Source organism: Lissotriton helveticus, chromosome 5_1 (assembly GCF_964261635.1).
Source record: "Lissotriton helveticus chromosome 5_1, aLisHel1.1, whole genome shotgun sequence".
NCBI classification, from domain to species: Eukaryota; Metazoa; Chordata; class Amphibia; order Caudata; family Salamandridae; genus Lissotriton; species Lissotriton helveticus.
This window is the reverse complement of record NC_136065.1, coordinates 901,574,272-901,718,450: the sequence shown is the minus strand read 5'-3', so window position 1 is coordinate 901,718,450 and position 144,179 is coordinate 901,574,272. Positions and strand designations below refer to the sequence as shown.

At 44.8% G+C, this 144,179-nt stretch overlaps 1 protein-coding gene across 1 annotated transcript; it reads left to right on the top strand.

The window, feature by feature from the left end:
* The first annotated feature begins 34,341 nt into the window (after positions 1–34,341).
* COMTD1 (catechol-O-methyltransferase domain containing 1) lies at positions 34,342–136,702 on the top strand. The gene is made up of 7 exons (XM_078643362.1): positions 34,342–34,550; positions 51,599–51,732; positions 62,347–62,452; positions 82,534–82,652; positions 103,090–103,144; positions 124,870–125,006; positions 133,558–136,702. Exons 1-7 carry the CDS (start codon positions 34,469–34,471, stop codon positions 133,708–133,710), a joined length of 786 nt encoding a protein of 261 aa, XP_078499488.1. The 5' UTR covers positions 34,342–34,468; the 3' UTR covers positions 133,711–136,702.
* The last annotated feature ends 7,477 nt before the right edge of the window (positions 136,703–144,179 follow it).

Below are 144,179 nucleotides of genomic sequence, written 5' to 3'. Positions count from 1 at the left end.
TTCTAACGCCATAATCTCATGCACAGTACCTTAGAAAATACAACCAAACATATTATCAGAAACAAGGTTGTCAGCATTGTTACTATTCTATGAAATACAAACGGAAAAAGCATCCTATAATTCTAAAGGTAAACAAATTTAAAATATACCTAGATTTCACCCTCCCTACCTAGCAGATTAGTTTATAACTACAGAAAGTCTCATAGGATTACATGGGCAGACCCATACCTCTGGTACTCAGCAGTAGTGGGGCACATTCAGTGCTCCACAAACTGTCAAGATACGAATGTTCTCCAACTGTGTGTAACTTTGCCTCCACAATGGATTATGAAACGCGCAAGTATCAGAGGTGGCCACAGCTCCATATGTATTATGGCTCGAACGTGCGAGAATCATTCTGAATAACAGACACAGTATTCAAGATAACCTTGATGTTCCATGCTCTCACTATACACACAGAACTAGCGAGGCAGTTTACAAATCTAGCATACCAAATTATTCTCATATAAAGCAAAATACTCAGCCTTCTCTAAACAATAACACAAGTACGTGTCGTGTGCAAAGCAAAGCAGAAAAGCAAAAATAGCGCATAAGCTTCTAATAAGCCCATGCTAACTTAACAGGGTGTGAGTGCAATGCTCAGCCCCACGGCACCCTTTCTTGATCAAAGCACGTGATATAAACGTGGGCGAATTAAAAAAGCAGAGTCCAAGCCTAAAAAGCAAAGTCAAGTTCACATTTCCCAAAAAAAGTTATTCGCTCTTTGATAGAAAGCAGTAGCTAAATATTAAAGAATACGTAGAAAATCAGAGTCTTAATCCAACAGCGTGTAAGCACAGTATGTAGCAACAGCCTCCAACAGGAAGTCATTGTTCTCATCTGAAAACATTTCAGCCATCCAATTCAATAGTGGGAATGAACATACATGTTCCTCAACGACCGGAGCCTCTATCACCATCGGAGGAAAACTCGGGTCATCTTCAATGTAACTGCATGCCAAGAACTCAAGCACCGCTGCAAAAACATTCCAACGTCCCATTATTCCATGTGTCGCTGCTAAGGCCATAATCCCGCCACCAGAACAGAGCACGTCATGAACCAGTAAGGGGCTCATCAGCTGGTCATAATCTGCGTTGGGAGACACCGTACTGCAGAGACACAAATCCAGGGCCCAGTCGAAATCACAGCTCAGGCAATGGAAGACAGGTTGAACGCATGTGAAAAAGGAGAATCGACACGATAATCCATAAACTGCACTCAACGTTGCAAGAGGCAGCGCTCCATAGTAACTAATCATTCGGTTGCGAAGCAGCAACAGCCGGGACATATTATCGTCTGCTGCAGGATGTGCATCCATATTTATGTAAACAAATTAATAAAAGCACACCAGCAACTAATGCGAGTATTAAGCGCAACCCACCAAAGATGCTGCAAAAAATCGAATGAAAAAATCCCGAAAATACACCAAATATACTTTCTACAGAAGTCACAAGGCCACTGCTTCTAACTTTATAAAAGTAAGGTAACCCCATAGTCAAGGACACATTAAAGATACTCTAAATTAACTCCCCAAAATTCAAGAGCACGTCTGTATTTAATAAAGCATGCACTTCTTCGCGGGTGTTTGCTACATGAAGGGCAAATGTTTCTGTACCAGATATAAGAGCGACCTCTTTTTGAGACAATGGCGCTCTTATATGACTCATTTGGTTGACTCTGCTTTCAAGGTCGAAATCGAAAGCCAGAAGGAAACATCCAGCTTCCCATAGAGAGGAGTTAACACAACTTGTTTTTAATCAAACCACACGCTCAGTTACAATAATCTTGTAAGCGATGCCTGCTAACATTGCACAACAATCTCCGTTATTTCAAAGTAAATAACTCCCTTTTCCAGTAAAGTGCACGTTGTTATGATAGCAGGTGTCGGACTCCTTTTCAAAACTCAGTCCAAATTAGGCGCATCTTGTATACAAGAGCCATGCAATTGTATGTGTCTACAAATTAAGTAGTGATCTGGTACTATTGTGCAATCCTCGCCATTCACATAGACTTCTTTTCCCTCCCTTAGACACCTATATGTAAATGGTAATAACCAAGCTTCATGCAGATAAGCGCTCCCTAAACATCCATATCTGCCTAAAGCATAGTATTTCATGCAAACCTCAAACTTAACCAGGTTAAAAAATAACGTTATGATACTCTGGATAAGCCACACACCTGAATTGGATCTCCAATGAGTCAGCACTTCTAACCATTCTCATAGCGCGCCCTGTGCTCTGATTTGACAGTGAGAGAGTGATAGCACCATAGTTTGTACTGCTAATCATTCTCAGCATACGCTACGAATACCCTTTGACGTTACACGTCGCATCAAAGCTTCCGTGTGACGTCATGTACGGCTCCCCGTACAAAAAAGACGCGAATGTTTTTAATTGCTTAAAAGCATATATTCATGTATTTAATGAACATACTAACAGAAGACTTAATATAGGATAATTATGGAAGAATTTTTTTTAAGTTTTAAAAATCCTATATTACTTCTATATTGTATTAGTGCAGCTGCGTGTCCCTCTGCCTGGTATCCTAGACTCCACCACGCCCAAACCCGGTTCATAAGCACGCGTGATCGTCACCACAAAACCATTAGCACGCACATCGCTTTTCCACACATGCTTTTACAACTATTATGCATTTACCACACATGATAAATGCATAATCTTAATAGTGTTTTTTGTTGACCAACACGTGTTGTAATGCCTGTGCATTACGTCCTTCAAATTAGTTTCTAGCTATACGTGTGACCAAGTCTGATAAGATCGGAGACCAAGGACAAACACCGTGGTATCTGTGGCGCGAAATCTCATCGATCACAGAGAAAATATGCACAGGGTAAAATGAAAGTAACAGGTATAAATAAAAATAACTGAGAAAAACTACTAAAATGGACTACATTTCAAATAAATATGCATACAATATGTTTATTAATATATTACAAAAGTATAGCACCGGATAACACACATGACCCGGAAAAAGAAAGCAGCAAATTTAATACCTAAAATCAGGAGAGGTTTGCTTGGCGAACTTGAAGAAAAAGAAAAAAAGTGCACTTGCAAACAAGGCAGCACATGCGTAGAGAGTACAACTGATGCAGGAAAAAAACGGAAAGTTTTACATATTGTCATAGAAATATAGCTCTAATAATTGCCCTCGTAATTTGCCCCCCCGGGACCTAATAAACAAAACGGACTTCTAGTTTTTTTCACCTTTTCCACCGCGTACAAGTACTGCACGAATACCCCGACATTTTTTATTTTATTTCAAATAAAAATTGAGCCTAAAGATCCATGTACCATCCCCCTGACCAAGACTATAGGGTCAGACTGTTTCTACCCTGCCCCCTTTCCTTATTTCTCAACTTTCTTTTACTGTTTTCTTGTGACTCGGCTCTCGCGACAAACAAGATGGCGACCAACATTTCCTGTTTTGGAGTATTAACAACCAATCAGCATGCAGCTCTTGCTCGTAATTGTACGTATTTCCATACGCGTACGCCGCGATTTTCCTTTAAAAAAATAAAAATAAAAAATAGACCCTAAACATCCATGTACGACCCCCTGAGCAAGCCTAGAGGGTCAGAATGTTTGTAGCCTACCCCATTCCGTTATTTTTCAACTTTGCTTTACTGTTTTCTTCTGACTCAGTTCTAGCGAGGCACAAGATGGCCGCCAACACTTCCTGGTTTCGAGTGTTGACAGACAGTTCACAGCCAATCAGCATGCAGCTCGCGCTCGTAATTGAACAGATTTCCGTACGTTGCTGAACTCCGTCTCTAGATATCGCTATGATTTTACTTCCAATTTTCCCAGAAACTACTGAACGGATTTATACCATTTAACAAAAAGCACAATCTGCGAACAGAACTCTACCTCTCTGCCAAATTTCGTGTAATTCCGTTCAGCAGTTCGGGCTGTAGCCCTGGCAAAAGGTCCCTACGGAAAATTGCATGGGGAAAACACCTTTTGTGGCCCCCCCTTTTTTCTCGGCCCCCACTTGACGAATCACCCCCAAACTTTCAAGGAAGGAGCAGAACTGAGCAGGCCATTTTCTTGGAGAAATTCATGAAGATTCGTCCACCGGCGCCAAAGTTATTCCAAATAGAATGTTGTGGATTTCCTATGGAAGGTAGGTCCTAACTATAACTACCTATATATATATATATATATATATATATATATATATATCCATATATATATATATATATATATATATATATATATATACATATTTTACAAACAAAAGTGCCTGAAAGCTTTTTGAAGATGTACTCACAGGAGACACCAGTGTACAAGGCAGCCAGCATTTCATTCCAGCAATGATTTTATTCATTTCGCCAACACGTTTCGAGGCTGTCAAGCCTCTTCTTCACAGGCAGTTCCGGATGTGCTCAAAGGGCTCACATCACTAATTATATACATGCATTGTCTGAAGTGGGTTTACGTATAGTACGTCAGTTTGTAAGGCATGATGGGACCTGTAGTCCAAGTGTAGAGCAATTAGTTATCCTTTAGTAGGTTCCGGCACATCCGTTGTTAAAACATTTATTACCCTGAGTGGGCTCACCAGTATGTCCGTAGGCCCATTAAGCCATATCTTCTGTGCTGCAATTTAGGCATGGATGTGGTTCCTACCATGCAACCTCGCTTGCCATAGTTTCGCGATGGTGCAGTCTTCCACGACAGGGACGGCTGTGTAATCATGTTACAAACAAAGGGCCCGAAAGCTGTTCGAAGACGCACTCACATGAGACACCAGTGTACAAGGCAGCCAGCATTTCATTCCGGTAATGATTTTATTCATTTCACCAACGAGTTTCATATATGTAGATAGATAGATATATATAGATATATACCTACAGATATAGATATATAGCTATGTCGATAGATAGATAGATAGATAGATAGATAGATAGATAGATAGATAGATAGATAGATAGATAGATAGATAGATAGATAGATAGATAGATAGATAGATAGATAGATAGATAGATAGATAGATAGATAGATAGATAGGTAGGTAGGTAGGTAGGTAGGTAGGTAGGTAGGTAGATAGATAGATAGATAGATAGATAGATAGATAGATAGATAGATAGATAGATAGATAGATAGATAGATAGATAGATAGATAGATAGATAGATAGATAGATAGATAGATAGATAGATAGATAGATAGATAGATAGATAGATAGATAGATAGATAGATAGATAAGTAGGTAGGTAGGTAGGCAGGCAGGCAGGCAGGCAGGCAGGCAGACAGACAGACAGACAGACAGACAGACAGACAGACAGACAGACAGACAGACAGACAGACAGACAGACAGACAGACAGATAGATAGATAGATAGATAGATAGATAGATAGATAGATAGATAGATAGATAGATAGATAGATAGATAGATAGATAGATAGATAGATAGATAGATAGATAGATAGATAGATAGATAGATAGATAGACAGATAGACAGATAGATAGATAGATCTATTTCCTAAAACACCCTTCCTTGCCACCAGCAAAAAAGCACCCCACTTACCAGATCTTCAGGATATCAGGTACGTTATTTCAGTAATTTGGCAGCTAGCTTTCAAGTCCTTCAAACCTTCTCGATGCGTTTCGGCTCATTCGAGCTTTGATCACAGGTGACCCATCAATCTGTAAGCAGCAGTGTCACATGACTTTAAACGTTATCTAGAACTACACAATTCTCCTGTAGTCCTATAGCTACTGCCATGCCCATTCATAATGCACCATTTCCAAAGCAGAAACTCCGGGTTTTTCTACTTACTGCTATTCGTTTCCCCATTATACAGTTTGTGTTACGGGGACATTGCAGTTTAGTTTCTTATGTGAGTACTTTCAATGTGCAGATTATCCAATTTGTAACAATGCCTAGTTGCCACATGCTTGTACTCATTCAGCGACCTTGTCCCTAAGGTCCAATATGATGGAAACACTGTTGCCTGATCCATGCCTCGCTGCACCTTCCATGTTGTGCCCCTTCTCGTACAACTCAAACCTGGTGCGTTAAGGAGGCGGGCCAGGCTCCCTCCTTCAATGTCCAACACCAATCACTGCGTGTCAGAGCCCCAAACTCCGCAGGCGGCCTCTGCGCATGGGGACGGAGTTCCCCGCATGCATCCAAACACCCTTCCTTGCCTCCAGCAAAGAAGTCTGCTGCACACCAGACATTCCAGGATAACAGGCCTAAAAGAGGCCCACACACTTGCTAGGAAGAAAATACTTACTACAGAACCACCAAAAGCGTTATGATGCAGCTTGTTCAAGATATCAACAGGAAATAGGGACACTCCGTGTAGAGCCATGGAGGGCAAGCAAAGCTTGAAAGATTTCAGAAAGGGCATTCATGGCCAGGGGAGTAGAGTTAACACTCTAGAAATGACGAAGGATGAGAGAATCCTGGGCATGGAAGCATACAGTGCCAACATAGCAACATTGGATAAACAACTCATCGTTCTGCTGGAAAAACTGGAGGGCTTGGCGGCGAACGGAATGACACTTCAACTTTCAAATCAGGGAGGTGCTGGTATGTAAAGAGGGTCCCAAAGCTAAAAGCACGTCCAGGTATTCCTAATGACTCTGCTAGATAGATGAGCGGACACACCCATCCAGATTGACAGTGTGCTAAGGGCTCTAAGGAGAGCACCAGGACCTAACAGCCACCCCGGATATACTGGTATGCTTGTACCACAATGAGGACAAGGAGGAGATAATGTCAACAGTGTGCAAGAATGGGTGATCTCATGCAATGGAGTGGCCATAGCCATCCAAATATTTAAATATCTACCCCAATCCCATTACAGAGGCAGCGAGAATTCAGGGAGTTAACAACCTTCTTGAAAAAAACATATATTAAATATAAGTGAGAGGTACCTTTTCCGTACCACCTTTTTCTCGAATGGAAAACAAATCTTTAGCAGAAGCTTGTGCACCGAGGGTCTCAAGTCACCGCCTGAATCAGAAAGGGAAACACATGATGGGGGCCTGCTGCTGAGGAGACCCGGTTGGAGGCGGTTCTACAAAAGATGCCTACTGTGCTCTCTGAACAAGGAAGTGGTCATGGAAGGTCTCAGAGTTGTCCTGAACAGATTTATAAGTCAAGTGGAGAGGGCGTTGATTCTACAGAAGGGGCAAAGATGGCAGAAACTTCAGTGTTGCCCATAGGACTGACTAATTTGCTGTACTGGGAGGGAAGCTTGCAGGGATTTAGTGAGCAGGGACTAAACTGTTGAACATTGCACTGGGCTAGATCCTCTGTGGTGAGAAGAAAGGTGAATGACCATTGACAAAGAGTAATCTGGCACACTGATATCTTATGTTCGATTTAGTCTATCAGCACATTTTTTGTTGTTAGTTGGCAGTGTAGGCTGTTTTGTCAAGTTAGGTGAGAACATGGTGGTTTGTTATTGGATAGCTGGGGGAATATGGGGCCACAGGATCATGACCACCTGCGCTACACTTAAACAGAAGGGCCCTCATTTATTAAAAGTGATGCATCGCTGCGAGAAAACAGTGATGCGTCACTTTTCATTGCGCCCTCCTTGCGACACCAATGATGCGTTATATTTACAGTATGACGCAACATGTCGCAAGGAGATACAAATACGTCAGTATTTCTGCCGTATCTGTAGGTGCAAAAATGACGCATTGCTGGAGTGTGTCACAAAAGTGACGCAACGCCAGTAATGGATCATTACACATGGGCAAGTCCCATGTGAAAGGGCCTGTGTCAGTCTTATGCCTGCCATGAGGCCGGCGTAAGATATTGATGCATTTGCATCCTAGAAGTGGTGCAGTGAAATCTAATAGATTTTGCTGCGTCACTTCTATGATCCTTTCTTGCGCAGAACGACTCCCCCCTTCATACATTATACCTGGAGCAGGTATTATGTGGCGCAGGGGTTTACAATGCATCTACCTAGATGCGTCACTTTGTAAATATGGCGCAACATGGTGCATTTTTTACACTGCTGGTGCGTCACAAAAAGTGACACACCAGCGGCGCAAAGTGACGCAAGGGCCCATAAATTAGCCTCAAGGAGACTCCCTTACATTTAGTCCTGACTCCGTCTGAGTGGCCGAGATGGCATTCTTTATAGTTGTGTCCTACAACGTAAGTTGATTAAACAACCCAGCCAAGAGGACAACAAAACTACGAGAACTCACCCTACTCAATTAGTTTCAGTATTAGGGCATTTGTCCAATTGAGTGAGGATGAATATAATCCCTTGTGCATATACAAAATACATTTGCTATATCTAAGTATTAGCAGCCAGTGATTCATTTAGGTAATCGTAGTGGTATTTGTATTGCACATGCATTCTTTCCCGCATTACAATTTTTTCTTGTATTCTGTTCTTCTGTTCGTAGCCCATGGTTGATTTGGGCTGACTCCTATATAGTTTTGGTGTACCATAACAGAGTAGGCAGTTCCATCTATAATAACAGGTGGGAATCATAATCTAGTTCTGTGCAGTGAGAGGGATAAAAAACATCACAAATATGGGGGCACATCAGAATTACCAGCTTTGGGGAAAGCCGAACTTGAAGAATTGGGCTTGGTTGACAGCTGAAGGTACAGCCCCCATTGGGAAGAGAATACTCTCACTATTCAGCAGCCCAAAAGATCTATGCATGGTTACACTACCTCCTTATAGAGAAGAGGCTTTTCCTGGGCTGCAGGATGTTTCTCAAGAACCCGATATATGCTCCGATCACGGGGCACTCACCAGTCCTTATAGGGTTCAAGGCAGATCTCAGAGGGAGAGAGGGCATCTTGTTTAAATAATTTTCTGCTAAAGAGTGCAGTTGTCATTGCAAACCGTTGTATGGGACACCTTTCCTTGAATTCCGTCCTTCATGAATGTTTTATAGAGAAAGCCACTCACTAAAAAAGCTACCTTAAGCTAAGCTTCTTTGCTTGTGTATGAAACTCAATGAGGCTGAAGATGGCCACAAACGTACACAATCCCAGAATGCTTTCAGGAAACTTAAATCCATAGGGTGGCAAATCAGGGCAATGCAGATAGGAAAATAAACTACCTACAAAATTAGACAACAAATGTTATGAAGCAGGCAATATACCAGGAAAACTATTGGCAAGCAGCCTCAGAACAAGCAGACAAAAAACCAAAGACTCAAGGTAAAAAATAAACAGGGAGTGGTGTGCAGTGGAAATGAGGACAAGGCTTGACGCTTCCACGTATTCTACAAAGATCTCTATGAAAAGAAGCCTTGGAGCTCTGCCCTCGTGAGAAGTTATCTATTAGAGGCCCTCATGTGTACAATAACATTCAAAGATAGGGATGCCTTGGAACGACAAATTACTAAAGCGGATGTCCTCAAGTTCATCGCTGGCCTCCACCTTTCAAGAGCACTGGAACCTGGTGGGTTCACAACAAAGTTTTATAAAACCTTTGAGCCTCAGCCGTTGTCCTTGTTGGTCAAGGTCTTCCGTGAAATAGTAGACAACAGTCCTGCCATGACCACAATGGCTGCATTCACTATTTACCTGTCTTTAAAGCCAGGGTGGTCACCAGACGTATGTGCCTCCTACAGGCCACTAAAGTTGCTCAATATTGATGCTAAAATCTAACGAAGGATGACACCCTCCAGCTGCACTGGGTGACTGAGGACATTATCCACTCTGGTCAGGCAGGATTTATCACAGGAAGACAAACAGGAGATAATAAAAAGAAGGCCCGCCACCTTATAAACATTGTGAGCAAGGGTAGTAGAAAGGCTATCATAGTCTCTCTGGATGCTGAAAAAGCTTTTGACAGGGTCAACTGGGACTTTATAGAAGATCACTCTGAGGGAAATTGGCTTGGGAGACAGGTTTAGGCAGTGGTTGATGGAGGGCTACTGCACTCCGAGGGCCCAGGTGCAGCTGAATAGACAACTCTTGTAGTGGGAGTATATGAATCTGGGAATTAGATGGGGGTGCCGTCTCTTGCCCCAGATGTTTTTTCTCATACTGGAGCCACTGGTTCGACATATTACGGCCAACGGCACTATCAATGGAATACCATTTGGAGGAGGTTAGTTTAAACTCACCATGTAGGCTGACAACATATTACTCTCGTTGGTGGATCCAAATAGTTCCCTTCAACCCCTCGTGGATGACCTCAGAGAAGATCAGAAAAGTGCAGGTTTCAAAATAAACTTGAGCAAGTTTGATGGGCAGAATATTTATACTCCGAAAAACTCTTATCGCTTTTTAGAATCTGCATTCCTGCTGCAGTGGTCTTGTTCCACCATTACATACCTGGGAACTGTATTAGTTAGCGCCCTCACTAAAGCCAGGGAGGCACACGTATAGAAGCTAAAGAGGGCAGAGTTATGAAGCTGGAAACACATTCCGCTTTCATGGCTGGGACACATAGCTGCTGTAAAAATGTCCATCTTGCCTAAAATTAAATATATTTTTCAGGCAATGATGAGGAAGCTGCATGGATTATATTTGGCAAGTTGAAAGGGAAAAGATCAACAGGAAGTAATGCATGGCTCAATGTGTGCAGGGAGGTCTGGAAGCTCCCAATCTATTAAACTAGTACAATGCAGCCCATCTTCAAAGCCTGGCTGCCTTGACAATTAGGGAGATAGACAAAGCAGGTGTATAATCGACACACACCTCAAGTGGTGGACCCCTGGTGGAGGTTCCTTAGACCCACAAGTCACAGACAGACCCCAAGTTTGACATGAGTGAACAAGTCAGTGAATGGGGTTGACCTCGGCCCCCTTCCCTTTTATTCTTTTGTTGGGTAACATGGACTTTTTCCCCGGGAAAGATAGGTACCACTCTTGTAGCTGGTGGGAAGGGGAGTACAACAATAGAAGGTATGTTTGAGGATGGGGAGTTGAAGTCATTGATCAACTATGGCTAAATGAAGAGCAGTGGGTCATAAGGGGGGTGACTGTGCTGGAGAGGCTGTGGGGAGATTGGTTCAAATGCACACATTTATGGGCATGCTCCATATTAAAGGGTTTCTGGAAGGGAGAGTTTGACACCAAAAGGGGAAAGGTCATGCTCACGTCTAGCTGAATGTCCTGAGCTAATTCTTCTGGGCAGTCCATTGACTGAGCCTTACCACTTATATGGTGAGAAAGGAAGGAAACATTATACCCCATTTACTGCTAGTGTTAAAACAGGCAATACTCTCCTCCCGGGGGTCAGTCACAATCCCTACTGGTGTTATATGGATAGGAGGAATATGGTGGATAATGGGCGTGGAAAAAAATAGCAAAAAAAGCCCAAGGGAAGAAAAAGGACTTTCGGAAACAAGGGAGCGGTTGATTGCCTCCATGGCCAAAGATTTCCAGAAACTAGACTGGCCTGAATGGTTACGTACCCTACAGCTATTGGATGACTCCAAGAGTTACCTCTATGGTCAAAGTATAAGGGCTACACCAGACTCCTAACCAGATAGCCCGATGGGTGAAGTGGCGTGAAGGGTGCGTCGTTGGGACCCACATTTAGTATGTGAATGTGGGGCTGGAGAGCCCAGGAATCAGAAGGTGCAAACAAGATGGACACGAGGGATGGTAGGGTTGTTTAGACATTGTTGAACTGTTACTGTAGCTTGTACAATTAATAGTGAATAAAAAATGTATTGAATCATAGAAAGGAATACCAGGAGTAAGTAACGCACACTGCTGGAGAGCACGCGGAGTACAAAACCTACCTCTCAGGGTAGCTGTGTAGGGTGTCATTTCTGATGGTTTCCAGGTGATGTAATTGGTCTTCAAGATATACTTACTTGTTTATGTATTTATTTATTTATTTATTCACTTGCTCGTTCGTTTGTTTGTGGAGTATTTTTTTATTGCACAAACGTGCCCCAAATGTGATGGAGCCTTTTACACGACCAGAGGTGAATGTTACCTGTTACAAAAAACCCACTTCAACAATATTAGTGAAAGAAAAAACACAAAACCATAAATTCATAAATTATCAAACAGGCATTCAAAATGAGATATTTAAAAAAAAATCAGAAATCTTAAACAGGCCCGAATTGTAACGTGAACTGAAGAAGAGACCAGGTGGAATATATACTTGAAATAAATGCAACTTTGAGATGGTAATGCAGTTATATGGAAGTCCTTTAGATAAAATCAGCTCATAGAAGAGCATGAAGCAGAGGAGAGGGGTGAGGGAGAGGAAGCAAGGAGCTAGGGGCCAAAGAATCTCAGGTAAATAGATTAGAAATAAAACAAAGGTCGAGGTAAGCCTTTGGAAGACAAGTGGTGTCTTTGTAACAGAAAATGTCTCAGCACATTCTTGAAGATTACCAGGGAGGATGTGGTGCGTAGACTTGTTAATATAGAATTCCAGATTTTTGTCACATTTTCAGAAAACAACTGTGCCGTGATGTGTTCCTTTTTAATGCTCGAACCTCCAGGAAAAGTGTTTTCTATCTATGGAGAAATGTTAGACCATCTGAAATGTTAGACCATCTGATAATATCAGTTTCAAAGTAAAGTACTGAGGGATGGATGTGCGTAAAACCGCTTGTGTAATGTTAGGGGCCTTGTAGAGTACACATTTTCTGGATGCAGTAACACTGAAGGTCACAAGGTTAAATTGTGGTTTTTGACATAAATCCTGTCCTCAGCCTCTGCATGTTGTACTATTTTCAAGCAGAATTGTACGAAGTCCTGTCAAGACTGTCTGCTTGGTCAATTCTCGACTATATCAGGGATTGAACTGGTGATGCTTTGGGCCTGACATGGAAGACAGTTGCTTCAGTCTCTTACCACAGCCTGTAGAAGGCTTCTCATGGGTGCCGGAGTGATGTCAGGGAAGCCAATCAGCAGAGCGTTGCCTCCATCAATTTGAAGAGAGGACCAAAGCTTGCCCTGTTAAACTGAATGGAATGAAAATGCTGCCTTGACCTTAACTCTTCAGTCTGGTGCCTAAGATTAGTTTAGAATAACTGAATGTTTACATGTTTCATGCTGTAAAACTGTTAACGTACACTTAGAGGAAGATTGAACCTGAGGGCCTCATTTATATGTTGGCGGACGGCCCATCATTCCGCCCGGGGGATGGAGTAAATTTCTCCTCTTCCATGATGGATGTACCGTCCGTCAAAATTTATAAATGAATGCTAAGCAGGCGGTCATTTATAATATATTGGCAGGGACCACCTTCATCGTCCTGTCAATGCATATAACTGTTTGATGCAGGACTGCGTCATGCAGCCCTGCACCAAACAACTGTGTCACATAACCCTACACCTAACAGTTTTCTTTTTTTTTTTTAAAGTAAATCCCTATACTGGTTGTTGTCTTTTTTTTTTCTTCAAAATAAAAATAGTAATGCTCCACCCAACGTAGAGCCATCTCTCATGGTGGGGGGAGCATTATTTGAGTTTTCCTATCCATCACCACCACGCTTTGCCTGGTAATGGCGATCCGTAAAAAAAAAAGGACTACATGTACTGATTGGGCAGATGGACATGTCGCAGTTTCTCCATAAGCCCTTACTCCATCGGGCCGCCAGAGAGGTTTGGCTGTGGCGGTGATGGAGTAGTCACTTAAGGTCTGCCCACACTTATATATATTTCATTCATGTTGGCGGTATGTACACTCTGTTGCCGTTGCGATGGAGATTACATACCACCAATATATAAATGAGGCCCCAAATCATCATATCAAAGGACAAGGCATTACTGGAGATTGGTGAGATGATGTGCTCCTTTAATTTAACATACTGCTGAGGTTTATTTACCTGTGCTAAAATCAGATGATGTGGAGGAGGAAATGTGGTATAGGGAGCCGAGAAAGACTCAAAGTACTCTGGAAGCAGGCACAGGTAGGGTTCAATTCAAACGTCACCTCTTCACAAAAAAAGACAAAGAACAATGCAACATTTCTAACTGTGAAACAGTAAACTAAAAGAAATTAACAACAAAAACAGAAAAGACCACAAGGATATCACAATACAATGCAATCATAATATTTCTAACATCTGAACCCAACACAATCACAAAAGAAACCCGTTCCAAGGGATGAACAGGGAATTTTGCAAAATTAAGATGCATATTAAGCCATAACAGAACCTTTGAACTCGTGTGGCAAACCTCTATGCCTAATCTGTCATTGCACCACCCTTTGGACTATGGAAGCTACCTCAGCTTCTTTCGGAGCACCTTCACTGCAAACCACACCATCAGCCTCTCCTACTTTGACCTCACACTCAAAATTCCACCATCGTCCATTTGCTAATTACACAGCACATCCATCCACGCTCACTTCATCCACCTTACGGAATGGGCAATATCTAAAGCATCCTTTCTTGATCATGGTTTTGGGTATTTTGACACGTACCAATTCTCACATCCAAGCCCTGCTCTTTACTCCTTTAATCACATCACATCGACACCTGCTCTTCAACTGCTTCATTCAGGTGTTGTCCTTGGCTATGGCAATAGTGTTGCTTTGTTCCTCAGCTGACAAGACACCCGTTTCCCTCTAAGTCTAAAAAACCATTTGGGGAACAACATGTCACAAACGTGTTAACCTGATAATCACGGCAGGACTGGGAACAGCAACCAGCCCTGGCAGGTTGCTGTTCGACCAGCGCTGGGAGCGAGTGGGGAGTGGTGAAGCGGGGGGGGGGGGGGCTGGTGAAGGGGGGGCGGGGGTGCTGGGGTGCTAGTGAGAAGCACTGCTCCACTTTTGAAACAGGGGGCCGAAATTGCAGCACTGCATCCAAACCGGCCCCCATGGGTACAAAAAACCGGCCCCACCCTCCGGTCCACCGGGAAAATGCCAGTGCCTGCTACGGCCTGTCCAGCCCTGCTGATAATGCAGGCAACCAGCAGCAGTGCTTTAAATGGGCTGGTACTCACAGGTACTGAGTACCAACACTTTCATATTTTCTCCCCTTGAGTACTGGGACCTTTCCTTTCGGTCCGGTTTCTATGCGGTTGGTGCTGCGCTCCTGAGTTCCATCCTTGGCAGCTCTTTCTGCACAGCCTGCAAAGAGTTAAAGCTCCTTTCTAACCGAGCTGAAGCCTGGGCTAAGCGGGTTCAAAAGCGCCAGGACAGTCTTCAGTAGAACACAGCGAGCTGCCTGTGCCTCTCTAGAAGTTATGAAAGGTGGAGTATCACTGCAGGGTGTCTTTCAGAAGGGGTCAGAAGGTATCCATAAAACCTAATAGGCACGGAGGAGGAGCTTCGCGCGCAACCAAGATGGCCGCGTGAGCTTAGGGCTCCCGAGACCGTCGCAACCTCCCGAAATTATCCTGTCTTATATCCTGCTTTCCATTGCTGTCCTCGTGGAGATGAACCACGCGTGAGGCAAAATCTGCAATCGGATTCTAAATCGGAGCTCGGGATCCGGAGTTATGGCGCCTTGAAGATTGCAGCCTATCCCTCCATGGTGCCCGGCTGTGGAGTTGCCATGCTGCCCGATCTGTAATTGAACAACAGCGGCTTGCAGTAGATGGGAGCGGCCGGTCTGATTGGTTTCACTTTCGGTTTTGATTCCAAAGTGACTGGTGACTGTGAATGAGCTTACCCCTGAGTTCGCAGATGACGATTGGGCCACCTGCGACTGCGAAACTGCCTGTTCTCGCCAGATACTGGGAACTTTTGACCCGTGCCCACAGTTTTGGGTTGTTGTCGCCCGACGAGACCCGGGGTCGCCATTTTCCAGTCCGGCTCCGCAGCACCACGGTGACCCGTCTCCATCAATGGCGGGGAAACCTGAAGGGGACAAGCTGAAATCTGAGACCACTCGTCAAGGTGGCTCCGCGCAATCTAATAATATGGACCGCTATACCCAGATGAAGGGTTCTCCCGGGGGAGCCGGCACAAAGGAGCAGCCTACATCGTTGGCCGAACCGACTCTGCAAGACGTCATGGCCGCCATAGATGGCATCAAATCCTCATTGGGACACCAAATTGAGGCCCTTGCACATAAACTCGACACCGTGGCGATTGATGTGAATCTGATCATGCGGATTTGGGCAAAACCAATGAAAAAGTCAAATCTTTGGGCATTCAGACGTCCATCCTAACGTGTGATGTTACTGCACTGCAGACAGACGTCAATCGCTTGAAGACCAGCAGCGATCTCATTGTACGCCGTCTCGAAGACTATGAAGGGAGGACTCGCCGGAATAACGTCTGCATCATAGGGGTTCCAGAAAAAGTGGAGGACCCGGCTGCTGACCTCTTTGTGGAGGACTTAATCATTCGCCACCTTGCACCCAAGGGACTGACTAAATTCTTTACTATTGAACGTGCTCACAGGGTCCCGGGTGGCCGTCCGAAGCAGGGAGCCCCTCCACGTCCTATAATAGCCAGAATCCTCAATTTTTGAGACAGGGACGCTGTGCTGCAGGCCTCACGAACTAATGGCCCTACGCGGTTTGAAAATACCACGGTCAGTTTTTATCCGGACTTCACTCAATCAGTCCAGAGACAAAGACTTGGTTTCATGGGTGTGAACAGACGACTGCGAGACATGAGTCTCAAGTACGCCATGCTGTTTCCAGCCAAGTTAAGAATTGAGCATGCAGAGCGGACCTATTTTTTCGATCGTTCAGATGTTGTGACTGACTGGCTTGATACTCTACCGAATCAATCTTCTCCGGAGAGCCATCCTGGTGGAGCGGAGGGCGGACAGGCAGAACAAGAATAGGTGCTGGCAGATGGTGTCCTGAGGTCTTTTGCTGACCTCGAACTGTGGTTCGATAACTCTGACAATTGACTTGATCTTTATATTTCGGGGGTCGCGGGGTCAGTATCGGGTCCTTTTTCCTCCTCTGTTTTTCTTCTTGTAGCTTAGTTTGATGGGGGGGCGACAGGCACACTGCAAGTTTGGGTTGTTTGCTGGTGTCACGCAGGGGTGCAGGGTGGGGGGTATTGTAATGGGTTCTTGTTGGGGGGGTTGATGGGTATTGTTGGGTGCAGTTTGTTTCTTTTCGCAAGGCAACGTATATCTATCCTTTCTGAACGAAGTGCTGTATTCTACCAGGGGTTGGATCTTCTTTCCTTTCCGGGATGGGGGGTAGGGAGCTGAAATTGATGAGTTGGAATGTGAACGGTTTGGGGGATCGGACAAAGCGTAGTGTTGTGTTGCAGCTGTTGAAACGTCTTTCTCCAGATATAGTTCTCCTTCAGAAGACGCACCTGGTTGGTAACACCTGCCGTGCTATGAACAGGAGGGGATACCGTCTGGTTGCACATGCTGGGTTCTCCTCTGGCTCCAGGGGGGTGGGTATCCTGATTAAGACTTCTCTCCCACTTGAAATTGATGGCACTGTACTCGATGACAGAGGGTGCTATGCTGCCCTCACGGGTAGGTGGGAGGGCCGGACCATTTCCCTGGTCTCTGTGTATGTTCCGCCTGGCCTTCAATCAACTACATTTGCAGACCTGCGTCCGGTTCTTCTGGCTCTTCCTGAGGGATCATTGCTTGTGGGTGGTGATTTCAATGCTGTTGTCTCCGGTCGCATGGACCGGCACCCGCCCCGGGACCTTGGGGGTACGCAGAATTGGCTGTTTGATTTCCTAGACATCCTGGGTCTGGTCGATTGTTGGAGATTGCTACACCCAACGCAGTGCCAATATACCTTTCTCTCTGGTGCACACGGCAGCCTCTCCAGGATTGATTATTTCTTGATACCGGCGGGGCAGGCCCTCTCTGTCACTGAGGTTAAACATCTGGCCCGTGGTATCTCCGATCACTCCCCGTTATGGCTTAGGATGGAACTGGACTCTGAGACGGAGGGCCGGGTGGCTCCGATTAACCCCTGGTACTTTCGGAACCCCAAAACTCGCACAGCTTTGGTGAAATCTATCGATCAGTACTTCTTGGAAAATGAGGGTTCGGTTTCCTCGGCTGTGTCTCTTTGGGAGGACTTTAAGACGGTTCTCAGGGGCCAGGCCCTGTCATTGATACCAAGTGTCAAGAAACAGAGAGATGAGGAGGTGGTTAAGATTGAGGCGGAGATTTCTGATTTGGAACTTGAGCTTGAGCGTGGGGTCACCGGTGCTGTGACACATGTACTACGTTTAAAACAGCTTGAATACAGGACATTGGTCACTGACGCAGCTAAAGCCATGAGTAGGGAGCAGCAAGGATGCCTATATGATGTTGGAGATAAGGCCGGTAAATTAATCGCGTGGCTAGACAAGAGGGATAGGGCCAGTAGAGTGGTACCCGTGATTGAGACGGCTGGTGGTGCTCGGGTTTCGGACCCTATAGAGATTGTTCAGCAGTTTGCGGATCATTTCCAGATGGTATACTCCTCAGTGTCTGATTGACCTGAGGAGGACTCGCATCTCCTACTATGGGATATCTCTCTGCCACATCTCTCTGACGAGGACAGAGAGCTGATTGACGCTGCAATAACGGCTGACGAGGTGGCTCTTGCGATTCGTTCACTGCGTTCCGGGAAGGCGATGGGTCCTAATGGCCTACCTATTGAACTTTACAAGTTAAGGCCTGATAGAGTTGTTCCCTATCTGCGAGATATGTTTATTGAGTCCCGGGAGTGTGGCTCTCTCCCTCGTGATCAGCTTTTAGCGACCATTGTGGTGATTCACAAGGAGGGAAAGCCCAGAGAAAAGTGTGCATCGTACCGTCCCATATCCCTCTTGAACGCTGAACCTAAGATCCTGCCGAACAGATTGATCACTGTTATCGGGGACCTGATCCACCCGGATCAGTACGGTTTCATTCCGCACAGAAACACCACTCTTAACCTTAGGCGTTTACATGGTGTACTCGCGAGAGCATCAACGTTGCGTGAACCGGCCATCTTGGCGTCACTGGATGCCACGATGGCCTTCGATAATGTTGAATGGTCTTACTTGTGGGTCGCGTTGGCTAAGTTCGGATTCGGACCGGGTTTTATTGGTTGGGTCAGGCTGCTCTACGAGGCCCCCCTTGCGCAAACTGTTGTCAATGGCCGTGTATCGGATCCATTTTCTCTTGAGAGGGGGACTCTTCAGGGCTGTCCTTTATCGCCACTCCTGTTTGCCCTGGCGCTCGAGCCACTTGCCGCATGGATTAGATGGGAGCCTTCGATGAAGGGTATTCGGTGGTCTTCTACGTTTGAAGATCGCATCTCGCTCTACGCGGACGACATTTTATTGTATTTGACCTCGCCGCGGAAATCTCTGATGGTACTGTGTGATGTCTTGGCCTCTTTCGGTAGGAACTCGGGCCTTATTATCAATTGGACGAAATCCTATTTGTATGTCCTCTCAGGTGATGCTCCCTCTCTCCCGCGTAACTGTCCCATTCAGATAGCTCACACGGGGTTTCAATACCTGGGTATTTACATTTCCCTGGACCCGGCAATTCGTTATCAACAAAATCTCCTTCCGCCCTTGTTGCGATTAAAACAAGATGTCGCGGGTTGGCAAAGGCTTCCACTTTCGCCTTTAGGTCGTGCTGCACTCTTTAAGATGATGTCGTTGCCTCGTTTTCTCTACGCTCTTCAGAACGCCTATGATATTATTCCCGCTAGCTATTTTCGAGCCATCGAGGACCTTCAAAGAAAGCTGATCTGGGACGGCAGACCGTGTATTTCTCTTGCTAAACTGACACTCCCGTGGTACGACAGGGGCATAGCCCTCCCGGATATAAAGCGTTACTACTGGGCGTCCCATCTGGGATCCATTAACCATTGCATATATGGTCCCGAACCACACCCCGCTTTTGCCATGGATAGATGGCTACTACCTGGTGGCGATTATTATAGGGCGCTGTATTCCAAGTCTGTCTTCGGTGTGCTGTCCGGCCCCACGAAGATAGCGGTACGCTTATGGCGAGACGCGACCAACGCTACGGGGTGGACTGATCGTCTGACTCGGGCAACCCCGCTTTTTTGTTCAGATAAGCTAGGTAAACTCTGGAATACCAATGGGTTCGACAAGTGGGACCTCATTGGTATTAGCAGGGTGGGCGATCTCTGGGTTAAGGGGCAGGTTAAATCGTTTGAGTCACTACAGGAGGAGTTCGAACTGAATAGCATTGAATATTTCCATTATGTGCAGGTTCGACATGCCTTGCGCTCGGTCTTCCAGGTCGGGGAGGTGGTCCCGGAGTCATCTCCGCTCGAGGACAGGTTGTTGGATGGTTACGTGCCTGATAGTACCATCTCACTAGTTTATAAAAAACTGATTAACGAAAGAACAGACCTCCTCACATATCTCCGAGAGCAGTGGACCTGTGACGGCCTTGAACTGGATGATGAAGACTGGCAATCTGTGATCTCCTCCCCAAAGGAGATCGCGATCCCAGCTCGACTCCTGTTGGTCCAGCTTAAGATTCTACATAGGATTTATGTCATGGGCCCTCGTCTGATTCATATGGGTTTTTCTAACGATGGTCTGTGTAAGCGTGGTTGCGGGCATGTGGGGACATTTCTTCACATTATTTGGGAATGTTGTGAAGTCCCTGCCTACTGGAGTGAGGTGCATGATGTGATGGATGAGGTCATGGGGATCACCCTTCGGCCGGAGGCCAGGCATTGTCTACTGAATGTATGGGAACCAACTGATCATAATGTAACTCAGACGCTATGGGTAACCCTGGGGGCCATGATTGCTAAGAGGGGTATTGCCCAGTTGTGGGGGTCCCCGAGGGCACCCACAATTGCGGCGTGGAAGGAAAACATGGACTGGTGCATGTTCAGGGAAAAGACGGTATATCTAGCTCGAGGTAAACCCCGAAAATGGAGTAGAGTGTGGGGTACCTGGAATCAGTACCGCGGACATATATGTACACCACCTGTGCTGGATGTCCCAGATGTTTTGCTATCTCCCTGAGCATACATTCCACTATCGTTTTACGTATGTTCTACCGTGGATTTCTCCCTTCTCCCCCCCCCCTCTTTTCCTCAACTACATTGATTATGGACTATGATGTGTTGTTTTTCCTTCCCCGTCTTGGAATCAGTACTGTAAATGATATTTTCTCTTGCCTTGCTGTTTTGTATATAAAAATTTTCAATAAAAATAAATATAAAAAAAAAAAACTAATAGGCACGAGTGTGTGCCACATTGTTCAGGGCATACAGCTTGTTAGCATTCCCATTGTTTTAAAAGCCCACAAATCTTTTCCCATCAACATTTGCAATGAAAGGGATTTGCATGAAACGAAATCCCTCTCTTCTAGATTAAATCAATGCATTTATGCTTTTTTGTTTTTTAAAAAGCAGCACTAGTACTGATTCGTCACTGTGCCATTTATTGATAAACATTTGTTGTATAACTATAAACTTAGGTGATTTGCAGTAGCTAAATCACTTCCTAAGTATCTCTGCTCCAATGAGCCAGGCACATCTGTGACAGTCTCTGAAAAGTTTTCAGTACAGAATACATACATCACACAAAATGCGACCCTGACTTTGTGCTGCACCTGTTAAAGTTTTTGATAGCCTCCAACGTCAGGCACTGCGTGTGAAAGAGAATGTGCGAGAACCAGGAAGTAAAAGCAATAAATGTGTGACTTTGCAAGCTGACTCTGAGAATGAAAAGTAGTATTATGTTTTTGTGTGAAACTAGATGTGATTCAGAGAGAACGAAATAGGCTTTTCAGTGTGTGAGGGGCGAGTGTGTGTGAAAGGTGGCACATGTATTAAGACTTTTTTCAGCATGTAGGGAATGTGTGTTAACAGTCCATCTCTTCTTCTGATGCTCTGAATATTTTGTGGAATTTCATGTATCTCTTTAAGAAAATGCCAGCTATGTGAACAAATGATGCAGCAGGTTTACCATTCAGAAGACAAATGTAGTGGTGAGGGAGCCAACAAATGTGCAGGGAGAGCCGATCCTGGGTTTGGCTGGGCTCTAAGAGACCTTGCATGAGCCGAGCCCTGAAATGTTTCCAATGTAAATCATCCAACAAACATCACTATAAATAGAATAAAGTATCTTCAAAATAAAAAAAAGCATATTTCGTTAACATGGTGCAGCTTTGACATTAATACGTCTCATTATACAATATTGAGGTATAATGAAGAAAAAGGGACATTTGCAAAAAAAAAATACTTGCCTACACTCACAGAGTTTGGTTAAGTGGAGAAGCTGGAATGTAATGATCTCAGCGTTCAGGAGGACTATCTCGCTGAAATTGCGTTAGTCTATTTTGAGAAACACATGCAGGAATTTCTTGCGATTCCTATATCCCAAGACAGTATCATGGAAGCCATTGAGGCACTCCGGGGCTCTTTTCCACCTGGGTTAGATGGGTTCCCTGTGGATTTTTACAAAGCATAGAAAGATATTTTAGTTCCACGTTTGATTGAGGTTTATGCGGAAGCCTTGGAGAAGGGTTGTCTCCCCCCCACCTTGAGAGAGGCCATCATCATTCTGCTCCCTAAACTGGGTAAAGATCCTTTGCTTTGTGGCTCATTCAGACCCCTTTCACTATTGAACATGGATTATAAAATATTGGCCAAGTTGATCGCAATTCGTCTTTCTTTATTGATGGAATATATTATATCCCCGGCTCAGTCTGGGTCCGTCCCTCATTGCTCCACTTCGCTCAACCTCCGCACCCTGTTTGCAGTACTTCATAGAATAGACCCCAAAACTCCAGCAGCTGTGGTGCTGCGTGATGCCGAAAAGGTCTTTGATTCCTTAGAATGGCCCTTTTTTATTTCGGTGATGCGTCGTATTGGTATGCCTGAAGAATTTGTTTCTACCACCACCCTCTTGTACACTGGGCCCTCTGCCAGACTGCGACTTAACGGCACGATATACCAACCCTTTCGCCTGTTTCGCGGTACGAGACAGGGTTGCCCCTTGTCCCCTTTATTATATATTTTAGCAATGGACCCGCAGATCAGCCATTTTCAGGAGAGCCATTTGCACCGCGGTCTGCAGTTAAACACTGGTCCCTTGCTGGTATCTCTTTACGCCAACGACACTATTTTATATGTGAGGCACCCACAACTTTCAGGACTCGGTATTAATTGGCACAAGTCTGTGATCTTCCCTCTAACACGTTGCACTCTTTCTTGGGACTGTGAGTATCCTCTCGAGGGGTGTCATGACACGGTCAAATATCTTGGTGTCCACATACATATGGACTCCGCTACTATCATCAGGTTAAATTACGGCAGGTCGATCAGCTCACTGGAAGCGCAAATAAAACGATGGCTTTGTCTCCCATTATCGATGGCGGGCAGAGTTGCCATTATTAAAATGGTTGTCCTTCCGGGGTTTTTATATTTTTTTAATAACATTCCCATTCCCCTCACTCAGTCCTTTTTCCTACAACTGCAACAACATCTCATAAGATTAGTGTGGGGTGGCAAGAGACCGCGGGTAAGCTGGCGGACTCTGACTCTCCCCTACGAGAGGGGTGGTTTTGGTGTCCCAGATATGTATTTATATTATTTAACGGCACAGTGCAGTTATTCATTTTCTTGGTACCACCCGGATGCTAGGATCCATTACCTGCGACCCAAAGCAGATTTTGTTCTTCCACTGAAATGATCCACCGTTCTACCCAAAGGGATGCTGAGGGACCCATCCAATATATAGACTGTTTCTACCACTAGCTGGTCTTGGGAGAAGCTGCGGAGATTTTTGGGATTGGACCTACTGTACTCACTGGCTCTGCCGCTCCCCAACCCCTCAAGGCTCCCCATCACGGGCGAAACATTGGTACAATGTACACTGACTAAGTTTGGGATCAAACTGGTTGGTGACCTCTTTCCAAATGATCACGTGTTCTCGATGACGGAGGATGCTCGGTTCCAGGACCGCTCATTCATGGACGCCTTCATATTGTGGCGCATGCATTCTATTCTGAAAGACACTTGTCCCACATTTCCCATTGCACCTGAACCTACTGTTCCATTGATGTTAGTCATTGAAAGCGACTTGGGCGCTCATTTGGTATCGAAGATATACAAGGTGTGCATATCTGCCCGCCCCTTCACTGACCTGAAAATTCGCACAGCCTGGGAGCACGACTTGGGCCTGCCCATTTCAAACGACCAATGGGAACAGTGTTGCAGAGTCATGAAAGAGGTGTCTCTTAATAGCAAGCACAAACTCCTGCACTTTAAATTCCTTCGTAGAATGTATTTCACACCCGCCTGGTCACACAGGATAGACCCATCTAGACCGCATCACTGTTGGAAATGCTCAGCTCCTCATGCGGATTTTGCACACTTGACCTGGACCTGTCCCAGACTACAACTGTATTGGGAACAGGTACATGCCACACTTGGGGACATGATCGCCCTGTCTCTGATCCCCTCCCCGGTAATTGCACTATTGGGTAACATGGTTAATTTCCCCATGAAAGTGAGGAGGTTTGCAGCACTTGGGTTGCTGTTGGCCAAACGGGAGATAGCATTAATATGGGGCAAGAAGCAGGGACCTAGGTTGCAGACGTGGCTCCGAAGCCTAGCGTATTGTAGTGTTAATTGTGAAATATACACATCCCTGATGCCCAGTTCCTCACGCCCCAAAGACATCTGGTGCCCACATAAGATGTATATTCCTGCACAAACTAGAGACTCTGACACACAGGTGGAGAGTGGACTTGTCCCTGAAGGGGTGGGTTGAGTGAGTGGTGGGTGGGGAGGATAATCCTGTCAATGATGTACAATGTATTCCCATTTATGTATTGTACTGTCCTCCTGGACACTTCCAGATCACAGCTTATGCATCGGGGGTTCTGCATGTAATTGGGGAGTCACTCTGGATTGCTGGACTTGTGACGTGTTGGTTGGCCTTAACGTTTTGCATTGATCTGACAGTTGGTCTACTATTATTGACGTTATATGTTTTACATGTGCATCACACTGCATTATTAGTGTATGATGGATTGCCTAACAATGTACTGCTATAATCCTGATTTATTGGTCTTTGTGTATCAAAATTGCAAAATAACGTTTAAAAAATATAAAAATGGAGAAGCTGGGATTGTGTGGGGTACCTGGAATCAGTACCGCGGACATATAAGTACACCACCTGTGCTGGATGTCCCAGATGTTTTGCTATCTCCCTGAGCCTACATTCCACTATCGTTTTACGTATGTTCTACCGTGGATTTCTCCCTTCTCCCCCCCCCCTCTTTTCCTCAACTACATTGATTATGGACTATGATGTGTTGTTTTTCCTTCCCCGTCTTGGAATCAGTACTGTAAATGATATTTTCTCTTGCCTTGCTGTTTTGTATATAAAAATTTTCAATAAAAAAAAAAACTAATAGGCACGAGTGTGTGCCACATTGTTCAGGGCATACAGCTTGTTAGCATTCCCATTGTTTTAAAAGCCCACAAATCTTTTCCCATCAACATTTGCAATGAAAGGGATTTGCATGAAACGAAATCCCTCTCTTCTAGATTAAATCAATGCATTTATGCTTTTTTTTTTTTAAAAAGCAGCACTAGTACTGATTCGTCACTGTGCCATTTATTGATAAACATTTGTTGTATAACTATAAACTTAGGTGATTTGCAGTAGCTAAATCACTTCCTAAGTATCTCTGCTCCAATGAGCCAGGCACATCTGGGACAGTCTCTGAAAAGTTTTCAGTACAGAATACATACATCACACAAAATGCGACCCTGACTTTGTGCTGCACCTGTTAAAGTTTTTGATAGCCTCCAACGTCAGGCACTGCGTGTGAAAGAGAATGTGCGAGAACCAGGAAGTAAAAGCAATAAATGTGTGACTTTGCAAGCTGACTCTGAGAATGAAAAGTAGTGTTATGTTTTTGTGTGAAACTAGATGTGATTCAGAGAGAACGAAATAGGCTTTTCAGTGTGTGAGGGGCGAGTGTGTGTGAAAGGTGGCACATGTAATTAGACCTTTTTCCGGCATTTAGGGAATGTGTGTTAACAGTCCATCTCTTCTTCTGATGCTATGATTATTTTGTGGAATTTTGTGTATCTCTTTAAGAAAATGCCAGCTATGTGAACAAATGATGCAGCAGGTTTACCATTCAGAAGACAAATGTAGTGGTGAGGGAGCCAACAAATGTGCAGGGACAGCCGATCCTGGGTTTGGCTGGGCTCTAAGAGACCTTGCATGAGCTGAGCCCTAAAAGGTTTCCAATGTAAATCATCCAACAAACATCACTTAAAATAGGATAAAGTATCTTCAAAATTAAAAAAAGCATATTTCTTTAACATGGTGCAGATTTGACATTAATACGTCTCATTATACAACATTGAGGTATATTGAAGGAAAAAGGGAAATTTGTCAAACAAAATACTTGCCTACACTCACAGAGTTTGGTTAAGTGGAGAAGTCCAAGGTTTTCATGTTTCACTTTGCACATATCAGCCACTAAATGGGTATCTATTTATCTCTCTTTTTTATGCCAGCTGTTAAGGGTACAGCGAGTGCAGCAGCCACATGAAATTTCGGCTCATTTTGGGCTCGAAGTTCCAAGAAAACCCTGAGTTGATCCAGAGCCCAGCATCTGGCTCAAGCCTAGCTTGACCTGTAAGTGACTTACATATCTCTAGGCAAAAGCACTTTAAAAATGGCTACTCATGAAGCCAACTCTAGCTTTATTAATCGGGCAAAAGCAAGGGATTGGAAGTAGAAAACGGCATTGTCTCAAAGAGCAAAGTCTGAACTTAATTATTTTCTTTAACTCTGCCCCAAAGAATTTGACAACAAGACAAATGTGATAATAACTTTATTCTGCCTTGCCTAACTCATCACAACATTCTGCATTTCGAAATATTATCTGGTACAGAGATCATTGCATGTCCAGTAAATTCCTGGGTATAATGCCACTTAAATAACTCTGGTGGTTAATGTGCTTGCTGGAAATATCTGTGTGCATTCGTTTAAACAATGGTTTGACTGGACATAAAATTGCATAGCGGATCACTGTGCCTGCCAGATTTGTTTTTTATATAGAGAGCTCTGTTGGTTATCTTTTTGCTGTAGAGATCTTTGTGTTACCTGCAGCTCCCAAGTTAAAATCTCTGTCATATAGTTCACTGGTTTATGATCCTGCATTAAGAATATGAATGCAAACTACAAGGCAACACTAGGAAACGTGCTGTTTTTTTCTCAATATTTTATTATTATAAGGCAGCTAAAACATTTTAATTTGGTTAATATTAAGGGCTTATTGGTAAGTACTATATAAATGGTTAGACATTTTTACAATGCATTGATATTTTTTGCAAACAAAGCTTAGAAAGGTAATAAACATAGATCTGCCCCCTGCCCTGCCCCAGACTCCACCCCCAATCCACTGCTTATTTTTGGTGAGTACTTGCACTTATTTATTTCCATTTAAAGCTCTGACCAACAGTAATGGAGGATCCTGTTATCATGCCATAAATTAACTTTGGACGAGCACATTAGGTCATAGCGTACCATTGAAGTTACTTTGCAAATGATTTTTTCGGAGACTTCATATTTCATTCCTAATTGGAGTGTGACATTTGTTTCCTGTGAATTCAATGGTGTCATGTAATCACTGTCTGGCCTTAGTGAAGCAACATTATATAGTCACTTTTGTTCTGAGAGAGAAAGATTTTATTTAAGGGCAAAACTATTTTGGATAAACAAATGAAATTAATTGAAGATTTGCGGAAGTCTCCTGCATGATATCTACTTAAAAAAGAAGAGACCCAAACTCTATCTGTTTGTCACAAACCTTTCTTCGCCTGAGTACCATACCAAAAATGGCATCTACCCAGTGACACTGTGAGTAGTGTTGCGATATGTCCACATTTCCCTCAAAAAACATTCACATCATGTCCTAATGCAACTGCCACCCTGAAGCACTCATTTTCAAGCATATTCGTTCTCTCAGTCCCTTATGGATGGTAAAGACTGCACCTCTTATGCTTTATTTAGTTGTGGGTGATTAAGGAGAGCTGTGGAGATGTGTGTTCAGAGTCAAGTTGCTGCCTTGATGTAGCCAGCCAGGGACTGAACTGTGAAAAGGGGCTGCTGACTCATTTTATTTACCAGCAGTAGCGATGGCAGCACATTACCTCCCACCAATGGCGTTATTGGAGCAAGGGTCAGCAATGTCCATACAAGAAACTTTTGAAACTTCAGAAAGCTGTATTTTGAAACCCAGCTCATATGTGTTCCCATCTGATTACATTACACCAGCCATGAAGACTCTTCATTGGTTACATAATACCCATATTTAAAAGTTTTCTACATTGCTGCACTCTGGATCAGTGCTTAATTTTGACTTGGTGGTTTCCGGTGTTCTGCTACAGCACTTTAGTGCCAACACCGGCGCGTGTGACAGTCTGCCACAAAGGAGTGCTGTCTGGCTAATTAAGAGATTACCACAACAACAGTAAATTATTAATTTAATATATACAAAAAATGACTGATACCGGCTGCCTAAGTCATTCTTATAGCTTTGGGGGCCTGAAATAGTCTGAATTGTTATTTACATTTACATTCCCATACACCTCTCATGGTCTGTTGACCCTTTGTGGTTCTGGGATTCATAATGATGGGAGTCTCGGTGGTCTGGTGTCATGGCGAAGACCCGTCTGCCCAGTGTATAGTTTAGTAGTAGTTTGTATTGGTTAATGGGACAAGTAATGTGTGTTTAATCATGTTGGGCTCTTGCTATAGAACGATGGACTATGTATGTGCTGTTTATTTTGGCCCACTGGAGGGCGCCCAATTGTCCACCGCCCAATTGGAGGAGACAATTCGGTTGAGAGGTATCATGCGCCAATTAGATGGCTGCGATGCAGTGGTGTCTGCTTGTACTTGGCGTAAGCTAACCTGTTGTAATTGCGGGGCTGAAATATACATTATTGGGCAGTAAGCTGTTGGGTGTTTGGCAGTTCTGTGCAGGGCCAGTGGAATTATGTGGCAATATAGTACCAAGTTATGTGGGAGAGCTGACTACATTATGTGGCATGAAAATAATACAACTATAAACTACTGAAAAGTGAAAAATCAACCTTAGGGAAGTGCCTTCCACTCCACGGCAACACATGTAGCTGTATTTTTAAAAGTTTTTGATTTGTTTGAGCTAGAAACATTTTTGTTGTTCTTAACATGTGCAGATTATGTAGCAGATTATGGATTATGTGGCAAATGCCCCAAATTCATAATTATGACTCATTGTCAGTGAAATTGCTCTCCTTCCCTCGCAGCACCACCATTAAGTGAGGCCTTCCCCCAAGCCCCTACACTCTCAATTGTTGGTTTGAGGCCCTCCTCCACCCGCAGGTTTCCCTGCACCTCATCCCTGGTGGTCCAGTGGACCTCTATATCCCATTCTCTTGCTCCGCTTTTTCTCTCCTTTTTACTCGTTTTTTCCCTCACTTCTATCTCCCCCTTCACTCTCCTTCTGGGTCTTAACCTCCATTTTCTGTCATTTTCCCCTCATTTCAAACTCCTCCCTTCACTCTCCTTATGTACTTTCCTCTGTTTTTCACTTGTTTTTTGCCCTCATCTCAATCTCCCCCTTTCACTCTCATGTGTCCTCTGTGTCTTTCCTCTACTCTTTCTTGCACTTTTCTGTTGTTTTCCCCTTATTTGAAGCTCCCCCTTAACTCTCCTTCTGTGTCTTTTTTCTGTTTATCACTCGTTTTTTTACCCTCATATCAATCTCCCCCTTTCACTCTCCTGTGTCCTCTGTGTCTTCCCTCCACTCTTTCTTGCACTTTTGCTGCCTGATTTGCACTTTTCTCTCTCTTTTTACCTTTTTCCTTTTGGCTTTTTAGCCCTTTTTTCCTCGCCGCTGCTGCCCCCACCGCCCCTCCCCCCAGCACCACCAGTGCGACCAGCCCAATCCAGCTCCCCTCCCCGCTCCTGCCTCCCAGCTGTCCAGCCCTCCCCGACCCCTACTTAATGGAGGCCATTGTGCGGCCGTGCCGCCGGGGCGCTAAAGGCAAGCCCGTCTGCGCCCGTCCGAGACCCGACTGCGACCAGCACCAGGAACCCTGGATCTCTGCACTGCCAACGCTATGACCCAGCGGCACTCCACACTCTCAACCCAGGCCGCAATAACAACTGCAAGTTAGCATCACCAGCCGACACCCATGGACCCTTCAGCTGTCATTGCTGCCGGCACACCTGCAGCACCGCCAAGACCACTGGCCCAGCGCAATCCGTCCACAAGAACACAACCGAACCGAAGACCCTCTAATGCATCCTTCTCAACGCCCGATCCCTCCACAAACACGCCACCGAAATCCGGGACCTCCTTGACAGCACTACCCTGGACGTCGCATTCTTTACCGAAACCTGGACCAACACCACTTCGGGACCGAACATCCCCATCGGCATTCCCCGAAGATACAAGATCTCCAGGAAGGACCACCCCACCCGCCCTGGAGGAGGAATCGCCATTGTCTACAAATCCACCCTCCGCCTGAGCACACTCCCCGACGAGCCCACAGACCTGATGGAACACCTTCACTTCAAGATACTGGCCAGCCTGCCTCCACCCTCTGAGGAACCCTCATCTACCGACCCCCTGGACCACGTGGACCTTTCGCCAACTCCATCACAGACATCCTCTGCCCGCATGCCATCGCGTCCACCAACTACACCCTACTGGGAGACCTCAACTTCCACCTCGACAACCAACTGGACCCCAGCACCACATCCTTCCTGGACAACCTCCACAACATTGGACTCCGCCAGATCATGAACGAACCCACGCACTCAGCAGGACACACCCTCAACCCCCTCTTCACAACAGGGAAACTCCAACTCCATCACCTTCAGCCACACCACTGAACTCCCATGGACTGACCATCGATGCGTCCACTTCACCTTCAGAACACGCACCATCCACAGACACCAGCACCTGCTCCCAAGAAGAAACTGGACCAGAATCACCGACGACCAGCTAACCGCATCACTCAGCAACTCCACCCCAACCATCGCAGAAAATGGCGCCACCAACACCACAGCCTGATCCCTGCACAGATGGATCTCCGACAATGCCATCATCATAGCCCCCCTCAAGAAATACAACAACACCCACACCAAGACAGCTAGATGGTTCACCACCGAACTTCAAGAGTCCAGAGGCACTTGACGCGCCTTGAAAAGGCCTGGAGGAACACCAAATCTACAGAAGCCCACAACAACTTCAGAGCGGCCACCAACGCCCACCACCAACTCATCAGAAAAATGAGGAAAAAAGTGATTGAAGACAGAAGCACCACTTAAGCACACAACAGCAAAGAACTCTTCAACATCATCAAGGATTTCGCCCAACCCACCAGCGAGTCCACCATCATCCTTTCCTCTCAAGACCTCTGCGACAAACTCAGCACCTTTTTCCACCACAAGATCAAGAGCATCTACATCAACTTCGACAAAGACAACCAACACACTGAGCCCTCACCAGCCACCCTGACACCCTAAAGCCAGCGATCAACAACTGGACAGCCCTCACCATCGAAGACACACTGAAGACGATGAAGTGAATTCACTCCGGGGCCCCCACGGACCCCTGCCCCCACCACATTTTCAACAGAGCCACCAACACAATCGCACCCATGCTCTGCCACACCATCAACCGCTCCCTGGCAACCGTCTCATTCCGTGACGACTGGAAACACGCTGAGATAAACCCCCTCCTGAAGAAACCCTCGGCGGACCCCACTGACCTCAAAAACTACAGACCTATCTCCCTGCTTCCGTTCCCAGTGAAAGTCATCTAGACAGCCAACTCACCACATTCATCGAAGAGCACAACATCCTTGACTCCTCCCAATCCTTCAGAAAAAAACACAGCATGGAATCCGCCCTCCTTGCCGCAACAGGTGACATCTGTATCTTACTGGACAAAGGAGAAATGGCAGCCCTCATCCTCCTCAACCTCTCAGTGGCGTTCGACACAGTCTCTCACCGCACCCTAATACACAGACTCCACGACGCAGGGATCCAAGACAAGGCCCTCGACTGGATCCGATCCTTCCTCTCTGGCAGAACGCAGTGGGTCAGACTCCCCCCTTTCCTCTCAGACCCTACACCTACCACCTGCGGAGTCCCCTAGGGGTCCTCCCTCAGCCCTACGCTCTTCAACGTCTACATGGCTCCCCTCGCCCCCATCGTCAGACCCTACGGACTCAACATTGTGTCATACGCAGATGACACCCAACTCATTCTCTCCCTATCCAACAAACCCAACACCACCAGACACAACTTTCGAGATGGCATGGAAGTGGTCGCCAAATGGGTGAAAAACAGCTGCCTACAACTAAACACCAACAAAGCGGATGTACTCATCATGGGCCCAAACCCAGATGCCTGGAATGACACCTGGTGGACCCCTGCCGTCGGAAGCCCGCCCACCCCCACAGACCACGCCCGCAACCTGGGAATCATCCTGGACTCAGAGCTTAAAATGGACCACCAGATCAACTCTGTCTCGTCCTCCTGCTTCCACATCCTCCGCTTCCTACGTAAGATCTTCAAAAATATCCCCCTCGAACACAGAAAGACTGTCACTCATGCCCTGGTCACCAGCAGGGCTCAATGGTTAGAGCGGCAGACCCTGATGCAGAGGTCTAGCCCGGGATCAGGGTTCAATTCCCCGCCTCGGCGTGTCTTGGGCTCAAAAATTCCACGGACCTGATAATTCTCGCCTCGGTGCCTATTCCAATCATGGAGTCCCACTCTGCAACTCTGGGCAATAGCTTGCTTAATCTCCACAACGGCCCCCACAATGCTACGGATGCCTGGCCTCCACCTTGGGGGTGCCCAGGAGTGGACACCTCACAGGGAAAGCCAGGATGGGTTCCACAGCGGTATTCGTACAAGCGCCTTGAGACCCTTGTGGGTGAGTAGTGCACTATACAAGTATCAATTTACATTTACTACGGCAACGCACTCTATGCCGGAATAAACAAAACCCTCACCGCAAGCTACAGAACATCCAAAACGCGGCCGCAAGACTGGTCCTCAACCTGCCAAGCCACTGCCACATCTCCCAGCACCTGCGCACACTCCACTGGCTCACCATCGGAGTTAAACTCACCTTTAGGATGCTAGCACATGCTCACAAGGCCCTCCATGACACCGGACCAGCATACCTGAACAGCCGACTCAAATTCCACGCACCCCAAAGGACCCTACGACCAGCCCAGCTCTCCTACGCTGTGGTACCCCGCCCCAGAAAGACCATATTGGGAGGCCGCTCCTTCTCCTACCGCGCGGCCAGAGCCTGGAACGACCTTCCGCTCCACCTAGGCAGATAACATCGCTCCCCATCTTCGCAAGGAACGTCAAAACATGGCTCTTCAACAGACCCCCTCCTTGATGGACTGGAACCTGTGATCCCCCCACCCCCACACCCCCAGCGCCTTGAGACCCTTACGGGTGAGCAGTTGCGCTTAACAAACACCTGATTTGATTTGATGCCCAAAAAAAAAGGTGCAACCGCAGAATCTCATAATTGGCCTGGTTATGTGGCACATGTCATTGGCAGCATGGCAGGGGCAATGTATTTTGCCAGCTGCAGTGGCCTTTTTACGATAGCCCTGGCACATATTTTTTTTAACAAATTAAGCACTGCTCCGGATATTTAGTCCAAGTTCTTTCACCCACCTAAACCGGCCTTCCGCGCATTGGTTCACATCGTCTCACCGCCTCTCCTCTCACTCGAGGTACCTATGTTGTGGAGGAGGGTTTGGAGAGCTACTTGTCTGGCACCCTTGAGGCCACTAGGTCCCAGGTTCCACTTCAGCCCTTGCAACATTGATAGCCACTCCCATTATCCGGCCCACTTTGCTAATCCGCCCCAATATAAATGTTGTTTAAATTGCATTTATATAGAGTTTAATACCCCTGCGAGGCGTTGAAGCTATTTTTTAAGGACCATTGCTCACTTTTACAAACTCTTTATATAAATGCATTTGTTTGTGTATTTTATGAAGTGAATACTCCCCCTCACAGTCACAAAACATAGATAGATAGGCTGAGTAAAATACAGATGAATACATAGAAGACGTTTGGAAAACAGTGTAACATATAACATCAAGGCACATAGAAATAATGCGCTTGGCAAAATACAGCATACAGCATTCAAAGAACAAGTCAACAAAATAGGACAATCTAACAATGACAATGAGGTGGTTCAACATCCTTTCAGGGCATAATAGACAGAAATAACTTCCTGTATAAACAAAACCCTGTTCTTTTAGGGCGCTAGTTGCAGATCGGCACCGGTAGGTGGCACCAAACGACCGTAGTAGCGTGAGTGTTCCGTGTTGAAATAGACCAGCGAAGCCCGGGCGTCACCACGTGTGCCTGTGCACATACAGGAAGCAGGGCTAGGCTGCTTGAACTCACCCTGCTTTTTCGCTTTCACTTCTGGGCAAAGTCCACTTTTTGCTGAAGCATCGCTGCCACTCTGGTGCCACGGCAGGGGCGCACTTTTCTTCCCGTCTCGGACCTCACCTGGCCCTGTGAGGGAGACGCAATGCCTTTCGAAGGGGTTTCCAAGGAGGCTGTTGTGGGGACGGCGATGTTGGGTGTTGCATTCACAGCGGGCGTTCTCGTTGGTAAGTTTATGAACAGGGTGCCTGGTGCCCATTGCTATTAAACTGCAGGCGGTGACCCCGGAAGGGAATTAATCATACAGTACACACAAAGAAAAACCGAGCTGGACACAGATGGCCCCAGGAGGATGGCTTAGTGAGTTGATAGTTCGCCTTTGAGGTAGGTTACGAGTCCGAACCCCAGCAGGCCTCTTTTCCTTCCGAGGCAGGACCAATTCTAGGATTTTGGGGGCCCAGCGCAGAAGGGGAATGTGCGAGGCCCCTCTAATTTGCATAGACTTGACCCATTCAGGGCTGTCTGTATCTCACCTTGTTACACCATAGCAGTGAGGCCAGGGGAGAGGGGCTTGTGTGCACTTACAGGCTGTGGCCTGACTGTTACGCATTGGTACAAGGCCCAAGTTGGCAGGCTGACTGCGGGGCCCTGGGAAGTGGCCCACACTGCCCATGTCCAGCAACAGCCCTGTTCGGAGGCCACTAGACTGAGCAGCCTAAAGTTGGGGAATAATAACTTATTTTATTTGTAGAGCCTAGAGACGGCAGAAGTATGGCATGAAGAGTTATTTATAAACAAGCAGTGGCAAATACAGTAGCTCCCAACTATGCAAAAGCTACAGGCTTTGCGAATATGTTTTAGCCATGTTGTACACCATGTGGCTAGTGTTCAGCATGGCCAAAAGTTAGTGGGGTAAAGGAGAGTGGCATGGAGTGGAGTCTTGTGAAGTGGAGTTGAATGGATTGTCATAAAGTTGCATAGAGTGGTGTAGAGTAGAGTTGAGTGGCAGAGTAGAGCGAAGTGGAGTGTCATGGAGTGTTGTGGAGAGAGAAGAGTGTTGTAGAGTGGAAGGGCGTAGAGTGGAGTAGAGTTGAGAGGCATAGAGTTTTGTGGAGTGGTGTAGAGCAGAGTGGAGTGGCCCAGAGGGTGTTGAGGAGAATGGAGTAGAGTGTTGTAGAGTAGAGTGGCGTTGAGTGGAAACATTTTCAGAGAATGTTGTAGCCTAGAATGGAGTAGTGTAGGAAAGCAGAATGGCATAGAGTGAAGTAGAGTGATGTGGAGTCAATTGGCATAGAGTGGAGTGGCATAGAATCTCAGAGTGGAGTGGCATAGAGTGGAGCGGTGTGGAGTAGAGTGGAGTAGTTTGTCACAAAATAGAGTAGATTAAAGTGGCATAGAGGATCGTAGAGTGGAGTAGTGTTGTAGAGTGGAGTAGAGTTTGTAGAGTGGAGTGTCATAGAGTGGAGTAGAGTGTAATGTGGTAGAGCGTCATAGGGTGCAGTCTCATAGAGTGTAGTGTTGTAGAGTGGAAGTGAAGTGTAGAGTGAAGTGGCATAAAGTACAGTGGTGCAGAGTAGATTGGCACAGAGTGCAGGGGCTCAGAGTAGAGGTGAGATGTACAGAGTAGAAATAACTTTTTCTTTGTTTTTTCCTCTTTCCTGCAGCACACTTAGAAAGAGGGAAACGGCTCTTAGAATAGTTTTTTTGTGCGGGAAGGTGCCCCTTCCTTCACAAAAACAATCCTGCCTGCAACAGAAGCACCCTTGCACCATGGTGCAAGGGTGCCTACGTTGGCGCTAGGCTACTGAAACGGTGTCAGTGCAGGCAGAAAGGACAGGAATGCACTGTATTGCTTAAACACTGTGCGATCCCCTCCTTTCACTTTGGTGTAGGGCAGCGCAGCAAGGTGCCTTGCTGTGCTGCCCAAGGTCAAAATGTCATAAATGAGGTCCTAAGCCCCTTCACTCTATGCCCCTTTGCTCATCACCACAACCATTGATAAGATGACACTCTTCAACACGACATCCAATTCGCTCCACTCCACTCTATGCCACTCCACGCCACTCCACCCTATGCCACTCCATGCCATGCCACTCCACACCACTCTATGCCACTCCACTTTACCCCACTCTACAACAATCTACTCCGTTCTGCACCATAACACTCTATTTGATGCCATTCTACTCTACTCCACTCCACTCTGCCACTCTACGACACCCTGCACCACTCTATGCCACTTCACTCTGGGCCACTCTATACCAATTTACTCTAGGCACCTTTTCTCCAATCTATGACGCTCCACTCTATGAGACTCCTCTGCACCCTATGATACTCCACTCCTCTCCACAACACTCCAATCTAAGATACTCTACACCACTCCACTCTTTGCCACTCTACAATACTCCACGACACTCCACTCTACAACACTCGACTCTTTGACACTCTACTCTAGGATAATCTACTATATGACACTCTATAACATGCCACTCTACCACGCTCTATGCTACTGTTTTGCACTCTACAACACTTTTCCAATCTAGGCCACTCTACTCTATGCCACTCTGTGCTACTTTACTCTAATCTATATTAGTTAATTTTATTCAGAGCTTATATGCAGCAAACAAGGGAGATGTAAATAGATCCACAGTAAAAGGGGATTCTGTTTTGTATGGTCCTCCTTCTGAAATAGAGATAGAGCTTGCAATCTGTTGCACTTTGGGCGCGATGGGTCCTAAAGAAATTTCAATTTCTGTAATAGAACAAAATGTACCCCTCTGGAGTAAAATCCTTCACCCGGTTTTTAAAAACTGCTATAAAACAAACAAACAAAAACCCTCATGGATGAGGACTGTTATAGACCCACTTTTCCAGAAAGGGGATCGTAACTTGTCAGAAAATTATCGTCAGATCAACTTTCTTGATGCGGCGGGCAAAGCCTTTGCTAAATGTTTACTAACTCAGTTTAATAAATGGGTGGAAGAATATAAACTCATCCCCTTTGAGCAAACAGGGTTAACGAGTAAACATGGAACGATTGACAGCATAACTGCCCTTCAGGAGAAAAATGTGTTTTAACATGCTGGGGAGAGGTATATGCAGCTTTTACAGACTCATCCACAGCTTTTGAAAAAGTAGATCATCCTTTGCTGTTGAGTAAGCTTTTAAGTTTGGGTATGACGGGTACCCTTTTAGATTAAGTTTGCTCCCTCCATTCCGATACCTGGTGTAGAGTTCTCCTGGGTGGGGATAGGGATCCTTTCTTTAAATGGGTTAAAAGCAGGGTGCCTGCTTGCCCCTCTTCTCTTTTCCCTATACATCTCCAACCTCCCTGATCACTTGGCCCGTTAATTGGGGGATAGTCTAATGTGTTCTTATTATACGTGGACAACATAATAGTTTTCGATCTTACCCATAAGGGCGAAATAGTCGTCTGCAGGCAGTGCAACAATTCACTGATGCCCAATATTTAAAGAGTGGTATATCTGAAAGCAAAGTTGTGTATTTTCATTGGAGGAGAAGGACAAAATATGTAAACTTGACATGGTCCCTGGGCGATCAACAGTTAGAAATTGGGAGATCGTACACTTTCCTGGAGAAGATAGTGTGTGGGAATTTCATTGAAAAGCCCACATGGAAAATAACATGACCAAAGCCAATTCTCAGGCTTAATGTTTGGGTGCTTTTTCTAGGGCTACGGAGAGAAGGCACTTTGCACGTTGTTAGAGGTTTGCCAAGATACCAGCCTCTTTGGGGAATGGAGCAGAACTGATTTATGTTTCTTAATGTTTTTTTTTTTTTAAATGATGGAAGGGTAAGTCCTTAGAAGCCTAGCTTCAGTAAAATCAGCTCTCCCTGTGGCAGCTTTAAGGCTGGAATTTGGTTTGAGAAGGGCCTTCATCTAGGGTCTTGCAGGGGTGGGATGCTGGGCTGTGTGCCCAGCAAAGAGTTATCATTTCTTATTAAGGTCCAGTATGAAGAAAGACATTGTAGACGATCTAAAAGAGAAATCACTTATTTATATAAAATGTGTGGTTGCACCAGATCTGCTGCACATATATCCATCTATGATTTTAACTCTGACAATGCAACAATTAAAAGCTAGCTTAAAACAAGCCTCATGGTCCATGAGTTTCCGCCTGTACAGGGAGGTTTATATCAATAAAAGGGGCTATCATCCTGCTATAGACTCCTGCCTGATAAATAGAGCACAGCCTTATATTCTTTGGAATCTGTCACATGGACTGAGATGTTTTTGGATACTCCTGAGTCAGGGTATGATCACGTCCCCTTCTGGCTTAATGGTATGGCTCTTCGGCGGTATGTAATCTGTGCGAAAATGGTCCCCAAGATCTCAACCATGTCTTATTTGTTTGCCCTACTTTGTTACTATGTCAGCGGAATTGACTGAGGCCCATATGTTTGCAGTTGTCCATTCTCTCAGCCTCAACTGTCTTCCAGTCTCTTTATGCACCTCCAAATGAACTGTTTTGTTACAGAATTTGTAACTTTTTAAAAGTGTTTTTGAAAGCAGTATTAATGATTTTCCGGTTTGAATGAAATTGGGGTTGTTAATGATACTTAAGCTGGAATTCTCCCTTTGTTATTCACCTTATATCCTTGTTTTGTTGCTGCTAATGTAGGAGGCCTATTTTATCTATAGCCTTTTGTACATCTTTGCACTAATGGCATGATAGTCACGTTATGTTCCCGCAGGTGCAATTCCTCCTCGTATACTGGAAAATTGTTTAACATGTCATTTAAAATTTTGGACACTTGTTGTGATTGCTGGACCTACTAATGGGGTGGTTTCTTTGTACTTTCGAGCACAATCTTGCATTTTCTGTATTTTTAGTTTTATTTGTATTTTAATGTATATATGTATTTTGAGAATTTTATGTTAACCTCTTCAGAGTTCCGTAACATGAATAAAAATAAACATGAAACTTAAAGCTATTTTACTCCACTCTATGCCACTCAATGCTACGCCAATCCACTCTGACACTTTACTGCACTCCACCGCATTCCACTCCACTCTACTCCACTCTGGGGCACTCTACTCCGCTTTACACCACTCTATGCTACGCCACGTTGTGCCCCTCCACTCTATCTAACACACCTCAATGACACTCTACTGTACTCTACTCCACACAATTCAAAGCCACTCTATTCAAAGCCACTCTACTCCACTCTATGCCACTCCACTCTCGACACTCCATGAAATTCTACCTCACTTCAGGACCCTTTATGAATCTCTTTGCCTCTCTACACCACTCCACGACACTCTATGCCAAATAACTCCATTCTGCGACACTGCACTCTGACATTTAACTCTACTCCACTCTTTTCCACTGTATGGCACTCCACTCTACTCTTTAGGAGGCAAGGGACCCCTATATCTAGATAGACTAGCTAACACCATAGGGAAAATAATGCAATAAGTAAAGAAGTGTAGCTAGCGACTTAATAATACAATAATGTATCTCTCTGGAGTTCACAAAACCACCCTATTGTGACAAATATAACTACACCAATATATTACAAAACATATTTATTTTATTCTTTTGTGTAAGGCTCTTAGTCAGCTTTGTTTTCTTTAAACCTTTTGTATATATCTTATTAATTCCATTCATTTCATATATGACATTTGATTGAGACCAACATGATTACATATAATCTATATACGATAGACGTAGAGATGATGGAGGCAGTGCGGCAGGTGTCAACTACGCGCGTTTCGGCATACGTGCCTTCATCAGTTAGCCATCTATTGCACAAAAAGACTGGAACTCGATACTTGATACTGTAAACTGAAGAATTAGCGCTTCATATCTGTGGTAGTAACCGGATGTAACAAATAGTGATATTCGATTGCTACTACCCAAAACGAGGTGGGTTCAGCTCAGCTGAGATGCGAACGGGTGCATTCCCCTATATGGTATATGTTTCATCAAAAAGCCCTCATTCCACAACCACGAGCGAGAAAGCCTCGAGCGAGAAAGCCTCAATCGGCTCTGAGACGTCTCTTGAGGCTTTCTCGCTCGCTGCAATATACGGCTACCTGATGAAGGCACGTATGCCGAAACGCGCGTAGTTGACACCTGCCGCACTGCCTCCATCATCTCTACGTCTATCGTATATAGATTATATGTAATCATGTTGGTCTTAGTCAAATGTCATTTATGAAATGAGTGGAATTAATAAGATATATACAAAAGGTTTAAAGAAAACAAAGCTGACTAAGTGCCTTACACAAAAGAATAAAATAAATATGTTTTGTAATATATTGGTGTAGTTATATTTGTCACAATAGGGTGGTTTTGTGAACTCCAGAGAGATACATTAGTGTTTTATTAAGTCGCTAGCTAGACTTCTTTACTTATTGCACTCAACTCTACTCTAATGTACAACCCTTTACTCTAGTCTCTGCTAGGCCACTCTACACCCGTCCACTCTGTGTCACTCCACTCTATGTCACTCCACTCTACTCCACTCTACCCCACTCCATGCCACTCTACTCAATTCTGTGCCACTCCACTCTACAACACGCCACTCTGCGATGCTTCACGCCACTATATGCCCTTCCGCTCTATGCCCCTCCTCTCTACCTCCGTCCACTCTACTCCACTCTGCTCCACCCAACTCCAGTCCAGACACTCTATGTCACTTCACTCTATGCCACTCTATGCCACTCCATGACACTCTGCAATCCTCCACTCTATGACCCTTTATGACAGGCTGCGCCCCTCCACTCTACAACCTTCCACCACAATCTATGAACCTCTGCTCCATAGCAGTCCACTGTATGTCATGCCACTCTACGCTACTACACTCTCAGCCACTCCACTCTACGCCTCTAAACACCACTCCACTCTTTGCCACTCTACATCACTCTATACCACTCTGTGCCACACCATTCTACTCCACTCTAAAACACTTTACTCCACAGTCCAAAATGTTCTCCACTCTATTCTATGCCACTCTTTGCCCCTCCACTCTGCAACACTTTACTCCACTCTGTCACAACACTATATGCCCCACTGCTCCACTTTACGCCTCTGCCACTTCATGCACACTTCCTTTCTACATCCCTCCACACTGCACCACTCTGCTGTGCACCACCTCACCTCACCTCAATCCACTCTACTCCACTGCAAGCCATTCTAATCCTCGACACTCCACTCTACGGCACTTTACTATGTGACACTCTATGACACTCCACAACACTCCACTCTACGCCACTCCACTCTACACCACTCCAATCCACTCTCCTCTGCACCAGAAACTTGTAGCCATGCTGAACAGCAGCCACGTTGGTATACAACATTGCTAAAATACATTAGCGAAGCATACAGCTCTTGCATATGCGAACCCTATTGTATTTTCCATTGCTTGTTTTCTCTGCCACACTTCTTAGCTGGTCATAGTTTAACAGCTTACTTAAAGTCATAACAATTTTACCTAATCACTATTGCTGCTATAGTGGGACACTTAGTTAATCAACGGTACAAAAGGGGGTGGTGATGGACGGAGCATCTGAACCAATCAAACACTTACCCCCGTCAAAAGATCTGGGTTTAATCCATCACCGTTCTTTAGCCCACTCTGCCACCCCAGTTCAGACATGGCTATATGCAAATCAGTCTGACCCTGTGCCTCATGGGAACAGTCCAGCCCGAACTGCCAAGCCATGTCTTCCCTGGACCCGAAACAAGCTTCCGAGGACCGGTTTTTGGCATTACAGCCGTCTTCAGCCCGGCTTGCTTGAATCCAGTGGCAAAGTGAGCAAGGGACTCACGTCTGAGCATACCCTGCCACACTTTTGGCAGCCAAAAGCGATACAAAAGGGGGTGGTGATGGACGGAGCATCTGAACCAATCAAACACTCACACCCAGTCAAAAGATCAGGGTTTAATCCATCACCGTTCTTTAGCCCACTCTGCCACCCCAGTTCAGACATGGCTATATGCAAATCAGTCTGACCCTGTGCCTCATGGGAACAGTCCAGCCCGAACTGCCAAGCCATGTCTTCCCTGGACCGGAAACAAGCTTCAGAGGACCGGTTTCTGGCATTACAGCCGTCTTCAGCCCGGCTTGCTTGAATCCAGTGGCAAAGTGAGCAAGGGACTCACGTCTGAGTATACCCTGCCACACTTTTGGCAGCCAAAAGCGGTACAAAAGGGGGTGGTGATGGACGGAGCATCTGAACCAATCAAACACTCACACCCAGTCAAAAGATCTGGGTTTAATCCATCACCATTCTTTAGCCCACTCTGCCACCCCAGTTCAGACATGGCTATATGCAAATCAGTCTGACCCTGTGCCTCATGGGAACAGTCCAGCCCGAACTGCCAAGCCATGTCTTCCCTGGACCGGAAACAAGCTTCCGAGGACCGGTTTCTGGCATTACAGCCGTCTTCAGCCCGGCTTGCTTGAATCCAGTGGCAAAGTGAGCAAGGGACTCACGTCTGAGCATACCCTGCCGCACTAATGGCGGCCAAAAGCGGTACAAAAGGGGGTGGTGATGGACGGAGCATCTGAACCAATCAAACACTCACACCCAGTCAAAAGATCTGGGTTTAATCCATCACCGTTCTTTAGCCCACTCTGCCACCCCAGTTCAGACATGGCTATATGCAAATCAGTCTGACCCTGTGCCTCATGGGAACAGTCCAGCCCGAACTGCCAAGCCATGTCTTCCCTGGACCGGAAACAAGCTTCAGAGGACCGGTTTCTGGCATTACAGCCGTCTTCAGCCCGGCTTGCTTGAATCTAGGGCAAAGTGAGCAAGGGACTCATGTCTGAGCATACCCTGCCACACTTATGGCAGCCAAAAGCGGTACAAAAGGGGGTGGTGATGGACGGAGCATCTGAACCAATCAAACACTCACACCCAGTCAAAAGATCTGGGTTTAATCCATCACCGTTCTTTAGCCCACTCTGCCACCCCAGTTCAGACATGGCTATATGCAAATCAGTCTGACCCTGTGCCTCATGGGAACAGTCCAGCCCGAACTGCCAAGCCATGTCTTCCCTGGACCGGAAACAAGCTTCAGAGGACCGGTTTCTGGCATTACAGCCGTCTTCAGCCCGGCTTGCTTGAATCTAGGGCAAAGTGAGCAAGGGACTCATGTCTGAGCATACCCTGCCACACTTATGGCAGCCAAAAGCGGTACAAAAGGGGGTGGTGATGGACGGAGCATCTGAACCAATCAAACACTCACACCCAGTCAAAAGATCTGGGTTTAATCCATCACCATTCTTTAGCCCACTCTGCCACCCCAGTTCAGACATGGCTATATGCAAATCAGTCTGACCCTGTGCCTCATGGGAACAGTCCAGCCCGAACTGCCAAGCCATGTCTTCCCTGGACCGGAAACAAGCTTCCGAGGACCGGTTTCTGGCATTACAGCCGTCTTCAGCCCGGCTTGCTTGAATCCAGTGGCAAAGTGAGCAAGGGACTCACGTCTGAGCATACCCTGCCGCACTAATGGCGGCCAAAAGCGGTAAAAAAGGGGGTGGTGATGGACGGAGCATCTGAACCAATCAAACACTCACACCCAGTCAAAAGATCTGGGTTTAATCCATCACCGTTCTTTAGCCCACTCTGCCAACCCAGTTCAGACATGGCTATATGCAAATCAGTCTGACCCTGTGCCTCATGGGAACAGTCCAGCCCAAACTGCCAAGCCATGTCTTCCCTGGACCGGAAACAAGCTTCCGAGGACCGGTTTCTGGCATTACAGCCGTCTTCAGCCCGGCTTGCTTGAATCCAGTGGCAAAGTGAGCAAGGGACTCACGTCTGAGCATACCCTGCCACACTTATGGCGGCCATGTCTGAACTGGGGTGGCAGAGTGGGGTAAAGAACGGTGATGGATCAAACCCAGATCTTTTGACTGGGTGTGAGTGTTTGATTGGTTCTGATGCTCCGTCCATCACCACCCCCTTTTGTACCACTTAGTATATCAGGCACACTGGCAAAGGTATGCAACATGAAAAGATGATGGATGTAATGCTGAACATTGTCGAACTTTCACCCCCAGTCACAGATCTGGGCTTAATCCATCATTCTTTTGCTCACCATGGCATTCCAGTTTAGACCCAGCCATATGTAAATAAGCCTTGACCCTGCTCCCCATGGAAAATGTCCAGCCCGAACTGCCAGACAAGGCCCTCCCTGCATCAGAAAACAAGCATCCTTGGACCTGATGTGTAACTCGTATGTGCTTCATTGTGCAGTACACATAGAGGTTGCAAATCGTCACACCTAGAAACAGCAAAAACGAAGTGAAATAAAGCATTTCTCCTTGTTTCGCCATGTTAAGACCAGCTTTTCTCTGGTCTAAATTTTGGAGCTGCCTCCTATTATGCCAAATAGGGGGCAGCATCAAAATCCATGGGTGTTTGGGTGGAACGCCCAACACAACACCCATTTCCCACCCCTTTCACGCTAGGTGTGGCTTGAAAGGGGGCCTTATTTACAAGGCAGTGTTAAGCCCACATTAAGTGGCTTAATGCTGCTTTGTAAGTAAGGCAAAGCACATATCATCACAGAAACGTCATTAAAGTGACTTTCCTGTGGCAAAAGAGGCTTTTAAATATTCCCCATAGTCTGCAAGAAATAAGCATGCATGCAGACTGAGGGATAAATCTTATTCTTGAGTATAGTTCATGCATTCTACAGCAGAAATGTGTTCATCAGTATCCTTTCAACTTCTTTCTTGAATGAATCAATTGAAGGGTTCATTCTGATATCACAGGTTGTGCATTACAGATTCTCAGGGCAATGCCTGAAAAGGCTCGGATAAATGTTACCTATTTATAAAAAGTTGGTGGTTTTAGCAGTAGGGAACTAGTGCCTCTAGATCAGAGGTCTTCAATCTGTGGGGCGCGACCCCCAGGGGGGCTGTAGGGGCTTGGGAAGGGGGTAGCGCTCTTCATTTGCTAAAAGAAAACATTCCAGACGGTCACCGGTAGTTATAATCCTTTTCCCTGTGGTGTTATTCAGGGACTCTCCTGTGCTGGGAAATCGAAGCCAGACAGACACGCCTTTCTACCAGTGTGTTGCTGGCCTGAAAGAAATGCAAATGTGCACAACAAGTTAGTCTTTAAATGTAAAGGATTTGCAGATTAACTCGTTGTGCTCATTTGAATTTCTTTCAGGCCTTCAGCACACTGGCAGAAAGGTGTATTTAGCTGTCAGCTGTAAGAGGCCTTTTCCTCTTACTGGGTGTGCTACAAATAGAAAGAGGAAACAATTGAGGAGAAATAAAGATATTTCTCCTTGTTACGCATCCCCTGGGGAAGCGTACAGTTTTGACACATCCTAAGGTTTACAGATCCTTGTAAATCTAGAAACATGTTAATAACCATGGGAAAACCCACCACAACACCCCATGAACACATCCCCATGAGACAGTGTAAAGCAATGCACCGACTTGCACTGCGTTGCCTTACATCACACCTAGGAGGCCATGAAAAGCCATGCAAAGTGACTTTGCGTGGCCTCGTAGATCTGCTCTCTGCACAGCCAGAGTGTCACAAAAAATGATGTAGCGCAAGGGGCCTATAATTAAGGCTCCCTGTTTTCCGTTTTGATGGATTTTTACAGATAAATACAGACAGAAAACAATGTTTTTTCTGTCTGCATTTATTTTTAAAAGTGGATAAATACAGAAAATTGCACTTCTTTTAAGCGACTCTCCGTGCAGTCTTTCATGAATTATGGGTCAATAGCTGAGCAGATGGACTGCATGGGAAATTAAAAAACAGAATGGAATTTCTTTAAATAAAGGCATATGTCAACATACATTCATGGTATAATGCTAGTATTTACCAGTGGATGTATTGGTATGTAACATTTGGCAGCTTAAAAAGCTAAAACACGTCAGACATAAAAGTAGGAGTGCCCGTCTATCAGTTAAATAGATATGGAAATGTTCAGTTTTACAACTTAATGTATACGCAAAACACAAAATAAATAAGGATAAATACAGATAAAATGGCCAAAAAAGAAATATGGATAAAAACAGACGGAAATGGCGGAAGAATAAGTACCATAAAACTTGGAGCCCTACTTATAATTAATCCCTTATATTTTGGAAGCAGCCAGTATATTTTGGAAGCACCATTTTATCGTAAAACATTTTAAGCATTTTGTAGCGGCCTATCTTAACCTGTGTGTAATGCAAGTATAAAATTGACTTACATATTCACAGTGCTTTCTGTTCACAGGCTGTGACTTCGTAGCACTAAAAATACACAAGTCACTATTCTCCACTGTACCAACCACGATTTAATTCAGTGGCTCTCTGGCTTCACACAGACTTTTGCAGAGCATTAGCTAATAGAGGTTTCATAAATTAGTATAGTGCATTTCCCACTGAGTAACAACTTTTTGAAAGGTATTTATTATTCATTGAAGATGCTCTTTATTTTATATGTAGCTACCTGACGGTGAAAGACTTAAAAAATGTATGTATGTTTTAATTATGATGAATGATGTTCAGCTGCCTCCAGTTACATGCAGATGTAAATACAAAGCTGTCAGCATCCTATAAAATATAGTATGCTTTTCCTCTAATGTCGTGCATTAAAGTTGCAGTCCTTGCATTACAGCTATTATACCAAGGGCCACTGGAATTATGTGATTGTACGGCAGCAGCGATGTTAGCATAGTTATAGATTTGCTGCATTTGCCACATAATCCATCATGTGTAGCATAATCTGCTGATTTTAACAAAAAATGTTTTTATTTACTCAAAAGGTTTAAAAGTTACAAAAAAGCAGCAACTGGTGTTGCCACTCAGTAGAACGCCCTTTGTAAAGCTGTTGTGGTCTCCTTTTTGTTGCTTATTGCTGTATTTGAGTGTTAAGCTGGTACTAATGAGGTGCAACCACAGGTTGACCGTTTCTCTGGAGAACATTTATGGTTGTCAATGATAGGGACTCCCAAATTCTAGAAATATTTGTCTGGAGCGGGTCCTGATACCTAGACCATTTTGAAGGGGGGTCTCGGCATCAAAAAGTTTGAAGACCACTGCTCTAGATGCTCTAATGCCACCAGATAACTCTAGCTTTTGTGCACTGTATCTCCGAATGTTGAAGTGAAGGGCTTTATGGGTCATGATGGCAATTTTCAAATGAATCCTTGCCTTATATGGAAGCCAGTTTAAGGACTTCAGGTCAGGAAAGATGTGATTGTTTTGTTTTGATCCTGTAATGAGACTAACAGCAGAGTTAAGAGAGGCCCTTAGTGATGCCAGCTTAGCTTTAGGTAGTGTTGCATTCCCATAGTCCAACCTAGGAATCATTAGGGCTTGAACAGCTGACTTGAAGTCATCCAGGTGTAGGAAGGTTCTTATGTTTCTTAAGATGATCATGTAGAAAATCGCTCCTTTGGTGACAGGGCTGATGTGCTGCTGCTTGTCCAGATTCTTATCCACCATTATTCTCAGAGATCTTGTCCACTGTATAATGTATGGAACACCATTCAGCGCTGTTAGTTGTTTCATCCATTCTGTGGCTTTCAGAGAATGTTTGGGTGGGGCAGTTAGGAGGAATTCCATTTTGAGAGCATTTAGTTTGAGGTGGTTGCCAGTCAACCAGTTTTTTGTCTTTTGTAGGTTAAGTTTAGAGACCTAATATCTTCGGAGGAAGAGATTTCTAAGTACAGTTGAGTGTCATCTGTGTACATGTGATAGTGGATGTTTGATAAATTCAATAATTCGGTTAAAGGCTCCATGAATAAGGTAACAAGAGTGTGTGAGACTGAAGACCCCTGAGGGACCCCTAAAGTGACCTATATGGAGTTGGATAGGGACATATTGATATTGATTCTTTGAATTCTGTTGTCGAGAAAAGAGGCAAGCCGGTTAAGAACCAACCCGATAATCCCAACCTACATTTGAGTAGGTCTAGGAGGCTATCATCTTTGACAGTATTGACAGCTGACAAGAGGTTCAAGGTGGATAAGAAGGTAGGATTCGTTCTGATTCAACATTTTTAACGCATCACAAAATATGTGTGTGAGTGGCCATGGCGGAAGCCGGATTGAAATTGATCTAAAAGACTGAATTGGTCAATGTGGTTGCACAGTTTTACATGTGCATATTTCTCAAGGAGCTTTGCTAGTGTCCAAATCGTAGAGATTGGGTGGAAGTTGTTTAGGTCTGAGTGGTCTCCCGTTGGTTTTTTTTTTTAATGGGGTAACCTACCCAGCTTTAAGGCTATCAGGGACCAACCCTTGAAGTAGTGAGGAATTACCTATTTTAGTCCAGAGAGGGAGTAAGACCATTTTGATCACACTAAAGACGTTTGTTGGTAGAGGGTCGCTAAAATGGTTTGAGGGTTTCAGTGCTGTTAGGATTTTGAGTATGTTGCTTTCATCAAAAGTTTTGAATATGCTCCACGTAGGATTATTTTTAGGTGTGTAAGCTGTGAGACCTGGTGTCTCAGCAAGCTGGAGTGTGGTGGTGCTACAATGAGGTGTGATAGGAAGGTGCTCGTAGCTGAACATAGGTTTTAAAAAATCTTTATTGACTTTTCTGTGAAGAACCAGGAAAAATCCTCACAATTTGGCTGTGGATTAGAACCTCTTTGAGAAATGTCGGGTTGCTTATTGGATTGTAGGTTTATCTAATTGGCATCTAAAGAAATGCGCTTTAGAGATCTGATACGTCTGTTGTGGATTCTCCTCAGTGATCTCAGGAGTTTACGGTTTTCGAGGAATGGTGATAATCTCCACGTTTGTTCAGCTAGTCTATGCTTTCATGTTTCTGTATTAAGGCTGCCATTGAACCAATGTTTGGAGCCTTTGGTGGACATTCTTTTTAGCTTCAGGGGTGCAATTAAGTCTAAAATGTTCATCATGGAGTTGTTGTAGTGAGGTCATGGACATCTGCCATATCCCATGGAGGGATGTCAGATTGTTCCAGTTAATACTCTGTGTGCTCCTTTTCCATTGTTTGGGTTTGTTTAGTTGACCGTTTCTTGTCTTCACTGATTCTGTGATGAGGAAAGTGATGCGGTGCTAATCTGTCCAGTCCCAAGGAATGGTAGATTCCAGTTGGATAATATTACACTTGGCAATGATTAGGTCTAAGGTCACACTCAAGTTATGTGTAGGACTGTCTCAGAATTGAGCCAGGTTGAGGTCAGCTAGGAAGGATTTTAGGCTTGTTGACTGCTGGGTCTTGAGGGTCATTTGAGTGGAGCATGAAATGCCCGAGGAAGAAGTGGGTGCTGTGCTTTCCTGCTTTGGTTGAGATGGTTTCCATAATTTGTTCTATAAATGTGATGTTATCACCTGGTAGGTGGTAGCTCATGTGCAGTTTGCACAATGGTCTATTGTTGCTCAAAATGTCAATGCATAGGTATTCGTAGGAGGATATGTCCGTTTTGTGTTACTGTTTCATTGCGATATTGTTTCGGTGTGTGCAATCGATACCTCCGCCAGATCTGCTTGGTCTAGCTAATCTAATGATGTTGTGATTAGGTGGCACTAGTAAGTCAAGCGTAGGTGTCGAGTCATCATTTACCATGTTTAGTCAGGATTAGTATGACTAGCTTGTGCATAAGGATGAGGTCCTCAATGTCTGCCACATGTTTCACTTCCAATTTGCAATTGGGTAGCATGCATTTCAGGTGTCGTTTAGTGTCAGCAGCCACAGTGATATGAAGTGGGTACTCACATATCAATAGAATCTTTTGGGCCCTCATCAGGGCTTTAATTGGTCTGGGTCCTGCCGGTGCTCAGCACCAGCAGTTCTAAAAAAGCTGGAGCTGAGACAGGTCCCTATAAGGCTCTCCATTCTTCCCCTCACCATCAGAGGGAGAAAAAAATCTTAACTCAGCCGCAGAACCACCCTACACTGCCTTTGATGTCACTTCAAAGGGACTCGTTATAGTACTTTCACAATCTCATCATTTCAGAATGGAAGCATTGTCAATATTATATACAACAAAGCCATAGTTGTTAATTATTTGTCTTATGCAACTAACATCAGTTGACAAAGCCAATAGTCCTGGCTTGTTGTAGGTTTAATGTTACTGTAGATGCAATGACAGAAGCACTAAAATATCAGTTAGCCGCCACATCATGCTAAGCACCAGTGCTTTAAATGGGCCGGTCCTGTCTGTTACTGAGTAGTGGCACTTTTTTATTGTACGAGGGAGAGCGCCTTCACTTCTCAAGAGAAACGTTATATTTTTAATTGGAGAGTGCCAGCACTTCTCAGAAACAAGCAGGTACTCTGCTACAGAGTACCTGCACTTCTATTTTTCCAATTTAAGTACAGCTCAGCACAGATTTTTTACTTATGTGTTTTTAAGCCACGCCCTTAATTTGATCGGCCACACACCGTTGAAACTCCAGTATTTTCATCCCACTTCAAGCCCCGGTCCTCATCATAAAGCACATTAAAACATGGAAATAAACATAGTTTATAACTAAAAGACTACCTTTAGTTATCAAAATGCATGTGATCACTAATTTAGACGAATGTGGGAGTGTCAATCACATATCTGTCAACTTGAATAAAAACCTCAAACTGAGCTTCATGTTATATTATTATGCACACACATATCAATGGTATTAATTGAATCCTCGTCTCAAGCACATAGACACAGAGAAATGCTAATCCCGTGTGTATTTAAAGGCCTTTTAACAGATGATGTAATTATCTTCTCTTCGGATTAGAACACTAAAAGACAATAATTCAACTTGGACTTCAGTACGATTTGATAGATATGTGAATTACACACACTAAACTTTCTGGTTTAAGTAAAGAGTACGAGCGTCACCATTTGGAAATGCTTTTGGTTTCAACTTCAAATGCACATTGTGAATTGTTTAACAGGCAAGCAGACATGTTCTTCCTTTAGTCATTTGATCTGCATAGAAACCAGGTCACAGCTGTGACTGACTGGTCGAGACAACATCCCTGCGAGGATACACCTGCATGGTGCTTACATTCCTCAAACACAGGGAGTGCAAAGTTTATATAGCACAAAACTGCAAAGTACACCCTTTGTCCATTTTCTGTAAGAATCACAATCGATTATTCCCGAATTCCGTGAAAAAGGTGTATGCAAATTTGTTTGTTGTACTTTATATTTGTAAAGCACATTTGTTTTTTTGGTTTCCGAAGCAATTACTTTTAACTCGCTAGTAGATTTGTTGCTTTCTTGCGAAAAATATCAACACCATTCAAAGAGCTTTGTATTGTTTGTGAGTTTTGTCTGTCCTGCCTAAAATCTCCATTTTCTATGCCTTAGGGAAAAAATATCACATTTCATTGTTTCGAAAGAGCAAGTCTCCAAAGACTTTTGACAAAGAGAGCGATCCTGGAAAGGCGTATGCTTTGAAACACTCACTTCGAGAGCATCCTGTGCTAAAGAAAATGCGTCAGGTCTGTAGAAAGATATAGCAAGTGTTTTAAAAGCATGTGTACAATGTATAACAGTTCGTTGACTTTTGTGTAGTGAAACTCTTTTTGGTTTAAATTTAAAGCAAACTAACAACCTCTTAAATAGCGGAAATATTATTAAAATAGTCCCCAATTTTTAATAAAATGATCTCTACCAGTATTGTGCCAGTTTCCTCCTAAAAACTTTGGGGAAGAGTTACAAATATTTGGTCCAGCATCTACGTCGGTGTATATAGGGAAACATCGGGTGGATCAGCACAGTCACAAATTGCCTGTGATGCAAATCCCAATCAACTAAAATAGTCAAGACAGGGTTTTGCCTCAAAAATAAAATAACACCTTCTTAAAGCATGAAAAATGTGTTAATTTCTCCAAACTTTCAACACATTGCATGTGTACAGCACACATCAATGTGAAATGTTATAGACATTTTCTAGGCATAGTTTTTATAGATGTAATAGGTTTTGTACTGGAATGGCATACTTTCAGTACAAAACCTAAACTAGACATCGTCCATTCATCTTTGCACCATGAAATGAATACATTGAATACACTATATTGTGATATTATGTCTGAATCTCCCACCGCCAACTGAACAATTGTATATGTGTTTTGTATTGCTAGTCTCCTTAATGTGATATTTCAGATGTGTAAGATAGCTAAAGCATTTTTGTATGTTATGTAATAATTTAATACAATTGTTGACAATGATGTACTGATGTGCATGGTTTCAGAAAAGATTTAATAAACTTTATAGATACATGTATCACCTTTATAACAAAGAATGAGAGGCAATATGATCACAGATAAAGAATCAATATTCCAATAGTTTCAATCCACAGTTCCAAAAATGAACCGGAAATTCTTCATTCCAATTTCCTCTAAATTATGTATGAAAAAAGGAACAGGAGGTCCTACAGGGAGCCACTCAAGTGGTATCCAATTGTCACAACTGCCCATAAACTGCCTGTCCTTAATCAGTGATACCAATCACACAGAAAACACATGACCTCTGAATGCTCGGGTAACGTTAGGTGCCAGTTACTTAATAACAAACAATTAGTTTGACCTAAATCACAGTGTCATATTGATACATACAATATAATCTTATGCACTAGAGAGATAAACAGCAATAGGAAAACGCGAAAGCTATACGTTTCTAGCATGAATAATTTTTAATCAGTAGTTTTGTAATCCATTTAAAAACACGCAAATAAAAGCAAAATAATAATCATACACAATACGTAATATTATAAAAAAGCAAGATATGTAACAATTCATAAAATGTTCATGAGGAACAACTGTCCTGAGGAACTTTCACGTTTTCCTATTGCTGTTTATCTCTCTAGTGCATAAGATTATATTGTATGTATCAATATGACACTGTGATTTGGGTCAAACTAATTGTTTGTTATTAAGTAACTGGCACCTAACGTTACCCGAGCATTCAGAGGTCATGTGTTTTCTGTGTGATTGGTATCACTGATTAAGGACAGGCAGTTTATGGGCAGTTGTGACAATTGGATACCACTTGAGTGGCTCCCTGTAGGACCTCCTGTTCCTTTTTTCATTCCTTCTCCCCTGGTCCTTAAGCATAACCAGTAGGGGGCCTCCTTGATCTTTATTCTCTAAATTATGTAGCCACAGCCAACGCGTTTAGCCCTACAACCAGGGCTTCTTCAGGGCACTATCAAGTAGTATCAATAAAAGCTGATCATGAATGAATGAATGAGGAGTTTCTTGTAACGCGCGTACTTAGCCCAGTGGGCGTCAAGGCGCCTAGATTAAATACAGCAACTTAAGGCCCTACCTAGTCCTATTTAATCATGAGTAGGCCTTCTTAAAGAAATACGTTTTTAGAGCCTTTTTGAAAGAGTCGATGGAAGGGAGAGTTTTTATCTCCATGGGGAGGGAGTTCCACAATTGCGGAGCGACGACGGAAAAGGCTCTGGCTCCCCATCTAACAAATTTGATGCGAGGGACAGCTAGTTGACAGAGTCCCGCAGAGCGCAGGTTTCTTGTGGGGGCATAGCGCGAGAGAAGAGAGCCAATGGCACTAACAGGACCATCCATCAATGCTCTGTGGGTGAGACAGAGGATTTTGAAGGCGATTCTATGCTGTACCGGAAGCCAATGAAGCTCCTTCCTGGCTAAGGTGGCAGAGGAGGCTTTGGGGAGATTCAAAACAAAGCGTGCTGCAGAGTTCTGAAGAGTCTGCAAACGGTGGATCAACCCTTTGTTGACTTCCATATAGAGGGAGTTGCAGTAATCAAGTCTCGAACCCACCAGGGCGACTGCAACCTGTTTACGCGCCTGGGGGGAAAGGTACCCACGGATTTTGTTGAGTATCCGGATCACACCACAGCAGGTAGCAACGGTCCTGTTGACTTGCAGGGACATAGAGAGTGAGGTGTCAAATATCACTCCCAGATTTCTGGCAGATAGGGAGGGAGTGGGGCAGATGCCAAGAGAAGAAGGCCACCACTCGCTCGACCACAGATTCTGGTTCTTCCCAAATATCAACACCTCGGTTTTTTCACCATTCAGCTTCAGGGAGTTTATAGTCATCCAGTCTGCCACATACTGCATGCAAACCCTGAAGCTGGCGGCAGATGTACTAACCGAGGTGTGAGCAAGAGAGACCATAATCTGCGTGTCGTCTGCATAGGATACCACCTCCATCCCCTGAGATTTAATAAGTCTTGCAAGGGGGGCCACATAGATGTTAAAAAGGGTCGGACTTAAGGCCGACCCTTGTGGCACCCCACATTGCAGAGACTTGGCAGGGGAGAGGTGGTTCCCAAGCATCACTCTCTGTTCCCTTTCAGTCAGGAAGGAATTTAGGAGACTCAGGGCCGATCCAGTGACACCCGCCTCCCTTAGCCGAGATGACAAGATGGCGGGGGAGAGGGTGTCAAAAGCGGCCGTGAGGTCCAACAGAACTAGGACCGTGGTTTGGCCAGAGTCCACCTTGCGTCGGATGTTATCGACCACATAGGTAAGGGCGGACTCTGTGCTGTGGTGTTTTCTGAAACCGTGCTGAGTGTTATCCAGGTATTCAGAAGATTCGAGAAAGGCAGATAGATGGAAATTCAAATGCGACTCCAGCAACTTCGCGGGTGCAGGAAGAAGCGAAATGGGCCTAAAATTTTTCAGCATGGCCGGGTCCAGATTTGGCTTCTTAAGTAGCGGTTTGACTATTGCCTTCTTCCAAATAGAAGGGAAAGAGCCTTGAGCGATGGCCTTATTTAAGACGTCAAGCAGAAGAGGAGAGAGATGTATTCTACACTCTTTCAGTTTCTTAAGGGGTATCGGATCAAGGGGGGAAGCCGATTTAATTTTGTCAAGAAGTGAATTCAGAGATTCAAGGGATAGGGAGGGGAAAGTTGTGAAAAGGCAGGAGGGGTCCTTGCCTAGTGAATCGAGATTGGATATGAGAGGGGGAGTGTTATGATCGAGAGCAAGACGGTGGGATTCGAGAGAGACGTGGATGTCATGTATTTTGTTGTGGAAGAAGTCTGAAATGTCGTTACAGAGTTGTTGGGAACTGACTACTGGGTCGGGAAGTTGCAGGGAACATAAAGAGTCAGCGATTTTGAAGAGATCTCTTGAAGAAGAAAGAGCGCTGGTCAGATTTGAAAAATATTCCTGTTTCTTGATAATCACTTGGTATTTGTAGGCACGTAGTGCGGATTTATGGGCCTCTCTATCTTTTAGGTCCCAGGATTTCCTCCACTTCCTTTCACTACTCCTGCAGCCCTGTCTCATAAGTCTAAGCTGGTCAGAGAACCAGGGTGCAGTAGGTTTAAGGCGTGCTACATAGCACAGGGATGCGGGGGCAAGATTTTCAACTGCTTTGGAGATGGAGTCAGTCAGAGACTGGGCTGCCTCTGAAGCATCCGTGACAGCTAGAAGTTCGGAAGTGGAGATCAAAGGGGCAATAGTGTCATCTGAGATATTCCTTAAGTTTCTCCTGAGAATAAAGGGAGTGTTATTATGATTGGAGGAACAGGTGCCGGGGATGTCAAGATCAAATGGTACAGCAAAATGATCGGACCAGACCACCTGTAATGGAGTGCCAGTGGAAAGCCTGTCGTCGTTGGAAAATAGGCCATCCAGAATATGTCCTGCCTTATGTGTAGGACTATTTACGTGCTGGATGAAGTCACACGCTTTGAGGGTTTCGACGAGAGAGATAGTGTCTTTAGAGTTGGTCTCATCTAGGTGAAAATTAAAATCACCCAAGATGGTAAAGGCTGTTTTTCCGATATACGGTTCAAGAATAGTCATAAGTTCAGAAGGAAAGCTGGCCCTAGTGCCAGGAGGTCTGTAAATAAGGATAACAACACCAAATGTCTGCCACAATTCTTCAGTTCCTCTTAATATTTCCTACTCGATCGTCTTTCCAAAGCTGTAGAAGTGTAAATGAGATAATTGTCTCTTGGTTTTGCATGTTATTATCAGGCGTTCAATAGAGACGGTCCAACGTAAATGAAGGAGCATCCATAGTTCAAAAGTTCCTTTTCAAGTATCTTAGTAAGTTGTCGTCAAGTCGTACTGGTCATCCTGCTCCTCTTGCGTCTCCTACATGTATCACCCTTTAGGTCCTAGTTACTTCCTGTCCTATCAAGAAAATTATGTATTCATATGAAGCAAAATAATGGCTGTGGAATCAGCTTGATTATGTGAGGGTGGACTAAAAACAGTGTTCCATAGTGCTAAAGAACGATTATCGTACACCTTCATGAGCTATGACTCTCTGGTGTTGATATTTGCAGATCCCTATATTAAAAAGGGTCTGGTTCATCACCTGTGTCATCTTTATTCTGCATGGTTCAGGGTCTGGTTTGTCTTCAGTGGACATGTGGCCCATTTACTTTGGCTGGGCAACCAGCAGCCATTCTTTCTGTGGGCAGGATGTAAACACCTGTCTCATAGCATTACCACTGCCTGGCATAGTAGAAACATGACGGCAAGAGCCTAAGTCACGTTAACACTTCAACCTTTAAGGTGCCACCATAGAGGCTGGGCCCACGTTCTTCCCTGCACGTGGTCGAGGGGACAATACAGAGGTGGGACCTAGCAGCTGTGCATCTCTCATGGCACTGTTTCTTTTTAAATTAAATGACATATTAAATCAATGATAACCCTACTGGTTCTTTGTAGGTGTGGGTGGAACTCGTAGAATTTGATTCAGCAAAATTCTGCTGAGTTACATATAAACTCCGCGAGTTCCGTCAACGGGTGAAAATAGACAGGCTGCGCTGCTCGTGCTGTGATTTAGCGCCAGGAGCACGTTCCGAGCTGAAAAATCAGCACGAATGGCACCACCTGTTGTGCCAGAGGACGTGATGCAGCGCTCACCTAGAAATATCACCAACCCAGGGTCCAGGTCACTCCAGTGGAGCCCATAACACCGAAGTACAACACACCTAGTCACACACACTTTACCCCAGACCCTTGCAAATATATATATAAAATAGGTTGAGTGAATTCTCTCGTATGACAGGATACCTTTTAAGCACAGATTTTAACACCAACATTTGTTTGCCTCAATAATCCTACTAAACTAATCTATGCATCAATGTACCCCGCCAATTAGGTCAATGGACCAATTAGTTGAGTAAGTTGATGGTGATTGTCAAGACCAGCTTAACCTCACTACAACAATACATTGATTTGCATAATTAATTGACTCTAAAAGAATCACAAACACCTGACATCATTTAAAAGATTTTATGTAATTAATTTGCATAAAAGAAAATTAGCATCTATTCTGTCATTATTAATTCTCACTGAGCATTGCTATTTATTCAGGAAATAAATCAACAAAACTGTTAATAAAAGACATGAAGAGAACATTCAGGTTCACATTAATTCCATTATTCTCTAAATAAAAAGATTAATCAATCCTTGGTCATGTAACTGAAAGAGAAATTCTTCATGAAAAAGATCAGCGAAACCATAGTTAAAACATGCATTCAATTCTAAAGATTTCTACACTAAAAACTTACTACCCAGCACTAAAACCCCAACTATACTTACTAACCCAGGCCTCCTCGGACGCAGTCTTCCAGGCTAGTGTCCTGTTACGATCTCCAACCTACAGGGGTTATCAGCGAGCCTTCTGGCAGAGTTTCAGGCTCCCAGCATCTCTGCAAACAGCTGCAGTGCAAATAGCATCTCTCTGCGATCAGCTTCTGTGACATTAAAGCCCAATTTTCTCTGATATTTATACTGTAGTTCAGTAGTTCCCAAACTGTGCGCCGCGGCGCCCCAGTGCGCCATCAGAACTCACCAGGGGCGCCGCGCACTTCTTGGGAACGTGGGAAATTCTGCTCTAGTACTGCAACTTTAACTTCTATTGTTGATGCCGACTGCCTTGCACATTTGTTTACCCTGCGAGTCTCTTTTCTTCATACGGCTCCGTTATAAAGACATGCACTTGCATTTTTTGTAATGTGCATTTGTAAGCCCAGAGTACCCCATGTGGGAATGTCGTGTGGGGGAGTTAAAGAAGTCGCACCGGTCAGCGTCTGGAATTGTTTGAACCAGCGCGTGACGTAACAATCAGGGCAGGGCTGCAGAGGAGTGTGATTGCTGCCGTCAGCCCCTCTTATAATCCGAAAAACGGGTAAACATGATCTTGTGAAGTGAAGGTCAAATTACGACCAGCTGAGTATGTTTCTGGAGTTTTTGGGGGGTGTTTAAGATTTCTGGAGAACTGTGCAATGTGCGTTATAATCTTTCCTTCCACTGAAAATGCCATGTTCTCATTTGACTTGCCTTATTTTCCAATGTTAAGAATCCAAACGGCTTGTGTTCCATTCTTTCAAAATGTGCACCACGCTATGCATTTTGTAAGACAAAGCATTGAAATGCAGTGGCACACGCATGTTTGAAAACACTCACACATCAATTGAAATGGGCTTGTCTAAGCACATAGATTTTTCCAAGTAATTTCGGAGTTGTTGAAAACCTATTGAATGATGGGCTGTCGCTAAATACTCAAATCTTGTTTATTACAGCCTGGTGCCACCGTTATACACATACAAGAAACGCCCTGCCAAAATTACTTCAATCATTAAACAGGACTGATTTATTACATTGCACAGGCACAGATTCACTGACATATCTACCTTCCAAGAATTAGCCTTTCCAGCTCAAAAAAGCGCAGACTTGGCACTCAGTAAAATAGGAAAGGTTGTTTCTTGATCATGGGTTAGTGGTAGTAGTCACAGTGGGTTTACCATTTCAGTGCTTTCAGTGTTTAAACAAAATGTGAAAAATATGCAGGGTGAGAGGGAAAGGGGGTACTCCTTGGCATCAGGTGGCACTACTATTCTTTTAAAAACCTGTATTGATGACATCCACAAATATTGTGTAATGCCCTAAAAAGAAATGTCAGGTTTTATTTACCCAGTAACATTTGTATAGATTCCCTGCTGCTGGTAATGAAACAGGAGCCAGGTTAAAATAAATAATTTTGCAAATCTGGACACCACATTCCCTTGGTTGGACAGAACGGTGCTGTCTAAACAAAAATAGATTGTCATCTTGCTATTAAAAAAAACCAGAGTACTAGTGGTGACAGAGCCTTGAGCTGCACAGAGACCTCAGCAGTAAAGGAAAGAGTGAGTAGGTCTCCTAATCTTAACTGGTGCACTGAAAGGTTTACTGTAGAAAGTCACTGTTAATGTCACACAATTATCTCAGACAACCTACCATGAGGTCGGCACTGCAGATGCCCCAGGGCAGATTTCCTTCATTTCACTTATCTCTTCTTCTCCTGATTACACATTTCTTTACCTTACAATTCACGTCAACGGTATGTGTTTGACCACAACACCAGTAAGCCTCCATATCAAAAGCAGCATGTGACATAACATTTTCTCTTTTATTACATCTCCTTAATCACTGTACATTCCAGCACCTGTGGTCAGGCTTACATCACCCGTCCCTGAAAAACATTGACCTTATTGGGGAGCCACGGCCAACCTCCAATTATGTGAAGGGAGCCGTGGGTCGAAAAAGTTTGGGAACCACTGCTGTAGTTGCTGGCTCTCTACCCTCAAATGTTTCAAGTCTTGCCATTTCCCTTTCTCTGATTGGTCATGACATTGCAATTATTAGCTCTCAGGATGTTCGTTAATCGACAATGTATTTTTTAATTTTCAGGATGTCCATGAATATCTTCCTGATTAAAAAGCTGACAGATTCAAATTCGACTGTCCATGCATTTCTTAACTTCCAGGATGTCCGTGAACAGTTATGTTTGACAAACTGATAAATACAAGTTCGACTTTTCCGGTTCATCATTAGGCCTTTAAATTTTCATTTTCAGTGATTCAGCTGTTTCCACGTGGTCATTTTTGGAAGGCATTTGACTTTTAACCTTGGCAGACATTCAGCTGTTCTCGTGGTTATCATTTTGGCCCACAGCCACTCACCAGCGTTCATATCAAATGGCCTCGAATATAGTCAGCTGAAGTTGCAAAATTTTCACTGAAGCACGGAGCATGGATGAGCTTCTCTCAGCAAAATGATGTAAGCTTTTTCTACTGCGCAGAACCGGGAAAAACGAAGCCATTTTGGAATTGGCAACCAACCAAAACTACGATAAACACAAAAAGAAAATGTAAATACACAGAATATATGTGTTTTCTGTCCCCCCAACCACCAATGCTAATATTTATCCTTTAAAAACGTTACCTAGCCGAAAAGCATCACACTTCAAGCCATTAAAATGAAGCAGAAAAGCAGCATGCAATGCACAATGTACACAGACATGCATTATTATACCACTAAAATGCACAAAATAGATTAAACATGCATTTTACATCATTAATTAATATGTTAATCAAACCTGTTAGTGCAAAGCATTTCCCACATGTAATGTGTGTGTTTTGGTTAATACACAGCAATCAAAATTAATATATTTACTTTGTTATGGGGTGATTGATCTGAATGGGGTACACACAAAATCTTCTGCACCTCGCTCCATCAGACGCTGCTACTTGAGTTGATTTTGCTGCTGCTCAAGTAGATTTTCTACTTGAGCAGAGGCCTTCTGACTATGAATAGTAGCCACCACCTGCGTAAGAGAAATCTAATTGGATGTACTCCTAGCGATCAGAAAATCAGGCTAGGGAATGCCAAATCTTTCTTGTCCTCACAAACGTAACTTTTTGAAGCTGGGCCCAAGAATTTTTTTTACCACATGGTGATTGACGGTATTTGTCAGAAACTCCACGTTACAAGATTAAAGCAGAGCCACCAACATTCTGCCAATTCCGCAGCTGCAACAGAATATTTCACACAATCCAAGTTCTTTGCCGACGCCTCAGTTAAGCTACGCAAGTCTACATTAAAAAGTAAATCTATGTGAAATGCAGACTTGTGGCTCCTCTGTAGTGGAACTGCTTTTACCTGATACAGGCAAGGATTGGAAAAAAATAAAATCGCAGGGGGTACTTGAGGGGTGAAGGATTTTCCTTTGCCTTGCACAATAAAGACAATAGGCTAAAGTTAACCTGGTGACTTAAAGAGTTTAGAATGATACTCACGTTAAAACACAGGACGTTAGCATTTGTTCTATTTCCGCCTTGAATGCCTTGTACCCGTACCTTTGGCTCATCCACTAACACGGTCAAACATTGTCCATTCTCTGATGCATTAAAGAGAGATAATAAAAATGTAGTCTGTGGCTGTGATTAAGGCACTGCACTCAACAGACAAAAATCACCAAGCCATTTTTGTTAGCTTTGGACAGTTTGGAATTTTGGCATTATAAATCCTTTTTATTTTCTATCTGACATTTTTGATTAAGGCTCATTGAGTTTAAAATCTATGCTGTTCATATCTTATTGCTCTCTTTCTTTCTTGCTTTCTTTCTTTCTTTCTTTCTTTGTGTAGACCAAAAAACAGGGACATTTTCCAGACATCCTGTGCATTTGGGCCAGCAGGGTTGAGGTAGAGTGTGCCACATTAGAAAATGTACTCATAGAGGCAATGTCTGGCCAAGGGCGTAGTTTCAGGGGGGTTGTTTGGGTTGTTACACGCCCCTACAAATGTATTATGTAGTAAAAAGTTGGGTGCAAATGCTTTCAGTCGGGTATGGTGAAGTGTCTGTCGGATTTCACCTGGGATGTTTACATGCCCACTCAGACAAAAACACACACACGCACACTTTCTCTTCTCTGTTTTGACCTTAAAAAAAATGATTATTTTGAAAACTTTTGGTTTAGTGCCCCTAACAATCCACCCTCTTCTCTTTTTCCACTGCTGCTTAAGTACCCCTCATACCCCTCATGTCCTGCTTCTTAGATACTATGTTTTAACAAGATATCCCAGCGTAATTTTTTAGGAAATCTGAAGCTCATCCCCCCCATCCCCCAATCTTATTGCCCAAGCTACACCCATTTGGCTGGCCTGTGGAAAACTATGTTTCAGCCCTATCGGTCTTTCATTGGTCAGAAATCTCTAGATTGTTTGTTTTGTTGCTCAACCTGACTCTGTTGCTGGGGGCGGGTCTGTAGAAAAGTGGCGACTGCCAATGTGCTGCTTAACACAACTTTCTCTCTTTGTATTGACCAGATTACTGCCAGAGATCCTGCTGCTCTGCATGCCGTGAGCTCTGAGGAAGCCCAATTTCTGACCAACATCGCCAAACTCATCAAGGCCAAGGCTGTCCTGATAGCTGGTGAGGACACTTCTGCTTTTAAATGTCTATTTCTAGTATATGCAGAGGTGGGCAAGCCACTGAAAACTCTAGCAGGCTCGAGCCTTAAGCAATGGTTCTGGGTCGCTCTGGAACCTCAGGCCCATAACAAGCAGAGCTTTCATGTGACTTCTGCCTGTCATCCTCACTCTACCATCATCCACAGTGATAAAAACAAAGTATTAACATTTAAGGTAACAAAGACAGACAAATAGATACCCATTTAATGGCTGACTTGTATAAATAGACCCTCCAGGATTTTGCGACTTGCAAAACAAATTGTGAAATCAGCAGATTTGTAAAAAAAAATGGACAAAAAAAATCAATTCCCCCTGGGCCCCTGCGGGCCCTGTAGGCAGCGGGCCCACAACGTGATAAAAAATAATGCTCCCCTTTGCCCACTGTGCACTATTTGAGCGACAAGCCCAGAGGGTATTTATATTTGTAAATTATAAGGGCCCGCCGCCCAAGGGGCAAGTGAAGGGGCAATGGGGCATTTATCTTTATCAAGTTTCGGGCTCAGCAGTGGTCCCGAAACTTAATAAAAATAAATGCCCCCTGGGCCTACCGTTTGCCTGTGGGCGGCAAGTCTGAATCATTAAAAGATTAACTGCTTGCGTGCGGCAGGAATTCCAGCCCTGTGCTGGACATTCCAATCGCGGGCATGGTCGTGACGGAACCATTCCGTCATCAGCACAGCCCAACTGTGACTCAATGACTGAATGGTTCCGTCACAAGCATGAAAGGGGTTAATGGCCCCAGGGCCCGCCGCATGCCCTGTGGGCAGCGTGCCTCAAAACTGATGAAAACTAATGCGCCCCCCGGGCGGGAGGCCCAGGGGGTATTATTTTTTTTTTTGTAAGTTTTGGGCACGCCGTGTTTGATTTATTAGACTATCATGTTTATCTGTAAGAATCTGGGCCTCATACAGGGTTCACATGACAATTGTCTTGCCTCTCAATTCATTAATAAAGTATACAAAAACGTGATGGATGGAATCCTTGAATTTATTTCAACTACTGGTAATTACTCGGGGATGCATCCCAGTCCATTGTTAATTGCACTATTGCTGCGCGATTGATGGGCAGCAGCGGAGGCAGGAATGGTACTATGTTCATGTTTAAAAACTATAACTTTTAATTAGTACTTCCCAGTGCAGTGCTGCATTAATGTCAAAGCTTACATATTTTAAAGAAATACACTTTTTACATTTTAAAGAGACTTTACCATATTTTACTTCATGTGTTTTCCATGATTTGAACGGCAAACACTTTTAGGGTTCAGCACGTGAATGGGCTCTTAAGAACCAAGCCAGACCACTGGCTCGGCTCTGGCTTAGCTCATCCTGCTAATTTGTTGTGTTATCACGTTTTGTTCTGATACTCGTTTTATCTACTTCATTGGTCCGTGTAAGCTAAGAACCAGGTAACCTTAGTATCAATATAACACAACAAAGAGAGGAGTACCCCCTGCAGGCGTAACAGAGGAAGTCTCTGTACCTGCAGCTTACGGCTTCAAGAATAGCTTATGCCCAACCCATATGTGGGACAAAGCATGTCCTTTATGAAGACCCATCACTCACCAACCTAGTTGGTGACATGATTCATCATCGGGGTCCCACCCCGTAGGCCGAGTGCCAACAGGGTGTGCTTCGACACCTGATTACAGTGGAGCGGGTAATAGTTTCTTTTATATGTGCAGTGATAAAACGGTGGTAAGTGATTTAAAACAGGGGCCAGTACTACTCACTTCAAGACTTTATTCCTGAGTGACTGGACACCTTATAAAAGAAGTGTGACACCTATGCCTAATTAGGTAGACTTCGGTGTTCAAGACGTGTAGTGTATTAAAATAGCGACGTGTGCTATGTGATTTAAAAGTCGGTCTACATGTTTCAACCATCAAACAATTGTAGGTATTCGTCAGGACCAGTGACAGACCAGGGTGGTCCGCACACGCTAAGGTGCGTCCTGCCCTTGGTCAGTGAAAGTAGGAAACACAAAAATTATGTTTCTTATGCAAAATATCTCCTTCCCGGTCTGGAAGAAAAACCTGTGGAAAAAAAGATTCCAGAATAGTGGGTGGTTGGGACCACAGTGCAAAGGACCTACAATGGTACACAAAACATAAAGAGGCGGTACATCAAACATATAAAAGAGGGAGTGCCAGCCCTACAGTATGCGTAGCAGGTAATATAACACAGTCATTCTCCGCACTCCCTGTAGTGCCCTGCGTATACATGGGCATGTGGGTGAAGCGGGCACTGATTGTATGACTGTGGCGGTATTCATAAGTCGATACCTGGGTACTGGCACCGTATTCTACGATAATGCCCTTGAGAGAGTTAGCTCAATGCAGAGTAGTCATAGCACTTCAAAAGAGGATGGTGGTATTGCTGTGAATGCTGAACCGCTAGGCCTACATAGACTGTCAATCTATCGATTTTCTATGTGGGTACCTAGGTATTGATAAAGCACAATGCTTACTTAAATTACGGAGAGATTCTGCCTCACAGGCGTCCGGTTTCCAAGGGCGATGCTTACATCACCTGGGGAGTGACAATAAGAATGGGCGCGAAAACGCCGTCAGTGGATACACGTCTAATCTTGTAGGACGACATAATCCAGGGGGATCGTGTCTTATGTCACTTACTAGTGGCTTCTGCTCCTCAGTCGGTAAACCTACTTGGTTACCACGACGGTACGCCCATGGGAATCCCTGATGCGTACTGAGACAGAGAGCTAGATATTGGGAAAGCCGTCTTCCTGGAGAGGGCGTGGTTGGCCGGGTCACGTGGGTTGGTGGTACCAAACACAGAGCTGCGGTTCCAGAGGGAGGCTTGGAACGCGGTAGCTATGGTAACCATGCACTCCATAGCTATTGCCGAGATCGGGAGGCTTCGCCGAAGCTACCGTTCGTTTTGACATGGCAAAAAACGGTATTGGAAGGGAAAAAAGGGGGAAAGAAAATGAGGGGGAGAAGGGGCTCAAAACGGAGTGTGTTGCACTTATAGTTCTTTACAAGTGGCGGTTGGGATGGGGAATCTCGTCTCCAGGTATTTGGTGGGGAAGACGATTAAGACACAGTTTATACCCAAATCCGTATCTAAGATATATGTCAAGCACACGGAATCTTGCTATGCCTCTTGGCATAGACAGTAAAACCTCAGGCTCTGCGTTAAAGGGTGAAAGCAGACTAAAAATGTATTAGCAGATTTACACCACGATCGAACCCCACGGGATATTATCATTCAAACCTGTCCTGTGGGTGGACAGCCTATAGACCCATCTTTGCTCTTTCTCAAAAAGACGTTGAGTCTGATTGTGACCTGGGTTTACTTGTTCAATGAATGTTCATTGAAGGTCGTCAGGTGTATGTCCTGCAGACAGATAATGTTCTGTTAGCCTGGTCATGGACTTCTTACACCTGATCGTGCTTCTATGTTCTCCTATCCGTACTTTAACCTTCCTGTTGGTCATACCAACATAATGTAGATTACAGGGGCACGTTATTCGATAGACCACATTTTCGCTGTTGCAATTGGTGTGGCCTCGTATTGTCCAGATCTTCTCTGGTTCCAGTTGTAGGGTTTTGGTGTTCGTTGTCAAAGGGCAGACGCTACAGTTCCCACATCTGTAGTGGCCGGTGACTTTCGGTAGTCCCCAAGCGTTCAGTACAGTTTCGTTCTCCACAACTTTTGTTGCTGGTCTAGTGTTCACCACCGCATCCTTGATACTCCTCGCCTTCTTAAAAGAGAAGAGGGGTTTGTCCCAGTGCATTTTGCCGGAGTTGATGATTGACCAGTGTTTATTTACTATCCTGGTTACATCATTGGAGATCGTGTTATATGTAGTGACACATGTGAGAGGGGTGTCCTGCAAGGGTTTCTCTATATTTTCCAACAGAGCTTCCCGTGGTTGATTGCGTGCACGCTTTTGGCTCTTTTTTAGAATCTTGTCTGGATATCCTCGTTCCTTTAATTTCAGGGTGAGGTCACTGGCTTGTTCCTTGTAGTCTTTTAATTTACTGCAATTCCTACGAATGCGTAAATATTGTCCGTATGGAAGATTCTCTCGCAAAGGCCTAGGGTGGAAACTCTCAAATCTAATCAGATTATTCTTTGCTGTAGGTTTATAGTGTGTTAATGTCTGAAAACTTCCATTCTCTTTTTTGATGACAAGGTCAAGGAACACCAGAGAGCTATGGTCTTTGACATAAGTGAATTTCAAATGGTCATCACAAGTATTCATCCAGTTGAAAAAGGAAACTAGTGAATCCTCTGAATCACTCCAGATTGCCAGCACATCGTCGATGTACCGTTTCCATAATAGGATACTGGAGCTGTAGGGGTTTCTTTAACTCAGTATAAACTTCTCTTCAAAGTCATGGACGTATAGCCCAGCCACGCTGGGGGAAAAGGTGCTCCCCATCGAGGTGCCCCCCGTCTGGAGGTACAGTGTACCCTCAAACTCGAAATAGTTCCTTTTCAATGCCAACCTCGCACACTCCAGAATAAAGTCTCTTGGGGTTCTGGATGTCCATTCCTCATTTGATAAAGCCTTTTCAAGTACCTTAGTATCAAGCCTCCCATTGGTTCCGCTTTCATATCTAAATTAGAAGTGTGTTATTTAGGAGCAGGCTGGAGGAGATCAGAGATTTTATGTTTATACATTTTTTATTGCAGACACACAGAAAGATACCAGTAATCAATCAGTATTCCAGCTATTCACCAGTAATAGTGCACCGCACAGTCGGTAGAGCAACACACTGCCATTTCAGAGATTTTATGCTTAGTTTACTTTCACCTGATGCACTGCTTAGGGCTTAACAGGTGAAAGATGCAAAACAGAATTTCTTCACCAGACCCTAAACACTACTTTCATCAATGTCAAAAACACTTAAACTAGGCCTCTACCTGGTTGGTAACACAAGCAAGTTTCGAACATCCTTGGCACTTTAAAGATCTCCCGACATTTTATGCAGACATAGTTTGTTTGTGCCTATTGTGCATTATGCAGCGATCCCACCCATTCTTTGCTACACTAAGGGCCCAGAGCATTGGTTGATGTTGACCATCTCCCTGTCCCAATGGTACATAGAATACATCTATACCTATTTGAAAAGATGATATTATTACTCCACACTATGTGAGTAAAGAAATGGTTAACCTTAATTGGCTCAGAGAACTTGAAGAAGGTTGGATTATTCTAGATATTATTCAATAAACAGTTATTTGCTATTTCTCTAGGCATATGAGTACTGGTATGTTTAGCTTACACAAACCAACGCGTTTTCTCTAGGCGTTCTTAGCTTTTACTAACGTTGAGGAGATCCTAGGAAAAGGCAGTAATCCTTATTAAATGTCATTATCTGATTCCGCAAGGCCTGGATTTGTGCTTGTCTGCATATGTACAAGGAAATGTTGCTGTGCTGCAGCAAATTTTGCAGCACCACACTGCATCATTTCAAATACGCTGGGATTCTCTGTATTTACAAGCATACGGCACACTCCTGTGTTTTCGTTGGCGAAAAAATAGCTACCTAGCACCAACACAGACACCCTTGCACCATAGTGCAAGGGTGCCTGTGTTGCAAGGATGACATTTTATATGCAGGTAGGTGTCCCTTCCTGCACATAAGCAATCAATGATGGTGATTTGCTATTTCTATGAGTGCTGCAGAATGCCCAGACGTGGGTCCCGGGCTCATGTGCCACTGGATTCAAGCTAGCCTGGCTGATGAGGGGTAATACCGCAAAACTGATACCAGGATGCTTGGTTCTGGTCTAGGGAAAACCTTAGCAGGTTGGACTGGATTGTTCCCATGAGGAGCAGGGTCAAGACTGATTTGCATATGGCTGGGTCTAAACTGGTGTGGCATGGTGGCATGGTGAGCAAAAGAATGTTATATTTAACCCAGATCTCTTGACTGGGGATAAATGTTTGATTTGTTCTGCATTCCATCCATCATTTGGGTGTATTTTGCTTTCTTGCACTAGGTATGCCCAGACGTGGGTATCGGTCTCACTGTGCCCCTGGATTCAAGCTAGTCTGGCTGATATGGGGTGATACCCTGAAACTGGTAACAGGATGCTTGTTTCTGGTCCAGGGAGAGCCTGGCTTGGCAGTTCGAGATGGACTGTTCCCATGAGGAACAGCATCAAGACTGATTTGCATATGGCTGGGTCTAAACTGGGGTGGCATGGTGAGTGAAAGAACAACGGATTTAATCAAGATCTCTTGAATTGGGTGAATGTTTGATTTTCTTTTGCATTCGTCCATCATTTGTGTGTTCTTTGCTTTCTCTCTCTAAGTGCGCCAGGTATGCCCAGATGTGGGTCCCGAGATCACTGTGTCACTGGATTCAAGCGACATTCCCGGAAAGCTGGAAGCACGCCGAAATCAAAGCCCTCCTCAAGAAGCCCAAAGCGGATCCCAAGGACCTCAAGAACTTCCGGCCCATCTCCCTGCTCCCGTTCCCAGCAAAGGTCATCGAGAAAATCGTCAACATGCAACTGGCCCACCACCTGGAAGACAACAACATCTTGGACCCGTCCCAGTCCGGATTCAGACTAAACCACAGCACCGAGACAGCCCTCATCGCCGCCACATACGACATCAGGCGCCAACTAGACAATGGCGAAACATCAGCCCTCATCCTCCTGGACCTGTCTGCCGCCTTCGACATGGTCTAACATCGCACTCTAAAGACACGCCTCCTAGAAGCTGGAATCCAAGAGAAAGCTCTTGACTGGACCACGTCCTTCCTCTCTGGCAGAACCCAGAGCGTCCGCCTCCCACCCTTCCGATCCGAAGCCACCAACATCATCTGCGGCGTCCCCCAGGGCTCATCCCTCAGTCCAACCTTGTTCAATGTCTACATGGCCCCTCTCACACAAGTGGCCCGCCATCACGACCTCAACATCATCTCCTACGCTGACGACACCCAGCTCATCCTCTCCTTCACCAAGGACCCACACACTGCCAAAACCAACCTGCACGAGGGAATGAAGGCCATCGCCGACTAGATGAGGAGCAGCCGTCTGAAGCTGAACTCTGACAAGACGGAGGTCCTCATCCTCGGACCCACCCCCTCAGCCTGGGACGACTCCTGGTGGCCGACCACACTGGGAACAGCACCAACACCCACCGACCATGCACGCAATCTAGGATTCATCCTCGACTCCTCCCTCTCCATGTCTAAGCAGGTCAACGCCGTCTCCTCCTCCTGCTACAACACCCTCCGCATGCTCCGCAGGATCTACAAGTGGATCCCGACCGAAACAAGAAGAACGGTGACACAGGCCCTCGTCAGCAGCAGACTGGACTATGGCAACACACTCTACGCAGGAATCCCAGCCAAACACCTACGACGACTACAACACATCCAAAACGCGTCCGTCCGACCGATCGTCAACGTCCCCCGCCTCAGCCACATCACCCCCACCTGAGAGACCTACACTGGCTCCCCGTTGACAAGAGGATCACCTTCAAGTTCCTCACCCATGCACACAAAGCACTCCACAACGCCGGACCAGCCTACCTGAACAGCAGACTCAGCTTTCACACCCCCACCCGCTAGCTCCACTCCGCCAGCCTCGCCCTCGCCGCTGTCCCCCGCATCCAACGAATGACCTCCGGTGGCAGAGCCTTCTCCTACCTTGCCGCTAAGACCTGGAACACCCTCCCTACCCACATATGGCAGACCCAAGACCTACTCGCCTTCAGAAGACTCCTCAAGACCTGGCTCTTCGAGCAGTAGCAGCCCCCCCCTCTCCCCTCAGCGCCTTGGGACCCTCACAGGTAAGTAGCACGCTTTACAAGTACTCTGATTGATTGATTGAAGCTAGTCTGGCTGATGAGGGGTAATACCACGAAACTGGTACCAGGATGCTTGGTTCTGGTACAGGGAGGACCTGGCTTGGCATTTGGGCTGGACTGTTCCCATAAGGAGCAGCATCAAGACTGATATGCATATGGCTGGGTCTAATCTGGGGTGGTATGGTGAGCGAAAGAACAATGGATTTAATCAAGATGTCTTGAATGGGGGTGACGGTTTGATTTGTTCTGCATTACGTCCATCATTTGTATGTCGTTTGCTTTCTCTCTGTAAGTGCGCTGGGTATGCCCAGATGTGGGTCCCGGGCTTACTGTGCCACTGGATCCAAGGTAGTCTGGCTGTTGTGGGGTGATACCCTGAAACTGGTACCAGGATGCTTGTTTCTGGTCCAGGGAGGACCTGGCTTGGCATTCGGGCTGGACTGTTCCCATGAGGAGCAGCATCAAGACTGAAATGCATATGGCTGGGTCTAATCTGGGGTGGTATGGTGAGCGAAAGAACAATGAATTTAATCAAAATGTCTTGAACGGGGGTGACGTTTTGATTTGTTCTGCATTACGTCCATCATTTGTATGTCATTTGCTTTCTCTCTGTAAGTTCGCTGGGTATGCCCAGATGTGGGTCCCGGGCTTACTGTGCCACTGGATCCAAGGTAGTCTGGCTGTTGGGGGGTGATACCCTGAAACTGGTACCAGGATGCTTGTTTCTGGTCCAGGGAGGACCTGGCTTGGCATTCGGGCTGGACTGTTCGCATGAGGAGCAGCATCAAGACTGAAATGCATATGGCTGGGTCTAATCTGGGGTGGTATGGTGAGCGAAAGAACAATGGATTTAATCAAAATGTCTTGAACGGGGGTGACGGTTTGATTTGTTCTGCATTACGTCCATCATTTGTATGTCATTTGCTTTCTCTCTGTAAGTGCGCTGGGTATGCCCAGATGTGGGTCCCGGGCTTACTGTGCCACTGCATTCAAGCTAGCCTGGCTGATGAGGGGTGACCTCAAAACCGGCCCAAGGATGCTTGTTTCTGGTCCAGGGAGGACCTGGCTTGGCAATTCGGGCTGGACTGTTCCCATGAGGAGCAGGGTCAAGACTGATTTGCATATGTCTGGGTCTAAACTGGGGTGGCATGGTAAGCAAAATAACATTATATTTAACCCAGATCTCTTGACTGGGGATGAATGTTTGATTTGTTCTGCATTCCATCCATCATTTGTGTGTCTTTTGCTTTTTTGCGCTGAGTATGCCCAGACGTGGGTATTAGGCTCACTGTGCCACTGGATTCAAGGTAGTCTGGCTGTTGAGGGGTGATACCCTGAAACTGGTACCAGGATGCTTGTTTCTGGTTCAGGGAGGACTTGGCTTGGCAGTTCGAGCTGGACTGTTCCCATGAGGAAGACTGATTTGGATATGGCTGAGTCTAAACTGGGGTGGCATGGTGAGGGAAAGAACAACGGATTTAATCAAGATCTCTTGAATGGGGTGAATGTTTGATGTTTTTGCATTCGTCCATCATTTGTGTGTTCTTTGCTTTCTCTCTCTAAGTGCACCGGGTATGCCCAGATGTGGGCCCCGGGATCACTGTTCCACTGGATTCAAGCGAGTCTGGCTGATGAGGGGTAATACCGCGAAACTGGTACCAGGATGCTTGGTTCTGGTACAGGGAGGACCTGGCTTGGCATTCGGGCTGGACTGTTCCCATAGGAGCAGCATCAAGACTGATATGCATATGGCTGGGTCTAATCTGGGGTGGTATGGTGAGCAAAAGAACAATGGATTTAATCAAAATGTCTTGAATGGGGGTGACGGTTTGATTTGTTCTGCAATACGTCCATCATTTGTATGTCGTTTGCTTTCTCTCTGTAAGTGCGCTGGGTATGCCCAGATGTGGGTCCCGGGCTTACTGTGCCACTGGATTCAAGGTAGTCTGGCTGTTGTGGGGTGATACCCTGAAACTGGTACCAGGATGCTTGTTTCTGGTCCAGGGAGGACCTGGCTTGGCATTCGAGCTGGACTGTTCCCATAAGGAGCAGCATCAAGACTGATATGCATATGGCTGGGTCTAATCTGGGGTGGTATGGTGAGCAAAAGAACAATGGATTTAATCAAAATGTCTTGAATGGGGGTGACGGTTTCATTTGTTCTGCATTACATCCATCATTTGTTTGTCGTTTGCTTTCTCTCTGTAAGTGCGCTGGGTATGCCCAGATATGGGTCCCGGGCTTACTGTGCCACTGCATTCAAGCTAGCCTGGCTGATGAGGGGTGACCCCAAAACCAGTCCAAGGATGCTTGTTTCTGCCCCAGGGAGGACCTGGCTTGGCAGTTCGGGCTAGACTGTTCCCATGAGGAGCAGGGTCAAGACTGATTTGCAAATGGCTGGGTCTAAACTGGGGTGGCATGCTGAGCAAAAGAACATTATATTTAACCCAGATCTCTTGACTGGGGATGAATGTTTGATTTGTTCTGCATTCCATCCATCATTTGTGTGTCTTTTGCTTTTTTACGTTGGGTATGCCCAGACGTGGGTATTAGGCTCACAGTGCCACTGGATTCAAGGTAGTCTGGCTGTTGAGGGGTGATACCCTGAAACTGGTACCAGGATGCTTGTTTCTGGTCCAGGGAGGACCTGGCTTGGCAGTTCATGCTGGACTGTTCCCATGAGGAAGACTGATTTGCATATGGCTGGGTCTAAACTGGGGTGGCATGGTGAGCAAAAGAACAACGGATTTAATCAAGATCTCTTGAATGGGGTGAATGTTTGATTTTTTTGCATTCGTCCATCATTTGTGTGTTCTTTGCTTTCTCTCTCTAAGTGCGCCGGGTCTGCACAGATGTGGACCCCGGGATCACTGTTCCACTGGATTCAAGCTAGTCTGGCTGATGAGGGGTAATACCGCGAAACTGGTACCAGGATGCTTGGTTCTGGTACAGGGAGGACCTGGCTTGGCATTCGGGCTGGACTGTTCCCATAGGAGCAGCATCAAGACTGATATGCATATGGCTGGGTCTAATCTGGGGTGGTATGGTGAGCAAAAGAACAATGGATTTAATCAAAATGTCTTGAATGGGGCTGACGGTTTGATTTGTTCTGCAATACGTCCATCATTTGTATGTCGTTTGCTTTCTCTCTGTAAGTGCGCTGGGTATGCCCAGATGTGGGTCCCGGGCTTACTGTGCCACTGGATTCAAGGTATTCTGGCTGTTGTGGGGTGATACCCTGAAACTGGTACCAGGATGCTTGTTTCTGGTCCAGGGAGGACCTGGCTTGGCATTCGAGCTGGACTGTTCCCATAAGGAGCAGCATCAAGACTGATATGCATATGGCTGGGTCTAATCTGGGGTGGTATGGTGAGCAAAAGAACAATGGATTTAATCAAAATGTCTTGAATGGGGGTGACGGTTTGATTTGTTCTGCATTACGTCCATCATTTGTATGTTGTTTGCTTTCTCTCTGTAAGTGCGCTGGGTATGCCCAGATGTGGGTCCCGGGCTTACTGTGCCACTGGATTCAAGCTAGCCTGGCTGATGAGGGGTGACCCCAAAACCGGTCCACAGATGCTTGTTTCTGGTCCAGGGAGGACCTGGCTTGGCAGTTTGAGCTGGACTGTTCCCATGAGGAGCAGGGTCAACACTGATTTGCATATGGCTGGGTCTAAACTGGGGTGGCATGGTGAGCAAAAGAACATTATATTTAACCCAGATCTCTTGACTGGGGATTAATGTTTGATTTGTTCTGCATTCCATACATCATTTGTGTGTCTTTTGCATTTTTTGCGCTGGGTATGCCCAGATGTGGGTATTAGGCCCACTGTGCCTTTGGATTCAAGGTAGTCTGGCTGTTGAGGGGTGATACCCTGAAACTGGTACCAGGATGCTTGTTTCTGGTCCAGGGAGGACCTGGCTTGGCATTTGGAGCTGGACTGTTCCCATGAGGAAGACTGATTTGCATATGGCTGGGTCTAAACTGGGGTGGCATGGTGAGCAAAAGAACAACGGATTTAATCAAGATCTCTTGAATGGGGTGAATGTTTGATTTTTTTGCATTCGTCCATCATTTGTGTGTTCTTTGCTTTCTCTCTCTAAGTGTGCCGGGTATGCCCAGATGTGGGCCCCGGGATCACTGTTCCACTGGATTCAAGCTAGTCTGGCTGATGAGGGGTAATGCCGCGAAACTGGTACCAGGATGCTTGGTTCTGGTACAGGGAGGACCTGGCTTGGCATTCGGGCTGGACTGTTCCCATAAGGAGCAGCATCAAGACTGATATGCATATGGCTGGGTCTAATCTGGGGTCGTATGGTGAGCGAAAGAACAATGGATTTAATCAAAATGTCTTAAATGGGGGTGACGGTTTGATTTGTTCTGCATTACGTCCATCATTTGTATGTCGTTTGCTTTCTCTCTATAAGTGCGCTGGGTATGCCCAGATGTGGGTCCCGGGCTTACTGTGCCACTGGATTCAAGCTAGCCTGGCTGATGAGGGGTGACCCCAAAACCGGTCCAAGGATGCTTGTTTCTGGCCCAGGGAGGACCTGGCTTGGCAGTTCGGGCTGGACTGTTCCCATGAGGAGCAGGGTCAAGACTGATTTGCATATGTCTGGGTCTAAATTGGGGTGGCAAGGTGAGCAAAAGAACATTATATTTAACCCAGATCTCTTGACTGGGGATGAATGATTGATTTGTTCTGCATTCCATCCATCATTTGTGTGTCTTTTGCTTTTTTGCGCTGGGTATGCCCAGACGTGGGTATCAGGCTCACTGTGCCACTGGATTCAAGGTAGTCTAGCTGTTGAGGGGTGATACCCTAAAACTGGTACCAGGATGCTTGTTTCTGGTCCAGGGAGGACCTTGCTTGGCAGTTCGAGCTGGACTGTTCCCATGAGGAAGACTGATTTGCATATGGCTGGGTGTAAACTGAGGTGGCATGGAGAGCGAAAGAACAACGGATTTATTCAAGATCTCTTGAATGGGGTGAATGTTTGATTTGTTTGCATTCGTCCATCATTTGTGTGTTCTTTGCTTTCCCTCTCTAAGTGCGCCGGGTATGCCCATATGTGGGTCCCGGGATCACTGTTCCACTGGATTCAAGCTAGTCCAAACTGGGAGGGTGAGCAAAAGAACGATGGATTCAACCCAGATCTCTTGACTTGGGGTGAATGTTTGATTCATTCAGCATTCCATTCATCATTTGTTGGTGCAGCATTTTTAGAAAGTTGATATTTTCTTCTTTAACCATCCTGTGCTTCTCTGTGCCTGTGGCATCAACGCCTGGTTTTAGATTGACAAGGGAGGGTTTCTGCATTCACTCCAGACACTCACACAAAGGGAGTTGAGGTGTACCCTGCATATGCTGATGAACCACTCTGGACTAGAGGGGTGGGAGGAGTTGTCACTGACACCTGAAAATGCTGTGCCTGCTCTGCACACTGCTGTCTCTATCCCTTGTAGTGTGGCTGGACCAAGAACGGCAAAACTGGTTTTGCTGAGCCAAAGAAACTTTCTGAACAAAGGCTTCAACGGGAAAATGGGTATTGGTATTAGACCTAAAACCCCAGAGCTTTGGAACTCTTTTGGACTAAGGAACCAGCCATGAAGAAGAGCTGCCATGAAGAGTACTTCTCCTTTGCTGTGTGTTACTTTGTTGGGTTGGCCTGCAGTTGCTGCTTCTGTCTTGGGCAGTGAAAAGACTGGTCTGAACTTTCTACAGCTTGTTTCCTAAGTTTCTCCAAGGGCTTAAAGTAGAGCTTGCTCCCTGTTCAAGAAGTCTCAAGATTTGATTTGATTTGATTTGATTTCAGATTTGTAAAGCGCGTAGCTACCCTGGGGCGTCCCAGCGCTGACAATCAACCTGTAGCGTTCAGAGGAGGGAAGTTGTAGGGAGGGTTTTATGGGAAGAGCCAGGTTTTGAATTGTCTATGGAAGGCCAGTAGGTTGGGTTCTCTTCGAATGTGGAGTGGGAGGGAATTCCACAGCTTTGGAGCATTGTATGAGAACAGTCGCCCCCCTGAGCGGGCCTATCTTATTCTGGGGACACTGGCCAGGGAAAGGGAGTCTGATCTGAGCTGCCTGTTGGAGTGATGTGGTTTGACGAGAGATCTCAGAATAGGCGGGCCTCTGCCTTGAAGTATTTTGTGTGAGATGCAGAGGGTCTTAAAGGTGATCCTTTCCTTAATCGGGAGCCAGTGTAATGATCTGAGGGCCGGTTTGGCAGAGCATCTGAATTTGGTCCCGGTCAGGAGTCTGGCAGCGACGTTTTGTGCACATTGCAGTCTGTTGATGACCGATGAGGGGGCACTTAAATATAGGGCATTTCCGTAGTCCAGTCTAGAGTTAACTAGCCCCTGTATTAATAGTTTCCTGGACTGAAAGGGGATTAAGTGGAGAATTTTTCGAGCTATCTGAATGAGACCAAAGCATGAGCCGGCAGTTTTTCTAGCCTGGACTTTAAAGTTGAGGTCCTGGTCCATCCAGATACCCAAGCTCTTGACTTCGGTCTTAGGGGTAGGGGGTGATCCCATGCAGGGTGGCCAGGAGAGGGATGGGGGAGTCTGCGTGGGTCCCCTAGAAGAAGGATCTCAGATTTCTCTCCATTTAGTTTCAAACGAGAATCGCACATCCATTGGGATATATTCTGGAGGCAGGATGACAAGTTATCCAGACATTTGGTCGACTGGTTTATAGAGACAACCAGCTGGGTATCGTCGGCGTACATAACAGTTTTTATGCCAAATGGAGTTACGATGTCTTCGAGGGGAGACATGTGTACGTTAAAAAGTGTGGGGCTCAGGGAGGAGCCCTGAGGGACCCCACACTGGAGGGGGAGAGCTCTGGAGTTAACTGAGCCGTCGGTCACCTGGAAGGTTCTGCCTTCTAGGAAGGATTTAATCCAAGACAGGGCGGTGCCGGAGATTCCTGCCATGCTAAGACGGTGGATGAGGATGGCATGATCCACCGTGTCGAAGGCGGCGCACAAGTCCAGGAGGATCACTGCCACTGATCCTCGTGCATCTAAGATGGTTCTTGCCTCTTCGTCCACGGCTAGGATTGCGATGTCCGTTCCCTGTCCTGGTCTAATCCCTGTCTGGGATTGGCGGATAAGATTGTTAGATTCTAAGAAGAGGGATAATTGTTGATTGACAATTTTCTCGACCACTTTGCTGATGGCCGGGAGAAGGGAAATAGGTCTAAAGTTAGACAAGTCAGCGGGATCGAGGTGGGGCTTTTTGAGAAGCGCGCGGACTGTGGCTTTTTTCCAGTTGGTTGGGACGGTGCCTTGTGTGAAAGACGTATTAACGAGGTTGGTGAAGGGGGAGGAAACCGTGGAAGCAACCAATTTTAATGTGCTCATAGGGGCCGGGACTGTGGGGGCCCCACTCTTCACTGTATGAAGGGTTGACAAGAACAGTTCTGTGGACACCTGGGAGAATGCTTCGAGACATGGGGCCTTCGGGCAAGTGGGAGGAGTCGGGGGTGTAAGGGGGTGCTGTGGGTGGGGAGGGTTTTTAGGATGTTGTTGATTTTTGTTGAAAAAAACTCAGCGAGCTGGTTGTATCTAGTGCCAGATGGGTCTGGTATATGCAGTGGTTCCGGAGTTTTCGTCAGAAGACGGACGATGCGATAGGTTTCTTTGGCGGAGTTAGCTGCAGCTAGTATTTTTCCCTCGAAAAAAGTTGCCTGGGTGTTTTTTATGCAAGTTTTGTAATCCTTCAAGGCAGACCTGTATTAATTTTTACTTTCATTAGCCCAGTCCTTTCTCCAAAGGCGCTCGAGCTTTTTACACCTTTTTCTAAGAACGCGTAGTTCCGGGGTGAACCAGGGAGATTTAAAAGTTCCCTTTTTACTGGGGAGAGGTTTGACGGGGAGGACTACGTCGAGGGATTGTTCAATCCAGGAGCGGAGTTGGACATCTGCTAGGGAGGGATCTGGGTCAAGCTCAGGTGTAGTGGAGGCTAGTTCGTGGATCCATACTGCCGTATGACCAGCAAAGACTTCAATATATTTTTCTACCATCACTGGTAAATGTGTGTTTTGTACTTCAACACCAAAAAACTACTATGATGCTGTCAAAGTTGGTGCTACTTCCTCTGTGACCTGAAGGTACCGCAGAGAACATTGCCCCACTTCACACCGTAGCCCTGGTCTCACAACGCTGCCACCAGATGCTGCTTGCACCGTGACCTGAGGGCACCCCACTTTGCACTGCCACGCTTCACATCGCCGCACTGGTATCCACACCTACATCGACGACGCTGCCGGCACTGTGGCCTGGGTGCACCACATGTACTTTACCCGACGAACCACCCAGTCCCACTCCGCAGCCTTTGCCCACTGGCACCATCGACTCCAGATAGTCAGCTGCCGCCGCGATTTGCACCACGACCTGGGAGCCCTGCACACCTCATTGCCCCATCTTGCACCGCAGCCTTGAGTCTACTGACCGCTACGCTATCGCAATGATAACGCCGCTGCCTGTCCCGTGACCTGCGAGCACTGCAACAAGCCCTGCCCCACTTCTCACCACAGCCCTGGTTGCACCGCCACCTCTGGATGCCGTTACCAAGCCACTGCCTTCACTGAGACCTGAGGGCACTGCATGCCGCACCACTCCACTTCAGCCCTGATGCTGCTGGCACACCTGACTTCCACCTCACGGAGATCGATCTGCAACATGTGTGACTTCAAGGGCCGAACGACTCTTGCAACGACCTCATAACAATTCCATTTGTTCCCTCCCATTTCCCACATTTACTCCTAAAACGTATAATTAAATATATAGAGATCTCCACAGTTGGGATAGAAGTATCTGCACATGAAAAATAGGCAAAGGTTGTTGACCTCCGCACAAACCTTTCTGACTAGCATTTTGTTGTAGAACTGTAGTACTACTAAACATACTACAAAATGCAGTTTGTGAATAGGTCCCATTGATTTGATTTTTTATCCAGTTACATATATCATTTCCACATGCAAGCCCTCATTACAACTTAGGCGGAATAAGGTGACGTATTTACCCCACATGGTAAATACCGTTACCCCAGGTTGCTTCTGTTGCAAGTTTCTAACTTGTAAATGAGGCACAACGTGCGCAATCAGTATTTAACACACCAAATTCAACATGTTTGACCTTTTTTACAGGCCTTTCCCCCCTTATACATTTTGGCAGATTTTACATGTAAGAATCTCAGGAAAACGACAACAGTGTGATAATTATCACTCATCGGCTAATTCCAATACCTGCGCAAACACATTTTTGCACAAGGTTCAGATTTTATCCCTCAACCTGTAATTAGGGCAATGGATAGATATTTGACTTTACAAATTACACTAACGGAAAACTTTAAAAAACATCTTGTGGCGAAATATTGTGGTTGTACTTTTTCAAAATCGATAAGGGTTTGGTGTTGATATACAAATCGGAGAGAGAAGTGGCTTTTGATCGTCACAGCCAAAAATGTGCCTCAGTAGCAGAGTTTAGCTATGATACTCACCCCATTTAATAATTTTACAAGTTTCATAGGAAGCACAGTAGTTCATCCAGTAGAGGAGATTAAAGAATATCCTTGATACGCCCGTCATGCCCTGTCACACTGGCTCACATTAAATGAGAATGTGATTAGACTACGACACAAACTTTAAAAAGCATTTCATACATTTGAATATTTAATCTGGCGATCAGCACCAACCCACAATAGCCCTCACACGTTGCATTTATGCATATAAGGAAAGGTGCCAGACTTGCACCCAAACTCAACTATGTATGGGTTCTGGGTGCACAGCGAGCCAGATTTACTAATCCCTTACATAGGACTTGCAAGGCAACGCAAGGCAATGCAAAGGCTTATGTGAAATTTACTAAGCCACGTAAAACCCGCTTGTGCCCTGCGTGGTTTAGTACGTCCAGAGTACCGCATGTAATCAAAAATCGATTTGTGTGTTCTTTGCTTTCTCTCTCTAAGTGCGCCGGGTATGCCCAGATGTGGGCCCCGGGATCACTGTTCCACTGGATTCAAGCTAGTCTGGCTGATGAGGGGAAATACCACGAAACTGGTACCAGGATGCTTGGTTCTGGTCCTGGGACAACCTGGATTTCTAACTAAGGGTAGAAAACCTGGGATTGCATCAAAATGATATGCCTTCCCAACGGAGGCGTAACAAGGAGAAATATCTTAATTTCTCCTAGTTATTTCCTCTATCTATGAGCACCACATTTTGCAGCATGCAAAGAAAGTAGAGAATGCCTCTAAAGATTTTCTTTGTGCAGGAGGGTGTCCCTTTATATCCAACCAAAAAAAGAAATATATCCTCTTCCAAGCTTTGTTTCATTCCACGTTTGTTGTGAATTTGTCTATCAGTTTTTATTGAGGGCTAGAGCAGAAATTCCGGGAAGAGTTTGACATGGGAGTGCAACTCTTATAACTGTGTTGCAGGATTTACAGATCTTGTAGGACTTTTTGGTTACTGTACCTGCCATTTTTTTTAGGCATAGGGCCTGCGACTTAGCACTGCAAAAAAGCGAGGTTTGTGGGGGAGAATTCCATGCCCTCTGGGATAATCAAAGAAGCAATGATTGCATCTTTACAAATGATCCTCAGGGTCCTCGGTTCTTAATGTTAATACGGCACTGAGAATCCCCAAAACCCTGTAGGACCCAAGAATCAAGTGTTTGCAAACCCCATTTTTGATCTGTGTATCCCACTTGAGATAATCTTAGAACACATTAGGTTCAAGGTGTGGGGGACTGGGCCTAGTCAAAGGGCAAGCACTTTACCCTAAGCCAATTGTGCACAATTTGTGTAGACAGAGGCTAAGCATAGAGCATGGACAAAGGTGTTGTTTGATGTGTGCATGGTGGCTGGATACAGGCCCTGCTCAAATAGGCTAGTGAGTGTTGCCGAAGGCAGGGTGCAGTGTGCTCTTAGCCCTTGAGGACTGGATGCAGGGTTGAAGAACATGTACCGCAGGTTATGTTGGCATGGTAACTAGGCATGGGACATGGCCAAAGGCATGGCATTGTAAAGAGCCACTTTGGCAATCAGAAGCAGATTCTGGATGTGGGGCTAGATGTACAACCATTTGAAATTGCGATTCGTAAGTTGCGGTTGAGTGCAAGTCGCAATTTTTGAGTCGCAATTTCAAATGTACAACAGTGTCCGAGACACTGATTGCGATTCCCAATAGGGTCGGAAAATGTGACCCTCATAAATATTAATAAGGCACTCGCAATTTGCGACCCCATTGGGATTGGTTGGCCCTATCAGGGATAAGGCCTGCTGGACTCAGCAGACATCCATGCCTGGGACTGATTTTAAGTAAAGCAGTTTTTGTTTTTAAATGCAGCCCGTTTAACTTTAAGGAAAATGGGATGCATTTAAATATAAATAAATGAAACATTTTCGTTTAATTTTTTAAGGGCAGGTAGTGGTCCCTTCCCTTTTGCAATTGCATTACCACCCTCTTGAAGAGGGCAGTAAATTGCAAGTGTTTTGCGACCGCAATTGCAAAACATTCGTACATGGCTTGTGAGTCGCTATTAGGAAGGGAACGCCCCTTCCTAATAGCGTGTTGCAAAACACTTTTGCGAGTCTTAAACCCGATTGTGCCTGCAATTTTCTGTCATACATCTGGCCCGTAAAGCCTAGGAAAAGGCCAGGATCTCCAACCAGATCATGAGTGAGGGTTCTATACTGTACTATAATTATGGTTCTTAGGAGAGAAAATGTTTGCCTTAAAAACCCTTGAAATGTCCATAAACAAAGTAAGTGAAAGGGAAATTGTAGTTATGATTCAAAACTTATAAATCCCCCAAAATACTGCTTGTTGCCATGCATAGGGCATGTGACCTCTTAATTCCTTTCTTCACTGCAGTTGACTTTATGTAAGTATGTGGTATTTGTTAGTGGGAACCTAGATGGAAGTCAGAGGAGCACTGTACAGTGTCAAAGCAGAGATACTGTCAACGCACGACTGGAGGGGAAGCAGTAATCCAAGAGCGAATGTGGACTGTTACTGATGCATAATGTGGTGCTCTTTATGGAGGTGTCTTTTGAGGGCTTTCTGAAATTGGAACAGGGTTGGGTAGTCCATAAAGATTTGAGGTGTACAGATGATGCACTGACTTGCCTCTCCTCTCTAATCTTGTGTCTATTGTAGTTGACTCACTAATGTACCTTATCGATGTTCTCAGTGAATCTACTACATATTTTTCTCTGCCTCTCCATGTGCAGGTGACTCCATGACTTACCTTACATTGAGCATGGCACTGACTTTACCTGATGACGTCAGGGTGCTCAGCTGTTATGAAGCTGCAGTTGAGGCAGAGATTGGAGAGCCATTTTGGAATAAGGTAAAGTTTTTTTCCCCTGACTTTTAATGTAACCTCTTGTATGCATCTCTCTTGATCTTGATGATTCTTGAATGTAACTTACCTACTAATTTCTCAGTACAAGAGGACGCCAAGGGCACTTTCCTGAGCATCATGTGACACCACAAGCACCCTCCTCAGTAGCATGGGACATCAAGAGGGCACTCCTCAACATTATGGGATACCAATAGCACCCTCTTCAATATTATTGGGCACACAGACTACATTCCTTGGGTTCATGGGATGACAAAAGCACTATTATCAGTAGTGCGGGATGCTCTGAACACCCATCTCAATATCATAGGATGCCAGAAATAACATGCTCAGTATCATGGTATACCCATGATGCCTCCCTGCCCGAGTGTCATAGGCAGCCCAGAACATCCTGCGCGTTATCATTGAATGCCCAGAGCACCCTTTCCAGTATCACTTAATGCCAGTACTACTCATTTCCATATAAGGGCTACTCAAGGCAGTGCCAAAAGGCTCTTGAGAACGCTCTCCACAGTTTAGTGCGATTCAAAGAGCACACTCCTCATTGTAAGGAATGCCTTTTCATTTTCAGTTTCCACTGCATGTTCCTTAGTATAGTGGGATCCCTATTGTGTACTTCTCGCTATCATGCACTGCCCAGCATGCTCTCTATTTAATGGGGGATGCCAAATTTTGTGTCATGATTTACTCTCGCAAGAGAAGCATTTAAGCCCAGGAGCCCTCACCACTCTGGGTTGGGAACCTTGTCACGGATATCCACCAACCCCTATGCTATCTACTACGGAACCTCGTGGCTGTCGAGGGGTTCCCCAAATAACCATCTTTTTGGCAGCTGCACAAGGTATTTTTACATGTATTTTGCAGCATTCAAGGAAGGAATTGTGCAATGCCTTAGAAGTGCCCATGTCGGGGTACTGTGTGGAACAGCGGCATCTGCCATACTATTGGCACAAGATAGACCAATCCGTTTCCTCCTTTCAGTGACTGCACCCAATGGGAATCGATCTACCAGTTGAAAAGTACCGACGTGAATGTGCTGTTGATTTTGTTTTAAAGCGAGCAGAAGAAGGCAGAACGCCGAAACGCGTCCTCGCTAAATAAAGAACTGGTGCCCCACGAGTGCTGCATGTTTTCTTTTGAAGGCAGGAACTTGTATTTTAAAAATGGACCCACTTCCATTTTGGTATGCACCCGTCACAAGAGTGCATTAAGCGCCGAAGTGGACCTTGGAGCAGTAGTATTGTAAGGCGCTATGCACCACCATGAGGAACTGTGAAGGTAACGTCGACATGGTCGTCAGTCATACAAACTGATGGGGTCACGGATATCCACCGACCCCTATGCTATCTACTACGGAACCTCGTGGCTGACGAGGGGTTCCCCAAATAACCATCTTTTTGGCAGCTGCACGTGTATTTTTACATGTATTTTGCAGCATTCAAGGGAGGAATTGTGCAATGCCTTAGAAGTGCACATGTCGGGGTACTGTGTGGAACAGCGGCACCTGCCAAACTATTGGCACAAGCTAGACCAATCCGTTTCCTCCTTTCAGTGACTGCACCTGGTGGGAATCGTTCTACCAGTTGAAAAGTACTGACGTGAATGTGCTGTTGATTTTGTTTTAAAGCGAGCAGAAGAAGGCAGAACGCCGAAACGCGTCCTTGCTCAATAAAGAACTGGTGCCCCACGAGTGCTGCATGTTTTCTTTTGAAGGCAGGAGCTTGCATTTTAAAAATGGACCCACTTCCATTTTGGTATGCACCCGTCACAAGAGTGCATTAAGCGCCGAAGTGGACCTTGGAGCAGTAGTATTGTAAGGTGCTATGCACCACCATGAGGAACTGTGAAGGTAACGTCGATATGGTCATCAGTCATACCGACTGATGGGGTCACGGATATCCACCGACACCTATGCTATCTACTACGGAACCTCGTGGCTGGCGAGGGGTTCCCCAAATAACCATCTTTTTGGCAGCTGCACAAGGTATGTTTACATGTATTTTGCAGCATTCAAGGGAGGAATTGTGCAATGCCTTCGAAGTGCCCATGTCGGGGTACTGTGTGGAACAGCGGCATCTGCCATACAATTGGCACAAACTAGACCAATCCGTTTCCTCCTTTCAGTGACTGCACCCATTGGGAATCGATCTACCAGTTGGAAAGTACGGACGTGAATGTGCTGTTGAGTTTGTTTTAAAGCGAGCAGAAGAAGGCAGAACGCCGAAACGCGTCATCGCTAAATAAAGAACTGGTGCACCACGAGTGCTGCATGTTTTCTTTTGAAGGCAGGAGCTTGTATAGATAGATATGTATATGTATCGGTTGAGGAGACCAAAGTTTACAGGGACATTATAGTGAGGTTGACGGTCTACATACACAAAACCCTAGAAATTCAGCAGTTATAGTTCTACTTATATTACGACACTATGACTCGTTGTTGCCTAAAGTTACTTAATGGCACGAGTCATTGTTTTTTCAGATAAGTATAACTATAACTGCTGAATTTCTATGGTTTTGTGTGGGTAAAACGTCAACCCAACTATAACGTCATTGTAACCATTGTTTTTTTCAATGAATTTCTATGTTTTTTTTATTCTGAAAAGTAATATACAATTACTATACGTTAATAGAGCCACACATGGCCAAGCCCTGCAGCCAACTCCCCCATGCACCTAACTCCATGCCGCGCACTGCCGTAGGCAGTGTACAGCTGGGTTTGGTGTGTGAGTGCGTGTATTTTTTTTTCCCTTTGGTTTTGGATCCAAGGATCTATCCTGCGGATTTGAGAATCTATCGTATGGATTCACGGATCCATCCAGCGGACTCCAGGATCTGTGGAGTTACCAGCAGGATCCCCGTCTCTAGATATCTATATCTTTAAACCTCTAATATCTGTGAAACTACTGAATGGATTTACACCAAATCACAAAAAACACTCTTTCTGGACCAAAAGCTAGCTTTCTGCCAAAGTAGTTGTAATTCCGTATAGCGGTTCGCGCTTTTGTCGTGTTCAAAAAATAAAAAATACACATAGGCATAACATTGGGAAAAGCATTTTGGGACCCCACCCCCCTTTTTCTCAGCCCCCCCCCACCTTTGAGGAATCACCCAGAAATGTTCAACACAGCAACTGAACCGACTAAAGCATACATTTTGAAACGTTCATTAAGATTCGGCAAGCAGCACCAAAGTCATTGGCAAAACATAAAATGTTCCTCCTACGGAACCTTTGGTCCTAACTATAACTACCTATTGGCTATCGGCAGTAGGTAACATATATATGTATGTATATATGTCAAAACAATATCCGTCCAGGCATAGAGTGCCGCATAAATTATGCAAAAAAGAAGCAGAGACCTCTGGGTAGTTAGCCAAGTTTAGGTGGAGAGGAGCTCCTATGTAGAATTATTTGATAGAAAAGCAGATATTTGAGGTGAGCAAATTCAGAGTGGCACTGGTGTTGTAGTGTGCTCTACATAGGTGCATCCCTTCACCTAAACTTAGGAACTACACAGAGTTCTCTGCCTCTTTTTTTCATATATTTATATATATATATATTACCTACTGGCGGTCGCCAGTAGGTATATATAGTTAGGAATTTTTCTCCATGGGTTTTTTGAAAATTCTATGTCTAATAACTTTGGCGTTTGTGGACGGAATTGGCTGAAATTTTCAGGAAAATGGCACATTTTGTTTCTGAGCAGCCCCTGAAAATTGGGGGGGGGTTCGTCCAGGGGGGGTCGAGAAAAAAGGGGGGTCCCAAAACGTGTTTTTAACATTGAGTTTTCCATAGGGCGGTTGGCCTCACTTTTAGCCCGAACGGCTGAATGGATTTGCACGAAACTTGGCAAAATTGTAGGGACTGGTAGCCCGATGTGCCTTTTGTAGGTCTCAATATATGTGCTCCAGTGGATTTTGAGAAATTAACGTTTAAAAAAAGATATATATCTGTAACAGCGGACCGGGCAGCGCTCCAGTTCGCGTACTTTTCGCGCAACGGAGCTTTGTGAAGCGAAGCTGATTGGTTCTCCGGCATCTGTCAACATTCCAAACAGTCCGTAGCGGCCGCCATCTTGTCTCTCGGTAGGATCGAGAGACAAGAGGAGGCGAAAGGGAAGGGGCAAATGACGATAAGGGGGCATAGTAGATCCTCCCTGACCTCTTAGGTTTGATGTACCATTTTGCCAAGTTTGGTGTAATTCCGTTCAGCCATTCAGGCTGTAGACGTATCTAAATGTCAATAATCGAACGGCTGAATGGATTTGCACGAAACTTGGCAAAATATTAGGGACTGGTAGCCCGATGTGCCTTTGCTAGGTCTCAATATATGTGCTCCAGTGGATTTTGAGAAATTAACGTTCAAAAAAAGATATATATCTGTAACAGCGCTCCGCTTCGCGTAGTTTTCGCGTTACGGAGCTTTGCGAAGCTGATTGGTTCTCCGGCGTCTGTCAACATTCCAAACAGTCCGTAGCGGCCGCCATCTTGTCTCTCGGTAGGATCGAGAGACAAGAGGAGGCCAAAGCGAAGGGGGAAATGACCATAAGGGGGCATAGTAGATCCTTCCTGACCTCTTAGGTTTGATGTACCATTTTGCCAAGTTTGGTGTAATTCCGTTCAGCCATTCAGGCTGTAGACGTATGTAAATGTCCTATGGAAAATTGCATGGGGAAAACACATTTGAAAGTGTTGAAATTTAGAACCAATTAAAATGTTACTTTGGTTTTGTATTTGTGTGTGATGAAAGTTAATTGGTTATGTATATATGTCAAATGAGAGGAAACCACAGCCATTTTGTGATACTACTGTCTGAGGTACATTTGTGAGGAATTTTTGGTGGTGAATTTCTGGTGTTTGATTTACACAGTACTAACACTTCTCCTACTTTTAAAAAGGTGAGTTGTTAATTTGTAAGGGGAACTATGTTGTACACTTGAAGATAATTTGAAAAATGTTTTCTGTTATTTATTTGCAGTCCTTCTGTTATACTAAATACTTGATAAAGTTAGTTTTATATTATGTATTACTAAAAACGATAAATGAAAGTGATTATTTTTTTCTGCAATTTACAGCAAGCAATTTCAAAATAAAATGGCTCACAATGAAGAGACCGTGGCAATTTCTTTTGAATTGTCCACTACATTGATTGAAATTGAGAGCACCAATAATGAAATATTGTCACAAGGAGGAGATGACTTGTATGATTCCATTAGATTGATTGAAATGGACAGCACCAATAATGAAATATTGTCACAAGGAGGAGATGACTTGAATGATTCCACTACATTGATTGAAATTGAGAGCACCAATAATGAAATATTGTCACAAGGAGGAGATGACTTGTATGATTCCATTAGATTGATTGAAATGGACAGCACCAATAATGAAATATTGTCACAAGGAGGAGATGACTTGAATGATTCCACTACATTGATTGAAATTGAGAGCACCAATAATGAAATATTGTCACGAGGAGATGACTTGAATGATTCCACTACATTGATTGAAATTGACAGCACCAATAATGAAATATTGTCACAAGGAGGAGATGACTTGAATGATTCCACTACATTGATTGAAATTGACAGCACCAATAATGAAATATTGTCACAAGGAGGAGATGACTTGAATGATTTTTTTGATCAATCTGTTGATGGCGAATTTATCGAATGTTTGGAGACCATAGAGTTACAAGAATCATCATTGCAGACTTTTCATGAGGAAATTGCTGATGAGGACATGTTACTAGTTCTTTCAAATTTAGAAAATTCTGAAGAATAAATTTATATTTAGAAATCAAAAATTGTTTGAGACATTATTCATTTTTATTTTTAATTTATGAGGTTGTAGCGAAGTGATTGTAGTATAAAATGAGACTTATAGTATAGAGTGCAACATTTTTATGTTACATGGTAAGTTTACTCATATTTACTTCCCTTCTGCCACTATATTATCTCCAATGTGTATTTGACATCTCTTCTTCATCTCCGGCCTCCTTTCTCTCACTGTGTGTCTCCGATGCATCTTATCGCTGCTATTTTGTGTAATTACAGAAGAGAGTAAAATAAAATAGTTCGGAACGTGAAAAGGGGGCAAAGTAGAGTACCCCTCACCCCCTAGGCCTTTTCAGGCGGTCCCAAAAGGATCAGTTTCTGCTTTCCTGAGAGATTATGGTATGAGTTCCATATACCACAATAATTTGCATTACAACATGCAAGATATCTATCTCCTATTACCAACTTTTGGAGATATTCGCGCTAAGCGCGAATATCTCCAAAAAGTAACACCTGCCCTGAGCAGTTCTTAGCCATGTTATCCAATGGGAGGTGGATAACATGGCTAAGAGCATTAGCTCGGTAATGCATGAATATCGCTGACTTTTTAGCGATATTCATGCATTGCGGCCGTTTATTATCGCATTTGCGATAAACCTTGATAATAGCAAGGTTTATCTTCGATAATTTCTGACGATGCTTAGCGGTAAAAAATTCGTTGGTAAGCATCGTTAGCGATAAATATCGCTTAACTTTGGTAATATGCACCAACGTCTGTTAACGTTCGATTCGAAGGAAATGAGGAAGTGTTGAAAAACATTGTTTGCGCCATCTTGCCTTTTTTGAAATGCCACACTTTTGTCGTGCACGGCAGCCATTTTAGATGCCTTGACCAGACCCACTCTCTGCACGCTGTCGATTCGTAGCATGGCTCCCCACCCTCGCAAGCATCTTCCCCAGGCACTGGTCACCCCCGCTCTCTGTCTTATGCATGGGCAATAAACCTCCCCCCATCTGCGCTGCTCTTCCCTGAGAATCACACTCTGTGCCCGCCCGACACCTCCCTTTCGCCCTATTCACTACCGCACCCTCTGACACTCCTCTTCCTCTGTGTCCGATTGTCCAGGCTATCAGCTAGCCCTGCAGATGTAGTTTATGGCTCCAGCTGTAAAGAATCACCCCTCTTCAAAGGAGTTATAGTAGATCAAGGCCCACACCCGATGAGATCCGTCACACCACACGTGTTCCTACTATCTGAAAACCATCCTGTATTGTGATTGGGGAGGGGACCGAGCCTGAAGCGGAAGATTCCAGGAATGACTCTTTGTACATCAAAGTTTTTACAATTATGTGTCACATTAAAAATATATAGCACTCCAACAAAGTAGTAGGAATATAAAACTTTAATAACATATAAATATATACAACAAAACAAAAACAGTAAAAACATTTAAACAACGAAGAGACCGTGGCAATTTCTTTTGAATTCCTGATGAGGACATGTTACTAGTTCTTTCAAATTATGAAAATTCAGAAGATGTTGCCTGGGGGTGGGTCGTCAGTAGCAGTCTGTTGTGCGAATAGTTCCAAGGCAGCAGAACGCGCTGAAATCTAGATGGCACGAAAGTGATGTCTAGTAAGTTGCCGCCCAGCAAATAACGGCGTGGGGCGCCGCGGGGGTGAGTGAGTCCAGTAGGCACCACAGCTATTCTTACCAGCATTGCAGAATTACTGCTGGGGACAATGCCTGTGCTGTAGCAGGGTCACAGCAGAAACAAAAAGGATTCTGTTGAAGATGTTGTTGGTTTTCAATTTGAAAACAGTTCTGGTGTCAACTGCTATGCTAATGTAGTGGTTAATGTTTTGTTTTCTCTAGAAAATGTAAAAGAGGGGGAGGCAGTCCAAAGTTCCGTTAAAAGGGCAAAGGAAAGGATCGGTGGTTTGAACTATCAGTCAAAAAGGGGAGGGGGTGCAACAATTTTTCCTACCGGGTCACACTGTGCTTTCACCGGAACTGAGGTCTGCAGGATTCTAGTAATTCAAAGTGAGGCTGGCGCCAGCATGGGAGCGCCGACGTCCCGCGGATACAGTTTCGTCACTCCACGGGCGATCATGGCAGTCATTCCCCATCGGGGGTCGGAGACTCCCGCGGCTCCTCTAGAATCTTCAAGGTCGTGGAGGACTACGGTGGTGGAGTCAACCAGTGACCGGGCCATTTCTTTATGCTGGGCCCGCTCTTGCCAGGTCGACCGCCATTTTGAGAGTTCGGTAGCTACTGGCGATCGCGGGGTCAAATGAGCGGACGGGCTCCACCCTGCCGGGCGAGACGTTGCAGCATGGCCACAGTGGAAGAACCCTTTTCCGGGCGCCTGGAGCGCTGAGGGTGCAGCTGGGAAGCCTCCACCTGGGGAGGCGGGAGAGGCCTGTTCGCACCGTCTCTCCCTCCCAGTGCACCCCACGGCGTCTCGCTTGAGATTTGTTATGGCCGGACCAGGCGATGAGGACGAGGGGGGGGGGGGGTCGGAGGCATGTGCAAGACATCCCCCCCCAGTGTTGTCGCAGCCATTATTCAAGAAAGAAGAAGTGTCCCGTCCGTCTTCGGGCCGGGCTTCCGGTGGATGTCGGCCGGACGCCCCTGGCTCTGGCCCCATGAACGGGTTCCTTGGTTTATCGGCTGCAGCCGGATCCCGTCGGCCTCGGCCCCCCGACCGTTGGTGGCCGGACCGGAAGAGCATGTGGCGGGACTACCTGAAACTGTCAAGGGCCACCGCGGCCGGACTGGGAGAGAGAGGGGAGGGTCGAGGAGATATTCCCCCCCCTGCAACTCTTCAGCGTTGTAAAGGCAATCCCCTGGCCGGGTCCCGCTGGCCTCGGCCTCTCCTCCGGCTACACCCTACGTTAGGATCTCCTGGCCGAGGCGTGGCAGCAGGACCCGCCTTATATGGGCTGCTCCCGGCTGGGCGTAGCCGCAACCCTGCCCCACCTTGGAAGTTTCCAGAGTGGGGGCGGATGTTCTACTGACTTGCATTTTCCCTAGTCTATCGATTTTTTTGGCGTGGCAGGCGGTGGGACAGCGAGGGGTGATTTGGTTTCTCTTACTGTTTTTCTGGTCTCTCACCACTGGCATATTTTAACGTTTTCTTGTTTCTAGGACATTAATAGGTTTTATCATTACGTTATGTTATCGTTTCTTTGTTCGTTGTTTAATAAAAGTTCATGTTCATCAGTGGCCTACTGATTTTCGTTTTCCTATTCTTTTCTTTCCAGGTTGTTTCATGCTAAAGTTTCTGTTAACAGGATACAGTGATCACTTCGTTATTATTGCATATGTCCTTTTCACTAGGGGTGCTCTCTGGTCGGGCCAGATGACGTATCTCTAGTAAATGGTCCGGGTGAAACAGGTGCATCAATCAGTGGGGAGTAGATAGGCATGACAGATTACAACGGGGGAGAAAGGTCCGCATTACGTACCCTTTCACTATTTGCAAAGATTTTCCTACGTATATTTGCAAACAGGGAATACCTCCAAAAAGAACCAATTCCCAAACAGTCAATGTTTGGGGAAACAATCAATCAATGAGGAACGAAATAGGCACAACGTGTTAAAGGTTTGCGTTACCTACCCTTCACTATCTGCAAAGGGAGAGAGAATATTCCTATTCTTCCTCGTTTGCAGGCAGAGAAGATTCTTAAGAGAACCAACTTCGAACAATTCAATGCTCGATTCAAACAATCAACAAGGGGTACTGTGAACACAAATGAACGCCGCTTATGTACATACACATTGGTATTATCAACAGGTTGTTCCTAATGTTTCTATTTTAGGGAGGTCAAAAAGAGATCCCATTAGTGGCCTACTGATTTTGCTCGATTCCTTTTGTTTTTTTACACGATTTTTCGCTATCTGTAAAGACTAAACAGAGTATTGCGACTCTGTGCTTGTTTGTAAATAGAGATTTAACCAAAGAGAACAATCAATCAAATGGAGAGAGAAGCAGGCACGACGGATTACAACGGGGGCAAAGGCCTGCGTTAACTACCCTTCACTATCTGCAAAGAGAGAGTACTCCTAATAGAAATGAGGGGTGGGGGGCAGCATTCAAAGCAGATCAGTGTGCATAAACACAAAAATGTTTTTACTTACCACGTACTTGACATTCGACAGCTTATGATATTTGCTATTAAAAAACCATTGAAATTCACTGAAAAAACCATAGGTTATAGACCATATATAGTTAGGAATTAGCATTTAAAAAAACCTTATTTTACTCACACAAAACCATTGAAATTCCATATATAGTTAGTTGCACTAACTATATATCGCGCACCCGCAATCCACTGCTGATCATGTCACATATTACATCATTCATGACATGGTCAGTGACATCACTGATGACATCACTGATGACATCTCAAATGACATCACTGATGACATCACTGATGACATCTCATTTGACATCATTCTTGTGCTAATACGATAAACCTCTTCAGACTCTAATATAACCTTAGATACACTCAGTGTATACAGACACTCACACACTGCCACTCATCCATGGAGTTACTCACACACCCAGTCAGTCATGCAAAGAAACAATCTCACCTTCATTTCTTCAACTATACAGTTAAACACACCTTACTTATTGAAACATATACTAACACATATTTACTCTCTTATACAATCCCTGATACAAGTTCACAATGATCGATACAACCACTCACTCATTCAGTGGCTCTCATGCACAGTTATTTATATATGCCAACTCTCACATGTACTGTGTTTTACATATGTACTTACTATGACATGTAGCATTGAGATATCCATTCACTCATCAATACACTCATGCACACAGTCAACTGCCCATGTAGCTGTTTCCACATGCACTCTTGAACTCATACCCCTAGTGAATAAACTGCTCACACATCTATGCATAGAGTCACACACCTTCCAGCCACCCCCACACAAACTCAATCTCCCATAGAAATACTTGGGCAACCAATTAATAACACATATAGCCTCTCGTATAGCTAATGATCAACACATGCAGCAGTTTACATCACAACAGACATAATGATGCACAAATTAAGACAGTTTAGTCACTAACCCATGCATTCAGTGAGACACATTTAATCACTCACTCATACAGTCAGTCACGCACCTACTAAATCCTTCATCCAGACACTTATACATCCACTCATTCTTCAATATGTAAGACATATTTTAACTTTACAGAAACATACAGTCACTGGATGTTGTCATCAGTGATGTCATCAGTGATGTCATTTGAGATGTCATCAGTGATGTCATCAGTGATGTCACTGACCATGTCATGAATGATGTAATATGTGACATGATCAGCAGTGGATTGCGGGTGCGCGATATATAGTTAGTGCAACTAACTATATATGGAATTTCAATGGTTTTGTGTGAGTAAAATAAGGTTTTTTAAATGCTAATTCCTAACTATATATGGTCTATAACCTATGGTTTTTTCAGTGAATATATATATATATATATATATATATATATATATATATATATATATATATATATAGATATATATATATATTCCAGCAACCTCTCCGGGGAGAGAACGAGTCGCACACACATCGCGGTAAGTTCAAGCTTTTAATAACAATAAGGAGCTCCGTTTTCCTAATGCATTTCGACCATAACCTTTGGTCTTCTTCAGAGGAGGAGCCAGGCATGCATCATGGGGCCGCGATCCAACTTACAGGGCCAAGTCATTGCTCATTTTAATGTGTGTGAACCCTCCAGTGGGCGTTACTGCAATGTCGAGCATCCTGGTACCTGTAGTCATCCCACAGCCTTTCAGTGATTACCCTTCAGTGGGCGATGCTAAATTGGTTCTGCCACATTCTTATGTTGCGCGATTCCCTCACAAACCTTTTTTGTGTTTGTTTGGAGCCAGAACCAGGTATCAGTCCATGGCGGCTGCCGCTGCCCTGATGCCTTGCAGCGAAATTGCTTGCCTAGTCTGTTTCAGGCAGTTAAGGCGCTCTTTGTCTGGCGGTGCGTTGTTCCACGGCTAGACCAGGCCGTCATTTATTCCAGCAACCTCTCCGGGGAGAGAACGAGTCACACACACATCGCGGTAAGTTCAAGCTTTTAATAACAATAAGGAGCTCCGTTTTCCTAATGCATTTCGACCATAACCTTTGGTCTTCTTCAGAGGAGGAGCCAGGCATGCATCATGGGGCCGCGATCCAACTTACAGGGCCAAGTCATTGCTCATTTTAATGTCTGTGAACCCTCCAGTGGGCGTTACTGCAATGTCGAGCATCCTGGTACCTGTAGTCATCCCACAGCCTTTCAGTGATTACCCTTCAGTGGGCGATGCTAAATTGGTTCTGCCACATTCTTATGTTGCGCGATTCCCTCACAAACCTTTTTTGTGTTTGTTTGGAGCCAGAACCAGGGATCAGTCCATGGCGGCTGCCGCTGCCCTGATGCCTTGCAGCGAAATTGCTTGCTTAGTCTGTCTCGGGCAGTTATGGCGCTCTTTGTCTGGCGGTGCGTTGTTCCATGGCTAGACCAGGCCGTCATTTATTCCAGCAACCTCTCCGGGGAGAGAACGAGTCGCACACACATCGCGGTAAGTTCAAGCTTTTAATAACAATAAGGAGCTCCGTTTTCCTAATGCATTTCGACCATAACCTTTGGTCTTCTTCAGAGGAGGAGCCAGGCATGCATCATGGGGCCGCGATCCAACTTACAGGGCCAAGTCATTGCTCATTTTAATGTCTGTGAACCCTCCAGTGGGCGTTACTGCAATGTCGAGCATCCTGGTACCTGTAGTCATCCCACAGCCTCTCAGTGATTACCCTTCAGTGGGCGATGCTAAATTGTTTCTGCCACATTCTTATGTTGCGCGATACCCTCACAAACCTTTTTCGTGTTTGTTTGGAGCCAGAACCAGGGATCAGTCCATGGCGGCTGCCCCTGCCCTGATCCCTTGCGGCGAAATTGCTTGCTTAGTCTGTTTCAGGCAGTTAAGGCGCTCTTTGTCTGGCGGTGCGTTGTTCCACGGCTAGACCAGGCCATCATTTATTCCAGCAACCTCTCCAGGGAGAGAACGAGTCGCACACACATCGCGGTAAGTTCAAGCTTTTAATAACAATAAGGAGCTCCGTTTTCCTAATGCATTTCGACCATAACCTTTGGTCTTCTTCAGAGGAGGAGCCAGGCATGCATCATGGGGCCGCGATCCAACTTACAGGGCCAAGTCATTGCTCATTTTAATGTCTGTGAACCCTTCAGCGGGCGTTACTGCAATGTCGAGCATCCTGGTACCTGTAGTCATCCCACAGCCTCTCAGTGATTACCCTTCAGTGGGCGATGCTAAATTGTTTCTAAAACATTCTTATGTTGCGTGATTCCCTCATAAACCTTTTTCGTGTTTGTTTGGAGCCAGAACCAGGGATCAGTCCATGGCGGCTGCCGCTGCCCTGATGCCTTGCAGCGAAATTGCTTGCTTGGTCTGTTTCGGGCAGTTAAGGCGCTCTTTGTATGGCGGTGCGTTGTTCCACAGCTAGACCAGGCCGTCATTTATTCCAGCAACCTCTCCGGGGAGAGAACGAGTCGCACACACATCGCGGTAAGTTCAAGCTTTTAATAACAATAAGGAGCTCCGTTTTCCTAATGCATTTCGACCATAACCTTTGGTCTTCTTCAGAGGAGGAGCCAGGCATGCATCATGGGGCCGCGATCCAACTTACAGGGCCAAGTCATTGCTCATTTTAATGTCTGTGAACCCTCCAGTGGGCGTTACTGCAATGTCGAGAATCCTGGTACCTGTAGTCATCCCACAGCCTCTCAGTGATTACCCTTCAGTGGGCGATGCTAAATTGTTTCTGCCACATTCTTATGTTGTGCAATTCCCTCACAAACCTTTTTCGTGTTTGTTTGGAGCCAGAACCAGAGATCAGTCCATGGCGGCTGCCCCTGCCCTGATGCCTTGCGGCGAAATTGCTTGCTTAGTCTGTTTTAGGCAGTTAAGGCGCTCTTTGTCTGGCGGTGCGTTGTTCCACGGCTAGACCAGGCCATCATTTATTCCAGCAACCTCTCCGGGGAGAGAACGAGTCGCACACACATCGCGGTAAGTTCAAGCTTTTAATAACAATAAGGAGCTCCGTTTTCCTAATGCATTTCGACCATAACCTTTGGTCTTCTTCAGAGGAGCCAGGCATGCATCATGGGGCCGCGATCCAACTTACAGGGCCAAGTCATTGCTCATTTTAATGTCTGTGAACCCTCCAGTGGGCGTTACTGCAATGTCGAGCATCCTGGTACCTGTAGTCATCCCACAGCCTCTCAGTGATTACCCTTCAGTGGGCGATGCTAAATTGTTTCTGCCACATTCTTATGTTGCGCGATTCCCTCACAAACCTTTTTCGTGTTTGTTTGGAGCCAGAACCAGGGATCAGTCCATGGCGGCTGCCCCTGCCCTGATGCCTTGCGGCGAAATTGCTTGCTTAGTCTGTTTCAGGCAGTTAAGGCGCTCTTTGTCTGGCGGTGCGTTGTTCCACGGCTAGACCAGGCCATCATTTATTCCAGCAACCTCTCCGGTGAGAGAACGAGTCGCACACACATCGCGGTAAGTTCAAGCTTTTAATAACAATAAGGAGCTCCGTTTTCCTAATGCATTTCGACCATAACCTTTGGTCTTCTTCAGAGGAGGAGCCAGGCATGCATCATGGGGCCGCAATCCAACTTACAGGGCCAAGTCATTGCTCATTTTAATGTCTGTGAACCCTCCAGTGGGCGTTACTGCAATGTCGAGCATCCTGGTACCTGTAGTCATCCCACAGCCTCTCAGTGATTACCCTTCAGTGGGCGATGCTAAATTGTTTCTAACACATTCTTATGTTGCGCGGTTCCCTCACAAACCTTTTTCGTGTTTGTTTGGAGCCAGAACCAGGGATCAGTCCATGGCGGCTGCCGCTGCCCTGATGCCTTGCAGCAAAATTGCTTGCTTGGTCTGTTTCGGGCAGTTAAGGCGCTCTTTGTATGGCGGTGCGTTGTTCCACGGCTAGACCAGGCCATCATTTATTCCAGCAACCTCTCCGGGGAGAGAACGAGTCGCACACACATCGCGGTAAGTTCAAGCTTTTAATAACAATAAGGAGCACCGTTTTCCTAATGCATTTCGACCATAACCTTTGGTCTTCTTCAGAGGAGGAGCCAGGCATGCATCATGGGGCCGCGATCCAACTTACAGGGCCAAGTCATTGCTCATTTTAATGTCTGTGAACCCTCCAGTGGGCGTTACTGCAATGTTGAGCATCCTGGTACCTGTAGTCATCCCACAGCCTCTCAGTGATTACCCTTCAGTGGGCGATGCTAAATTGTTTTTGCCACATTCTTATGTTGCGCGATTCCCTCACAAACCTTTTTCGTGTTTGTTTGGAGCCAGAACCAGGGATCAGTCCATGGCGGCCGCCCCTGCCCTGATGCCTTGCGGTGAAGTTGCTTAATTAGTCTGTTTCAGGCAGTTAAGGCGCTCTTTGTCTGGCGGTGCGTTGTTCCACGGCTAGACCATGCCATCATTTATTCCAGCAACCTCTCCGGGGAGAGAACGAGTCGCACACACATCGCGGTAAGTTCAAGCTTTTAATAACAATAAGGAGCTCCGTTTTCCTAATGCATTTCGCCCATAACCTTTGGTCTTCTTCAGAGGAGCCAGGCATGCATCATGGGGCCGCGATCCAACTTACAGGGCCAAGTCATTGCTCATTTTAATGTCTGTGAACCCTCCAGTGGGCGTTACTGCAATGTCGAGAATCCTGGTACCTGTAGTCATCCCACAGCCTCTCAGTGATTACCCTTCAGTGGGCGATGCTAAATTGTTTCTGCCACATTCTTATGTTGTGCGATTCCCTCACAAACCTTTTTCGTGTTTCTTTGGAGCCAGAACCAGGGATCAGTCCATGGCGGCTGCCCCTGCCCCGATGCCTTGTGGCGAAATTGCTTGCTTAGTCTGTTTCAGGCAGTTAAGGCGCTCTTTGTCTGGCGGTGCGTTGTTCCACGGCTAGACCAGGCCATCATTTATTCCAGCAACCTCTCCGGGGAGAGAACGAGTCGCACACACATCGCTGTAAGTTCAAGCTTTTAATAACAATAAGGAGCTCCGTTTTCCTAATGCATTTCGACCATAACCTTTGGTCTTCTTCAGAGGAGCCAGGCATGCATCATGGGGCCGCGATCCAACTTACAGGGCCAAGTCATTGCTCATTTTAATGTCTGTGAACCCTCCAGTGGGCGTTACTGCAATGTCGAGCATCCTGGTACCTGTAGTCATCCCACAGCCTCTCAGTGATTACCCTTCAGTGGGCGATGCTAAATTGTTTCTGCCACATTCTTATGTTGCGCGATTCCCTCACAAACCTTTTTCGTGTTTGTTTGGAGCCAGAACCAGGGATCAGTCCATGGCGGCTGCCCCTGCCCTGATGCCTTGCGGCGAAATTGCTTGCTTAGTCTGTTTCAGGCAGTTAAGGCGCTCTTTGTCTGGCGGTGCATTGTTCCACGGCTAGACCAGGCCATCATTTATTCCAGCAACCTCTCCGGTGAGAGAACGAGTCGCACACACATCGCGGTAAGTTCAAGCTTTTAATAACAATAAGGAGCTCCGTTTTCCTAATGCATTTCGACCATAACCTTTGGTCTTCTTCAGAGGAGGAGCCAGGCATGCATCATGGGGCCGCGATCCAACTTACAGGGCCAAGTCATTGCTCATTTTAATGTCTGTGAACCCTCCAGTGGGCGTTACTGCAAAGTCGAGCATCCTGGTACCTGTAGTCATCCCACAGCCTCTCAGTGATTACCCTTCAGTGGGCGATGCTAAATTGTTTCTGCCACATTCTTATGTTGCGCGATTCCTTCACAAACCTTTTTCGTGTTTGTTTGGAGCCAGAACCAGGGATCAGTCCATGGCGGCTGCCGCTGCCCTGATGCCTTGCAGCGAAATTGCTTGCTTAGTCTGTTTCGGGCAGTTAAGGCGCTCTTTGTCTGGCGGTGCATTGTTCCACGGCTAGACCAGGCCGTCATTTATTCCAGCAACCTCTCCGGGGAGAGAACGAGTTGCACACACATCGCGGTAAGTTCAAGCTTTTAATAACAATAAGGAGCTCCGTTTTCCTAATGCATTTCGACCATAACCTTTGGTCTTCTTCAGAGGAGGAGCCAGGCATGCATCATGGGGCCGCGATCCAACTTACAGGGCCAAGTCATTGCTCATTTTAATGTCTGTGAACCCTCCAGTGGGCGTTACTGCAATGTCGAGCATCCTGGTACCTGTAGTCATCCCACAGCCTCTCAGTGATTACCCTTCAGTGGGCGATGCTAAATTGTTTCTGCCACATTCTTATGTTGCGCGATTCCATCACAAACCTTTTTCGTGTTTGTTTGGAGCCAGAACCAGGGATCAGTCCATGGCGGCTGCCCCTGCCCTGATGCCTTGCGGCGAAATTGCTTAATTAGTCTGTTTCAGGCAGTTAAGGCGCTCTTTGTCTGGCGGTGTGTTGTTCCACGGCTAGACCAGGCCATCATTTATTCCAGCAACCTCTCCGGGGAGAGAACGAGTTGCACACACATCGCGGTAAGTTCAAGCTTTTAATAACAATAAGGAGCTCCGTTTTCCTAATGCATTTCGACCATAACCTTTGGTCTTCTTCAGAGGAGGAGCCAGGCATGCATCATGGGGCCGCGATCCAACTTACAGGGCCAAGTCATTCCTCATTTTAATGTCTGTGAACCCTCCAGTGGGCGTTACTGTAATGTCGAGCATCCTGGTACCTGTAGTCATCCCACAGCCTCTCAGTGATTACCCTTCAGTGGGCGATGCTAAATTGTTTCTGCCACATTCTTATGTTGCGCGTTTCCCTCACAAACCGTTTTCGTGTTTGTTTGGAGCCAGAACCAGGGAACAGTCCATGGCGGCTGCCGCTGCCCTGATGCCTTGCGGCGAAATTGCTTGCTTAGTCTGTTTCGGCCAGTTAAGGCGCTCTTTGTCTGGCGGTGCGTTGTTCCACTGCTAGACCAGGCCGTCATTTATTCCAGCAACCTCTCCGGGGAGAGAACGAGTCGCACACACATCGCGGTAAGTTCAAGCCTTTAATAACAATAAGGAGCTCAGGCGCGTAGGTGCGGGATCCCAGGCTCGTCAGCCCACTGCTCACGGGAGCTTTAAAGTTACAAATGGGGGTGGGGTCGCACACTACTCACACACCGGCGGTGTCGCCCCTAAGGACTCTGGTCAATGTAGTACGCGCCTGAGTGGTACTATACCTGGCAGATATTGGCAGCCATCGGCAACCCCAGTACACGGCCTATCCCTGCTGACGAGGGGTGATACCCCGAAACACGTGTCCAGGGATGGCGAAGACAGCGAAGATAGCAGAAGATCAAAAGATGATGCATCGCGAACACTTTACTACATTGACCAGAGTCCTTAGGGGCGACACCGCCGGTGTGTGAGTAGTGTGCGACCCCACCCCCATTTGTAACTTTAAAGCTCCCGTGAGCAGTGGGCTGACGAGCCTGGGATCCCGCACCTACGCGCCTGAGTGGTACTATACCTGGCAGATATTGGCAGCCATCGGCAACCCCAGTACACGGCCTATCCCTGCTGACGAGGGGTGATACCCGAAACACGTGTCCAGGGATGGCGAAGACAGCAAAGATAGCAGAAGATCGAAAGATGATGCATCGCGAACACTTTACTACATTGAGCAGAGTCCTTAGGGGCGACACCGCCGGTGTGTGAGTAGTGTGCGACCCCATCCCCATTTGTAACTTTAAAGCTCCCGTGAGCAGTGGGCTGATGAGCCTGGGATCCCGCACCTACGCGCCAGAGTGGTACTATACCTGGCAGATATTGGCAGCCATCGGCAACCCCAGTACACGGCCTATCCCTGCTGACGAGGGGTGATACCCCGAAACACGTGTCCAGGGATGGCGAAGACAGCGAAGATAGCAGAAGATCGAAAGATGATGCATTGCGAACACTTTACTACATTGACCAGAGTCCTTAGTGGCGACACCGCCGGTGTGTGAGTAGTGTGCGACCCCACCCCCATTTATACATCTGAAATGTATCTCTGTCTTCTTCTTGGACAGGAGAATAGGAAGACACTTTATTGTTGGGTCAAAGTACAAGCTTGGACTTTGATATCCCTCATACTAAAGAGTTTCCAGCTAAAGCATTTTACATTTAATGGCTTCAGAGCAATTGTCATCTTTTCCTGTCACTATCCTTTTGGGAGACTATTTAAAAGTACACTTCTAAAGGGAAAAGGAAGACACTTTCGGCCACTGCAGCGAAATACCCTTCTATAGTAATGCAGAAAGTAATATCTAGCACAAGAGGAGACTCTCCCATTTTTAGAGACACATTAAAAGGTGCAGTTGTTGGTCCCAATCATGCACAGCTTTCTTATCCCATGGCATGAGATAAAAAAGTTCTACTTACCCATGGAACCTGAAGGAGGTACTGAGAGAAGATCACGTGGTGGCATACTCAATATTATTCTGAGATGCTGGATGTTTGCGCACCCAAAGCAACTACCACAGAATTAGGAAAATTAAGTTCACAGGCCTGTGTTGCTTTAATAAGATGGGATGCCCATAGCACACGCGTCAGTATCATGGACATTAATAGCTTATGTGGATTGATTCAGTGCTGCAAGTCCAATGTCACCTGTTCTGAAATATAAGTCCTGATATATGTTGGGAGGACCTTCTATCCTCTTGCATGTCAATAAACCACCTCATATTAAGGGAGTTCCCTATATGCTCCCAGATCACACACATCCACCTCCCTTTTCTGTTATTGTTCATGCCTTCCTGCATAACACATGTGCCAACCAACCTTTTTACCTCTCTTCCCTTTCAGCTACTCCCCTTTGCATATCTAATGTAGCACGTCACTGACAGTCGCTAATTTAGCAAAATGTTGAATGTTGAAACAGATGTCTTTCATCATTTTGGAGGTTATTTACTAAGGTTTTGGCGTGTACTCTCACGTGGTGCAAAGCAATGCATCAAAATACTTAGCATTATAAAAGTCTAAGGGTGCAGGGCATTATTGTATAGCACCACATGACCGTCCATACAACCCTTGGTATATAACCCCCACAGTTTGTTGAAGCATCTGCATCTAAACTACACTAAACCATCAAGAGTACGTTTCATTGTCTGGAGTTTTCCAGTGGTGACCATTTGAGTAATATGGGGCAGGCAGAACGCTTCAGGGATCTGACATGCTGGATTAGTTGCATTAGTCTAGTGGGACACTCAGAGTGCCAATCTTATATTCTTCCCAAATTTCCCCCTTTCTTCCTTATTTCCATTCTTCCTTTTTCCTTCCTTCCCCACTGCCTTCCTTATACCTTCTGTTATCCCTCCTCCTGTCCCTCCATTTCTTCTTTGTTTCATTTTTACATTCCTTCCTTCTGCTAGCTTTCGTTCTTCTCTATTTTGTTTCTTTCTCCCGTTCCCACTCTATCTCTCTAGTGTTCTTGTCTCCACACGCTGTCTCACATTCAGCCCTCCCAATTGCTAGCACTACCTCTTCATCTCTTTCCAACATTCACTTCACCCAGTCTCAGACTCATGTTTGTATCTTTTCTTTAAGGCTGATGTGCATCAGAAAATTGATTTGCGGATAAAGCTGACACTTCAGATCCTTGGTAAGTCCCTTCTCCCGCTAATGTTTAACTCACAGGCAGCACTTTTTTAAAGACGTCTGTGCATGAGGGAATGTATGTATAAAAGTGGAAAGATACCATATTAACCACCAGTTACTCCTAAGCAAATGGAGCCTTCAATTTTCAAATTAATATTATCAGTACCTCCTGCTCTGCAGTGTGGAAAATTCTGCACCAGGGCCATATTACATAAAGTGTCCTAGGGGTGCAAGAGGCATGTGCATTCATTTGTGTGCATCCCCGGAGGACCTTGGTATTACAGAAGGGTCCGCAGATGCAAACTAATGTGCATGTAGCACTATCATATAGGGGCGTTCATTCATTTGCATGGGCACAGAGCCCCAAAGGATTGAGGTAAATAATCGTGTTGTATTATGGACATGGGCACTGGGCAAAGAGGCGGCCACAAGATGCACTGATTGTGCACACAAACAGATGGCACAGTCAGTGTGACCCCCAAGTACTCCTCTCTGGAGGAAGAGAGCAAGGGACCAATGGATTCTCCCGGTGCAGACAATCATGCCTACACCCCCCTGCAAGGTGATCTCTGTCCCCTAGAAATGCAGGCTGGGTGCCTACTGTGAAAGACAGACTGGCTGCTTCAAACAGCTGTTCTGTCTTCCACTAAAGGGCTGCTAAGCTGAACTAAGCAGCAATCTTTCAGAGTACTTGGGAATTAGTCCATGTGGCTGTCCCACACCATGATTGTAGAGTGGGTTAATGGGTCTGCTACGGATAGTCATTCTGTTTTTATTTGAAAATCATAAGTCTGAATGACAGATCTCCCAACCGACATTCTTAGGTCTACTTTGTTTCTCGTAAGAAAACATGACGCAATGGGAGTTTGGTCTCCAGTGATGCATCTAGCCTAGTAATAACGGCCAAGAAAGTTATTTGCTTGTAGAACATGCGCGTCATCATTCTACATTTTCAAGTTTTCACTATTTCTAATATGACGCTTTTCACAAATGTCCTTTTGCCTGAAGAAGCGATTCTCTTCTTATTTTGTGCTACACAAAACACTGTACTGACGTAAATAAAATGTAGAAAGAAAAATAGTCTTGTTTATGTATTTATTTATTTATGTAGTTATTTATTACTAGTTTATTACTGGTTACCGCACTCATTATACACATGTAATATATAACGCTATATTTTTCAGTGTAGGCAGTTAACAGTTACAATTTGATTAAACTATTAAGAAAAATAGCCCTCTCAGGCATTAGTATTGGCAAATTAGCTATTAACAGAATTTAATATAAATGCTTGTTTCAAGTAAATAATACTCTGTAGGAAGGCGCTCTTCCAATATGTCTCATCACAGTTTGGCATGTTGTACCTGGAAACAGACTGGGATGGATTGTATTTTAACCAGTTACTAAACATTTCTGCCAAAGTTTGGTTGTGGTTTTGACCGTTTTGGTATTTTTCTTCGGTGCAGTATGCAGCACACATAGAAATAGCAAAAACGAGGAGAAATAAAAGTATTTCTCCTCATTGCACCAATCTAAAACCTGCGTGAAAGGGGTGTGCAATGGGCGTTGCTGTGGGCGTTCCACTCCAACACCCATTGCCTTTTGATGCTTCTCCAGATTTACAAGGATCTGTAAATCTGAGGCAGTGCCTGAAACTAACGCCATGCAGAAGTCGGTGTTAGATTGGTGCGACGAGGAGGAATACTTTTATTTCTCCTTGTTTTTGCTTTTTCCATGCGTGCTGCATGATTTTTCACTATTCATTGCTATCTGTATGTTACTAACTAAATAGGTGAAGGGGTAACCACCAACCAAGGAAAAACAATATTCCCAGAACTCCCTCAGGAGTCTACCACATGATGCAAATCCTGAGGACCAAGGTTAACAGTGGAACGAAGAGTCCTTCCGTCACATGTTAGAACAGCAAAAATTGTTCAATGGGTCTTACTTCACACCGTAGTAAAGGTCTAATCCAATCAATAAACACCTATGGTTAATGTACTTATTCAGGACAGAAAAAAATCAAAGCCTTTAGAATGAAAAAAATATTGTATTCCTTTAGTACCCTTTGTTGGTGTTATATTTGACAAATGTGCAAATGCTGCAGTGCTCATAGGTGCAGTTGTGTGAAAATTAAAATAAGATACACATATCTACACTTACGTAGAATGTATTTATCAACTATCCACAGTACAATGTAAGTTTTGTTCCTCGTGGTTTTATTTAATCACCTATGGACAATCCTTTGAACAATGTTACATTTTGACTCCCGTTTTAATTGCAGTGGGTCTCCTTAGGACAACAAGTGCAGTCTGACACAGGAAACAGCCTTTACAACGAGGTGTTTACCTTGTTGTACATTTACCACACATTTTTTGCGCGCATGTTTTTACCGTGAATATGTATTTAAAATACATGCCAATACCACATATTTAAGGTAAATTAGGGGGCCTCCCCTCCAAATACATTATCCCCCAAATGCATCAACAACCCATTTTACGATTCCTTAATAGCGAAAAATACCGATTCGCTATTAAGGAATAGCAAAATGGAATGCATCAAGAAATCACAAAAAAAATAGCGATTTCTTAGAATTCCTTAATTGCGACTCGCAATAAAGGAATACCTCCCAATTCATTCCTATGGGCCTAGAGGCCCATAGGAATGAATGGGAAGACAATCTCAATTTGCGAATCGCAATTAGCGAATCGCAAATTGAGATTGCGATTTCAAGGGTGCAGGGGTGTCCAAAGGACACCTTGTTGCACCCCTGAAATTGATCTGTGCACATGCCCTTAGGGCATGTGTGTGCACAACATGAAACTTTGAAAAATGCACTTTAGTGCATTTTTCAAAGTTTTTGCAAATTACCATGAAGTTGTACTTCATGGTAATTTGCGTGCCCTATTAGTGAATTCGCTATTTTTAGAACTTTCATGCATTGCATTTAAGGAATCTCAATTTGAGATTCCTTAAATGCAAATAATCGCAATTTAGCGATTTCTCAATTTGCGATTTTTGCATTTGGGATGATGCATCCCAAATGCAAAAATACCGGTCGCAAAGGGGCAGATTCTGAGAATCTGCCCCTTTGCGAGCGGATTTTTGTTTGATGCATCTAGCTGATAGTTTAAATCTAAAAACAATGCGTGGTATTGGCATGCATTTTAAATACATATTCACTGTAAAAACATGCGCGCAAAAAAATGTGTGCCAAAGGCATGCAAAGTAATTGCATGCGTTGTATCGTCGTACAACCGTCTGGCACCACCACCGTTTGAGAAAAGTGGTTTATTATATGATGTGGTTGTGCTACCCCACTGTGTAATATACTCACAAACCCATATCAGGTCCAGCCAAGTCTAATCGAAAAACATTAGCTCAGCCCTTGTTATCTGTGCTTCAGAACACTCAGGTTTTATCTAAGGAATAAGTGTAAAGCATTTAGAAGTACCAAAACAGTTGAACAGGAATAACATCCAACACAATAAATTTCCAACTCCAATAAAAAAAAAATAATAGATTGTATTTTTATCTTTAAATAGACATCTCAACTACAAATCTCCACAGGACGTTTCCAAAGATGCAACTTTTTAAAGAAACAAAGAATCACAGATTGTCACTTAGCGCAATATATCAATATAATCTACCACGGCCCAAGGTTTATGGTCAGCTACAACAAGAAACTTGAAAGCATCCATAAGGGCACTCTTGTATTGACCAATTCCAACAGGGAGCCAGTCTCAGGAATGAATAAGATCCAGTTGATCAGTTTACAGTCAAAGTTGTCTTCAGTCCAGTTCCAGGCTCTATGGGCGTCTGCCATAGACGTCAATAGAGTGGTCTTGATGCCAGAGATACACGATGCTGAAGATGCTCAAGGTTTCTGAGGATGCTGAACCAGTGACAGGGGTCTTCCTAGAGTCATCCCCCAGTCCACAAACACCATGGGGCTACTTTGGCCAGAAGGGGTTGAAGCCCCTCAAAGTCCAGTTCAAGTCCAGATAAAAACCAGTTGCCACTAGTCTCCTGGTCTCTGGTTAGCTATCATTAATTTTCTTGTTGGGCGACTCTGTTGATTCTCCTGGGTCCAGCAGACTCGAGTTCAACTTTTGAGTGCTGGGACTAAGTCTCCCAGGCTGCTTTTCAGCCATCAGTGGCAATCAGCCATTCTTGGCTACCAACTCGTCAAGGTAGGCTTCATCCAGTTTTATGTCCTGTGGCAGTAACAGGACAACACACAACTGACTTTTGGAGTCATCTTCTCTGTCTGGGGCTCAGGATAACTTTTCCTCGACCTGGACACCTTAGGCACAGTTTGTTGGCCCAAGGTGCAACATGTGTAGTTCAGTCTTTGGTGCAGCCTCTATTTGCTGGGTCCAAAGAACAGCAGGGCAGTCCTCCTTCTGTCCTCTTTCTAGTACAGGCATGATCTGAGGCCTGGGTGCCACTTTTATGCCCAGTTCTTGCCCTCAGCGGTTGCAGTGACTACTAGCATATGGGCTACCAGGTCCCTTCCTGCTTAGTTACAACTTCTGTCAAGTGTGGCATCTAGCTAGCCCTAAATGCATTATTCTGCTCACTTCCAACATGGCAGAAGCTTTCTACTGGTGAGTGGAGCTCACTAGTCCATCCCGTGGGTGTGGCTATCTGAGGGCGGCAACCCATGGAAAAAAAACAGTTTGACCACGGCTTCCCCCTCTCTGTCCATGATGTCAGCCTGTCTGCTAAAACAAAAAGGATAGGCTGTCACATGTGTGACTACCATATGACCTTCAAAGGCAGCTTCCTCTTTGAAGCTTGCCTTTTAAGCTCAGACCCTCTTTGGTCATCTTGCCAAGCAGTCCCTTTGTGTTTCTTCCTGAGAGCCGATCATACCTCCACCCAGGAGGGGAGTGGGCTGTCTTGGGGGCAACAGCTTGTGTGCAACAGTAAATGGTCCCAGAAAATCTTTAGGCTACAAACTGCCAACTCTCTATTAGTAAAAAAGTTACATTAAATTCAATTCGAGCAACACGTCAGTTTAATGCAGCAATTCTTTTGATATCTTGAACTACCATATTTAGTAGTTCCATTCAGAAGTTAACACTGCAGAGTTGTCTGTGTGTAATCCTGTCGCCAATGGGGCTACAAGGCTTTCTACAGTAAAAACAACAATGTGGGGTTTTTTACAGTCAGAACCTGTAAAAACATGTTCTACATTCTAGTACACTGCACCCTACATTAGGGCTCATTAGGTTTGCCTTAGGGGGAACTTAAATATTTTTTAAAAAGTTAGCCACGTAAAACTGCTCTGGCAGCCAGCACTGGCGGCTGCGAGTGATGCTTTCCTTTGTCACACTGGTGAAGGCACAATAAGTGATACATTCCATGAGGGAAACTTTAACTCATAGGCCCTGGATTCCCATGGTGGTACCATATACTATGGACTTATAAGTAAGTGAACTTATTTATGTATTTAGACCCTAGTATGCCAATTGTGGGTTAGCCAATTAGACATGTACATTTGTAAGGGTCGGAGCACTGACACTGACGCCTGTTTGGCTGGACTCAGTTCATTCACAGATCGCAAAACCAGCAGCATTAGTCCAAAGTTACCAAAAAGTGCGGGTGAACCCTTAAAAAAGCCATTTCATTACCAACATCAGTACAGTCCTAATGTATGCCATGAGCGAGGATACAATGCCAAACCAATGGCTCATCACAAAAATAGACTAATCTTGGATTGAGTTGTGGGAAAAAATTCAGAACCTCATATTAGCAAGATCGTGAAGCCAAGCGGTGCTAACAATCCACCAGCCCATAATTTGCTACAACTATTGTACCTGAAACAATGCTGAAGGTTTGCACCATAATAATTATTGGGGAGACTGCCCTGTTACCAGTGGCTTTTTGCTTTGTGTCCTATCACAACAATTGATGATGCAGTCGTGGCTGCTGCCACTATGCAGTGGCGGGGCGGCAGGGCAGCAGCAGCGGTGGTGGGGGGGAAGGGTTGAATAAAAAAAATTAAATAAAACTTACCTGATTGTGCGGCTGCCTTGTGCTCCAGTGCTCCTCTGTTCTCCTGCTGCTCCCAGCAGTCCCTGGGACAGACTTCCCCATCCAATCCAGATGCTGCTCACCTAATATGAGAGCAACGCCAGGATTGGGCTGAATGGGCTGGTTTGACCCTCCGCTCAGGAACAGGGAGTATGTGCTGTTTCTACACCCAGGTGTAGAATATAGCCGGGTTAGAGAAACTTAAGTGTGCATGCCTGATTGGCAGGCCTAAGATGACCAGCCAAACAGACATGCACACTTAGAAGTGCACATAGCACTTCATTCCTCCTCCCTCCTGCGGCCTGGCCCCGCCCCTCCCTACACACCCTGGATCAGCCAGCAGCTGAAAAACAAAATGATAATAGAATATCACTTCATTTTTCTGCTGCTGGCTCTGAGCCAGTGGGATAATGCTCCTCCACCATTGCGGAGGAGCCGCTGATGTGGTGATTGCCTGTGAACCTCGATTAGAATCATGGTTCAGGATCTCCTGCCAGGAGATCGAGGTTAGCTCTGCGGCTTCAAACACAAACGTGTCTTCTTCAAGTGGCAAGAATTCTTGTGTAAATTTGCCTACATTTACTAAGGCTTGTTCGTATGCTTTCGTCACGTACTCCGGCTTTACAGTAGTAATCAAGTAGATGCTATCCCATGCATCGCACTGCACCTTTAGATCACCCGCACATTACTTTAAAAGAGTTGGGCCCTGTCTAAAATAAAATGACATCAGCAAGTCCGTCAACTAGCCACTCACTGCAGAACTTGAATGCCTCCCCCGCAAGCAGTCCTTGAAACATGAGTTCACGTGGAACTCCTTCAGAAAAACAATTATGAACATCACAGATATTACTGTGCTGACTCAATCTGAAAGATAACGATGTCAAAATGAACATGTTTGGAAAAAGTACAGACAAAACAGCCAGTACGTAACACGGTGCAGCCCAACCAAGTTTTATTCGGACAAGTAACACAATTTCACACAATTTCACGAAAGTGTGTTGAGTGAAATATAGTAGCAGAAGACCTCAGATGTGTAAACAAACCAAAACCAGAGATAAGACAATGTAACATAAAGTAAGGACAAATACAGGTAGTTGGTTGATACACTTGTGAGACAGCAGTTTCAGTTAAAAACAAATCATGGATACAAAAATTCAATCATTGTATCTGCAAAAGTTGGAAAGGTTGTCTGTCTCTATAATCTTGTCGACGGCGTTTCGACCCCTTAGGCATAATTGGATCTCATCAGGACTAGGGATACCTGGGGTCTAAAGAATAAAGAACTAAGTATTAGGGAACGGTAACACTCAGATGTGCTGAAAAATATATTGATAACATTCATTGATTTTATCAATTTATCAATATTTTATACATTTTTTGAATTTTATCAATATATTTTTGATATCCCTAAGAGGTCAAAATGCAGTCGACAAGATTATAGAGACAGACAATGTTTCCACCTTTTGCAGATACAATGGTTGAATTTTTGTATCCATGGGTTGTTATTAAGTGAAACTGCTGTCTCACAACTGTATCAACCAACTACCTGTTTTTGCCCTTGATTTATATCACTTTGTCTTATCTTTGGTTTTGGTTTGTTTACACATCTGGGGTCTTCTGCTACTATATTTCACCCAACAAATGTAAAAATGTTCGAAATTTTGTTATTTGTTTGAATAAAACTCGGTTTGGCTGAACCGTGTTACGTACTGGCTATTTTATCTGTACTTTTTCCAAACGTGTTTATTTTGACAGTTATTATTGGATTGAGTCCGCACAGTAATCTCTGTGATATTCATAATTGTTTTTCTGAATGAGTTCTATGTGAACGCATGTTTCAAGGATTACTTGATCCCCTGTTTGCATGGGCATAAGGGTTGCTCTTGTTGTATTAATTATCACTCGCAAGCACAGCCAGAAACCTACTTCTCACTAAAGAGTAGCTGAACCAGACTCTAAAGAGGAGAGTTGATCAATGTTTTAGGAAACCTCCTGGGACATCTGCAGCTTCCTCTTCAATTGTCCAGCTAGTGGGGCAGTTTGAGGATATCGTGCACCCTGAAGGGATGCGAGTCATAGTTGGAACTGAAACTAGCCTCCTGCGCTCATCCTAGTCCCAAAGAAGCAACGTCATTGCCCTCAGCTCCATAAACTGCAAATCCACCTCTAAATGGGTCAGAGAGAGCCTCACTGCTGTATTATGCTCACATTTGACACATCTGGCATGTGAAGAGAAGAACCTTTGTATGTGTGTTCTGCAAAACTGCATCAAGTTCTGATACAAGAATGTCGCTCCTCGCCCTGCCAAAGAGGAGTGTGAAATGCTGTTCTAGGCAAGGCTTTGAGTGAGCAGGGTCCCCCTGGGTCTTAGAGCCGGTAGCAGTTAAAAACTGAAATTTAAAGTGGTCCCTATCAAAACCTATATTAATGTCCTTAACTTTACAGGCAAATAAGTAGGAAACAACAAAAAACAAAATACCTTATATATCAAAATGGTCATCCTTTTATTCGGATAAGGTTTTCAATGAAGTATGTTTAAAAAAAGAAACTTTACTGGCAAAAACGCTGATAGATTTTTGAACAGTGAATGGGGAAAATGTTAAGGTGATCCATGTCAGCGATTTAATTTATGTCTATGTTTCACATTTTTCCCTTAATCTTGCATTCACTAATAGTGTTTGCTATTTCCAGGATGATACGTTTTTGTATTTTTTCCATGTGATACGACTCCTAGTGCATACTATGTATTGAGTCGCCTCAGGTGTTTACAAAGGGCCACGGTTGAGAGCTCTGAAGTTGAGGCTGACGGCTGTCCGAGATTCTCATAGTGCCTGCCAATGGATCAGAAAGTTATTAAAAAAACATGATCATCCAATCTTTGGCCGCTCTGCAGAGCGCTCAGCACAATAGTCACATATTCCAGTTTCAATTGTGATTCTGCGCAAATATGCAGATGGACGAGATGTGGAGCGAAAAAGGGCATACATGTGTAACAGGGGAACATCCTTTACAACGCAACTTTTACAACGCACTACCATTACGACGCAACTTTTACAACGCAAGTTATTACAACGCATTGCGCTGGGGGGCGCTCTAGGATAGGGAATAGTTTAATTTACTATCCAACACCTTCCCTACTATCCACGGGGACTGGAGTTGGAATAACAAATTAAACTATTCACTAGCCAGCGCCCCCCAACGCAAGTCGTTGTAACGACTTGCGTTGTAAAACCTGCGTTGTAAAGGCATGCGTGGTAAAAGCATGCGTTGAAACGTCATACATCCTGTCTAACATAGTGTGAAATAGCAGGAGTGACTGGGACACTCTGAAGACCAAGACACCTTCCCGAGTCCTCAGTAATGTTTAATTCTCTGTTTCATAACTAAAACATTTTCAAATATATTTACAACAAAATCATTCTTGTTCCTCATTTATCTTAAACAGCGGTAATCATTGGCAAAGCCAATAGTCCTGGCTGGTTTTACATATATGTCAGTTGTGTTACATATCAGAGAGGCAACAAATACCTTTCAGGGGGCACACTGTCAAATTCACAGTAATTCAGTTTACATGTTTAAACCATACCCTTAAATACATCCGCCATGTCCCTTATAAAGATTCCCCCACTTCTGTCATCCCACTTAAAGCCTTGGTTCTAGGTGAGAGTAGTTAGTCTACTGTCTAGAAATGTTTAAGTGCTAGTTCTGGTAAAGTTAAAAGCCATGTCACCACAGCTAGCCGCGAGCTCCACTGCTTCTACAGGCTGGTGGTGGAACGCTGACAAAGAAGCACCGTGCCACATAGAGCTCATGCCATTCAAGCTGGCCAGCCTGCACCTAATTGGAGTAGGAGCAGTGGAGATGGTGTGAAACCCTTCTGGACCTTGACCTTAGCCATACACCTGCAGGAGGGATATGGTCACAAGTGCATGCTGCTGACTTCTTCAGCTGCCCTGTTAGATCATAATTTCGCCGCTAGAGGTCAGCTCCAAAGGCCCCCAGCCAATACAGATGCTGTGGGGCCCTGGGAAGGTCTGCTTAGCCTCCTTGTCTGACATTACAGTTATCAGCCAAAGCAGGCAAGCTGAGGTCCACCACAGACATCAAACCATGGGGACCTGCATCCCTGCACTTGGACTATCAGATGCAAAGATTAGGTTGTGTGGTGGGGGGGGGGGCAGGACTGTGTGGGCTTTTATGCTCCATAAGGGGAGACAGAGAGTTAGAGCTATAGATAAGAAAAAGAAAGTGAGAAAAACTGAGGTGACTTACTTCTCTTCTACCTTGGGGCACGCTTATCTCCTTAAGAGTTCTGGAATTCAGACTGCTGTGAGATCGGAGCGCGCTAAATGCGATCGCGGTGGAGTTGGAAAATGCAAATGTTGGCGTTCCAGTGTGGCTGCCCAGCCAGGCTCCTCTGGCAACTTTACCTTAATAAATCTCACTCCGTTCTGCTTCTTCTTGCTTACTTTGAGAGGTCGCCTAAAAGAGAGAGAGAAATCATGCCATGGTGAGTTGTTTTTGGCCTCCTGGGGATTGTGAACCATTTATCCCATCAGATCATTGTGTTAGAGTCTATGGCAGGCCGCTGGACTAATGTAGTTACTTCATTAAGACAAACTTGGGTCAGGAGAAATCGTCGGGAAGTCCATGGTAGTTAGGAAATCTGTTCTGACCATTTAATCCACCCGAATCGTTTGCTCTTGTAACACCTGTTTTTTGGGACTTTTTACTGTGGTGAGTCTCACTACTTGTGTCTCACCCACTGTAAACACATAGTAAATGGTTTGCCAATATTTACCAGTTTTTAAGATAAGGCTGCTGTGATACAGCTAGGGAAAGGGTCACTGGGTTGGATACACCTGACCTGTGCACATGCATGTGCATGCGTGTGTTGGCTGCGAATGCGAGACCACCGTTGTGCACAGCATAGTAACTGCGCACAGGTCACCTGGTAAAGAGGGGACTCTGCAAGGTTAAATGTTGTCCTGGGGTAGGCCGTATAATATTAGTAAGCACTGATAGGTAAAGTAGGGTTTACTGATTTATCTGCAGTGTCACTGTATTATACAAATAGGGGGAAATCTGCAGTAAAGTGCAAATTCGCTTCTCTTAGGCCTACAAAGCCAAGTCAAGTATCAAACTTGGGAAACATGCATGTCAAATTTGAATATGCAAGTCCCAAGAACCTACATGTATACCTTATGGGTTGCCCAGATTTGCCACATTTCTTCGGCTCAGCACAGGATCCAACTCCAGGCCTTTTGTCACCTTGCTGGGCTAAGTTAATTACTCTGCTCCCCAGCAGAGGGAACACATACCTCCTCGCGCAAAAGAAATGATTTACAGAGCTTCACGCATCTCCTCAGGAGGACGGAGTGGGGTATAGCATATGCATCTGTTAATTAGCTCCCACACTGTACCAGAGTTGGAACAGCCGACGCCCACTAGACAAAGGAAGAAGCCCAGACCTCTAGAGCCAACACAGGAGGGTGCTCCCCTTGGAAGGTTTGGTGAGAAGGTCTCTGGCAGTGGTATCAGCTAGGGTGGAGCTGAGGCCCCCAGGGGAGATGTGCACAGAGACCACTTGATGGTGCCAGCTTGTACTGTCCGGGAAACGTTGTTTACAACATGGTCGTTACATCGCGATGCCATTACATCGCGGTTTTTAGAACGCAAGTTGTTACAACGACTTCCGCTGGATGGTGCTCTAGGACAAGGAATAGTATAATTTACTATCCAACACCTTCCCTACTGTATGTAGACTGGAGTTGGAATAGTAAATTATACTACTCCTAAGTCCAGCGCCCTCCAACGCAAGTCGTTGTAACGACTTGCGTTATAAAAACCGTGATGTAATGGCATGCGATGTATTAGCATGCGTTGTAATGTCATACAACCTACTGTCCCAGCATGTTGTGCAGGAGGGTTGAGAGTGGGGAGGAAGGTTGATGTGGCACCTTATGATTGGCATCTAGAACGTTCTACCCCCACTTAAAAGCTCTTTCACTAGGGAGAAACAGAGAGTTGTACACTTGAATTGGACAAGCCCCCTTATGGACTAAGGACTCTCCATACAGCTGACCCCAGGACCAGTGAGTCTCTCCAGGACCAGTGAGGTTGTTTACCTCACACCCTCAAAGGGCCGCTTAGTGGAAGAGCTGGACTTCTGTGCCCCAGCTGAAAGAGAGGTGGACCAGAGGCAAAGCAAAATAGGAAAGATGGTACATGGAGTCAGTGGAATCAACTCCTTGTAAAGTGTTCCTTACAGAGGCTTGTAGGCTGGCTTAAAAGGCTCCAGGTGGCTAGCGCTTACCACCAAGAGTAAAAGAGCCCACAATCAAGTAAAACAGCCCAACGGGGTCAGGGCGATGCACAACTGCAGGTCGCCCATTTAACCATTCCTACAAGGAGTAATGTAGTGCATGGAACTCTGCTACAACTTTTAAAAATACCCCTGGGGTAGGCCAGTTCCCAGGGGTCAGTGCAAGTTTCATCAATTTTCAATGATCCAGGGAGGTGACATTCATGGGCCACCTCCCCAGAGCTCCCCGAGGTCGGAGACCCAACACCCATGCAGGGGCCCGGGACCCCATCCATGGGTCCCCAACAAGGACAGAGGAAGAGATGAGCACGGTGGTGCTGCCCTCAATGGACAGAAGAGGCACAGGACTCCACCCCCAGGCCCCCAATGAGCAAAGGAGAAGGGGTAGTGCTCTCTCCCTGCCTCACAATGGTGGTGGGCTCACCTCCAACCCCCATGTCAAGGGGAGCAGGGCTGTCACCGCAAAAAAAGCACCCTGCCCGCACAGGGTGGGCATGGAGAATACAGTTGCCAGCTCCTGCACCAGCAGTCAACAAAGCCGGCTGGGTGGGAGCCTGCTAGCCAGCACAGGAGTATGCTCCCTACACTGCCCCAACGACAAGACACATCACGGTGTTCTGGGGTGGTATCGGGCGCCCCGAAGAAAGAAAGAAAAATAAAACATGTGCCACAAAGCCCTGCTCAACAGAGAGAAGCTGCTCTTTAAAGAGCCATGCTTCTTGGATGGAGTGCCCCATTAAGACCTGCTGGGCTTTATTTGCATAAGTTCCCTTTCTGTGGTGCCCCCAGGTCGGCAGGGTCACCAACAACGATTTGAAGGAGAGTTGTGGGGGCCAGCAGGAGTCACAGCAGCCCCCCCACCAAAAGCAATTTCAAAAGTAACCCTGTATTTGCTTTTCCTCAACGTTTCAAGAACTCCTAAGGTTGGAACTTTTGTTCTACAGACAGGGAATGCAGGGACCTCTAGTAGTTGGCCCTATGGCTGCATTTTATGTGGCCTAAGGTGGTTTAATAAAGACAATGACTCATGTTATGGTTTTGTCAAAGCGTGAGTTAAACGATGTATTGCTGACAGTGATTTTTCATAAATGTTGTAATGTTTTATTGATAATAATTATTCCAGATAAAACATGGTATTGATGTCTGTAATAGAGAGATGGTTTATAACGTGATTCTTAGTCTGCTATGTGGTCTGATAAAGCCAATAGACCTGCTTTATTTAAAGTGGCATCCTCCTGTATAGTAATATGCTTTCTGGTATGGGGAAGGTACTGTGAATTGTTTGTGGTGTGACCCTTTAGAGGCCAACTGTGATTTCAGAAGGTAACCAAAGATATTTCTACCACTGGTATGTCTGGTATGTATATATTTGTGAATTACTGTAAAGTATTGGGTGGTGTGTATGTAATAAATCTGCTTTTCTTTTCCCACCGAAAAAGCACAGACTGGACAATCATTTATTGATTGGCATTGTTGAGTGCCAGCGAAAAGTGATTACTAGCCCATATCACCTTCCCGAAGTTGGCCTTGACCTGCTCTGATTCGCTACCGTGAGAGAATCAAGTGCTACAATGTGGTGCTTGGTTATCAATGAGAGGGTACATTTGGACCTATTACTTGCACAGGCCTCCCATCATGCACCTTACAATGATTCATAACAGTGTAACTGCAATTGTTATGGAGACAGGTGCTAGGAAACTATTGGTAACCTACAGGAGGTGATATGGGTGACATCCCTTTGACAATGAAGTGAGTGGGTGGGCACTCTACAAAGTGTCTACAACATCCATTGCTTGGAGCTTCTTTCTCAATTAAAGAATACATGTGTTGACCTGACAGACACCCCAAGGAGAGAATTGCTCCTAGGACCCTACTGTGGGACTCTTTCAGATTTCTGAGGGTACCGCTAACGAGGAATCACCATAATACTGCTGTTTTCTTCTCTGGCCTGGTTCATTCTCAACATACAATAATATATGAGTGTGTCTGAAAAAGGCATTTCCCTTCTCAGCTTACACTGGGACACCTGCTCCAGTACTCCCCTCTGACGGGTAGTGGTGTAATGCAAAATGATGCCGCTGCCCTGCAGAATGTGATTAGTTCATCACAAATTGTATCCTACTACCATGTTAACTCCATTCTGACCTTTTTCACCAGAAGGAAAGTCAACCCAAAGGGGGTTTATAGGGACGTGGTGAGACCCGATGATGAAGCATGACACCAATAGGATGTGTTAGTGTCCATATATAACCCCTTTGGTTGTCTTTCCTTCTGGAGAAGCAGATCCGAATGGAATCAAGGGTGTAGGATACTTTTTGTGATGAACTAGTGAAATAGGGAGGCAGTATTTTACGATTCCACTATATACACACACATAGAGAATCTCTCCCCCCTCCCCACACATAAAGTGTGCGATAAAGGTACAGAATGTGATTAGGGATCACTGAGTATCCCGCATCTCACAGATAGTGATTAGCCTTGGGCTCAATGGGGGCCCTGAAGGGTTAGGGTGCCCCTTAAGGGTTCAGGGCCCCCTGCACTGCATGGGCTGCATGGGCCTACATTACGCCCTTGGACAGGAGAAGGGGTCACTGACAGGTTGGCCTCCTTTTTTGGACCATGGCTGTTGGCCCAGGGATGTATCAACCTCCCAAGAGTTACTGCTCACACAAACTATAAGCCTAGACAACTGTCTTTACATTCTTGGTTGGGAGGCCCACTGGGCAAGGAAACCATAGGATGAGCGGTTGAGGATTGTTGCCAGGGTGTGGTCATTGGGTGGGAGTTAATGGTTTTTGACGACCTCCACAAAGTTCTATGGAAAAATATTTCAACCACTACTTCACAATTGTGAAGGAAGTTCTTTCTGCCTATTGCTCAAAACGGTTCCTGTGCGATTCTACTCAGTCATCACTGCAGTGAAAAGTCTGGCTTTGTAGTACAACTGGCATCATGCCCATTATTGCACAGCTCAATGTGGTGAAACGAACACGAGTCTCAACTAATTTCTACCGCCATCTACAGCTGTCAGGCCTCATCTCCTGCAAGTCTGGGAATACTAGGCTAGCTTGCCACAACCCAATCCTCGCCTCTTTGGTATTTTGTAGTGTTTGGTTGGTGGTCTGTGGGTGTACATTAGGCCTACTTATAGTGACAAAGATCTTACAACTTGCTCCTTACTGTCTGTCACACAAAACTAAATACATATGTCTATATTAACTCGTTTTTTTCTGTAGCGCATGAGATCATGGATGTCTTTCATTTATATTTATATCTAGGAGTGTTTATTTGCAGATGGTGTTAACTACCTTACTCTTTATTAACCCCTTCACTGCGGCGGCTATTCCGCCGCAGTGCAAAGGGGGCGGGGCGGAAATGCGGCGGGCGCATGCTGGTGACGGAACCGCTCCGTCACCAGCGTCAGTTGCGCTGTGCTTGTGACGGAGCGGTTCCGTCATGGCCCGCCCCGCTCAATAGAACGCTCAGCGCAGGCGCGGAATTCGCGCCGCGCATGAGCGGCGAGCGGGCCATGACGGAACCGCTCCGTCATCAGCACAGCGCACCCGCAGCTGATGACGGAGCGGTTCCGTCATCAGCATGAAACGGGTTAAGATGTTTTTCGTTATTTCTGCAATGAGGCCAGGTATCATCTGTCTCAAAGATCCCCTAGCTAGCGGTCTGTTCAACTGTCCTGTTCAGATGTCCTGTCCCTTCTCTCTCTGTATAGTCTGCAGTGAATAAGTGGTGCACATCTGTCCACTTAGCAACACCCGGAGCCATCTTTATAGAGCAATAGGCTTATGTTTAACCAACTCATTTCAGTTCTTCCATTTCCCTAGCTCTGACTTATAGACGTCCTGTGACATTTATGCCTGTGTGTCAGAGTCATCCAGATCCCCCTCTGCTGGGAGCTGGTAGTTCCACAGCATCAGTTCCACAGCATCACAACTTTCCAGATAGAATCCCACTTACATTCTCTGCATTCCCCTTTTTCCCCATGCATAAAGGAGCATGGGTTACGCAAATCTCCGTTTTACAGAATGAGTGTTTTTAGGTCTAGCCTAGGCAGTGCACATGTGCACTCTCTTGACATGCTGTATCTACGTCTGCAAGGTTTCACCACTCCAATCACTTTCATTCGTTTCTTGGCCTGCCTTTCCAAATTGAAGAGGTTTGTTTGGTAAATGTTTTACATGTGTCCCACCTTTAGCTGTTTTGTTCCCACCCTGGAGACTGCCCCTGCTACATCGATCCTTTCACTTTTGGCCATATGTTTTGTCTCGGCGCACTCCTTTATTTATTTTATTAAGCTTTTGTTGAAACTCGAATGCACATCATCTAATTTCGCCAGAGCAGTCCTGTTTGAGCACAATGGATAAGTAATATTACCTGCCCATCCCCCCCACCTCTAGTTGATCTCTTGCACCATGGACTTCTCTCTATACCCTATGCTCCAAGAGGCTGTGTGTTTTCAAGCAACCCACATCCGTGTTGCCCTATCTCGTGCCTGTGGCTCTCTGTTCCACTTATTAGTAGGTTAATGTGTTGATGTGACAATACAGCCAGAAGCTCTGTGCAGCTCTGCTTCTAAAGCTGCTTCTTAGTGTCTCCTGCCAGCCTGGTCTTCGCTATGAAGCAGAAGGCATGTGACACAGTCCATCAGAGACAGCTGGTGCTTAAAATAGCTCAGATGTGGAGCGAAATATTAAAATTCTTCGGCTTTTAGATTCTGCTTTTAGATTCATAACGCCAAGTTGAAACGCCCACGCCGTCTGATGTCCTAATTTAAGATGCAGGGCCTATTACAGCCTGTGCTGGAAATTGAATACTGGATACAGATACAGCGACAACTTTAAGGGACAAGCACATTTTGGAATTTGTCTTTGTGCTATGAACTTAACTTAACTTCATGTTCTGAGAAATATGTCTTAGAGGTGACATTCGACAATCATACACTTCTAGGATTCACAACACAAATCTTGGCATCACTTGATAGGTTGAATTTTGGTACAACAAGCCGCAGCACAGGTCGAGATCCATTTTGGAGTAAGAAAAACACAGTCAAGTACCATATCTTAATCACATCCTGCTAAACACGAAAAAACAGGATCGGTCGCTGTCACGCAAATGAATAAGAAAATGTTTTTAAAAAGCCTTGAGGAAGTCACTGGATGTGACGAAACACGTGTCGGCTATTCTTGCATATCCTGATCAAGACTGTATAATACTGAATTCTCCTTTCAAAAGATTTCTCAATCCACATGTTTTGTACGATAGGGGATCTTACAGTCTTGTATGAAATTGTGATGTTTTAAGATATTGATTCCAAGTAAAAAGAACTTATTTTGTACACACTTATCTCTGTTGTTTGCCTGTGATATATTGGGAAGGCATGGCTTGGCAGTTCGGGCTGGACTGTTCCCATGAGGCACAGGGTCAGACTGATTTGCATATGGCCAGGTCTGAACTGGGGTGGCCGAGTGGGATAAAGAACGGTGATGGATTAAACCCAGATCTGTTGACTGGGTGTGAGTGTTTGATTGGTTCTGATGCTCCGTCCATCACCACCCCCTTTTGTACCGCTGTGATATATTAGTGACATAAAAAATGTTGTGAAGTTAACATACAAAAGTCATACGAAAGACGAGATATTATGCCTAGAGTGCCAGGGTATTATTATGTTATATAAAATAATTGGCGGAAGCACTCAAAAAAAGGCAGAATGCTGGTGTAGGTCCTATAATGCTCAGTGGTGTCAGTGAGGCATGACTCACAGGTGGGGTGCGGGGGGTCGCGTGGGGCAGGGGTTAATAATAAAAACAAATGTTTACCTACCTCCCCGCTGGCCGAGTCCCGTGTTGTCTCAGCTTCCGCTCCTGCAGGAATCAGGCAGCCAGGCTCCCACCCCTAAGCAAATCGCAATGCTGCGAGCAGCATTGCGATTGCTCGGGACGCCGCCCAGCCAGGAGCTAATGTCCTGGGCATGTTCTCCATGTAGGCTGCATTGCAGCCTGCATGGAGAAGGGCAGAGTGTGCATGACTGGTTTGGCCGGCCCTCTGGAGCTGACCAAACCAGTCACGTGCACTCAGGAGTGGGTACACTACTCCTCCCCTGCCCTGCTTGCAGAGCAGCCCCGCCCACCCGCCTGCCCACAACTAAACCCTTCTGCTTTCTCACAGTGCGAGAAGCAAAAACATAAAATGGTAATTATTACCATTTTATGTTTCTACTTCTCGCACTGCGAGAAAGCAGTGGGGCGACGCTCCTCCGCCCTGGTTGAGGAGCTGCCCCTGAAATTATGTGAGATCTCTGCTCACCTGTGTGAACGCATGGTGTTATCCGTGCCTGGGAAATTACTTTATCTCCCTGTCTTTCAGTTCCATTGGTACAAGAGAAGCGTTCCTTTTAGACTACCATATTTGTTTTGGAAAAGGGAAGTACTGATACTTTGTGGATGCAATGTTGTATTACAAAAGTGTTGTTACTTAGCCAGTATGTTACCTTTCAACACGGTGGAATGTGTCCATAAATGTTTCCTGATGCAATCACGTATTCCTGAATCACATTGCATGACCCAGTGTGTATCAATTGTGTAGCTCTTCAATCCCTGGTAGCAAAACACCCAGGATAATGTGCTGCATGGCTTTTTTTTACATGGATCCATCTGAAATCTGTCAGCTAAATGAATTGTTTTGAATTCAGCACTCCATATGTTCAGCACCCCATATGTGGGTTCCCTCCTGTACTTCTGTACTCCTAAGTTGTTCTTTGTCGCCTTCCGGCTTCTCTGTTGTGCTTGCTAATGTGTGTTTGAGTGTGGTTTTCCTCCTATACTTCTCCCCCCTGCAGTTGTTTTTTGTCGCCCTCCCCCTTTTCTGTTATGCTCGTCCATGTGTGTTCTTGCCATTGTCTCACGTAGTGGTGTAATTGCAGTGCTGGTGGGGCTGCAATTCCACTCCCACCACACTTCCACTACTCATCACATATACCCAATTCACAAAGGTGATGGAGGCACACGTAAATGCTGTTCTCTCGGAACATCTCTGTCGAGCAGATATTCTCGACGCTACGCAGAATGGGTTTAGGGCAGGTCACAGCACGGAGACGGCTCTGCTTTATATGGTGGAGCATCTTCGCTCCGTGCTTGACGCGGGACAAACGGCAGCGCTTGTGCTATTAGATCTAAGCGCTGCCTTTGACACCGTCTCGCACCCTATCCTTCTGCTGCGTCTTGAGGAGGCTGGTGTTACCGGCACTGCTCTTGAGTGGTTCCGGTCGTTCTTAACCAACCGGGCCTTTAGCGTGACCGTCCCGCCTTACCAGTCCAAATTCCATCTGTTGAACCTGGGCGTCCCCCAAGGCTCCTCGCTGAGCCCTACGCTGTTTAATCTTTACGTTAGGCCGCTAGCTGAGGTTGTCAAACAATGGGGTATGACCATGGTGTCATATGCCGATGACACCCAGCTAGCGGTCACGATCAGCGGGGATGCCGAAGTCGACGCCTCCAGGTTTCAACAAGGACTGAGGGCGGTCGCTAGCTGGATGACGTCCAATCGTCTTCAGCTAAACGCTAGTAAGACCGAGGTCATGGTATTTGGCAGACAGCCGGAACTGTGGGGAGAGAGATGGTGGCCGGGGGAGCTGGGTCCTGCTCCCATCCCAGTCGCCGAGCTTAAGAACCTCGGGGTCTGGCTGGACCCTTCCCTTACGTTTGCTTGCCACACTAAACGCACGGCTGCATGCTGCTTCGGCATCCTGCGTGGGCTTCGTCCTGTGCTAAAGTTCTTCGATGCCCCCACCAGGCAACTCATGATCCAAGCTACTGTCATCTCTAGGCTGGATTATGCGAGTTCCTTGCTGGCCGGTCTGAATGTGGCAGAAATCGGGCACCTACAGAGGATCCAGAACGCCGCAGCGAGAGCGGTAGTAGGCCTTCCAAGATTCTGTCCTACCTCCAGTACCATACGGGCGCTGCATTGGCTCCCGGTGGCCCAGCGGATCCAGTTTAAGGTCCTCTGCGTCGCCTATAAAATCTTGAAGGGGTCCCCGGCAATGATCCTTACGACCCTCCTGGCCAATTACATCCCAGCCCGACCCTTAAGGTCGGCAGACCTCGAATTGGCCGTTGTGCCGCGCTTCAAGCGAAGTAGGGCTGGTGGACGCTCATTTCGAGTGCGTGCAGCTGCTCTGTGGAACTCCTTACCCCCGGCAATTCGCGCTATGAGCGATTTGCTTTCCTTTCGTCGCGCTGTGAAAACGTTTTTATTTCCTTAGTTGTATGCTTGTGCTTTTATGGTTTAGTTTAGTTTAGTTGTGTTGTGTAGCTGCCTTGTCGGGCGCCAGGACGCTCCTTAGCTGGAGCATCTGTGCGCCAAATAAAAATCACATAACATAACATAACAACCAATAATTCAACATCATACCACAAAATTCAACAGCACACCACATAATTAAACTCCACTGCATAACGCCCCACAACACACAATACTATTCCACATAATTATGCTCCTGCACACAATCCCACTCCACATAATTCCAATTCACTCAAAACACATAATTACTATCCACATAATGCAACTGCACACCATGTCACATAATTCAACTAGCACAAATCCACCACACACCACACAATTCCACAGCTAACAATTCCAATTAAACCCACATAATTCGCCTACACACCACATACATCCACTCCAATCCATAAGACATAAGTAAGAGACATTTACAACGCAAATAGCTCTAACTCCTTTTCTTTTCAATTTTCTTAAAATAAAAACACACAGATTAGAGCTTGACTCCTACCTATTTGTTCTTTTTTTGTCACCAGGAAGGCAAAGCTATCCACACAGTTCCACACCACACAATTCCACTCAGCACATGTCCAATCCACACCACATAATTTGATACCAAACCACATAATACAACTCAACAGCACAATTATACAACCCAACACATACATCCAATTCACACTACATAATTCCAGACCGTACCTCAAAATTCAATAGCACACCACATAATTAAACTCCTCTACATACCACTCCACAACACGAAATACCATTCCACATAATTACACTCCATAACACCCAGTTCCACTCCACATAATTCAATACACTCATTACCACATAATTACTATTCACATAATTCCACAGCACACCATGACACATAATTCCACTACACAAATCCACTCCACACCACACAATTACACAACTAACTAATCCAATTCAACCCACATATTTCCACTACACACCACATACGCTCCATAACACATGGGTAAAATACATTACCATTTGCAATTCCAATAGCTCTAACTCAAACAGATGCAAGATTGATTGATTTTCCAATGCTTGTTTTGCCTTTTCTTTAGATGAGCTACTCCAGACCGGGGAAGCTGGCACCTACGACATGGTCTTCATCAACTTTAACAATGTGTCCCACCCCAGTGACTGCTACGAGAAGTCCTTACGGCTCCTGAGGAAGGGGGGAGTCCTCGCTCTGGATGGCGTAAGTATTCATTTAAACGGCTTTGATGGTTGTATAAATGCAAAATAACATGCCCTTTATGGGGAGTACTTAGAGTGCTTTATGCAATGTTTAATGTAGGGAAAGCGCTATATTATATACAGGAACTCCATACCCAGAACTATGCCTTACATTGGTTATTTATTGTTATATGTTATCTTCCTTTTTTTATATTTTCTCTTGTTGCTTTCATTTATAGGTGATATGTCTTTGTGCATTGTATATACAATACTTCAAAGTGTATTGTAATACCTACAGGGCCAATTAGATCCTAGCAGTTGACTCGCAAGCCGCCAATGAGGCAGAGACCCCCTATTGGTCGAGAGCAGCATCGCTTGCCATGTTTTGAGAACCTGCAGGCTTGCAGGCTCGCATACCGAACAGAATCTGGAGTAGTTATTCAGTTATACTTATGACGGGTGTAGATCTGAATGCATATTGATAATTGATCGTAGAGTAGGAATGTTGGTGGAGTCTTGGACCTCATACACACAATGAATATACTGTGCAAGGACTTTTCAGCCCGCAGAAGGGGTGGAGGGTGTGTACCAGTACTTAATTTGTAAAATATTAAGTACCAAGGCTCTGACCAGTCATATCTGCCAAAAAATCTACTAACCCTCTCTTTTGTATGTAAATGCGACAGTTCAGGCTATTCCAGGTCCCCAAAGCTAAAGGAATGGCTGGGGAGGCAGATATTAGCAATTCTTTATGTATATTGTTTTCCTAAACAACTGTTATACTGCTCATCTATAAATTACATGAGCAGCGCCACCTTGTGGCAGACTGACCTAAGTGTGATGTTGACAATTAGGTTCCGGTGCCGAGCACCAGAAACCAATTAAGTGCCGGTGCTCAGCACCGGAAGGCACCGGCTCAAGTTAAGCACTGGTGTCTACACAAGCCACTAACAGCATGCTGGACTGCATGTGATTTGCATCGATAGTACTATTTTATGTGTATGTAGGTTGTTGATGAATTGAAGAAACAACATTTGTCAGTTATGCTCGAACTACCCACTAGGTGGCAGAGGTACATTACATTTATATTATATACAAAGATGAACAACTAATGCTACGTGTATGACAGTTGTTTCTACTAGATAGTCCAAGTTAGTGGGTTTCCTTATTTGGATTTTAAAGCCTCAATTCTCTGAAAAAAGTAGAAGTTGTTAGGGGTCAGGCAGCAAAAATTTGGGTGTTTTTTAGATTTTCAGTCGTCGCCTTTCAGCATATTTATATACTTTGTTAATCTGGACCCCAGGCTAAGGGTAACAATCCATTCTTTGCTCTGGGCTAAACTAGGAATTAAAAATAGCCATTGAAAATGTTTATCTACGAGCACTATGAGAATGTCACCTTGCTGCGCTTCAGGGAAAGGGAAGGAATGCACCGTATTGAAGACAAACAACAGGGAAGCCCTTTTCTTCGTTGACTTTACCAGAGTATAAGATTTATATAACAAACTGGCAAAACCTTAAAGTACAAATAAAAATGTGATCTGGTATTTGAAAACTTAGACGAACACAAAAAGAATTTTTACATACAAATCACAAACATAAATAATTACTGGATTGTATGATAAATATTCACAAGAGTCATCTCAAATTAGATTGTATGTATCTAAATATTTTATTTTTATGTTTAAAAAACCATGGAATTTAAAAACTTCCACAATTTTTTTAATCCATACAATGCATTCACAATATTTTTTCATCTGTGAAGTCAATGTATCTTGATTTTAATGTTCTTTTGTCCATCTATATATTAATTAAGGGAATTTTTTTATTTTTGCTAAACTTTGTGGGATAGTATGTATCCTTTCTTTTCCCCAGCATAGCAAGTCTGGATACTTCGCCCACATCAAAGGGTGTGGCTTTTGTAGTTAATCCTTTACTACTTTCCAGGTCAATCCAGGATGAAGATTTGTTTTATGTATACAGATTTTGAGTTTCTTATATATAGATTTTAGTTTTCTATTGGTTACTACATTATGTCGTCAGAACGCCATTATTAGTGAGATGGTTTATATATTTCTGGCTTGTTTCTTTCGTTTAAAGCCAGCAAGGTGTATCAATAAATCCTTTCCAGCAATAAAGCTGCTGGTGACGTGAGTTGAACATTGACCACAGGAAGATTTCTATATCCATGTCCCAAAATCACTAATAACCGGGAGAAAGGTTAGGTATCTTACAAGATGGCCGCCATGTATTTCTGAGGGTGAGCCGTAGCTCACTATGTTACATAGCTTTTACGCAGCCGGCTCAGTTAAGATAAGTAGGTCATGCACTAGATCGCGTTTTTCCTACAGCATTGCCGCCCCCCGGGAAGTAGGGTCGAAACACCAGTCTTCCCACAGGGTGTTCGCACATTGAAAGGAAGGACTAGGTGTAGCGGGGTCAGGGGGCTAGGCTAGTGGTGGGGTTTAAGCCAACGGGTTATAGGGGGCAGGAGAGGAGGTTTCATCCTCTTCCTGCTTCCCAGCGCCATTGGGGAAGGGCTGTTAGGAATTTTGGACCACCCGCCCACCCTGAAAGTTTCAGGAGTGGGGACTGGGGTTTTTTCGTCCTGTGTATAGCGTTCCAGTTTAGGGCAGGTTGCTAGGAGGTGTTAACAGTATTTTTGAGGGGTGAGGAGTCAATGACGGGCATACTCACCCCTCCGGGTAGGGGGATACAGGTACATGATGGGGGTGCGGGATGCATGAGTATGACGGCTGGAGAGGAGATTGAAAGATAAGTGAGGAAGTGAATGGAATGAGGGAGGAGGTCGCCGAGTGAAACGGGAAGAGAGTAACACGAGTGTGGGAATGGATGGTGGGAGAAAGGTTTGAGGTGTGAGATTGTTTATAAGTGTTATAAGTTTAATGATGTTTTTGGCTAAAGTGTGTTGTCAACCTAGTTCTAATAAATGACCTTTTACGCTAGCATACAGCGTGGAGTGTATTTATTGCGCAAAGACCCAGACTGAGCGAGCTGCAACACGGACAGTCATATGTTTAACAGTAACGCACCTTAATGCCTTCATTTCTTTTATTTGTTTTCCCAAAACAGACTCTTATAGTTCTGATGCTTTACATGCATTTTCAGGACTTAAGATCGAACGGCTTCATGTTTTACGGCAACATGTTTATAACCCTGTCATTTTTTTCTCTTTATGCAGCCGCTTAGAGGTTAAGAGTTTCCTGCATGTAATATCAGTAACTTAGATCCTATATTGAGGGTAATTTCTAATCCTGATAATATTAACACCAGTGTATTACACAGCAGTATTAAAACAGCAGGCTGGTTTAGTTAATTGTATCCGTGTATTGGTATGTTATCTATCAGCCAATACCGCTAAATACTTTAATATTAATTTCTGAGTGATAGTTTTTGTGATAGTGAAGTCATTTAAGCACTTGTGATAAAGGGATATCTATGGGACCGGTAGCCTTTTCACAATAGCACCTCCGAAGGTGAACAGGAGTACAGGTGAATACGCTTATTGTGTTGTACTTCTTTTGGTTTTATAGAACATACAGCTTGAACCAGATCTAATCAATTGAAAAGATTGCATCCTAACGATAGTCTGATTCAAGAACAAACTGTACGGGTCTTTTTAATATATATGGTGAGACGTACCCTTATTGAAGCACTTTATTTCCAGTGCAGATTTTCGATCATGCTTCTAGGTTCTATTCCATTCACAGTGTTTACCAATGTGGATGAGCTTTTGCCGCTCGGGCTGACCAGGATACGCTTAAAGAGACTATGCACTATCCTACATCATTAGCCCAAGTCTGTTGCCATCATTATCATTCAGAGTACCCTATTAATATTCAGGCAAGTAGGGGCTTTGTGTAATAGAATACTTCATATATTCTCTTTTAGAATTTCATCTTTTAATCAATCAATCAAGGAATTGTAAGCGCACTACTCACCCGTGAGAGTCTCAAGGCGCTGAGGGAGGAGAGGAGGGTCAGCAGCTCCGTTCAGTCTAAATGCCATGTCTTGAGAGCCTTCCTAAAGGTGTTCAGGGAGGGGGCGCGTCTGATGTTGATCGGGAGCTCGTTCCAGGCCTTGGCCGCTATGTAAGAGAAGGCTCTTCCCCCTGTTCTGGCTCTCGGATGTGCAGGGTTTCGGCGCGGGCGAGGTTGGGGGATCAGAGGTTTCTTTTGGGTATGTTGAAGGAGATTCTCTAGTTGAGGTATTGGGTTCTGGTGTTGTGGAGGCATTTGTAGGCATAGGTGAGTATCTTGAAAGTGACTCTCTTCTCGACGGGGAGCCAGTGGAGGTTCCGTAGGTGTTGGCTGATGTGTTTGTGTCGAGGGATGCTGAGGACGAGTGTTCTGTATCATCTGCAGCTTGCAGAGTAGAGACTTCGTGATGCCTGCATAGAGATCGTTTCCGTAGTCCAGTCTGCTGGTTATGATCCATGGGTGACTGTCTTCCTTGATTCGGTGGGGGGGGATCCATTTGAAGGTCTTACGGAGGATGTGGAGGGTGTTGAAGCAGTTGAAAACGACGGTATTAACCTGTCGGTTCATGGAGAGGAAGGAGTCGAGTATGATGCTGAGGTTTCTGGCGTGGTCCGTGGGGGTCTGAGGGCTGCCGAAGGCAGTGAGCCACCAGCTGTTGTTCCATGCTGACGGGGTGGTTTAGAGGAGGAGGACTTCTCCCTTCTCCGAGTTAAGCTTCAGGTAGCTGTTGCTCATCCAGGATGTGACGTCTTGCATTCCTTCCTGCAAGTTGTGTCTGGGGGTGGTGGGGTCCTTGGTGAAGGAGAGGATGAGCTGGGTGTCGTTGGTGTAGGATACTATGCTGATGCCGTGCTGTCTGACGATGGGGGCGAGGGGAGCCATGTAGATGTTAAAGAGGGTTGGGCTGAGCGATGATCCCTGGGGTACTCCGCAGTTGATTTCCGTGGGGTCGGAGAGGATGGGTGGCAGTCTTATTCTTTGGCTTCTGCCGGCGAGGAGCAAGTGGATCCAGTTGAGGGCGGTTCCTTGTATGCCGGCATTGTGTAGTCTGGCGGCGAGTGTGCCATGGGAGACGGTGTTGAATGCTGTGTAGCCTTGAGATCCGTGGGGTCTTCTGAAAGCTTTTTAAGCAGAGGTCTGACTTCTGCGCGTTTCCAGTCCTCTGGGAAGGTGCCGGTCTTGAAGGTGGCGTTGTTGGTGTGTTGTAATTCGGGTGCAATGGCAGTGGCGGCTCTGTGGTAGATGTGCAGTGGGCAGGGGTCTGTGGGTGCCCCCAAGTGGATGCCTGTCATGGTCGAGGCGGTCTCTTCGGTCGTAACCGGAGTCCAGGAGGAGATGGCGGGCTGGCTGGCATTGCCAGAGGGCGTGGAGGTTGCGGAGTCAGGTGTTTCATCGTTGAAGTTGTCGTAGAGGTTCTTGATTTTCAGATGGAAGTAGGATCCGAGCTTGTCACAGAGGTCCTGGGAAGAGGTGATGTCTGTGGTTTTGATGAGGGGCTTGGTGAATTCCTGAATAATGCTGAAGAGTTCCTTGGAGTTGCTGGAGTTGGCGAGGATTTTGTTGTGAAAGAATGTTATTTTGGTGGTTCTGATGCGTTGGTGGTATTCCGTCATGGCGTTCTTGTAAGGGGTGTGGTTTTCAGGCATCTTGCTGTTTCTCCAGGTCTTCTGAAGGCATCTGCAGGTGCGTCTGGCTTCTTGGAGGTCGGCGGTGAACCAGGTGGCTTTCTTTGGGCACTGTCTGTCGGAGTTGTGTAGCGGGCAAGCTGGTCTGCGCAGTTGGAGATCCGTGTGTGAAATTATCTGGCTGCGAGGTTGGCGTCGGTTGCAGCGGTGAGGTTTTCGCGATTGAGGGTGGAGTTGAGCTGCTCTTCAGTGACTCTGCTCCAGTTCCTTCGCAGAAGGGGCAAAGCAGGTTTGGGAGGCTTTGGTTTGACGATGAGGATATGTACGCAGTGGAGGTCAGTCCATGGGGGTTGCGTGGTGTGGCTGAAGTGGATGCTGTTGCCTCCTGCGAAGATGGGGTCGAGGGTGTGCCTTGTGGGTAGTCATGGAGATGAGTTCTTTCAGTATGATGTTGGTGACCTTTTCCAAGAAGGTGGCGGATTTGTGGTCGCTGAGGTTGTCAAAGGTGGAAGTTCAGGTCTCAAATGAGTAGGTAGTCCATGGAGGTGACGGCGTGGGGGGCGATGAGTTCAGTGATGGTGGCGGTGAAAAGGGCATGGGGGTCGGGCAGTCTGTAGGCGAGGGTGCCACAGAGTGTGGAGTTGGGGCTGGTCTAGACCTGAAAGTGCAGGTGTTCGGCAGCGGGGAAGGCGTCACTCGAGGTGGAGAGGCGGAGGAGGTTTTTGTGCGCAATGACTAGTCCTCCTCCCAGGTGGTTTGGGTGGTCCTTCCTCTGGATCTTGTATCCGTCCGGGATTGCGATGGCGATGTCGGGGCAGAGGAGGCATTAGTCCAGCTTTCTGTAAAGAAGTTGACATCTGGTGAGAGGGTGTTAAAGAGGTTCCAGATCCCTACGGCGTGTCTGTGCATTGAGCGCCTCTTGAGGAGAATGCACCTCAGGGCATCTGCGGTGTTGGTGACGGGGCGGTGGTGAAGGTCTGGCGGCAGTGGGAGCAGGAGAACTGGCCGTGGGTTGTGTTTGGCGTGGACTGCTGGCAGTTGTTGTTTCTTCCGAGGTTGGCGGCAACGGGGAGCAAAACAGGCTGATATAACAATCTAGGGCACAAAGAGCAATTACACAATTAACAAGCACAAGCAAGATATGGAAATACGGCAATTTAAGAGATCCGGCAGATACCTGAGCAGGGATGGGCACAGACGTGGGCCCAGTCACAGAGGCCTCGAACACCTCCCAGGAGGGGGTGAGACAGCGGAGCTTCTGGGGGAGAACGGATCTCAGACCAGAGGTCGGAGGTCCAGCTCTTTAATGATCTTTCTTTGAGACTGGAAGAGCTATTGCTGTGGTACGCTAATTTATGCGTCAGGTGACCCATTACGTTTTTTCCATATGCGCCCTCCATTTAAAGGTATGTTAGCAATTCATATTTTTTGCCCTGGGTTGAGGTGGATATATACTCTCTATACCTCTTGAATAAGTCTTCATCTTCATCTTTGTATAGGTTCTTTATACAAACCAGCAATATTGTGTGTTTTATGTGAATGGTATTTATAAACAGTTTTAATGTTTATGTAAATTGTGTGATTAGGTTGATGTGATATATATGATTGTATATATGATTGTATTATCATTAGCATTTGTTATGTAATAAAACAATTGTTTCTCTTTTTATAGTGACGATTAAATATTGTGCAAATACTTTTCCTGAAGAAGGTGACAAATTGTAGATCTTTCACCGAAACGCCGTATCAACAATTGTTTTACAGTGCTTATTAAATGTTATTATTTGTTTTTAATGTGAGAAAATTCTTTGAATGAGGAAATATTGCATATCATGATTATGGCATCTTTATAAATTGATTTGTGCTTATGAACTTTGATATTTGAGAGTATCACTAGGTTTGCACAAGCACTTTAATTAATGAAATATTGTGAATGCTTTGTTTTGATTTAAACAAATGTGAAAGATTTTAAATCCCATGGTTTTTTAAACAAAAAAATAAAATATTTAGATATATGCAATCTAATTTGAGATGACTCTTGTGACTAATTATCACATAATCCAGTAATTATTTATGTTTGTGATTTGTATGTAAAAATATTTTTTGTGTTTGTCTAACCTCTTCGATGCGTCGGACGGCCGGGAGGATGGCCGGGGGCAGTCCGAACCACGTACACGTCATTTTCTTCAGCACCGCAGCGAAGAGGCTACATTTTCAAATACCAGATAAACATTTGTATTTGTTTTTGTACTTTAGGTTTGCCGGTTTGTTATATAAATCTTATACTTTGGCTTAAGTCTACGTAGAAAAGGGTTTCCCTGTTATTTGTCTGATTTACATCTCGTCCCTTTTCTTGGCATTAGAGTAACTCCCTTGAGAGTGTTACATTTATGTACCGTATTTAAGGCACGAGTTCTGGTAAATCTGGGAATGCGTTAAATACCATGGGAGTTGCGTGGGAACACCCACTCAGTGCCCCTGGAATGCCTTCCCAAGGCAGAATAAGGCAATACAGAGATTTTCACTGTGTGGCCATACTCCTGATTTATGGAGCTACTCAGGGCCACGCAAAGTGGCCTTGTGTGGCATCGTAAATCACATGTAAGGTTTGAGTCACTTTTATACCATATTGCGTGGTGCAAGATCGAAGCAAACTGGTTCATAAATAGGACCCAGTCTCTTTGTATGTTTTACATTTTTGTATTTTGTATGCCATGAATAAGCCTGTTCGAATGTTAGGAACTGTTTCCAGATTTCTTTTATATATCATTGGGGTCTTCAGGTTCAATGGGGCCATGTGTGATAGGGCCAGTATCAGCAATCGCTCTTGGCTGAGAAAAGGTTGACTGGCCTGTATATAAGATGATCTTTGAGTACTGTAGTGCTCAGAACTAGATCTCTTCAAGTTTAACGTGACTAATGGCACTATTGCTTGTCTTTGACATCAGGTTTTATGTCAGAGGAGAGTGCTGCATCTAAAGAAAAGTGACGTGGTGGCCGAACAAATCCATGAGCTGAATGAGAAGCTTCTACGAGACGATCGGGTGAACATCAGTACACTCCCCCTGGGGGATGGCCTAACTCTGGCCTTCAAGCTGTGAGTGGTGATCGTGGGATTGGGCGAGTCACCCCTTTCTCCTATGGGTGCTGCTATAGGAAACAGGTCTTGGTGACCTAAAAACATTTCTTTTGAATAAACATTGCTTGTGTCCTGATCAGGAACTAGAAAAGAGAACTAATCCCCATTGCCTGAGTGATAATGACATCCAGGATTGTCCTCCTGCACACCTGAAGCCAGGAAAATGTACAAATAAATTTGTACAGGCCTACAGGATTTGAGAGGCAATGAGAACTGTTATGGCTGACCTTGCCTTTGTTGGCTTGCTTGAAATGTCATACACCATGTCCCTCATTTACTATGGCTCACACACTACACATTCCAGTTTATTGCAGCACACAAATGGTAAGTAAATTGATTCTATAGTTAGCATTGCATGAGCCACCACCCAAACAGATTTTTAGTTGATGAGGACCTGTGTGCTTAAACTCTTTATTGTTGCCCATTTCTTTTACTGCTTAGTCTTCTGTAAATGCTGTAGCTTTTGCCATGAAGCTCACCCACCAACGAATCTTCTTGTAGCCTGTCCACCAGTCCATCTTCCTGGGAAGCGATATCTGTCATGAACATGTATGTGCGCCTTGTCAGCTGTATGTTCCTGGAGCATCCACGAGTGTCAGTGTGCTGTCACGGATTTCCCTTGGACGTCCATGCGAGTTCAGCATTGTGATCTGGCTTTGTTTATTGGTGCATGTTCAGTAGGAGTGGGCAAAATTTGTGTGCGTTATGTTTTCGATTAAAAAAAGTTGCCAATTTTATGAACCGTACGATGTTGGCAAAGTTGTAAACACGGGAGGGAAATATTGCCAAAAGTAGGTAGGTGTTGCAGGAGAACCATCCAGCAAAACCTTATTTTAACTGAATAATTCCCTGTAAAGTTGTTTTTGCAAAAAATGTATTTCTCCTAGAACATAAGTTTTTGGTTGGAAAGCTTTGTACCCTTGTTGACTTTTTACCAGCAGTGCATGCTGCAGCCATGGTGCATATCACTTCTCCCTTTGCAGGGAGTTTGGTCAATAGCCAAAAGACTGTTAAATGTTCTATTGCACTGTAGGTAGAAGCATGCAAGGCCTGCTCATATTTTGCCAGATATTAGCAGGATGTGCTGCTGGAATTCAGGAAAGGACTCAAAACCTGGCTGATCAACTGAACCCCCTAAGCTGTAGGGTTCTCTGTGCCTGGATACCTTCACCGGTGATTAGCCGTGCTTTATAAGTCCTGATTGATTGAATGATGGGAATTGCTGTTTAAACTGCAATAGTAATTGAAATACATCAGAGCAACCTAGGACTATGAGAAGACCACTAACAGTGTGTACAAGGCAAGGTCAGTTAACTGACAATATGAAGTATCTTATTTGCATTTAGCACTTGGATGCACTTGGACACAATCATGCCGCATACATCATTACGCAGCATTCAACCTCACGAGTTCGCACATATCAAACTCGACCCTGCACTCCCCAAACATCAGGAACTACCATGGGCATACATATTTCCCATTCATTCCTATGAGAGGGCAGGTCACTCACCACACATACACAGAGAGCTCACGCACTTTACACTGTACCACAGTGAAAAAGTGCGCAAAGGCCTAAAATCACCAACACCAGGTTCCAGAAACAGGCTAGGAAAAAGCAAAACGTTTCGGGGTGAACCTGCCAAAAAGGGCCAGGTCCAACCGTTGCAGTATCAACAGTGACACCACAGGGACGCCACGGTGTATGTAGGCAAGCCAAATGTGTTTCTGTCCACAAAGGAAAACTATTTATGATGTCTTAAGAGTCATTAACAAAGGTTGCAGCACTGGGACAACTACTTAAAAGTAGAATACAAAAATCAAGAACATGGGAGACAAGGTACTAAGACTCACATTCTGACCAGTAGAGAGTAGGGACCCAATAGAGAGAGGGGATTATGAAGACAGCAAGCAAGAGATTAGAAAGAAAAAAATTAAAGAAATTTGAAAAATTAAATATGACAATAGAGAAATCAATTGGTCTAAATGTTACTTCATGTGGAGTCATTTAATTTTGATATACGTTTTCATGGCATTTTTTACTGGAATGCTTTGGTGGTCACTACTGATAATCATGCTTAGGCTGCTCATATTATAATATTAACACATGACATCACTATTTTACAGTGACAATATATGCTAGTAGCTCAACAGGACTTTCCTTGAGCAGAAGTAGCTCTCACTACAGAAAAGATTACAGACCCCTGGTCTAAAGGAAGCAAAGCAGAACCAGTCAAACAGAGCTGCCATCTGTTTATCAGTGGAAATGAGCGTAAAAACATAAAGAAGAAATAGGGGGCTGATGCGGGGAGACCCATGGTTATATAACACACAAATTAAGGGTTCTCTAGCTTGGTTCCTGATAGGCCTAGGCAGTCTGTCTTCCTAGGATAAGAAGTGTTTTGCTCACTCAATGTTGAAAGGTTGGCAGACGGCCAGCCCTAGAATATTGAAGCAGGCAAAGGTAACTACTGGAATTCAGGCTTCATCACTGCACTACACAAATGTAAGGGTTTTGTATTTGTGCCTTACAGAAGAGTGTATTTCTCAGTGCAAGGCTTCTGCTTTTTAGGGGCTTCAATTTGTCGCTGCAGAATTGTGTCCCTGTTCCTCCACAACTGCCTTCACTTAGTCATTACTTATCGCCATGTCATGCTCATGTTCACAGATAACGATGCATTGGCCATATTTCAATTCTACCAGCTTCTGAAATACAAATTAGAAAATAATTGTGCTTAATATTTCAGCCATCACAAGTGGCCACTTTGTTGACTGACACCTAGAAACAAGCCCATTGTTAGGCAGCATATTAATACCGTTTTACTGATTCATCCAACTATGCAACCATATACATCAAATGGCAAGATACAATTTGTGTGGCCTTTTTAAAGATTTTTTTGTACAGATGATATTGTAATTTTCATAGTAAAATAAAAAGAAGATAATCTTTGCACAAATATGTGTCTGTATATTTATGAAACTGGATACACAGTGATGAGTTGTGAAAATCTTGGTAAAAGAGGCATTAGTCAGCACACTGAGAAGTGGCAGCTAAAATTTAGTATAGTGAAGAGAATGCTGCTTTTTTATGAAAGGTGTAAGACATACTATTGATGGCCTCCTAGTGGTCAATCTTTGTATAGATCAGAAGGCTCTGTGTAGAAGTGTTAAATTCTTTGGGCCCGATTCACAGAACTAACTTAAGACAAAATCCTAAACTTACTACCATTTTCGTATTCACAGAAGGCACTTACTCATTTTGGAATTCACAGAAGACACTTACTCATTTCGGTATTCACAGAAGTTAGGAGTCCTAACTTTAGGACTCCTAAATGCCTTCTGTGAATACCGAAAGTCCTAAAGTAAGGGTTTTTCTCAGTTTAGGAGTAGTAAAGTTAGGACTCCTAACTTTTGGACTCCTAAATGCCTTCTGTGAATACCGAAAGTCTTAAAATTAGAAAGTTTCTCAATTTAGTAGTAGTAAAGTTAGGACTTCTAACTTTAGGACTCCTAAATGCCTTCTGTGAATACCGAAAGTCTTAAAATTCGTATTTTTCGCAGTTTAGTAGTAGTAAAGTTGAGAAAAATCCTAATTTTAAGACTTTCAGTATTCACAGAAGGCATTTAGGAGTCCAAAAATTAGGAGTCCTAACTTTACTACTACTAAATTGAGAAAAAGCTTAATTTTAAAACTTTCCGTTTTCCCAGAAGGCATTTAGGAGTTCTAAAGTTAGGAGTCCTAACTTTACTACTACTAAACCGAGAAAAATCCTAATTTTAAGACTTTCGGTATTCACAGAAGGCATTTAGGAGTCCTAAAGTTAGGACTCCTAACTTCTGTGAATACCGAAATGAGTAAGTGTCTTCTGTGAATACCAAAATGAGTAAGTGCCTTCTGTGAATACCAAAATGGTAGTAAGTTTAGGATTTTGTCTTAAGTTAGTTCTGTGAATCGGGCCCTCTGTGCAAAATAAAAGGAGATGATTTGTAAATGTGTTAGCGTAGACAAGGCGATAGCAACTTGCGTGAGAGTTGGAAAATGTTGTGGTGAATGGCGAAAATAAATAGTGCAGATGTAGAAAGGGTGATCTGACTCGGACAGAGCATAACATGAAAATCCACGTTTTCCTGAATTAGGCATGGGATAAAAGGTGGTCTATTGGGTGTCATAGAAGGCCAAGGCATGTTTCTGATTAGTGGTTCCATTAAGTTAGTGGACACATTTTGGAAAAACTGGAAAGTGACCAAAGTGGGGTCATATTAAACCTGAGACACCGCAAGTCTTTAGAAGGAGATCCTTATTTAGGTGAGATAGAAAGAATTTATAGCCAAGGAAGCTGAACACAGAAACTAAAGGTTACTAGCACTGGGGATCAGAAAAGAGGTGGAAAGGAACAGTGTCCTCATAGAAGTCTGTGCTGTGTTCGCAGGAAAGAAAGGGAGTACAAGGAGTGAAAATAGATGTGTTTTGCATCATTAGAGGTCTCCTGAGAAGTACAAGCTCTGAAATGAGAAGAAATGAGGAGCCTTCAAAATAAGCAGGGCACAATCCAATAAGTGTATTCTCATCTACGTCAGTAAGTGTAGGTAAGAGCTATAGAGCAATGTATAAACTCTACTTTGGCGTCTTCCAATCAGCCAACCAACTCCAGACTTGTCACAATGATTGTGTTGCAGCTGGGGCTCACAGTGGCAATCAATTTAAAACGAATGGATAAAAACAGACTAAGTAGGCGAGGAAGCAGAAGGGTGCATGGGCTTATGATTTTCGCAGAAAATTGTGCATTTTCTCTGAAGTACCACACATTTTAACAGGTGAAATGCAGCTGAAGGACATTTTGTAAAGGATGAGGAGGAGAGACAAACTTTGTAGCCAGCACAGGGCATGGATGCATTGGGTTCTGCAGGAGACTCTAGGAGATGTAAAGACCTGGCCTTGATATTGGGGTGTTGATTCCTATTCCACTATTCCTGTTAGACATCACAACAGACAAAGCCTGGCCTTTGCACTGCCAATATTAGATGACACTTCCGGGTAGATGGACCCTTCCAAGCATAATGTAGGTCCACTTCCAGGAAATGTTTGTGTTTTGCCTGACTAGGTCCCCAATTAAGAATGCACTGGAATGTGGTGGGGTACTATACATGCAGTAAATTCTAGTTCTATTATCCCAGGGTGAGAAATCTATCAGCGGTCAGTAAATAACTCGGATTCCCCAGGAAAATTATGAATTACATGCGGAATTGTTGTGTTATGAATCAAGATTTTCATGTTTTGGAGTTTATGTCCCCTTTTTCTGTGGGAATTTGGAGTGGTGTGGAGTTTGCAGCTCAGCATTCTAATATCTGCTGTAACAGCAGTTAACACACATATCAGAATTGATCTACAAACTTGTGATGAGGGCCATGGTTTCCATGTTCATAGCCCTTCTATTAACTTTCACAATGAGGCTTAAAGAAATCAATATGTTATCCAGCTGTATCACACAGCTTTCACCTCTTTTTCAAAGACCAGTGCCTTATGAGTAGCCTCCTACTTTGCTTTTAAAAGTTGTGCCTGTGGTTCCAGCAGTTTTGCTAACTCCGCCCTCACTGTTACATTATTACTTGGTTTGGAAGGAGATCACCAGAACAGTTCACGGTGACCATTATTTGAGGACAGCACAAGTTGTGCACTCTGTAACATGTGTACCTCTACTATTCAGCTTTTCAAGATTTGAGGGCCCAAAGTTCACTTTTTTATCAAATATGTACTTTAAATAGATGTAATTGCTTAGGGGCATTGCTAGCATGTGTTCTATGGAGTAAAACATCCTGTTTATGCTGAATTGACACCATTGCTGTAAAATCCTTAGACTGAAAACGTGAAAATATCATTTTGAGCATCATAGGGCATTCTTTATTGTTAACCATTCCAGAAAAAGACGATTGACATTTGACTTTAATATACATTATCTGCCTCAGACAGAACTGTTTCCACCTTAGTTTCTAAATACAAATGATTCCATCATATCCCTCAAGCTTTGTCGAAAGCGGGAGCTATTGGACATTCCTCTCTGAAGTCCTTTTGAAGCATTCAATGACTTCGGTATTTCTGAGGTTCCGGGAGGTAGTAGTGCAGAAACATCACAGGCAATGTGTAGCTTCCTTCAACTACATGTATCACTCATCTTCATTGCTCTGCTTTCTTTTGTGACAAAGTTTTGCTGCTATCTGTAGGTTGTGCAGTCTCCTCCACTTTTTTTCTAGGTCCCTGCTCCACTCCAGAGTCTGTCACAATGACCACGTTGCCATCCATGCTTTCCTTCTTTTCCAGCTTTGTTGTGCTAGTATCGTTTATAGGTAGAGCCTCCTTACCACTTGATGCAACTTGCATGGGTGACTCTTGGTCCAGTTTCTGCCTGTGAGTTTGTGGTGGCAACGCATGGGTCTGTTCTTCTGTGTGCATCTGTGTAGATAATTCATGTCTGTCTTGTTCCACTGTGGTTGGTGAAGATACATCATTGGTTGTCTTTTCTTCTTGAACAGCTGTCGCTAAGTCATTGGTCTTCTGTTGATCCTGACCTTTAGTAGATAAATTGCAGCTGGCTTCTAATTCTTGATCTTTTGAAGATAACAAGTTGGTCACATGCACCTCTTGACCTTGTGGGGACAAAGAAAGGATCAGTCCCCTTTCATGGTATTGTGTTGACAAATGATGTGTTATGTTTTCCTCTTGGTGTTGAGTAGACAAATCATCTATAAACTGTTTTTCTAGAACTTGTTTCGATAAATCATGGGTTAGGTATTCTTCTAGAGGATGTATAGCTAAATTACGGGGTACCTCTTCTGCTAAAGCATTCATAGATAATGTTTGTGGCACTTCTTTCTCTTGAGCTTGTGTAAGTGAGTCACGGGGCTCTTCTTCATCTATAACATGTATGGATATTTCTTGTGTTACTTCTTCCAGTTGTCCAGTAAAGTCACTGGAGTTTTCTTTACCTTGAACTTTTAATGATGATTCTTGTGGCATCACTTCTCCCATTAGCAGTTGTTTTGTGGAGTCATGGGACTCATCCTCACCGTTAGCTTGTTTGGCTAAATGATGACCCATTTTTTCCTCTTGAGCTGGTGCAGATAAATCATGGCTCATTTGGTCTTTTTTATATTGTGTAGCTAAATTTTCAGCTTCTTTTTCCGCTTGAGATTGTGTTGGTAAATTATGACTCATTGATTTCTCTTGAGGAGGGGACGATACACAGTGAATCATGTCTTCCTCTTGAGAAGGTACAGATAATTCATGGAGTGAAAGGGCTTTGTGATCTTGTGTACTTAAATTGTGCGTTACTAGTTCCTCTTCAGCTGATGCTGATAAAGCCTGTATTACTTTTATATCTTGACTTAGTGTTGGTGAATCATGAGCAACATGTTCCGTGTCGTGTGTAGGTAAATCATGAGTCATTTCTTCTTCTTGAACTGGTGAGGGTAAATTGTTGCTTAATTCTTCCTCTTGTGCAGATAATTTGTCTTGCTCTTGTGCAGAGAAATCATGTGTCACTTTGCCCTCTTGATCTTGTGTATCTGCATCATTGGTTGCTTTTTTCTCTTGAGATGGTATAGATAATTCAGCTTCTGTAGGTAAACCGTGAATTTCTTGTCCCTCTAGAATTGACACAGATAAATCATGAGTAGCTTGCTCTTCTTTTGGAGGTGATACATTGTTGATCGCTGGTCCCTCTTGAGTGTCCAGTTCTTCATCACCTGGTGCATATAAATCAGATTTCAGTCCTTGCTCATGAACTGGTGTAGATAAATAATTGATTGTGTTTATGTCTTGAGATGGTGTTGATACATCATGGGCCACTTGTTCCTCCTCAGCTGCTGTAGAGAGATCATGTCTTGCTTGTTCTTCTTGAGCAGGTCTATTTACATCACTGATTGCTTGTTCCTCTGGAGTTAGTGGCAATAAATCATGACTCAGCTGTTTCTCACAAGCCATTGTTACTTCTCTACCTTGTTCTTCTATGCTGCATGTTTCCCTTGACTCTTTCCCAGTAGTTCCATTTACTTCATTTGACTTCTCGCCTCCTGTGCATGAAGACTTGGAAGGTACATCTGCATCTCTTTCAGAAGACTGCTGCTTCTCTTCGACATGCATGAAATCACCAACATTCATATGCAAAACTGCAGGTGGCAGTTGAGCACATACCTTCTGCGTTTTACTTGGTTCTTCTTCCTTATCTTCTAGATGTATGTCGTCTAACATGTCACCATGTTCTATTACTCTGCTAGCATTCTTTAATTGCTTTGAGTCAATATGATCACCAGCACCTTTGACTGGGAGAGCAACAATCTTCTGTGCCCCCCTTGTGTTTTCTATTTCTCCTGACACTTCCTGGATAATAGGAGTTACAATCCTGTCTGTCAAGCCTCCTCTAAATTCCTTCAGATTAATTTCTGTCGCCGGTTGCGGAGAAGTGGTTTTCAGTTCTGGAGTGAGATTGCTAGATGCAGGTTCTTGTTTTGTGCTGTTTTCGTCCTGCTTTTCATCAACGATGGGCATGATGATTTTATTTAAGACACTCTCTTTATCTATTGTTAATTTGCTGTTATTACTGTCACTATGCTTCACTTCCTTTTCAGTAACATCAGCTGTTGCTTCTTTGATTTCTGCATCACCGCTTGTGTCTAATTTTATTCCATCAAAAACAAATTTTCCCACCTCAGGTGTAATGTGATCTGTTACATCCATGAGCCACGCTTGCTGGTCTGTTTCTTCTTCGTTTTCAGTAGTTGTGTCGATATTTGATTTTTCCTGAGGGTCTTTATGGTTTTGATCCTCTTTGAAAGGCTGATACTTGTCAATTTCTGACTCTTCCACAATGTCATCTTCAACATCTGCTATCTCAGCCGTGTTTGTTCCTACCTTTTCATCACAAGTATTGTCTTGAGAGTTGTCTGTAATATCTATAATTTCTGGTGTGGCCATTTTCTGAATTATACAGGTTGTCACTGGAACAAGCACAATCTTTTGGTCTTCAGAATGTGTTGTCTCTTGCTCTACTACTTCTTTATGATTGTCATGTTCTTCTAGAAGACAAGAAGTTTCTATTGACCGATCTATGCTGTCTCCTACTTTTACACCCTCTTTGTCTGCTTTGACTTTGGCATCCACCGTAGTTTCTTCTACTAGTGTGTGTTGTTTATGTGTAGGTGTAACTCCTGCACCATTGTCTGCATCCATATTTTTTTGCCTGGTTCTCTTTCCTGGTCCTGATTCTTCCACTTGCTTCTCAACTGACTTTCCCTTTTTTAATTGGGAGTCATTTTCTTCCTCTTCTGAAATCAGATCTTTGTCTTCAGGCATATCTGTGTCAGATCTGTGAGTTGTTCTAGTTGTTACCTTGACTAACACCTCTGTTTGTTGGGTTTGAAGTTGCAGCACCTCTGTTGTGGACTTGTTCTCCTGATTAGCCAATGTCCTTGACATTGGTATGGTGGGAGTATTCGGTGAATGACTGTCATCTTCCTTTTCTCCATCCTGTTCCAGATTGCTACTCTTCTGCCCCTGAAGTTGTATCTCCCCTGTAGAAATGCATCCCTTTCTCTCTGCTTCTCTCATATTATCAGCTGTGTTTCCTCTTCTTGCCATGTGTTGCTGTTCTTCAGCAGTTGAAGACACAGTCTCACCTGCGTCCACTGTGACCTGTTCCGCTGTTGCTGTGTCAGTCTCACAGGATTCCTCAGGAGGATTCCCTGTGTCTGGCTCAAAGGTGTCATCCAGCTCTTCTGCCGACATCACATCTTCCTCAGTGTCGCCAGCTTCTGACATTGCTATCTCTCTTGTCTCAGTTATGATTTCCTCCACAAACTTATAATGAGGCGGGATGCGGATTGGAGTGAACCTTGGTGGGCCATGTCTCTTAGGTGTTGAATACGTTGCGGAATGTGCTGAGACGGTGGCAAGTCTTTGTTCCTCATGCTCAAGAAGATTTCTGTTCAAGAAAAGGAGATAAGTTTGCCTTTTATTAAACATGCTTTAGACTGATATTGTACTGTTGACATTCCACCCACATGTATTCAGCATCACATGTAATATGAAATCAAAGCTTTTTAATGACTAGCAAAAATAGGATAAACAAAATAACATCCATAATAAGTGTGTGCTTTAGGGGAGGAACACTAAAGCCAGCCCCCACTACTTGTATATAGGATGTAATCTCCCCTAAGAAGTTGGACTGATCCTTGTGCCATGTTACCCACCCACTCTAGTGAGTTATAAATAGTTATTGTGCCCAATTCATTCGATTACAAGCAGCAGTCGAAGTGGGTGGGAACTAATGGAATTGGTGTTCCTATACTTTTTCCTTTTATACAGATACATTCCTATTCTTTGTAAAAAAAAAAAAAAGTGTTCCAAAACAACATCAAATTCCTGCAGGTGCAGATCAATAC

What these genes read in the sequence shown, in the direction of transcription:
- COMTD1 (XM_078643362.1), top strand. Translation starts at nt 34,469, where the DNA reads ATGCCTTTCGAAGGGGTTTCCAAGGAGGCTGTTGTGGGGACGGCGATG. An exon ending in CAAGGCTGTCCTGATAGCTG is followed by an intron (nt 62,453 to 82,533) that starts GTGAGGACACTT and finishes CTCCATGTGCAG; the next exon opens with GTGACTCCATGACTTACCTT. An exon ending in GAGTCCTCGCTCTGGATGGC is followed by an intron (nt 125,007 to 133,557) that starts GTAAGTATTCAT and finishes CTTTGACATCAG; the next exon opens with GTTTTATGTCAGAGGAGAGT.